The sequence below is a fragment of the Panthera leo genome, chromosome D3, assembly GCF_018350215.1.
Source record: "Panthera leo isolate Ple1 chromosome D3, P.leo_Ple1_pat1.1, whole genome shotgun sequence".
NCBI lineage: Eukaryota > Metazoa > Chordata > Mammalia > Carnivora > Felidae > Panthera > Panthera leo.
This window is the reverse complement of record NC_056690.1, coordinates 91,663,309-91,780,905: the sequence shown is the minus strand read 5'-3', so window position 1 is coordinate 91,780,905 and position 117,597 is coordinate 91,663,309. Positions and strand designations below refer to the sequence as shown.

Sequence of the window (117,597 nt, the reverse complement as noted above, 5' to 3'; positions counted from 1 at the left end):
CGCTGCTTCCCGCCTGCTCCACGGGGGCGCCTCGGGCTTTCCTTGCAGCCAGTCCCCAGAATCTGCTGACCGTGGCTCCGTGGCTCCTGCCCCTGCATCATCCCCATGGGGTTAACCTCTGAGTCCTCCTGTCCTGCCAGCAAGGTTATCTTTCTAGAGTGTAAACCTGACCTTTCCACTCCTAAACCTAAATATTCGGAGGGTCCGCCAATTCCCGCGGTATGGATTTTAAACTCTGTTTTGAAATACATTAAAGTAAAATAGGGGGCTCCTGGGTGGCTCAGCCAGTTAAGCATCTGAGTCTTGATTCCGGCTCAGGTTGTGATCTCACAGTTCATGGGCTTGAACCTGAGCTCTGGGCTGACAGTGCAAAGTCTGCTTGGGATTCTCTCTCTCCCTTTCTCTCTCTGCCCCTGCCCTGCTCCCGATTTTTCTCTCTCCAAATAAATAACTTAAAAAAATATTTCAAATACCTTGTGTAATGCTGAACTGCACAGAGGTGTATAAACACTAACACCTGCCCACTCCTCACCCCGCTTGCCCCGACATCACAGGTGGAGGTGTCCTCACAGCTACTACGTTGCACAACTCCAGGGCACGCACACAGGGGCTGTGCCACTACCTGCCCCCAGGCTCCCCTCCACCAAGTCACCCCCAGAGACGGAGCCGGGGGGCGTGTGTCGGCCCGCACGCTCCTCTCCACGGGGCCGCTCCCCCTGCACTGCTGAGCTGCATGGAGTAGCGCTTTGCCTCCTCTTTGCAGGCGGCATCGTGCCGCGTATACTTGGGCATCTGCTTCCTCTCTCCGTGTTGTGATGGCAGATGTATTGTCTTCACTTTCCCTGCTGCAAACAGTTCCATTGTACGACGACACTGCAATTTTCTTATCCCTTCTGTCGATGAAAGTTAGGCTAATTTTAGTTTTTTCTTTGCTACCATAGATAGTATTGCCCCAAACATCGTTAAAGCGCATCTCCCTGTGGATACAAATACCCCGGGCCGTAGGCATGGACTTGCTGGGGTTCAGCGTGGTTTTCCAACGTGACCACAAGAATTTATGTTATCAGCGGTGTCTGAAAATGTCTGGTGTGCTGTGTCCTCATCACCATCTAGTATTTACCAGACTTCTCAGCTTTTGCGGACCAGCGAGGTTGTGAGTTTTCTTCATTTCTAGTGAGGCCGAACCTCTCACTTGTTTTTCTCTTTGGTGATTTGCCTGGGGTTTTTGTTGTTGTTGTTGTTGTTGTTGTTTTTGTTTGTTTGTTTGTTTGTTTTTTGCTTTGGTTTGGCTTTTGCCTATTTTAAAAATTCAGTTGTATGCATTTTCATTGATCTATTGTAATTCTTTGTGTATTCTGAATACTAATAGTTTATATGACAAATATGGGTATTTTATCAGATAGATACTATCTTATCAAAGAAAATCAAGTTTCAATTTGATCATAATTTCACATATCAGCCTTTTTCTCATCCCAAGGAGATTTCAAGTTTTTCCATCAGGACATTCATGATCCTTTCTAACTCACCTCAAGAGCCCTGCCCAGCTTCCTAAGCCCATGTGTCCACCCGCCACCCATGTCCCCCACATTCGTGACGTTCAAGGCCTCCCAGGCCTCCTTCCATCAGATCCAGCTTTCTCCCTGCCCCTCCCCCCCCACCATGGGGCGTCCTGGCCATCCCTTTGGTAATAGCTCGTGTTGGTTACCTGAGCGTCTGTTTTCCCTACTAGATTTGGGTATTTTAACCCCTTTGCTCAGGTAGGGGGATTTGTAGGAGGTGGCAAGGCTGTTCAGACTCAGGATCAACATGGGTGGGGGGCGGTGGTCTGAGTGCGGATGCACCCCCATCAGGGCGGGAAACCCAAGAGCAAAACCAGGTCTCCGAGTGCTGGAGAGTCCAGAAGCACACTGCAGACCGTTCATCATCACCTCCAGGGCCAGGGTGCGGGAGGGAGTGCGAGGGGAATCTCAGGGAGCCACAGGGAAAGAAACCTGGGCGGGGTGGGGGGGGAGGTGGGGGGGAGGGGGGAGGCACAGGGCGGCAAGTGGACAAGGGGTGCCCAGGTGCAGTTAAGAGCTCACAGGCGGGACTGCACTCCCTTCACCTTAAGTGTATGTGGTGGGGGGAGGGGGATCCGCCCCAGAGCAGCCTCACCCCTTCACCCAGCACACTGTGCAATCACCATGGCTGATGCCGGTCAGCGCCCCTTTCTGCATGCCCTGGCCCGGGTGGGCAATGCTTATCCAGAAGAGCAGGGCTGGGGTCCTCCCCCACCCACCTTCTCGTCATAAGATCCAGGGATGATGGTTTACACGCAGAAAGGGGAAAAGGGAAAGACAGGAACGGAATTGAGAAAATGAATTAGAAATTGGGTAGAGGGAGGGAGGAGAGAGGGGGTGGAGGGATGGGGAGGCAGGAAGGGGAGAGGGGGTGAGGGGAAGGATAGGGGGAAGGGAAGGGGGAACTGAGGAGGGTGAGATGAGGGAGCGCCACCTGGTGGCCAGCCATGCCACCGTCACTTTCTCAGGACTGGAGCCATTTATTACAGGGGCCTGAGCTCCAGTGCTGGAACCGTGTTTGGCACATACTGGCTGCTTAAAATAACAACAGGTACCAACAACTTGGAAGGTTTTTTTTAATAAATAGATTCTTTCTACAGCTTTAGATCTACAGAAAAGTTGAGCAGCTGGTACAGAGCTCAGGTACGCCCTCCCGTCATCACAGGTCTCTCCTGCTAACAGCATCTTGCATTAGTTGGTACGTCTGTTACAGTGAAGGAACCAATATCGATACATTGCACACCTTACATTAAGGCTCACTCTTGGTCTTGGACACTCATTCTGCGGGTTTGGACAAAGGCATGTCACGTACCCACCATTACGGGGTAGAGAACGGTGTCAACGCCCTCAAATTTCTCTGTGCCTCACCCATGCGCCCCTCCGCCTTCCCCACCCTGGATCGCCTGGCAGCCACACATGGTCATTTACTGTCTCCATAGTTCTGCCTCTTCCAGGAGTCACAGCACGTGGCCTTTTCGGACCGGCTTCTTTCACTTAGTGACACGCATCTCAGCTTCCTCCATGGGTTGCCGTGGCTTGAGAGCTCACTTCTTGTTAGTGCTGCACGACATCCCATTGTCTGCAGGGCCCACGGTTTATCTATCCATCACCTGCGAAGGACACTGATCACTTACAGGTTTTGGCGATTATGAATAAACCTGCTCTCAACACCTGAGTGCGGGATTTTTCGTGGACATTATCTTCAAAACCTTTGGGTAGACACGAAAGAGCACGACTGCTGGGTCATATGTATGGGAGGCATGTCCCGCCAAACCGTCGTGGGCAGTGGCCGCCCGCAGTGGGCGCTGAGCACGCGCTCCTGGGCTCCGCACCCGCCAGCACGTGGGGTCGCGAGAGCTCCAGGCTCGGGCCTTTCTAATGGGCACGTGGTGGTGTCTCCCTCTTTTCAATTTGCATTTCCCTGACGACACATGACATACGGCATCTCTCCATGAGCTTACTTCCCATCTGTACGTCTTCTTTGATGAACTATTTGTTCAGGTCTTTGCCCATTTTTTAATTTGGATTGTTTGCCTGTGGTTGAATTTTAACTTTGTATATTTTGGGTACCAGTTCTTTATCGAATACGTTTTGCAATATATTTTAATATAAATGAAAGAAACGCACAGATGCTTCACTCAAACATATTTGTTGGGCTGTCACTTAAAATCATCTCCTTTGCCATCTGTGGTATATGTACAACATTTGGGGAAGTATTACCTAAATCTTCTGATTAAGGGGAAACGGCAATAACAGATACATTTCTGCGTGCCTATAATTAAAGCAAAATAACCAGAATAGTTTCCGTGGAGGCTCACTTCCCACAGGTTGCAGCCCTGATCAGACATCTGTTTCAAAACCAGGGGACTATTCTGACCCATGGTGCCTGAGGCGTAACATACACAACGTCTGTTCCATACGACGTGGCTTGGGGATGCACCGACATGCAGATTTAAATTTGTTTTACAATGTTTGATACCTGTTTTAGTCTCTTCAGACTCCTATAATAAAGTAGCACAGTCCGAGTGGCTTATACACCACAGAAACTGATTGCTCACCATTCTGGAGGCTGGAAGTCCAAGATCAAGGAGCCGGCATGATCGGGTTCTGATGAGAGCTCTCCTCTGAGGCGCAGACGCGGTCTTCTCGCTGTGTCCCCTCGTGGTGGAAGGGGCCAGAGAGCCCTCTGGGGTCTCTTTTCTAAAGCACCGATGCCATTCATGAGGGTTCCACCTTCATGACCTAATCACCCCAAAGGCCCCAGCTCCTAACACCATCACCCTGGGGGCTGGGTTTCCACACATAAATTGGGGAGGGCGGGGTGACACAAACATTCACTCCATGACAATACCTTCACACAACAGCTGCTCTCACAGAGGTAGGTCTTCGTAGTAGAATCGTTTTAGACATGATGCCTATACCGAAGGTGAGTTGTTTTTTTTTTTTTTTTTGAAAAAAATTTAAAAAAAAAAATTTTTTTTTTTAACGTTTATTTATTTTTGAGACAGAGAGAGACAGAGCATGAACAGGGGAGGGGCAGAGAGAGAGGGAGACACAGAATCTGAAATAGGCTCCGGGCTCTTAGCAGTCAGCACAGAGGCTGACGCGGGGCTCGAACTCACGGACCGCGAGATCATGACCTGAGCCGAAGTTGGATGCGTAACCAACCGAGCCACCCAGGCGCCCCGAAAAAAAATTTTTTAATGTTTATTTATTTTGAGAAAGAGGGAGGGAGATCAAACAGGGGAGGGCAGAGAGACAGAATCCCAAGCAGGCTCTGTGCCCGATGTGGGGCTCAAACCCACGAACCTGGAGATCATGACCTGAGCTGAAATCAAGAGTCAGACGCTCAATCAATCGACCAAGCCACCCAGGCACCCCTACCAAAGAAAGGTGAGTTTTAGCTTGAAATGATGTACAGCAAACGCCATGTAACTTTCTGTTGCATTTCAGATCTCTCCAAGAGATATTCTGAATAAGGACACCACAGAAAGAGAATGGAGAGAAAGCAGGAGGCAAGTTCTGACGGCGAACCATCATGCACGATGTGTTAGGTCTCTTAACTTCTCGGAGGCTCAGTTTCTTAACCTAAAGTAAGCGATGGCTAATGTTCTCTCTAAATCTGACACTTTTATGATTCAATGATTTTTGGAGCTCACCTTTAAGACACAGGAAATTGCTACATAAAAAACTGCAGAAGTGGCAGGGCTTGTGTGACATTTAGCCACAAGAGGAAGGAAACGCAGCTTGCATTTTACCCCAGCTGAGACCTGAAACCAACAGCACAGTTGTAGCAGAAAATCCCAGGCCCATCTGAGCTCGTCGTGACGAGTGCGTGATGAACACCACGTGCGTGGAGCCACACGCGTAGCAACGGAAGTACAGATAAAACCTCCAAAGGCAATTTCAGTCTAAAATGAGACGACTGCCATCATTCCAGGACGACGAACACCAACGGCCCAAGCCTGAGCTGACAGCCCAAGGCTGATCTCAGGAGCCGGACCCACCAGCCCTGGGCACCGGGGGAGCAGATGGGCTGAAGAGTCCCCCTGACCTTGTGTCTTGTCTGTGGAACAAGGGGGGTGTTCGTGCCTCCCTCCGAGGTCGTCGCGAATTGTAAACGGCGTGTGCAGAGTACCCGCAGCGGCGCAGCGGCCTTCAGTAGAGGCCAGCCTCTGCCGCGCAGCCACGCCCACTTTCTAGCACCGGGCCCTGTGGCACCACGCTGGCCTGGCTGTGGCGCTGACTTCCTGGGCCTTTCCCCCCTCCTCCAGAGGCGCGTCTCTCAGCTCTCCAGATGCCCGCACCCGGTCGGTGACTGACGATTTCCCCGGAGCAAAAGGAGAAAGTCAGAAAATTAGGTGAGGCACGGGATATTTCACAGTGGTTGAAATTTCAATTAGGACCCGAAACGGATACTGACAGAACTGCTCTCAATCCATGAAGCACGAAGGAACTCCTTCTCACTCCCTCACTTTCTATATGATGAGGATGCTGGTAGCAGAGGGGCCTTCACCTGCTTCGACCCAAAGCAGGGCTGTGACAAAGGCTTATGTGCAGGTGCTGTATTTGGGAGTGACTCCAGGGAACAGAACGAGAGAAGGAAGGCCAGTGCAACGTATTCTCTAGTTGTGGCCGCCACGGACCCTCTGGGGGCCTCCTGAGGAGCATTATGGGATGTATCCCAGGCCCACCTGCCCGGCTGACGGAAAGAGAGGTGAGGGGGCCGTGGCCACCCTTATACTCCTGGGTGGCTCTTGACCAAGTAGAGCTTGGCATAAACTGTGCCTTGACACAGACACAGCACGGTTCTTCTGCTGAGCACGGTCGTCTGACATGGGCCTTCGAGCCCAGAAATAGACGTAAAATCCCCCAACAACAACAAAAGGGGGCCCCGAGCGTCTAGCAGCCGCTGGCCTAACGCTCGGGTTTCCCACGCTAGGAAAGCTGCATTATTTCCCTGCCCCGGCAATCACATGGAAGACGAGAGGGGGCAGGGCGGGCAGGCCCAGGCACCGACTGCAGACAGGTGACAAGGCAGCTGAAGAAGGCGGCAGGGGCGTGATGACTCAGGGGCCTCCGGGGCCGCTCTGTGCTTCAGAAACAGCGCCAGGGAGAGACTGGCCAACGCTGGCTCAGCGCTCAGGACGCACTGCGTATGTGCCCACGGGCTCGGCCACTTCCTAGGTCTGTGTGCTAGCGGGCAGCCTGCGTGGCCACGCTGAGACCCTGTTTGTTCAGTGGGAAATCGAGGGCGGGTATCTGGATTCATGCAATCAGGGTAACTAACCGATCACCTGTGGGAGACGCTCACAAGGTCTGCACCATAGAAAGCAGACAATACTTGTGTGTTCCCACCCATCTCAGCAAGCTGTGGCCTGCAGGCACCCGTCCTGGTTCCACACCATTCTAGAAGCCCACGTGTCCCTGAGTCACCACCGGGCTGGGACCAGGTAAGCCCGAGACACCCCCTCCCCCCCCGCCCCGCCCTCCACAGGGGCCTCCCCTCGGCTCTGACAGGCCAGGGAGTCCCGGACACATACAGGGGCTGCAGATTCTCTGACTGTGCTCCACGGACACGGGGAGCGTGCAGGGTGGGGGGGGGAGGGGGTGGCGGCAGCCAAGGAGAGTCTGGGTCTGAACCACGGGAACGACGCACACCTTGCTCTGGGATTCCTCCTTGGCGGTGTTCCCACCCCGCACTCCAGCCTGGCAGTACGCTGGCATCGGGTGGAGAACAGACAGGAAAGAACCGAGTAGGATCACGTAGGCACATCAGAAATAAAGATCTGTGTGAATAGGGTGGCGTTTCTGTTCACGGCTGCGCTGGAGAGAAGCGTCCGTCCGACTTTGGCTCAGGTCACCATCTCACGGTTTGTGGGTTTGAGCCCCGTGTCGTCTCGGGCTCTGTGCTGACAGCTCAGAGCTTGGGGCCTGCTTCAGATTCTGTGTCTCCCTCTCTTTCTCTCCCCTCCCCTGCTTGCACGCTCTGTCTCTCAAAAATAGACATTAAAAAAAATTTTTTTAATGTCATCTCAAACATGTCATGTAAACGGGATCATCGATCTCCAGGAACCACCAGAAGCTGACGGAGACAAGGAAGGATCCTTCCCCTAGAGCTCAGTCCTGCCTTGACTTCAGACTCCTGGCCCCCAGACTGAGGGAACAGGTCCCCGTATGGCAGCCCCAGAGAACAAACACAACAGACAGAAACTGCAAACGCACACCCGCAGATGTACATGGGAATGTCGTATTCATTCTTGAACAGTGGCTCTGCTCCTGGGAGAAAAAACCAGGAGACATTTCACAGAGCCATCGAGAGGAACGTGATCAGTATATTATGATATAAGCAGAAAACACAAACAGTCCAAGTGGAGAAATTACAGGAACATACGACAGCATGTAAAGTAAGTTTCAAAGACGACATAGCACACACCACTATTTTGCAAAGTTAAAAATCAACTAGAAATCTACCTTCTGGAATATATGCACACACGTAACATGACATGGTGCACACAAGGGAGAGAAGAGCCCAGGGTCCCCTCAGCCAGGACGAGTGGGCACGTGGGGGCTAACACAGTTATTGGCGAGGATCTGGCCTTCGCGCTGTGCCTTGTGCTCACGGGCACTTACCTCGTTGCGACAAAGACGCAAACCTATAAAAACGCGCACGCACAGGCTAACCGTGGCGACTTTTCATGAACCCAGGATACTGATGATTTCAACTTGGTGCGCACGGATCCAGTAAGAAAAAATGAACGTGGCCAAGTCCTCTCACTGTGGGAGGAAGGGGGAGCCAGAACAGCCAGCAGTCTCTGCCGTGTCCCTGTCACCCAACACTTGGGTTATTTCTGCCTTCATCTCGTGGAGCGCATGCTGGTGGGGTGACGCCGCGTACTCACCCCCGCGTCCCCCTCAGGGTCGACTACGTGCACAGACGTGACGGGGCTGGAGCCAAGCCGGTCTGAACAGCGCCGCCCACTCGTGTTCCCGCCAGGAGCACACGCGGGCCGCTTCCCAGACCTTCAGTAGCTGGGCGTCACGGCGTAGGGGAAGCCTGCTGTCTGTAGAGCCTGCCAAGGTGCAGAACACAACACCGTTTTGCACGTTTCTTTAGCAGTTCGTGAATCAGGGTATTTTCCATTCGTTCACCGGCCTTTTCAACTCTTTCTTTTGCGAATACTTGTTCAGATCTTAATCTACTTTTCTTTTGGAGCAGAGTTATTGGGCTGCCTTTTTCCTTAGCGGTCTGTAAGAGTATTTTATGTACTGATCACCAAAAACACTGCTGTAGATACTAATTAGCAATTCATTCGAACTTCATTGCCTCCCACGGGTAAACTGGGTACAACATCTCTAACCCGCGAAGATGCTGGACCCCGCTTCCTCTATTCACTGCTGGTCCAGAAACACTCGTGTGTCTCCGGCATGCTCCCAGGGCAGCAGGGCACACACGGGGGGCGGGGGGGGGGGGGTTGGGGACAGGAGCCTCTGGACGAGTGTCTCTTCTCGCTCCACCCTGCTCCTCGCCCATCTTCTCCACCGTACAAAGAGCATGAAGACTTCTGCAGGGATCAACAAGCCACGCATTATGCTTTAAGAATTATTTGACATTTCAATTGCCCTCAAGTGTGAATGAGCTCTATTGTGCACAGGGTCAAATTCGTCACGAGCTCTCAGGCTGTCCTGGTTAGAAGCCTGTTCTCCATTTTCGTCTACATATCACAAGCAGTTTCCTCTTTTCCTCTTGGAGTCTGAAGACAACGGTCCAGTGTTACACCCAGAAAAAACCTATTTGTGCACAGTGCCCACATGGATGAATCACTCACCCTCCTTAAGTCAGACTCTGTGCAGATGTAACGATCCCTCAGAGATGTCCTTCCCGAACTGTTTCCCTGCAGTCCCCGTTAATAATCAGCAGGAGGCCCGGTGCCGCAGAGGAAATGGGTGGACACGTGCAGCACAAAACAGAGCAGGAGAGAAAGGAAAAGTTCAGAAGCACAGGTGAAAATCTCTCACCCTCTGTGGGTCAGCAGGTGACGCTTTAGAAGAGAGAGCCATATATTTTCATGTCTTCCCAAATCACTTCGAAGCATCCTATGTGAGAGACACTTGGTTAAATCATTTGTTATTTTTCAAGTAAAACCAAGGTATGTTTGTAACCAGGGGAGGGATTCCCAACTATTGGTGCGATGAAGGTGGGGACCTCGCCCCTAACGTGCCCTGCGACGAAGCCTGTGCGCAGGCTGCACGGGACGTGACCGCCTGCCGGTTGTGCCTCCCACCCTGTTGGTGTCCAAATGCACTCTTCATCTCACCTTTTTGTTTCCACCAACTCATGCAGCAAGAGTAAAGAAGGGTTGTCTGCATGACGCTAACCCAGCCCTGAGTGTCCAGAGCTCTCCGGGGCAGACACCGAGGTGCTGGCAGGGGGTGGTGGGAGGGGCTCCATCCGGGGCATCCCCCGACAAGGGCAGGGGGACACAGGGGACACAGCGAGGGGCAGTTCTCCAGAACTCTCCAAATCCACCCCCCAAAGGCAAGCCAAGGGCAGAGCAGTCCAGCCAGGGTTCCCTGGCCGTATCTGCTCCGCCCGGAACACACCGGAGGAACTAGGCTCCGGCCGTGACCCAAGGTCCCCAGCCTCACCCACTTGCCTCTCTCCAATTTATAGGACGCGCTGACCTTCCAGACGTACTTCTGAGGAATGCCTGGCTCTCTGCTGCCGCTACAAAGGTCACATGTCCTGGCACCCACGCGCCTCGGCACCTGCCCAGTCCCAGATGCATCTGTATATTTGCTCTTATCCTCTAAGCAAGGTTACGCAGGAGCGCAGAGGACCAGAAACTGGCAGTGCGCCACGATCACTTCACTGACCTGCAGCATCTTCCCCAGCGGGGTCCTGGCACTTGCCTGTTTCTTCCTTCTTTTGTAAGACCCCCGGGTTCTGGGCGCGGCATCCGTCGAGGGGCTCAGAGTAAACGCCTGCTCCTCTGGCTTCCGGGTCTGCCAGCGTGTGGCAGTGCTGTTAACACGTGTGCCGTGGGGATACTCTGCCCCGTGTCCGCAGATTCAGGCAGAGCTCACGTCCCCCTAAAACCTCAGACTCAGCCACCCCGTGTGCAGCCAGTGCCCGTCACCAGACCCTGCGGTGGCCTGTTCTATTTTGCCTGCGCCCTACATGATATGCCTCCCACTGGACCCTGTCCCTGTGCTGGTGGGGGGTCCGTGAGTGGCAGAAGGGCCGTGGGCCCATGTGTGTTTGATACACGGACGCCAGGACAACGGGGGGACTTCTGCACGGGTGGCCCCTGGTGATGCTGCATCATCACAGGACACAGGACAGAGGGGCCTTCGTTACAGGGATGCTCATCGGCCCCTAGGAACTGCAGACGGAGATGAAGGAGAAAATACACCTGTCACTTCCTTTGGCTGTTAGCAGCATCGACTGATGGGCGGATCATACACAATTTAGAACCAACTGGAAAGAAATTAGGTATCTTTCACGAATTCTTAACTCTGAAAATCAATTCCACCTATCTCCTGGTACCTAAGGCTTGAGGGCGGGTCCACACTTACTCAGCTCAGAGCCGTCAGAGAGGCGGGGGTCGGGAGAGAGCCCGGCTCCCGCTCTCGCTGGGAACCTGTGCCCTCCCCTGGCCAGCTGTGGTCTGTTCGCTCATTCACCCCTGCACACGTTTACCGAGTGCCTCCTGGCGCCCACGGGGCTCCAGACGCTGGGCTACATCGGCGAGCAAGCGGGCAGGACCCTGCCACCCAGCCGCTTTCCTTCTGTGGGGGGAGACGGAGCAGAAGCGAGACTGAGCGGGGACAAGGGAGCAAGGAGAGCCGGGAGCCTCCCGAAGCCACCCCGCTCAGAGGCGCTCCCCGCGGCTGCCCGGCCCTGTGCGGCCTGGAGGAGTTACGGTACTGGGCCCGCGAAGGGCTGGGCTCAGGGCAGACAGACACGGGCACTTGGCGGGTATTTGGGGCGGAGGGCGGTAGGGCTCACAGGACGTGGTGATGGACCGAGTGCAGGGGGAGGGAGGGGGGGCCGGCGGCGTGGCGAACGCTGAAATCTGACATCACACTGGTGTGTCCGTGAAAGCGAAGCGGGAACATCCCTGGAACTCACACGGCTTGGCCCGTGACGGTGTTGTCTCTCCTACAACAGAAGTCTGCTCTTTTTCACAGAAAATAACTTCAGTGAACAGGCCACAACGAGGTCCCGCAGACAGCGAGCACCCCAATCACAGAACTTCAGAGTCGCCAAGAGCCGTGGAGATGTTCTGCCCCCCCCTCCTCCTGCTGTAGATGAGGCAACAGATCCAGGGCAGGTGGCTGTCCCAGGACACGCGGCCGCTCAAGGGACAGGCTGACGAGCCGTGACCCGCCCCTCCGCTTAGGTCTCCGGTGGGTGCTAGGGGGTGTCAATCCGCACCACTCCATTCCGCCCTCGCTCTGCCTCCTCACCTTCACCCCTGGGGGAAGCGGACACTTCTCGGTCCCCTGCCTCCGACCGCGACACCTGCACCTGCAGCCCCATCAGAGGTGACCCGACTCCCTGCCCACCGCACCTGGGCTCGGACGCCGGCTCCATCACTTCCCGGGGTGACCCTGAGCGAGCCGCTAACGTTGTGTTTTCCGTGATCCCATCCAAGAGACAGGAGGGGGTGAGGGTCCGGACTGGGGATTAAACGAGCTCGTCCCGGCCTTAACCCTTGTCCTTCCCACAACAGCCCAAACCCCCGGGTCCAGCCGGACTCCTCAGCTCACACCCGAGGAACGGCGGGAGTGGTGGCAGACCCTCCTCCCCCGCTCTCCTCGTTCTCGCTCGGGCACCTCACGCCGTGAAGGGCATCAGGGCCCGGGCGCCCGCCTGCGACATCCCTCCACAGTCCGTGTCCAGATGCAGTACAATCTTAAGTCAGTTTAACTAGGAGTCAGGTAACGGAGCTCTGTACAAGGGAAAAACAGCAACGGGGTAGGCACGCAAACATGCCCGTGTATGTGTGCTCGTGTGTGCGTGCGCCCGTGGGGTGGTGAAAGACGGGACGTGGGGGTGTGTGATGCGATGCTTTTGGGAAACGCCACTATTTTCTCTTTCCCTAAAAAGAATTTTAAGAATCAAAAAAATGGAGGAGGAAACAATGAAAGAAATAACACCATTAAAGTCCCCCAAATTGAAGGCCATGAGGTCCAGACTGAAAGAACCCAACAAATGAGTTACATCAAGGACATCACCATGCAATTTAAGAACGGTGGCGATGAAGGCAGGATCCGGGATTTCCCGAGAGGAAAGAGAAAGGAAAAAAACACGAGTCACTTTTTAAAAGTTCGGAAATCAAGATGGCGTTGAATTTCCCCAAGACAAAAATGGACCGATGTCCTCAAAATTCTGAAGAGAAACCATTCACATCTAGCGTTGGATCTCTGAGGGAACTGTTGTTACGCACGACACAACAAAGACACGTTTGAACACGCCAGGCTCCTGGTGACTTCGTCTCCCAAAGATCTTCTCCGGCAAAATGGAAGAATAAACAGTCAAAATTATGGGAAGAAGAAAGAAAAACTAATTGCGAAAAGGGACGATGTTAAGAAATAGTGGGATAAATATCGGAAGCAACGGCTGACACACTTTTCTCACACACAAACTCACTCTCGTATACACACATTCTCACACATGCATTCTGACATTCACTGACACGTGTTCTCTCTCACTCACAACCTCACAACCACTGACTCACCCACCCTCCCACATACACTCTCACACTCATTCTCACACACAATCCCTTACACGATTCTCTCACACATTTGTTCACATACACTCTCATACACGTTCTCTCACACCTTTTACGCACATCTCCTTACAGACTCACACGTTTTCACGCTCTCACACACATTTGCTCTCACGCACAATTCTGACCACTCTCTCACATACACACCTGTCCACACATACTCTCTCTCACATTCTTGTGCTTTCACATGCACTCTAACAACTTTCCCTCAAATACACTCTGACACACATTTTCTCACATTTTCACGTTCTCTTCGATAATCACACACACGCACCCTCACACAATATTCTCACATCCTCACACTTATACTCACATACTCTTTCACACGTTCTCTCACGTATTTCAACACACTTACACTTAATTCTCACATTCACAACTCCTACAAGCATTTTCACACAGGCCACCACACACCTTCTGGCACACACTCTCAAATTCTTTCACACGCACCCTCTTACACATATTCTCTCACAACTCTCCTACATTCTCATTCACTTTTGCACACACAACCCCACTCACAACCTATTTCACACACATTACCACACACACTCTCAAACACATAGTATCTCACATTTTCTCATACTCTCAAATACATACTCTTACATAATTCTCACAATTCTCTCACATTCAACACACAATTGTCTCACGCATATTCTCTCACATGCACAATACACATCACGTCACACACACACCATCAGTCTCTCATACACACTTTCTCACAAATATTTTCACCCATCCTCACATATATGCTATCGCACATATATATTCTCTTCTACTCTCATGGTCTCTCACACAGTCTCACAATTCCCTTTCACGCAGATGCTCTCACATGCATTTTCAGTCACACACAGTCTCTCATATATTCTATCACACACACATTCTCTCTCACATTCTTACATTTTTTGCATTCTCTTTTACACACATTCTCACACATTTAATTTCACACACGTTCTCTAACAAACTCTCACATTTTTGCACACACATTCTCACATTCTTTTCCATTCTTGCACACACACTCACAACCTCACACTCACCTTTTCACATACGTTACCACACTCAGTCTCTCACACATTTTCTCACATCCACATTATCTCACACACATGCACACAAAGGATCTCACATTTTTTCACATTCTTACAAACTCTTACATAATCCTCTCTCTCCCACATTCAACACATAATTCTGTCTCACACGCATTCTCCCACAGGCCCTCTCACAATCACTCTCTCACACGCACAATACACATCATCTCTCCCGCACACACCCTCAGTCTCTCATACACACATTTTGTCACAGATTTCCACTTACACACCCTCTCAGATACACGCCATCGCACACACACATTCTCTTATACAACTTTCATTCTCTCCCCCACTCTCACAATTCCATTTTGCACAGTTCTCACACACTTTCACCCCCTCTCACATACCTACACGTGTACATACTCTTTCATACACAGTCTCTCACACATTTAATTTCACACACATTTTCTAACAGACTCTCACGTTCTCTCTCTCTCTCTCACACACACACACATACACGAACTCTCTCTCACACATACATTCTTTCTCTTTCATCTTATCCCAGATTCTCCTCTACCTGCAATTTTAGGGCTACCACAGCTCTTCAGTTCAATGTGACATTTCCTGGCACATACTCAAGTAAAAGAGACTGCCCCAAAGCCAGGCCATGAAGACTACATTTGGTCCTTCTTGGGCCAGGGGCCCGGTCCTGACCCAATCACCTGCCATCTGAGAGTCGTGGTTAATTTTCAGAAACAGGGGTCCGTGAGCGAGGAGGCTGAGAAAAAAAGGTTGCTGAGAAACGAGCAGACTCTACCATAAAGCTGCACGCTGTCGTCACCGAACACGTACTGGAGCCCTGATGACGTGTGAGACACGCGATGGGACCTGCGCACACTCTGCTCTATCCTCAAGAGACGGACAGTCTGTTTGGCAAGACACAGAATAGGACAATTCAAAAATTCAAAAAACAAGGTAGCAAAAATTTCAGTTTGGGCTTAACAAGAGTCCTAGAGGTGGGCGGTGGGGACGGTTGCGCGTTAACGTGAATGGGATGCCCCGAAATGTACACTTGAAAGCGGTTGCCATGATAACTTCCGTGTATATCTCACCATCATGGTCATCATCACCAACAACACAGCTACAAAAACGTGAGTGGGTGCCGCGGCCAAAAGCGCCACTGGCGTTTCGAGGCCGAAGTGACCTGCCAGGGTTTAGACGGGGCCGGCCTCCTGCTCCATTGCCAGTATGACAATTCACACCTGGCCTGTTTTCTGAGATGCTGAGAGTCACGTCCAGAAAAGAGAACATGTGAAGATACCGCGTGCAGCAGAAGACCCGCGCCTCACGCCGTGAAGCTCCTAGAAACTGAATGCAGCTGTCAGCACCGTGTGGTCCTTCAAGGCATCAGCAGTTGGCTCAGCTCCTGCTATGCCAAGCCCAACTCACCTCATCAGGCTGGGTCACGACTGGGGGGCCCCGACCAAGGCAGAGCCCTGGAGCGCCTTTGCTGTCACGAGTGGTTTCTAGAGCAGTTTACAGAAGGTCTCTTGTTGCTGCCAGCCTGACCACCAGCTGTAGGCCGCCAGAGCCCTGCTAGGTCATCCAGACCCTGGACACCGAGGCTGCCTAGGGTTTCCGGCCAGTACTCTGGGTCCCTTATGCGGAGAGCCCTTGCTGCGTGCAGACAGCACCTCACGGTCCCCTCCTCCACAGAAGACTTCTAGCGGCAGGGAGAAGAGGGACCCTGTATAGAAGCAGCCCCTCACCACCCCCACCCCGGAAGAGGGCAAAGGGCAAAGAAAGAAATAGCTGGGGACACTAGTAAAATCTCATCGGGTCCACACCTTTGACCATCATTCCCTAATCTCCTCTGACAGACAGACAGGATTCCGTTTCCTTGATCACGGAAGTAAAGATACTTGCCCCCCTCCACCACCACAGCACAGGGCACGCCCCAAGGGGACCTGGGGGTGTGTTTCACACGCCGCGTAGTCAAGTCAAGTCGATGGCTCTCTCTCACCGCAAGGCGCCCTCTGGAGTAACACTCGACAATTACCACTAAATGCGATGCTTCAAGATGGAAAACATTTCTTTTCACAGGAATGCCTAAAATCTACCTCAAGGGCAAGAAGAAAGAAATAAAAGAGAAGATCATACCAGAACTTCAGAAGTACTTAGAGCAGAGCTTTCCTGGAGGCAAGGTAGAGCCGCATCCTATCGAGACTGACGGCTTCATTTTGAGGAATACGAAGCAAGAAACCAGGCCGGAAACGAAGCAAGAGATTCTAATTCACCTCCTTTCACGTGAAACACCTTATTCCACAAAGCACAACAGTTACAGTAAATCCACATCACCTCTGGCAGGAGCGCTGCTGGGAAATCTATGGAAGCTGCCCCGGCAATTTCCAGATAAACTCTCGTTAAAAATCTCGATCGGTCCACGATTAAAACGGGCCGCTCAGGAAAATCTGGCATAGGGCCTTCTGGAGGATTTAAAGGGCTGCGCAGAAGACATTCTTTTGATTCCACAGCTTTAAAAAGTAGGATTAGAACATTTCTATCATTTCCATTGCGCCTTCCTCTTACAAAACTATCTTAGAACTGAGAACTTACAGGACGTTTTCTGAAATTAAGGACGCTTTTGTGGGGATTTTTAAGTGGCCGTCACAACGGGTACGGTTAGTAGTGCACCAGAAAGATTCCCGAGTCTGTGGGCTGGACGGACCTGCCCGAGCACGGGAGCGAGCAGCACTCGCGGGACCGAGAAAGGACAGAACTTTCCTTCCGTCCTTGACTGTGGAGAAGCAACAGAGGTGATGCCACAAAACAACCCCCACGGGGTAGAAGGGCGGTCAGAGAGCGAGGTCCGCTGAGGGGCCTGGAGGACGGAGGGGCCAGCTGGACCCTCCACACTGCCCGTTCTGCTGCTCTGAAAGGTCCCTTCCACACTGCGATCTCCATTGGGTAACCCCCTTTCGCATGGCCTTGATTTTGTTCTTGATGCTTCTCTGTATTCTCCAAATGTTCTATAATGAGAAACGTCTAATTTTTAATCAGAAAAAAAAAAATCAACGAAACATGCAAGCAAATGGGAGACGTGCCAGGGGTCAACGAGCTGTCACTAGCCTGTGCTGTCACTCTCCTTTCTCAAGTGTCCCCTCTTCTTGCCTATAAAGTGATAGGAGGGTGGGAAGATCGCTGGTCCCTTCGTCCCAACCGTCTGTGGCTCCGGGTACAGCCTTCCTGTGGAGCACAGAGTGGCGGCGATTTCACCCAGATCCTAAAGTTCCCTCTGGCTTCTGGAAGGCTCCGCTCCACCTCCGCTTCTCTTAAGACCACGATACCTCGGTGTTTCACACCCAACACAACGTGCAAGTCTGCGTCCCACGCCGTTCCCAGAGAACCGACAGCCTGAAAAGCCATCTGCCAAGTCATGGTGAGGTAGCAACGATGCTGACGACAGTATGACAGCCTGCCCGAGGAGACACTCGCGTTTTGAGAGGGAGGTCCGGGACATGCCCTACAGGAAGGGCCTCTAGCAGGATGCGTGCTCACTGAGGGAGGTGCTTCCTGACCAAGTGGACCGGCTGTTCTGGGCTCAAACATCACCACGCAGGAGCCCCTCAAGGTAGACTAGCTGCGTACAGACCTCTCGCTGAGCGTGTCTTATGCCCTAAAAACGTTTTCAATCCTAATTCCAAATTAGAAAAGGGAAATGAATGGGGCGCCTGGGTGGCTCAGGCGGTTAAGCGCCCAACTTCGGCTCAGGTCATGATCTCATGGTCTGTGAGTTCGAGCCCCGCGTCGGGCTCTGTGCTGACCGCTCAGAGCCTGGAGCCTGTTTCGGATTCTGTGTCTCCCTCTCTCTCTCTGCTCCTCCCCCGTTCATGCTCTCTCTCTGTCTCAAAATTAAATAAACATTTAAAAAAAAAAGCACTTAAAAAAGAAAAGGGAAATGAAATGCTTTTATTATTTCTGAGGTTGTCACTTAATGTTCACACCAACCTAGAGAACAACACGTCACTTATTCAAAAGATTATAATGATTTACGATTCTCTTGGAACCTTCTCCCCTCGCGACTACTTGTGCCCAACCCTCCCACCTCCTAACCTCACAGGCTCATCACGAGGCGTCCATATGTTAAGCTATTTTGAGTTGGCCCAGCCCTACATGGGAGCCACATTAGTGATGGCATCAGTCCAAATGTCCTCAGAGGGGCCGCAGGTGGGCCGCTGCTGAGCTGTGCTGCATTTAAACCTCTGGAAGAAAGCGGACCCGATTTCTGAGGGCTGCTGTGTGAGCAACAGCTACCCAACCACAAAAGGACCTTCAGGCAGGCGGCCGGGTGACGAGAAGGACCACCTGCCCCGAGGCGCCCCCTGGAAGGCAGACCGCTGGTGTCCCGGGGAACAGACTACCTGTTGGCGGAGGTCTCCACGGCGTGGGGGGGGGGGGGACCACGTGGGCCACACGCTTTAGCAAGCAGGGCTGTGCACTTGTTCAGGGGTTGGTTCGCATACGAACTTAAACCTTCTCCCAAATACAGAAGAGGACCGCCTGTTTAAAACTGGGAACATTTACAACAAAGTGGTATCTCCGAGTAAACTAGGTTAACAAAGGTTTCTAGTGTTCGTGCTGCCCGTGGTATTTTCAGACGGAGGAGAAATCCCATCTATGCAACCCTAAATTTTGAGTAAACTTACCACAGAGCATGATCCCACACGTGTGGTCCTGGGAGAGAGGGACATAGATGTCACGCCACGTCTGAACCCCCAGTCACAGCTCCCAACTGAGAGACGGGCCCACAGGTGCCCATGATGGACAGATGTGTCCTCACGTGTCCCCGATGCAGGGTTGTGCCTGTAAGTGCCCCCGATGGAGGACTCTGTCTGCAGGGGACCCCCCAAGCCATCACACCCTCAGCCCACATTGCTACCGGGTCCCCTCCACCTCCGCTGGCACCAGGACCTCAGTACAGAAGGCTTGTTCACAGGACCCTTTTCGGGACCGTCTGTTACCTCTTAGGAGTTAAAACCCCCGGTCAATGTCCAGATCTGACGGGCTGAGTCCAACAAATCCCGAGAGCACTGCGCGGACGGCCTGGCTCTCCCGCACCTCCGCCAGGCCAGGCGAGGCAACCCACAGACCCACGCGGGAACAGGCCCCCAGGACTGTTCACTACCAACCACAGCAACACCCTGGGAGAGCCTGCCGGCCACACCCCCCACACAGGTGCACTTCATGAAGACACAGGAGCACCGGCTCAATTCGGGTGAAAATCTGGGCCAGAAACTACCGCGAAGGGGCCGCCACGCCTCTTGACTCGGAGGCCACTGTGTGGGCCAGGGCGTCACCCTCACCCAGGCAGGCTGGAGGCCCAGGACAGGCCTCCGGACAGGCCGGGGATCCGCGATTTTAATTCTGCTCTCAGATCTGTCACGGCCCAGACTCAAAGTGGCCGCAGCCACACCAGAGACCTCACCTCGAGCCGTAAACACTGTCTGCGCCACACGTCCGGGTCCGACCCGACGCTGGGCTGCCCAGCCGGGGTGCACAGAAACGCTGCTGCGGACAGATCCGTGATGGGGAAACTTCCAGAAGCAGGGTTCCAGAGCACGCCAGCCACGAGGGGCCTCCTTCTGGGGTGCAGAAGCGGTCGTGTGTGTGTTTATGCAGAACGGTGCCCATTGTAGGGAGCTCCTTTCTAATGCTTCCGGCTTCTGTAATCCACTCGATGTTTCCTTACTACAATTGCATACACTTCGCTGAAGAAAAGTCACGTGAGCGGAAGGGAAGAAACGAGTAACCCTGGCACCTCAGGGCTCATAAGTGGATGTCCAGGGCTCTGGACGGGGCTGTGCGCACAGCTGAGTATGAGGCGACTTTTAAAATTCAGGTCTTACGGCTGCACTGTCACCACGTGCTTGTCCACGCGCTACTTGATTGTGACTAGTTTGCCAGGTTTCCCCGAATTTTTCTAAACTACCAGGAATTTAAAGACAAAATAAACGAATCATCACCACACCTGAAAACTGTTCCAAATGGAAGTGCGAAGAGTTCTAATCTTTCTAGTAGCTTCCTTGTACTTTTCAAGTGGGTGCCAGCTATCCTAGATCCAAGCGTGAAGGGGAGAGTCAGCTAGTGATGGTCACGTCTGGTCCACACGTGATGGTCACGTCTGGTCTACACGGCTCACCCGGCTTGAGGGAGGACACGTTCCTCAGGAGGTGGTGTCCACTTCCGCTCTGTCTCCAGCACCTTGTCCAGCCCTTCCTACTGGCCAGGCCCGGGAGGTACTTTTACTCGCTGTGCGTGCGCTCTACCGTCCCACTTACCGTCTCACTGGGTAGGCTCACTGCGTCTCCGGTGTGACCGTGTCCTTTCTCCAAATGACGTACCTGCCTTTCCTCCTCGTTCTGAGGTCCTCTCCGTAGAAACTCAGCGAGAGGAGCTGAACGCCACGGCCACTCGCTGCGTTCTGCCTACTTCCCGGGACAGGCAGAGGTCAAAGACGGCAGCTGGACGTGCCGACCCTCGGCCAACTCTGCCCTCAGTGAGTGAGCAAGTCGGGTGCGCGGAGAACAGATCCTTCGTCTCAACCAGAGGATTTCTTCAGCAGCTCAGGGCTCTCGCCCTCTCCCTGGGATCCTGGGCCTCCGCTGGGGGAGCATCTGTAACTACAGGAAGACAAAGAAGACGTGACGACCCAAAACATACTTTTAATGTATTGTTTTGTTTTGTTTTTTTTTAAATGTTGCTTTTTAACAACTTCTAACCCATGTTCACATTTTGGGCTGAGGAAACAGAACTACATTTAAAAGCAACCGAGATGATGTGTGTATTAGGGTTCTCTAGAAAAATAGAACCAACAGGTAGTGTATGTATACAGGTAGTGATTTTAAGGAAATAGCTCACATGATTGTGAGGTTTGGGAAGTACAAAATCTGCGGTAGGACGGCAGGCTGGAGACCCAGCAAGAGTTGATGCTGCAGGCTGAGTCCAACTGCTGGCAGAATTTCTTTTCAGAGGCTCAGTCTTTTCCCATTTAGGCCTTCAACTGATTAGGTAAGGCCCACCACACAGTGCAGGGAAATCTGGTTTACTCAAAGTCTATCAAATGTTAAACGACTTAAATGTTAATCTTATCTGAGAAATGCCATCACAGAACATTCAGAAGATATCTGGGCCACAACCCAACCAGGTTACCACATCAAATTAATGCTCACAATACACTTCAGATTATTTTGGGGTACAACTTGTGTGACTTCCAAAAAGTGTCCTCAAAACGCAGCACTTCCAGGGACATTAAACTAAGTCCTCACCTCACACCGCCCCTTCTCTAGCAGGACCCGGGAGCACGGTCTCTATTTCACCTCCTGCAGCCCTTCCAGGGGGAGCCAGCTCTCACCCTCCTGGCTCTGCTTGTCCTCACCATGCATCCCATCTCTCTCCTCTGCCTGTCTCCCCTGGGCCTTAGGGCATGTTTTTGCGATTGCACTTCAAGCCCCCCACTCCTGGAACCCCCGAAGTCTCACCTCTGGGCAGCCCACCTTCGCCATCTTTGGTGAAGACAAAGTTATCGTGCTTTTAAAATCTCTCTCAGGGCGCCTGGGTGGCTCAGTCGGTTGAGCGTCTGACTTCGGCTCAGGTCACGATCTCGCGGATCATGGGTTTGAGCCCCACATCGGGCTCTGTGCTGACAGCTCGGGGCCTGGAGCCTGCTTCGGATTCTGTGTCCCTCTCTCTCTGCCCCTCCCCACTCATGCTCTACCTCTCCTTCAAAAATAAGCATAAGACAAGACAGAATAGAATAGAACAGAATCAAAAAAATCCAATCCAATCCAATCCAATCCAATCCAATCCAATCCAATCTCTCTCAAAATACGTGCCACCCTGCTTTCTATTCCCACTGCCACTGCCCATTTCCGGGCCCTCGGCATCGGATCAGGGTCTACACGGTGAAATGACCTCTGATCTGCTATCCCTGCTCCAGCCTCCTCTGTTCAGGACAGGGCTGTTCTCTGAAACACAGATGCAATCTTGCCATTCTTCTGCTTAAGGGCTTTTGGTGATTTCTGGAGCCTTCTCCGCAACCTCTAAACCTCTCAGCCTCGTCTCTGAAGCCACAACACCAGTCTTTTCTTGTAGATCCCACGCTTTTCTTGTATTTCCATTATGGGTTGAATTTTGTCTCCTGAGCCCCTCAGGAAAGATATGTTGGAGGCCTAACTCCCAGGACCTCAGAATGTGACCTTATTTGGACACAGGGTCTTTACAGGGGTGATCCAGTCTCAATAGGATCACTAGAGTGGGCCCTAATCCATATGACCGGTGCCTTTGCTAAAGGAGGAACTGTGGACACAGACGTGAAGAAGACAGAGGTCAGGGAGCCTGTCTAAGCCCAGGGTCACGGGAGACGGTCAGAAGCTGGGACACAGGCACGAAGCAGACGGTCTTTCACAAGTCCCGAGAACAGCCAACCTGCCGGCACCCTGACCCTGACTTCCAGCCCCGGCGCAGAGTCGGGGGGGTGAGCCGCCCCAGCACTGAGACAACCCTTGCTTCTGGGCCACCTTTTCATTTCTCTCATGAGGTCACGGCTCCACGTGGGTGCTCGTTCACTTCCTCCCTGGACCTCTAGCAAACTTGTACTCTTCAGCCTCAGTTTCCCTTGCTGCCCCGTGCAGGAGAGACCACCTGAGCTCCTTCCCCACCCCCACGTTCAAGCCAGCCCCCACCAATCCACAGAGAAGGACGGCCGCTCATCATGTGGGCCCGAACTCGGAGCGTTCACGAGGCCGGGTTTGGGGACAAAGAGGCTCGGCCGCGTCTCCCTCCCCCAAGTGGGAGAGTCAGCGGCCAGGAGCCCCCTGCCAGCCTCCTCTCCATGTGCGCCTGGAGCTGCGGGCCAATGCCCGTGGCGCCACGTGGCGACCTGGGACCCGGCAAGATGTCAGCATTTGGATACAGACCCGGGGAAGGTTGACTCCTCGGCTTCATTGGAGCGCCGCACGGGGCTGCCGCGTACAGCTGAGGACACAGGTCATTCTGTAACTCTGCCAGAGCAGGGGACACGGGGATGGGTACGGCCAGATTCGATCACTCCCGGGTTTTTGTCGGGACTGCTGTTAAACCCCCAGGCCCTCTACAGTCCCTGGCGTGCCTGTCCTCCCGGAACTTTTCACTCCTTTCCTCGCAGGCTCTATCACTTTGCGCACAACTCTTCTGTAAGACGATCCGGTTACGGTTTGGTTGGGTGTCTACTGGAGTCCTTACTGTTGCTTCTTTGGCCCTCCCCCAAAACTCACTCCCCAAGGCTGGACTCGGAGCCCCGGGAAGACAGGCCCTTTCTGTGCCCATCCTGGTACCTGTGGACATGAGCTCCACGCCTGGCTAACTCGTGTCCTCACCGTGGGGCTCGGTGGCACGTGGTACACCGCAGAATCGAGCGGAACCACAGCAAGGTGAAAAGAGAAGAGTGAAAGAATGAGACATGGATGGTCCTGAGCGGGTCGAGGGTGGAACTGGCAGGGCAGCGTCTCTCTGGGACAGAGCCCCGGGCCCCAGGTACAGCCTCCCCGTTGAACCTGGACGAGACACACAGAACAAGGGTTTTCGGACCCTGGACGATAAGCATCACGGGGCAGAGATCTGTACGCGAAGGTGGGTCCCACCACTGCCCTCGGCTCACTGCCTGAAGAGACAGGGTGGCCACAGTGCCAGGAGGGAGAGCCCAAGCAGCGCCCAGCGGTCCTCCTGATGCCAAGTCGGGGAGACTGAGGCACAGAATTCCCAGGTCAGAGTGGCAGAGAGGACAGACACACACACTGGTGTGGAGGCCCCACCTCACGGTCTCAGCGGGGTACTGACGAGCACACGCAGGTGAGGCCCAGAAAGAACCACTGGAAAGGACGGGACGGAAGATTCCCGGAGCTCACCCACAGTGGGGACTGGCTCGTGTCCACAGTGCAGGGGGCACTGAGCCTACTCTGGGGCTACCATCCCGGAAGCGAGGCACCTTAGCCCTGAACCAGGCACTCTTTCCGTTCAGCCTAACGATGCTTCAAAGCAAGACCCAAAAGGATCAAACGTTTCCAAGTAATTTGTGTCCCAGAATTAAGTTCAAAAATATTGGAAGGAACACCAAAAAACCCAGCACCCAGAATCCAAGTGTTTGTTTACTTCACTTTTTACTATTGAAATATACCATTCACCCACACGTTCCTGCAAACTTCTCTCTCACATGAGAAGATGGCACCATGGATACACCATTGGGACGTCCCTGAAGTTGTTCAGGACAGACTTGCTTTGATCTGTCTACACTCTCTCCACGGGCCCCTCTGCCAGGGGCACGCATCCTTAGAGAAGACGTCCTATAACAAACGGACACTCACACCTGACAAACCTGAATGGATGAAAATAACAAAACAGAGTATCTGAAATTCTAACTGTCCCAGAAAACACGGGAACAGCACCCATAAGAAATTTCTGCCTGGGGGGTGGGGGGTGCCTGGGTGGCTCAGTCGATTGAGCGTCCGACTTCAGCTGAGGTCATGATCTCGCGGTTTGTGAGTTTAAGCCCCACGTCGGGCTCTGTGCTGACAGCTCAGAGCCTGGAGCCTGTTTCAGATTCTGTGTCTCTCCCTCTCTCTCTCTCTGCCCCTCCCCCACTCACGCTCTGTGTGTCTCTCTCCTTTAAAAAAAAAAAAAACATTAAAAAAGTTAAACAAACAAACAAACAAATTTCGGCCTGGGGTCTTGGCCTCATGAGCACCGATCCTGAGCAGCCAAAAGGAGCAAATGTTGGCGCCTTCTTCATCTTGCCCGGTTCCTACTGCACCAGTCAAGAATGGCCCAGATTTACTATCGGGATAATAAAAAGAGCAAAATAATCATTATAGCATGCGTTTATTTTATAATCATTTGCAAACTGCATCAACCACAACACGGTTGTGTTGTTAATATGAAGAAAGGCGAATATGAAGTCTTACGGTAAAGAAACGTAAGACGCTATCACTGTATCGACGGGAAAGGGGTGTCGTCCAGACAACTTTCTATTTCCGGAGTTTAAGTATTGCTCTGTCACGTGGACTTGAAATGTCACAGGCTGTGCCTGCTGCCACCAGTTTGGATGTGCCACAGGGGGGCTGGCCTTTGACAGCATAATCCAAGCAGCACGAAGAAAACCAAGTGCTGAGTCAATAGAAACTCATGCCGAAGTTGTGGTGGTCACACCGGGTGGCTCACTGATACCTCCCTTGGCAACAGTCAGCTGGATTTTTCAGTCTTCCTTCTTTTTCTCTGAGTGACCTCAGCATGAATCGTGGAGGGCGGTCTGCATTCAAATGGAGAAACTCTTGATCCCGATGGACAAGATGTCTCTTTAACTCCTCAAAGATGGTTCGACTGGATGTCTGTGGGTCCCACGGAGGGATCCGGGAATGGTTAGAAGAGTTAACAATGGGAAGTGCACACGTGGAGACCACCAACCTGCTGGCAGCGTGGGAGCCCAGAGACCGCCCCGGGGTCCCCACCCAGAGTTCCGTGAAGGCCTCGTCTCCTGGCTGTTCCTTTCATCCCCTCGGCCAGTCGCCTGCTGGATTCCTACCCCGGAGAGAAGCAAACCAGCCAGATGCTCCCTCCTCTGCCTCACACTGGCGCACCCTCCAAAGGCTACTTCTTCTCTGCCCTCACATCCCCCCAATTCTGCAGCTCCTCCCCCCGCACCGCACCTTGATGAGGGACCATAAGGCAGGCTGAGGGCAAAGTACAAGCTGGCACGTCCCTCACCCCCAGGTGGGACCAGTGTGATAGTCCTCAGGCGCTCCTGGCAGTCCAAGGACAAAGGGAAGGACAGAAAACAAATGGTCAAACTGATAAGATTCTCCATCAGTTTACAAATACCTTAACAAATTATAAGAAAAGGGTAATCTTATCAATAGCCTCATCTCCAGAAACTCCCTACTGTCTTAAGGACAACGCTTTGTGAGAGGGAAAAACAACCCCAGTTTGCCAATCCCTGGGCCTCAGGTATCTCAGGAGTCCTCATTAGCACATGAAAGTCCTTCTGGAGGCCTCCCTTGTGCCTTTCCCTCCCCCAACCCCACAGTATATCACCAGTCACTCCTCACAACCCCAGTGCAACGCTTTCTGCCCACGGGTCCCGTCCCCGTGCTTTAATACAATATGCCTGCACCAAAGATGTCTTCGAGAATTCTTTCTTGGCCGTCAGCTCCAAACACCACCGCAACGCAAAACCTCACCACTCTTGCCCAGCCACCTCCTTGGTGCCTTCTCCACACCGAAGGGAAAGGAATAGTGTTTGAACATCACAAGGGTGCTGGCGTGGGGGAAGGTCTCATCATCCGTCTTTGCTCTCTGTGTGGTCCACACACTAGGAGCCTGTCAAGAATGCAGATTCCCAGGCTTGCCCCAGAGCTCCTGAGATAAGATCCACATTTCCACAAGACACACAGGTCATTTGTGGGCACGCTGATGTTTGAGAAGCACTGGGCTAGGTGACTCTCCCTACCCTTGGGACTAAGAAATGTTAGTGACTGTGGAACTAAGGGCAATTCTGGGGGGAAAAAGGCAAATTGGACAAAAATACAATGGAGAGAAAACGAGGAGGAAAGAAGGATGGAGGGAGAGAGGGAAGAAGAAAACGACAGAAGGAGGGAAGGGAGAAAAAAATTAAGGAAGATGGATGATGGGAAAGGGAGAAAGAAAAGAGAGATGGAGGGAGGAAATGTACATGAATAGGATTTATATTAATTTGCTTATATGGATATGATTCTGAATGATCGAGGGGTGTTAACAATGGCCAAGACTTCAGGTCTAACCAGAAGACGCAATTAGCATTAACTTGTTTTCTGGTCATTCAATTTAATAAGAAGCTTAATAATTGAAAGAGTTCCTTCCTCTTTGCAAGAATTGAGAGAATTATGAAAACAATGGGCCATTACCCTCAGATTCTCACTGCTATCTTCAGAGGCTATTTTTTCCCTTATGTAACTTCAGGTTGGTAACCTTTCCTTTGTATCTGAACAAAAAGGGGGAGTGGGCTACCTCACGATATTGTACTGTGTTTAGAGATGCTGCCTCCCCCATCCCAGTCCAAGGATTTTGAGACAAAAGACCAATTAGAAATGTACTGTGCCTCAGGCTTTCCTTCTCAGAAGTGCTGAATCAATGGGCCTAACACTTCCAAAGAAACAACAAGGCCCAACTATATGCAGGAACATTATATTGATTTATAAAAAATATAAAAAATTTACATGACATGAGATTCCATTTACAAATATAGTTCCATTTACCTTTGAAACAATGAAAGTACCGAGACAGAGAACAAATTACTGGTTGCCAGAGATAAGGAGTGGTGGCGGGTGGGGACATAAGTGTGGCTCTAAAGGAACGGCAAGAGAGAGTGCTCTGGGTAAGGGAACCGTTCTGTATCTGGATTGCAGTGGCAGTTACATGAAAACACACACGGGATAAAATGGGTTAGATGCCCACACCCACATCTTACAAACATCAGTTTCCCGGTTTTGCTATTGTACCATATTTAAATATGATACAGCCGTTGGGGGAAACTGGGTGCGGGTACACAGGACCTCTCTGCACTATCTTTAAAACTTGCTGTTAATTGCAGATTACTTCAAAATACAAATCTTGAAAACACTACGTAATTTTACACATGGCATGAGCTCAACCACACAAACCACTGCATTTGGACAAAACAAAATATAGTAAATGCATTCTTTATTATTTTTTACCAAAAAAAGTTAGACATAACCTTCCGGTGCATCATCGACATCATGGTATTACAACTTTCATGGCATTGCTATTTAGTACCATTGGAATCTGTTTCCTTCTCTGGTTTATAAAATAAAAACCTACCAAGAAAACGTCAAGTTATTAGTAAGTAACAAAGCTACAGGAAATGTTTACATTCTGGCTTGGTGAGCCATTCGTCTTTTTCATAAGCCAAACATTTGTCCTGATTTGAAAGCACGTCTTGATGTACAACTGCACTAACACAGGACGCGTTTCTTGTCTGGCACAGTTCGTTTTCTATAGAAGTGGTAGCATAGAATTAGATAAAAAGTAGGTCAGTTTTACCCAGAAGATTATAACTTTATAGGGTCAAGAGAGATTTCGATCAGATTCATTTCTTACAAGGAAAAGTATAACAAGTACATCTTGGGGGATATGAAATTTCAGATTTGCCGAAAGAAGTAATTTTCTCCTTGTGCCACAAATAGTTCTTTTCTGGATCATATGACCCACAAGGATGTAATGTATTATAGCTGACAATGTGGGCTCAGCCTAGTTCTCAGACCAGTATCTTTTATTTTTTTAAGTTTATTCATTTATTTTGAGAGAGAGAGAGAGAGAGAGAGACAGAGACAGACAGAGAAAGAGAGACAGAGAAAGGGAGGGAGGGAGGGAGGGACCTTGAACAGGGGAGGGGCAGATGAGACAGAGGGAGAGAGAGAATCCCAGGCAGGCCCCTTGCTGTCAGCACAGAGCCCAACATGGGGCTCAAACTCAAACCATGAGATCATGACCTGAGCTGAAACCAAGGGTCAGATGCTTAACCAACTGAGCCACCTGGGCGCCCCAGGCCAATATCTTAGTGGCCTTCACACTAAGTATTACTCTACTGCACTTTTTCTCTATCCGTGTATTTTTTTCCTACTTTGAAGCTCAGTGTGCTTAAAATCACAACCTTGTATATAAAAGTCAGCTTTTCTGGGGGCGCCTGGGTGGCTCAGTTGGTTAAGCATCCGACTTTGGCTCAGGTCATGATCTCATGGTCTGTGAGTTCGAGCCCCGCGTGGGGCTCTGTGCTAACAGCTCAGAGCCTGGGGCCTGCTTTGGATTCTGTGTCTCCTCCTCTCTCTCCCCTTCCCCTGCTCATGCTCTGTCTCTATACCTATTTAAGAATAAACTTTAAAAAAATTTTTTTAAACAGTTTTTCTGAAAACACTACTTTAAGTTTAGTACTCTGTTTCCACATTGGTATTTGCAATGCACCGTGAAGCCAGCCACCTTGAAGAGACCCAAGCAGAAACCTGGCCCCAGTTCATATTCTAAATAACTAAGTATCGATCAGTGTCATAGTACAGAGCTCCACCCGTCTGAATACTAATTTTTTTCCACCCACATTCTCATTTCTCTGATCAGTGACATCTTCCAAACACAGATATTTCAGTGAAAGGTTGAACCATAAATTTAGTCAGCTCTGTTTCAGTTATCTGTGCCTTCCAAATTTTCTTTGACACAAATTGCAAAAATTGCAGTGTTTAGAACACGCTGGGATCTTTTATTGCCTGGCTCTTATCACAAATGTCTGCCCCAAAACGTGCTTATGAAGGGCATTCCCAAGGAACAAATTAATGTTGCTCTAGTCCTCCCTAGATTTGGTACATCTGTTTTGCATTCCACCATAATTTAAAAATTTTAGGGTAGGCAATGTTCTGGTGCAGTAAAATTGCCAGGGGACTCCACAAAGCCCTGAATGCTGCCAGGCCGTTTGAAATAACATGTCAGTGAATTTGGAAAGACCTACTTTTAAAATACAAATGGGGTGAAAGAGACTTCATTCGCTCTGAGCCAGGTCCAACAAATGAGGCAAAAGAGGACCATCAAAGACTATGAAGGCAACAGAGCACTGAGGCACCTACAGCCGGACTCCCCCCAGAACTGCGGGTGCTTGGATGGAAAGCCCTATATTTACCGCCTGCCCACTCTGTGCCAGGTAGTACGCTAGGAGCTCTGCGTGCATCATTAGAAGTCTAACGGGCAGATACTGTGAACTCCCTTTTACTAATGAGGAAACAGGCTCAGAGAAAAGTAACATCTAAGGTCTCAGATCTGGCACGCGGCAGAACAGGGATTAGGTCTGGATCTTACCGGCTGCCTTTCTGCTCCTCCTCCTATCCTGGGGGTCAGCAAAGTAGGCCTGGGCGCCAAATCCCACCTACCCTCTCTTTCGGTAAATGAAGTTTTACCAAACTGCAGCTGGGCCCCCTCACTCGGGCACAGCGTGTGGCGGCTTCCGTGCCGCAGAGGAGCTGAGTAGTTGAAACTGGATATTTACTATCCAGCCTTTCGCAGAAAAAAACGTGCAGGCCCCTGCCCCGTACAATGCGACCTTCTCTTTTGAGGTCCTCCTCCGCTTACCTTGTCCTCATGCAGGAGTCCTAGACAAGTCTGCAGCAGGTCCTAAGACAGTGGCTCTCGCACGCTCCCGGAGCCAACAGAGACAGCCTCGGGAGGGCCACTTCACGTGGTTAAATCACCGTCAGTGGGCAAGGGCCCGCACAGAGCCAACCCTTAATTCCCCCCCGAGGCTGCTGCCCAGGGACCCCAGCCTCAGACGGCCACTCTCGGATGACACGTCGTCAAGGCCGCCCGCACGGTAGAAGCACCCGGACGAAGGCAGGCCCGCAGCAGTGCTGTCGCATCGGGCCTCCCTTTCTGCCAGCCGCCGTGCCCAGAAAGTGTGCAAGTGCGGCCATCTGCCCCAGACGCCCAGGGCCGCACCTGTGGATGGACAGTGGACTGGGACAGCCGAGGACCACACGTGCGCCTTATTTATGGGTCACTCACTTGTGTCGGTGGCCATTGCTGCTCGTGTGCAGGACCGTGTACATGTGAGTTTGGAGACCGGCCGTCCAGAGATTTATGGCACTTAGCACTTAGAAGAGGAAGCTGTAAAGTGCCTGACAGAGCGGCTCTAAAAATTAAGACTTCTACTTCCTGAATCCACAGGCTGAAAATCCTTAAATCCCGCGGCCTGGCTGGGCTTTCCTCCTTCCGCACTGGACCCGTTCACGTGTAATACTGGGAAAAAGGGACAAGAAGAATTTAACGCAATCTTGTCTGTGAACCTTCCTCACTCTTAGTTCTTGAGATGAAGTAGAACATTCCAGTTTCATGGGAAGCTCATCAGAAGGACATCTGAGAAGGGACGGAGGTGCAGAGAAAAAGTCAGACATCCTGACAGCAGCCCACAATCTCAACATGCTGAAGATACTCTTGGTAAAAGCCTTCTTTGTGTTCAGAGAGATCCGAGGTCACGTTGTGTCCTTGATATATACTGACTTGACTTATGTTCTAACTTAGGTCACGTATAAATTCTCTCCGTCTCGGTTTTTCGGCCCACAGCAGTTAAGGATTTGGTAAAACAGAGAGCGCTGAGCCAAACCTACGACACGGTTCCCTTTCTTTCCCTTTGGCTCTCTCTTCCTCTAAACCGGCTTCGCCAAGGGTAAGACCGCAGGCCTTGGGACATCTGAAGTAACGAAGTATAAAATGGCGGGAGCGTGAGGCTCTGTTTATTCGTGGACATCGTTGGCTAGTCAGCTTCATTGACCATCGTCTAACCTGATTTTCTGCAACACGGAAGACACTGGCTTGGAGAACTGCTCCTTTCTGGAGTGGGAGGAAGTATTCTATTCTCTGCTGGGTTCTTTCTGCTCTGAGTCAGGCTCCCTCCAGACCTGTCCAGGGCACAGGCCAGAGTGCCTCCAAGGATGCAAGCGTGGAATCAGGTCAGTGTCGTCCACGTGTCAGTTTAGGCGGAAGAAACCCTCTCAGAGAAAGCAACCTGACAGGGTGCGTGGGTGGCCCAGCTGGTTAAGCATCAGATTCTCGCTTTTGGCTCAGGTCATGAGCTCACAGTTCACGGGTTCAAGCCCCATGTTGGGCTCCACGGCTGGCAACGTGGCGCCTGCTTGGGGTTGTCCCCCCCTCCGCCCCTCCCCTGCTGTGTCACACACACACACACACACACACACACTCTCAAAAACATCTAAACATTAAAAAACAAACAAACAAAAAAGGCAACTTGACATGCGGATGGAGAGAAAGAGTAAAACAGACAACCCCAAACGACAGAGAAGACACAGGACTGATATCTTGTCTTTGGCAGGTGTTGCAGTTCCTTCGTTTTGGGTGCATTTGATATCGCGGGAACTTCAAACATTTTAAGGGGCTGCAGGCCTGTGAAGCCCAGAATCCGGAAGCCCTAGAAATGATCCAACTTCCCCATCCTGGCCTGACACTCACTACTTCCTTTCCCCTGTCACCTCCGTGTTTTAATGCTTCATAACCCAAGGCTCACATCTTCAACTTTTCCAGGAGGTCCTGCGGAAAACAATAGAACCGGAACTATAAACCCTGGAGTTGTAATTTGGGTGTGCGGCCACCAGGTGGCAGTGGTGTCTCAGTCACAGGCTCCAGGCCCCTTTGCCAAATGCTTCTACGAGTGGGGCCCTGGGGCCAGGAGTTTACACTGTAGGCATGGACTTCCCCACAAATCTATGAGCAAGTTGAGACTCCAGCAGTGTAAGCCACTTAGCATCTGGTGGCTCACGAGCAGTGGCTCAGGATGCAGACAGAGTCCGGGTAGGGGGGGTTCAGGCGAGACTCAGGGTGGCAGGGCGGCTTGGGTCCAGCCTGCCCCCTCCTGCAGGGCACCTGCCCCTAAGGCGAGTTCTTGGTAAATGTTCCCGGCAACGTGGGAGGTTGCTGACCTCGTCCTTCCCCTCCTTGGGGGGGGGGGGGGGTGCTGGCCTGCTGCCGGTGCAACCGGTGCAAAGGCACGGGGCTGGATCTTCCCTCCCGTCCTCTCCGACCCACAGCGTGACCCTTCACTGAGTGCGTCAGACGTCCCCGTAAAAAAAGCCCTACCTCCTTCCTCGGGGCTAGGTTTAAGGGTTGAAGGTAAAACAGTAAAATTTATCTGGATGAATTCTTACCGTATGGTCCGTGTTCCCAGAGCTCATTCAGACACACATTCTAGAAGGTTCCTCCGGTTTCTTCTAGGTTCTTTCCAGCACGCCTGGCTCCCTGCGCCCCCAAATCCGCTCCTAACCTGTCAGGAAGGAAGGAAGGCAGGCGCAGGCCTTCTCCGCCCGGGCTGCACGACGAGGCCGTGCGGGCCGGATGGGCATCGGTCCCCAAACCAGGCAGGCGGCAAGCTCTTCCCGCGACCAGGCCAGCCCCGCCCGCAACCGGCCGGCAGCCCCCGGGCCTTCCCGCCTCTGGGGCCCCTCCCCGCGCAGGCGCAGATCGGGGCTTGTGCGCGGCCCCGTGACGTGATCACGAGCGGCCCAGTCACGTGGCCGCAGCCAGCCAGTCCTGAGGCCGCCCGAGGCATGCTGGGTAAGCGTGGCGTGTACCTCGCCTGCCTTCGGAGCCGCGGGTCCGCGGTTACGTCTTTGTTTCAAAGAATTCTGCCGCTGGTTTCTCCTGGGCGGCCCCGCGTGGCGTCCGGGCGGACGGGTTCAGGCGAGCAGAGGGCCTGTGGGAGCCGCAGAGAGAAACGGAAGAGAGACGTCGAGGACAGGCCTGTAAGAAGAGAACGATCTGGAGGCAGCCCGTCCTGCCAGATGCCCACGTGGGGTAAGGAGAGAGGGGAGAAACGGATTTGTGGCTTTATTTTTTAGTGAAATCGCTTTTGGGCATCCCTACTGTCCACCGCATTCAAGTGCACACTTTAACCCTTCGCAACCCTTGCTTCAAGTGCAGCCCCGCCCCCCACCCCGCCTCCTGCATTTCAGTGCTCTCAGGGCCGTAAATGTCCTGTTAGCCACGGCCTTCTCTTGGATTTTTCCTTTGCCATCTTGCATTGAAAACAACGCCTTAAAAGGGAGACAGGCTGAGATTTCTGCAAGACCAGTTTCATCTCAAGTTTCTCACCCACAAAGACCAGGGAAAATGGGCCCCCTTAATGGGCAGGAGCTGACACTGTGACTTATTTTAGTAACTCCAGGATGTTTTTTACCAAAAAGCTGTACATCCTCCTCTTCGAGCCAGGAGCACCACTATCTTGAGACCACAGCTCATATTTTTAGGAGGGAGCAGAATGACGGCAGCCAGGGCCAAGGGCTCTGACGTTATCTAAACATTTGAGCTCGGGTCCTTATCAGCGCCAGACCTCCGAGTTGTCCTGTGCTCCAGGGATTGCTCTCTGAACATTTGAGCACAGAAGGCAGGATTTGCTGCGAATGAAAGCCCATTAAGAGGAGCCAAGCAGGGAAAGAAATTTAAATTCCAGTCCTCTAAGCAGCTTTTTGCAAAGAAGCCCTCTTTCCCAAGCTTCCTCGTTTGAAAGAGAGGACTCCTCAAGTCTGCTGAAGACCCAGTTCCTACCTCCTTGCTGGGGGTGCTGGGCCCCCCGCCCCCAGAATCCTCTCCCATCATCCCGGGAGCCACTCTGGGAGGACCCAGGACCGTGTTGCTAGGATCACAGAGTTTGTAAGAAGTTGCAAAAGTAAGATTTGTGTGTGTGCTCTTTTTCTTAAAGGGTTTCCTTTCCCCAGAAGCTGTAACAGTCCCAAGTTCCACAAAACTTGGATCCGAGCCTGCTCTTGTGTTAACGGAGGCACACAGAGCAGTGACTGCACCCCCACGATAATGATTAACTGGGTTACAGAAAGAAACCATTATAACTTTTTTATCTCTTTTGATCAAAGAAGAAAATCAGACGTTATTAACACTGTACAGACGGATCCCCTCACCCATCTTCCTGCCCCTCCTTTCCTGTGTACGTCTGGCAGGCACAGACAACCATGAAAAGTGACCTGAGTGCCCACGGTGAAGCATGCGGAGAGGAGGTACTCACTGGCTGTTTTCTTTCAGCGTTTGGTGTGTGATTTACGTGCATAATTTACGTGTGTGAAGCGTATTCCTCCTTACTACTTGTACTCCAAACACAAGTTGGAATGAGAGCAAAAGAATATACATTTTCTACAGTGAAAATAAAATAGTGTAAATGTATTATTTAGTTTTATCGCACCCTTTTAAAGTTATGTTTGCAGTAAACAGCACATCGGTGCAGTGATTGTACATATGTATGTGAATTCAATAAATGATTTGGGTAGGTGCTCATTTTCTTGTATCTGATTGATATGCACCGTCAGAAGTTTGGAAATCAGAGCTTTAAAGTATCCTATTAATACCATCTCCATTCAGTAGAAAGGGAGCCAGGGCAGAAAAATATGCTTACTATTTGGACATAGTATACTATTCAGACTTGACTGAATAATAAATCCTTAACTCTGACCGTTAGATTCTATTTGGATTCAGTAGCTACTCCTTCAGAATGCCAAGCTGGGATCACAAGCTGAGTCAGCAATGGACCATTCACACCTTAGCATGAATTATTCCAGTCACTTCTTCTCTATCAGCAGTCAGACACCATTGGAAATGAGAGTTAGGAGGAATGAAAGAAAAGGAATCCGAGTTACTGAGTTTGGATGATGGGAAATTAATCTGAAAGTACAGGTTTCATAGGACACCATCCTGGAAGAGCTCTCTTACAAGAAGGTGTGCATGGCACCAAATGAGAGAATTGAAGAAAGAGGACAGATGGGAGCAAGAACTCTAAAGACCAAGTCTCCTCTCAACTTTCATTACTGTCCACGCTGTACTCACTCCTGCACCCTGTACCCCAGACCATCTCTGGCATCCCATTTTAAAATGTTCTATTTCAGTTATCTCCGTAAACAATGAAATACTTGGCCTCCACCTTCCAGATGGATAGATGATTCTGGGAGTAGCACAGAGGTGCTGTATCAGACTGAACATCCTGACTCTTAAGTTTGGAAATATGACTGCCCCCCTCGTAGGATTTTTTGGAGCTTCTGATGAGTACACATCTTGAATCAGACAGCTCCAGGATATTAGAGCCGAAAAGACACTTAGAGAATGTGTAAAACTTCAGTTCACGGACATGGAGAGCAGATCAGAAAGACTGCAGGGAGCAGGCCTGGGGAGGCCCTGGAATTGGGATTCCTATGTCATCCTTCCCTCTTAGCCAGAGTCTCACGTGAGAGCCTGAGCTTCCCAAGCCTGTGTCCCCACAGAATCCTGTTCTGGGATTGTATGTGTTACTTGAGATAACCCATGTGCAAACACTTGGCCCCGTGCGCCACGCGTCATCGTATTAGCCCTGAATACGTGCTTCCTCTGCTGCTCTTTGGCTCAGATCACGAGCTAATTGGGTATAGTCCTGACCTGAAAAAAGAGGCGTAGGGTGTACAGGCCTGTGTGTGTTGATTGTAGCGTCTCACTGTAATGAGAGCAGACTCCGTTCTTTTCCTTAGAAGCAGGAATGGGTCATCTTTAGTTTTTCCTCTTTTAAAGCTACAGATATTTAAAGACTTTGGAATAAGAGACAAATTTGTCCAAAGCTGGTCCTTTCAGCTGGGGCTCCCTTATAAGTGGCTGTGTTCACAAGGAGACAGAGCTGTTTACTGTGCGAGTAGAAAAAGTCAGCCCGCCAGGAATATGGTGGACCCAGGGGCCCTTCCTGCAGTGGGGTCTCACGGGGCCCCTGCATCCCAGGTGAGGCAGCTGGAGTCCACCCTCCAGAGCAGAATCGACTCCTACTGAAACAGATGCCCACCGCTTCAAAACATGGCCCACAACTTAGTCTGTTGTCACGACAGGGTTGTATTTGTTTTGGTCTGATTTCTTTTAACCTGGCTTGAGCAGTGCAGATAGCTGTTCCCTGTTACCTTTGGTTGTGGGTTCTGCTCGGTGTTATTTTTAAATATGGGGCACCTTTTTTTTTTTCCCCTTCTTATTTGAGACCACCAAGATTTGCTTGCTTTGTTTTCACTAAGGTGAAAGGTGTCATGTCGTGAAGGAGTGCCCGGTGATTTCACAGAAGACTTGGACTTGGAAATGGACACCTGCGCTGGGCGTGTTACTCCGCTGCCACCAGAGCCTCGTCACTATTTCCACACGCATTTCCTTGATCGGAGAATCCAAAAGTGCGTACCTATTTATTGACTGTGTTTTTCCTTTCTCTATGTGTCATGTTATTTGCGTGTTTTTTAATTGGGTTTTTTCTCATTCTTGATTTGTAAGGAATCCTTAACGTGTAATGTTAACATCGATGACATTTTAGCACGTAGTTATCCTGTTTGACTCTTACCTTTTACTTACATGTTTTTCCGGCACATAGAAGTTTAAAATTTTGGGGAGTCAAATATCTTTACCTTTTAGCATATGTTTTTACCGTTAACAGCAACCACGGATGCATATTTATCTAAATACTTGTTTCCTTGTTTTATACGCTGTCCTTTATTTTTCGTTGCTTCTTTCCCAGTTTATTTCTGATTATTCTTTTGTTTTAAGGTTTGTTTATTTTTGAGAGACAGAGGCAGAGTGTAAGCGGGGGAGGGGCAGAGAGGGAGGGAGACACAGAATCCCAAGCAGGCTGCAGGCTCCGAGCCGTCAGCACGGAGCCCGATGTATCTTATTGTATTTTTAATCACAATAGTGCAGACATAGGTTAACTGAAGGTTTGGGGCTTCTGTTTCTCCCTTTCCCAACCCCATCCTTACCCATTGAAAGAAGTATTTCAGAATTGCTTTTCTTTTCCTTTGTTTTTGAGGGGGAGGGGGCAGAGAGAGAGAGAGACAGAGAATCCCAAGCAGGCTCTGTGCTCAGCTAGGACCCGGATGTGGGGCTCGATCCCACGACCCTGGGATCATGATCTGAGCCAAAATCAAGAGTCGGACGCTCAACTGACTGAGCCACCCAGGTACCCCAATATTTTGAATTATTTTAGTGGATTTCTTTTCCTGCCAATTTTCTTGGGTGTTACTGAACATTATTTCTTCAGAACTTTAGAATTGTTTTAACCAAAAAAATCCCTTTAAAATATTATTGAAGTTTTTTTAATTTAAAAAGTAATTTTGAGATCATTAATTTCTTTGTAATACTCTTTCTTTTCCTGAAATGTCTTCCCATTTATTAAATTTTTCCTGTTCAGTGAATTTTTGGAGTTCCCTGACCCCATCAAGGTCCTCGTTAATAATTCTTTTTCTTTTTAAGTTTATTTATTTTGAGAGAGAGAGAGTATGAGGTGGGGGCAGAGAAAGGAGAGAGAGAATCCCAAGCAGGCTCCACACCATCAACACAGAGCCCAGCACGGGGCTTGAACCCACAAACTGTGAGATCATGACCGGAGCCAAAATCAAGAGTCCAGTGTTTAATGGACCGAGCCACCCAGGTGCCCCTGATAATTCTTCAGTGTATCCCTGAGAGGTGTGTGTGTGTGCGCGTGTATGTGTGTGTATGTGCACGTGTGCACGCGTGACTCAAATTGCAAAAATCCACCCCTACCCACAGAGCTTTGCTATTTTAATAATACGTTTTTTTTTCTGTGTGTTTTAAGTAACCAAATACGTTTCTTCACGTCATGTCTCTCACAGTCACTCACTTTAGCTGATACAGAGTGAAGGATAATAATAGCACAGCCCTGAGGCCGACACCGTTTCCAGGCTACCACCTTTTCCGCGGCATCGCTCCGTCCTTGGTGCCAGTTGCCATGAGATAACGCCTTGGTGTTGGCATCCAGAATGCAGAATCTTGAGCAACACTCTGTTTCCAATGTGTCAGAATCCTACAGACAGGATTCCTTCAAATCATCGTGGTCCAGTAATTTCACAATGGGATGCTGTCTTCACAACATAACCAGAAAAGTAGGAGAGGTGTGGGCACATGGGCTCCCACGAGGGCATGACAGTCCGTAGTTGCTCCTGGCCTCCCGTCTCGCTCTCCCTGCCACACCGGTGCGCAGACACACCCACCCACGGGTCGTACACACTCGCTACTCTCAGCCGCCTTCCTTTATCTTTGAATCGACCCTGCACGCCTCTCCTCCTCGTGGAGTCTTCCCCACCCTGCGTGACCGGTTTCTGCCTCCCATGTGCCCTAGCGTTCTGTCTTCTTGTTCTTTACGTGCAGGTCACAGTGGCAATCATGGGATGGTTCGTGTAGTTGTGTTTCTTATTTAACGTTCTGTAAGGAATGAAGTCGTGTCTCGGTTACTGCTGCACTTTCTACCCCGACTAGCATGAGCAAATGTTCACTGAACGTTTGTTAAATGAAAAGAAAGTGAAATGTTGGAATCACCGAAATGCCCAACCGTTACAGTACAGGCAGGAATACCTTCCGATCGTTTACATTTTTGTTTTCATAGTTTTTTAGTGCCGAGGGAAATTGCCTTTTCTGATAGCATTAGTTTTGTGAAAACCAAAACCAAAACCAAAACAGGAAAGTTGCTGGAAAGAAATACACCAAAATGTTCACAGTGGTTATTGCTAAAGTGGAGAACTATGTTCTTGTATGTTTACTTTAAAATAGGCATGTATTAGTTTTATAGCCAGAAAAATATAGTTTTTGTTTCGTTTTTAAATTGATTTAAGCCTAAGTTATGGAAAAAGTACCTCTGAGGCATAGGGAAGTTGCAAGTAAAACCGGGTTTAAAAACAGAGATTTCAGTAAAATATTTCCAAGTTTTATTTCTTTTGAGGGAGAGACAGATCACTCATGTAAGAGCAAGCATGAGTGGGGGAGGGGCAGAGAGAGAGAGAGAGAGAGAGAGAGAGAGAGAATCTCAAGCAGGCTCTGCTATCTCAGAGCCCAACATGGGGCTCGATCCCACAACCCTGGGATCGTGACCTGAGCCGAAATCAAGAGTCAGATGCTTAACTGACTGAGCCACCCTGGCGCCCTTCAATAAAACATTTTAAATGCTCCATTGGAAGAGAAGCCTCATCAGGAGAATGGATAGTAGCTAGACGGAGTGGTACCTTCCCAAAGGACCACTGTCTGACAGAGAACAGAATAAAGTACAGCAACACATTCACAACAGATAAAGCCTGTAAGAAAACATGTAGTGCTATTGATAAAATGAAGTCAGTGTATAATAGCAATCCTACAACTGTTTAAGATATGTAAAAATATGATTAATTGTTTAGGATACATACATGTGTTGTAAAGGTATGAAGAAATACGTAGTGTGACATGTGGTGATACGAAACTCACAAGAATGGTTTCCTTTGTTGAGAGAGGGGTTTGTGGCTGAGGAGAGAGAAAAGGGAGGTTTGATTTTTTTAACCAAGTAGTGGATATGGGTGTTATTGCAAAATTGTACTTTTGTGTACGTTGTAATATTTTATAGTGTCCTGAAATTTCATAACATGTTTTGAAATAAAAGTAAAACTGAAAGGAATCTGCCACTAACTCTTTCGTAAACAAAGATTCTTTTGTAAATAGGGGCAGCATGCTTTCTGTGGTCTGTAAACTCAGATTCTCTTTCACTCTCCCTCCTTCCTTCCTGCCCAGTCTCTCTCTTTCTCTTTCTGTCTCTCTGTCTCTCTCTCTTTTTTTTTTTTGGCTTTCTTTTAAAGTAGCGTATTCTTTTTAACAGAACTGTTTTTACTAGGAAAGTTAGGAATACCATGAAAACCACCAGATAGCTATAATTTGGTCACTGGTGTTGTAGATCTGCCTGGTCTGATTATAAGAACTTTTAGGAGTTGTCTAGTGCTTTAAGTTAATAGTAATTTAGATTTCATTTATGTAGATTTCTAACTTGGCATGTACTCCTAGTAAAGCAAACAAGAAAAAGAAATATGCTTCTCTCGCTCTGTTGGATTATGATTGATCTCATTTTTCAGGATCAGCTATTCAAGAAAAGAGCTGGACGGCCCTGGCTTACAAATTTCTAATAACTTGAACTGTGTCTGCGAGAGTCTTAATTGTATGAAAGGGGAGGAGGCTCTCCTCGGAGCATGACCGTGCAGTTTAGAAGTGCTCCAAGGAGAACAGAGTGCAATGCCTTCCCTCTGGTTCCATAACGTGAAGGAGAGAGGAGGCAGAGCTACTCTTCAGGTGATGGAGTGGTGTCCATTCTTGAAAATAGAGGATTAGCTTTGCAGTACGATAGGTCAGAGTTTTTATTTTGCAAAGTGCGATTCCATTATAGCCTTCTCATCTCCCACGAGCTCTGGGATTAGTGTTTGTTATGCTAGGAGAATATAATAATTGCTTAAGTATAGGAAAAATACGTTTGACAAACATTCATGCTAGAGAAACAGGAAAGATGGGATCCTTGACCCAGTGCGGAACTGCAGCTGGTCACTTAAGCCCCTTGCTTGTCTGCTGATCCGCTGATTATCTTCTCACCTAATTTTAGCCCAAAGGTTCAGCTTCCACCCCCTCCCGTTTTATCATTTCTTTTTCTCCTGTTGACCTGCCTGTGAAGATACCAAGTAGAAGCAAAATTGCCGAAAGGCAGAGCAGAAGAATGATCCTGGGTCATTCGCTGAGGAGATCGAGACCCTGACAGCTAAGGGTTAACCGCAGCTGAGGTGCCACAGGCCACGGAGAGCACGCGGGCACACTCACGTGCAGCACTCACACGCATTCACGCACACATTCGCGCACACTCAGGCGTACACTCACGGGCATACACACAGAAGCACACTCTCAACCCGGCACACACGGCCCTCCCCTGCCCAGCACAGCCTCCCACCGATGCCGCCGCAGGAGTCTGGAGCACACGAGACGGCTCTACAACCACGTCCCTCAGCTGAGAACTGACCCACTTTCACCGGGTTGACAGAGGTGAGGAGATGAGCCGTGGAAGTGGTCCAGACAGAAAACCTGTGACCAGAACAAGATCCTCCTGACCCACGTTCCCGGACGGCGTGCCTCCGTGGCCGGGATGGACCCGGCCCTCGTTTACTTCACCTCACCTTAGCCAGGAACCTGGACCCACACACGCCCAGCGAACTGGCGCCAGGTGGCTGATTGGGACATTTCAGCTCTCCTGAAAATTGGTGTCGATCGCTTCAGAAGACACCCGCAGGCAACGATTCGTCGTGACGGTTAAGATGGCCAGAATGATTGGGCTCCCCAGCACACAGACGCATTCCACACCATACCTGAGCTGGCTCTTGGATTCAAAGGTCAAATTAAAACTGGTCACCTGGGAGTGTGGCTTACGTGCCCATGTTTACAACCTCAACTCTTGTCATGTGTCTGCAGAGTCCCCAACAACAAATCAACATCCTGTAGTCTGGGGGAAAGCAAGAACAAACGACGCTTCAAGAACTGGGGCTAAGTTGCGAATGCCCAGAACGCAATTCGTATACCCAAAACACGTTACGGCCACAAACTGCTGTGGCACAAATTTGGACTATTTTAAGTTTTTTAAAGTCTCGTTTGCAAGTAGCAAAAGATCCTTATTGTGAAAGATAACTTGGTTCTCTTGTTTATATTCAAGAACCAGCGCAGATTAAAGTGATCTTTTAAAAGGGCTTGAATAGGAGAATAAATCAGTATTGGTGTCCCGTTTGTCTTATTTCAATAATAGTCACTATGGAAACGAATCACTGACCTATTTCTTTTCATACCTCCAAGTAAACAATAAGGTTTCCTTCCACTTTTCCGTGTATCCTGTTTCCTTTGGAAGAGGGATCTCTGGTATAGAGTGTCTCCAAAGCACTTTTTATTGAAATCCATGGTTCTTCCCTGCATGCTTATTTCACTTGTTTTAAACACTCTCAGCCTCGCTGTGAAATTCTGTGAAAGCCACAGGTGGTGACGCGAAGCGCCCAGTGCCGTCCTTCAGAAGACAGGGCTCACGCGCCTTTGCTGCCTGATGCAGGGCCAGAGGACGCTCAGACACGTGACAAAGTGCCCAGCGCAAACAGCCAATGGACTTTCCCTTTCATTTCCCCTTGTTCCACCCCAGTTCACGATTACAGACAAACGGGAATGTCTCCCAGGAGCACTCGCCATGCTAGGCTGCTGATTCGAGAAAGAACAAGCGAAATACTAGCGTGTGTGTCCTCCCTTCCTGTCCTCAACCCACATCCGAAATCCATTTTATATCTGGCTGAAGCCAGAAGTTCTAAATATAGAGGGTGTGCCCTCCCCGGCACTCCCCAGTCTCTCTGCGGGGCTGTCTGTGAACCCACAGGCCATGTTCGCAGGGGCCCCATTAACCCAGCAAGTGTGGCCCCTTGGCATTGGTCCACAACCCCCCATCTCCAAGGACACACTCCTGCTAGCATATCAAAAGGAAGCACACTGTGTGTAACTCTATTTATTGCTCGCTATTTTTATGACCTGTGAAGGCCTTCTCTTCACTTGTTTACTGCGTGACATGGAAAATTACAGATATATGTAGATATATATTTTTAAAGGCATACACACAAAAAAAAGACATAAAAGACAAAAGCCCCATACAGCGGCAGTGCCCTCCAGCGGAGGAAGAGAAGATACTTTAGCAGTGTTCTGTATAACAAACATATTACAGAAACAGAGTAAAACGGCCGTAGTGCTTAATTGTTTTGTCTGACAAATCTATTTTTAAAAACGGAAAGAGGTCAGACCTAGGATGTCAGTGCCTGAAATGTGCCACAGGCATCTTGGGAGAACTCTCTGAGATTTCACTACAAATGTTACTACCTTTATGCCCTTACAGAGCTGTGATTTTCCAAATGGCCGTGTCAAGATGATAACAAAGTAATTGCTTGGAAAGCGGGGGGGGGGGGGGGGGGGGGACTTAATCAGCCTGAGAACCTGGCAGATTGTTGCAAGTGTGGCTCCTACTGTCTACGTGTTCCTTTGTGCAGGCCCTTTGCGGTGTGGCCTGGCAGCTCTTCCCACTGAGAGGCAGAGTCGGTTTCATCACCCTTCAAATCTGGGCTGGCCCCGTGACTCTCTCCAACCATCGAATGTGGCAAAGTGAGAATGTGCTTTTTTTGGCCACCGTCACAAGAACAAGCCTGGGAAGTGTCCTGCAGGATGAGGGAGCACAGAAGAACTGAGGCATCCCGGCTGACTCACAGCTGACTGCATAGATGTGAGGGCGCCAGCCCAGCCCAAACTGCTGACTCATAAAATGGTAACTAAATAGGTGGCTCCTATTTTAAACTACTACGTTTTGGAGGAGTTTGTTACACAGCAATAGCTTAGCTGATACACCTTTTCTTTCTCCTCTTTACCAACACCCCCATCCCCCCTAGAAAGGCTTATTGCTATGCAGAAAGCCCTTGTCAGAGAATCGGAAGATGTAGGTGCTACTCCTGACTCAGAATAATTTAGCTGTATGACTCTGAACTTGTCCTGTACCTTTCTGAGCATCAGTTTCCTTGTCTGAATGTTTACATCCAAGATGTTTCTGGCTGGAGCATCCGTATGAGGGAAACTGCCAGGCAGCTTGGACTTTTCCACACGCTGGTGTGAATGTCTTTAAGAGGTGTGCATAACAGATCTCATTACAAATGTGTCTTTTGATCAGTGGTCCCACTTCTTTGCCATTCTGCCATGGAATTAAACACCGAATACACTGGCAGTTATGCTCAAGGATGTCTAGTGAAGGATTATATGTATGGCAGACGTCAAGAAATAGCCTGAATGGCTATCAAGGAAAATGTCTGAACAAATAGTGCCATATTCATACTGTAAAATATCATGCAGCTATTTAAAGAATTCTCCAGAAGAACTTTCATGATAATTTTTTTTAAGTGAAAGAAGTGAGGTTCGGGGTACAGTACCATTTTTGTAAACAAAACAAAACACTTATATGAGTGTGCAGTTTCATATGCTTATTCGGCCACCAAGAAAGTTCGGAGGGACACAGAACATGCTGATTTCCTGGGCTGGAGACAGATTTCTAACAGCAAAAATGTGCAAACAGCCTCTGTGTTTTTAGGTGGAAGGGTTGGATTAATTTAATGATGGCACTTCCATATGGGGAAATAATACTCAGCTGTTAAAAGTGATGATACGTATTACGTGAAAACAATTACATACATCTAAAATAATGGTATTAGTGAATATGAAACAATATTAAAGGAAATAAAAATGCATGATCCCACGTATTTAGAAAATCTTCGGGATAAAGACACACCAAATATCCTTGGTAATTTTTAATGATCATGAGCTTATAAGTGGCTTACCCTTATTTTCATGGATCTATGTTTTCTAATTTTGCTAAAATAACATGTATAAAAGGGGAAGGAATGGGGCACAGGCAGAAACGTTTAGCGATTCAAAGGTGTTGAGTAAAAGAAGCAGAACCAAAGGGGACTGGATCCTTCATAAACGCAACCACATCCCTAAACAACAAGGAGGTGAGCATACTTTGAGTTGGAAATCACAGTCTGTGAAAGACAGCTTGAGATATTTAGCCCAGTGGGCTGAGCAACCGGCCGTCTAGAATGTTTTTGGCTCACACAATATGATTAGAGTGGATGAGATAATTAATATTTATAAAGCACTTTCATATCCTGCAGAAGAAGCTGTTGTGTAAGATAATACTGTCTTCCTGAACTCAGTCCTTGTGTCTTTCTTCAAATGGGCCCAGGGCCACCTCTTCTGATTCCCCCTTGAAAGATCACCAGCTTATCTCCTAGTCAGCATGCTTTTTGGTTTTCTTAGACAAGAAAACCTGATTGGAGAAAGAGGTTACATTCCTCTTCACCGTAAATTATATACATCCAAACCAGAAACTCTTTTGCCTCTGGAGACTATGTTTGTACTTGGGCAGATGCTGTTCATCAAAGTATTAGCCTTGAACAAACTCCTTCTCTGCCAAGTTTAAAAGACCCCGGACACGACAGGAACTTCTAATGAAGACAGATGATTCCGCATAGATTTAGACTGAAGGCAGCTTGGATTAGGTGTGCGCCACGCAGACTGGAAGGGGATGGGTTGTTTCTGGGGTGCAGCTTCTCCCCCACGGCTACCGCCAGCCACCAAGCCACTCTCACCCCAAGCCTGGAATTCACACAAACAACTAGTCTCCGGATGGGAAACTCACTGACATTCCGCCTAAGTCCATCGCCGGGCAACTTATGAGGAAACGGAGCATTCTGAGAGGGCCTGGCCCCTGGTGAACTTGCCCTTCCCTGCGGACAGCCGTCTTGCCCCTTCCTTCGCCTTTGGCGGGTTCTGTAAGGGCTTGTGAGTGATACGGGCCCCTCCGTCCAACTCAAGGCGTTATCATCACTTTGGCTTTTGCTCTGGGAGGAGAAGCTGCCATTACTTCTTCCACCCAGTCCCGTCGCAGTCGTAGCACACTGACCAAAAGCATTCTGACCACAGAATATGTCACTTCAGGACAGAAAGCCGCTGGATGCAAAGTTTGGCAACTTGTTTCCATCCTTGCTACCCTGGGTGACTGAATAGTAACAGGCTGTGCAGGTTTCTCCACAGGCCCCTGAGTCCCACACATTCCTTTCTCGGGAGTCACTGTGTGTGATTCCTTGGAAGAAAAAGTGGACATTTGAGTCGCTTCCTTTTCCCTCCTGCTAAAACTTGCTTCTCAGTCCCTCACTCTTGCTCACTGAGTCACTGGTCCTGGCTCTCCTGCTTTCATATTTTAAACACACATTTTATCAGCATGAGCGGCGGGACACCGTGACTCTTTGCACCACAGGAATGAATTCTTGTCGTGAGAGTGAAGCCTCAAACATCACTCTTTAAAAGTGTACTCTGTAAAAGCAGTTGTTGTTTGGGGGATGGTTTGTGGCCAGGAGTTTAAAAATTTCCCCCAGAAACGACATTCCAGAAACAATGAAAACCACCCCAGAGTTGGGCAGTGTTACCTTTATTTAACTGCAAGTACTCACAGTTCTGCAACTGTGAATGTTCCCTTTTTCTGGGTGTAAAATGTCTGGGTCCATGGAAAAGTTAGTCCTGGGCTGCGTTGGGACAGGACGTTTGTTGTTAGAAGCAGCATCTTTCCTGCCGGTGGGCCGGTTGCATAACTGGCAGTTCCCAACACTGCTCTTGCTGTAGTCTGTATAAAACAGTTACCAAATTAGAAAAAATAACCCTTATGAAATATGCTGTGTGCTGAATCACACCTAGATATTAGCTGAGTAAAAGTACACTTCCTAAGAAGTCAGACTCTTAGGGGCACCTGGGTGGCTCAGTCAGTTGAGCGTCCAACTACGGCTCAGGTCATGATCTGGCAGCTCGTGAGTTCAAGCCCCACGTCGGGCTCTGTGCTGACAGCTCGGAGCCTGGAGCCTGCTTCGGATTCTGTGCCTCCCTCTGTCTCTGTCCCTCCCCTACTTGTGCTCTGTCTCTCTCTCCTTCAAAAATAAACAAACATTAAAAAAAATTTTTTTTAAAGAGAAGTCAAACTCTTAGCACAAGTGAGAAAACGATCGTCAACATCATTAACTAAAAACTCCGTGCCTGGTGCCGTGACAGCTGATTGGGTGCAGCTGCCCGTAGGGTTGCACTTGGCCCGCCTATGTGTCAGATACACTTAAGCCCGAGGTCAGCTTAGAAACGAACAACACGACGTCTGTTTGGAGGCACTTGCTGACCAGCATTTAAATTTGAAGAACAGAGGGCCGCCTGGGTGGCTCGTGGGTTAAGCGTCCGACTTCGGCTCAGGTCATGATCTCAGAGTCTGTGGGTTCGAGCCCCGCATCGGGCTCTGTGCTGACAGCTCAGAGCCTGGAGCCTGCTTCCGATTCTGTGTTTCCCTCTCTCTCTGGCCCTCCCCTGCTCATGTTCTGTCTCTCTCTGTCGCAAAAATAAATAAAAACATTTAAAAAAAAATTTAAATTTGAAGAACAGAAACCCGTCATTTGGAGCTCCTCATAGGTCAGACTGGAAGACACCGTGTTTCTTGACCGTGGGGTGTGTCCAGCGTGTCCTGGCCCTCTGTTCAGGAAACCTCTTTGGAGGACCTCCGGGTGCCTGTGAGCGGTGTGGATGGGAGTGAAGAAAGAGCAGAGAAATCCCCAGCTCTGGAGGTTGGCAACCAGAGGAGGAGGAAGACGTGTGCCAGTGCGGACGGCGACACGGTCACCGCCCGGGATGCGTGCGGTGCGCTGGGAAGGAAAGTTCAGAAAGCTGTGGGCCGGCATGACAAGTGGGCCTCAGTCCCCCCCGGGGCAGCGGACCTAGAGGGCCGGGGTCAGCGACACGACAGCTGAGAGCTGACGTGGGAGCCGGGAACCCCTTTGGCCACACCTGTGCTTTCTGTCTGCCCGCCCTTTCCTGCCGGAGGTCACGCTGGCCCGGTTGACGGTTGTCAGCAAGCACGATCTCCCATGGAGTAAACCCGCGGGCCGGGGCACTCACCCGGGTGTGGTCCCAGGGTGGCAGCCGATGAGTCGGGTGGGAAGTGAGAGGGAAGATAACCCGCGTGCATTTCACCCCACGCGCGTGCACGTTGCCTCTGGCTCCCTGCGCGGGAATCCGTTCACAGACGGAAGCACCCCTGCGGGCCGCCTGACGTCCCCGTGAGCCCGCTCGGCGGGGATGGCAGCACCGCCCAAGGGGCTCGTGCCGTGCTCTGAGGCAGCGGGATTCGGGGCTCGCTGTCTCCACACTCTCGATTTCGTTTTTATTCTCTTGAACCTGTTTCCACCAAGCTGCTAATGAACAGGCGTATTCCAGGCAGCGTCTGCAGGTGTCGCTTCAGCTGAGCGAGCAACTTGCGGGACGTGTCTGCGTCCCGCGCTGGGACTCCGAAAGCTCACGTCGTCGGCGTGGTGCGTGGGTCACCCCAGCTTCTGCCGCGAGAACCCCCGTTTGTCAGCCGGCGTCTGTGGGAGAGTTGAGAGTCCTCTTCACACCCTCTCAAAGACTGCACGTTGAAAGCGGACATGGTTTTGCACTAAAAACGAGTCATCCTAGGACGCATTGTGACCTATACGAGAGAGACAAACATGCGACGTTGACGTTTGGCTTTTTACAGCTAAACCTGGTCTCCCCGCCTCCTGTGTGGCCTCCTCTGTCTTCTGCCCCTTCTCCGTTGGTGTTGAATCCGGATTTCTTTAAAGTAGGCGTCAGTACTTTGCCAGAAGCCCTCCGGCAACAAGACGACCATCAATGAAATGGCAATGGAATCCCTAGATTCGCCGCATTTCTTTCTTGCCTTCGCTCTTCTGAGGGGTGTCCTTGGTGAGAGGAGTTTGGGATTCAGTTCATCTCTTTCGTCGAAAACACAGAGCGTTCGCTTCCTCCGCCAGGCCTTTGTGAAAGGTGTGAGCGGAAACGCGGGTCACGTACCGCTGAGCAGCTTCCAGAAGAACCAGCGCCCGAGTGGGAGCAGGAGGACCCCCTTTGCAGGGAGGGCCTGGAGGGCGGGGCTTCCTGGGGAGGGCGGGGCTTCCTGGGGAGGGCGGGGCTTCCTGAGGAGGGCGGGGCTTCCTGAGGAGGGCGGGGCTTCCTGAGGAGGGCGGGGCGGGGGGGGTAGGCCTCTTCTCGCCAGTCCCACTCCCCTGGCGGGACTGGTCTCCTACCGGGAGAGAGACGAGAGAGACGTGGTGCGAGGCGGGGGCCCAGGAGCCGAGAGGCGAGTGTTAGGCGTGCGTGTGCAGACGGACACACGCACCCGGGGCGGGGAGAGCGAGGTGCCGTCCCGGGGGGGCGGCGCCACGGAGGATTCCCCGGCCTCTGCTCACGCCGCCCGGAGCTGGAGCTGGAGCCGGAGGAGGGAAGCGGGCAGAGACGGGACCCCAGGGCCAGACGGAAGCTCCTGAGGCACTGCCTGTTCTCCGCAGACTGCTGCCTCCCTCCCCCGCTGCCGCCCAAGCCTCCCCGGCCACGTGGCTCCTCCGGACCGCGACCGACGCCGTCCCACCCGCCTCTCCCTGCACGCGACCTTCCGTGGGTGCCGGCAGAAAAGGCCGGCTCTGAGATTTCCGTTCTCCCGGACGTCCTGCCTGCTGCTCGGCGCCCCCCCCCCGCCCCCCACTCTCCTTCCACACCCACCCCCCCATCCCCTAGTTGAGGGGCGCCCGGGAGAGCACAGCAGGGGCCCGCGCCGCGTGGCTTGCGGAGGACCGGCCTGGTCGCACCGTGGGTGCCAGCGGCCGAGCTGAGAGGGTTGCACTCCCGCTCTGGGGTGTGGGGAAGGCAACGCGGCGGACGGGCGCTTTCCATTTCCCATCGTGAAGGCCGCAGACGCTTCCTTGGGCGTCAATACCAGACCGCTCGGAATTCAGGACGGTGAAACGGGCCGACGCAACGAGGACGGCGCGAGGCTGCCCTTCTGGGCCGCAGAATAGCCCCGCTCTTCCAATGCCGGGATGCCAGCGCTCTGTCCGCACCCAGCAGCTCACCCACCGCTCGGGGCCCGGTGGAGCCGTCCTGGTTCCACTAGGTCCTCCCTACTTTGTCCGGGACCCGCCGACGTGGCCATTCGGAATTCTCTTCCTGGGGACCGGATGTTTCCCCGAATACCCTTCTTGGGGAGTTTGCTTCTGGTATCTTCCTGTCAAAAACTCAGGAACTAGATTGTCCACGGACTTCAGTCCCTCAGATGCGGGTCCACTGTGCCCGAGGAAAAGGACAGGCTTCCGCTCGGGGTAAATGACAAAGGCTGTGATGGCACACGGCCGCCCCTCGTCCCCCTGCTGGGCCGCTGGTGTAACGCCACCGATGCTGCCGGCCGTGTGCACACACCCGCGCGGGCGAGACACCCCTCGTGTTTTCCGAGGATATCTCTGAGCAGACGTGGTGCCGGCGGCCGACAAAAGAGGGCGTCTTGTGGAAGGCCCTGGAGAGCTGTACAAATAGCAACCGGCGAGCACCAGGTTAGATGAAAGCTAATTAAAAATGACGTATTAAACACGGTGCTGCCGGCTGGCGAGTGCGGGTGTTTCACGTCTGCTTCCCCAGGGATGTGATCCCAGTGCCCCTTCTCTGCTGAGTCATCGGTTACCTGCGCCCCACCCCCACCCCCGCATGCCCGGAAACACGAACACTTCCGGCCCTTCCTGCTGTTCGCCCTTCCCGCTCACCTGCTAAAAACCCTCCCACTGAAGTCATCCCACCGCCTTTAAGGGAGAGGTGTTTAGAAAGACAATGGATTATGCAATTTCATTTCAAGGGCTTATTCTCAGAAAAATGACTCAGATCATGGAAAGGGTCTGTGTATTCAAATGAGAAGTGAATCATTCCTACCTGTTTATGGTCCCCCCCCTGGCTGGGACCTGGGGGAGGGAAGAGGTGAGCAGATGATCAGAGAACCAAGTGTCTGCTGCGGTAGGAGCCCCCACGTGCACTAAGCCCCCACAAAAAGCTAAGTTTTAATGGCCTTGACCTCAATCAAGTTTTTAAAACGATCTTTACCTGGACTTGTCCGTATTTCCACTTTTCTTTAGGACAAGGAGATCGCTGCTGCGAGGAACTTGGTTTGTAGGCAACTTTGACCCAGTCCTCGGCGGTAAAATGTGCATACCTATAACCATAACATGGCAGAGAGCCATTGACATTGGTTCCTTTTATAGCTTATCTGTTGCCCAAAGGAGGGGCCTGCCTGTGTGTTATTGTGTGTGGGTGCGGGATCTGGGTCAGTGCGCCCTTCGAACTGATAGGCGGCCCTGGGATTACCTGCGCGCACCGGGAAGAAAAGAAGCAGAACTCAGGGCCCCCGAGGCTTGGCTTGGCGCGTGCATCGTGCACTTTCGCAGGCTCCCAGGAGAGGGCATCCACTTTTTGGAAAAATATCTCGCAGCTACCGGTTTCCCGTTCCCGAGGCACACGGCGTGAGCAGCCCCTGCCCCGTGAGGCCAGCTGTGGAAAGCACGGAAGTAGGACATGCTCGCTAACCTACGTCTTTTCTTGACATAGTGTGTCGTTCAATGCCGGGGCTGAGGGCAGCAAGGACGGTCGTCGGCCTGAAGTGTCAGAGCACGCCATGTGGCCAGAGAGCAACATGTGATTAAAGACACATACCTGTGGGGATCGGCACAGTCTTTTCAGGGTTGGAAACATATTGGGGATCATATGAGCCTTGTTTGCCACCATAAGAACAAACAAAACCAATAACCCAAAGGACCAGATTAAAAAAAATAAATAAAACTGCAAAGGCACCTGGGTGGCTCAGTTGGTTAAGCGACCAACTTTGGCTCAGGTCATGATCTCACGGTTCGTGGGTTCAAGCCCCAAGTCGGGCTCTGTGCTGATGGCTTTGAGCCTGCTTCAGATCCTCTGTCCCCACCTCCCGCTGCCCCTTCCCACTCGTTCTCTCCTTCTCAAAAATAAATAAACTTAAAAGAGAGAGAGAGAAAGAAAAGAAGAGAAAGAAAGAAAGAAAAAGAAGAAAGAAAAAGAAAAGCAAGGCTTTCTGTGTTTGGACACCTGACGTGCTTGGGAAGCCACTGCGCCTGATCCGCCAGCACAGTTGTGGGGAAGGCAAGGCTCACGTGTCCTGCAGGCTCGCAAAGGGCGCACACGCTCTGCCCTGTCCCAGCTGTGTGTCAGATGGTGGTTGGGAAAGGACCATGTGTGCAAGGCACACGTGCAAAGGTACAAAGACTAAACCACAAGACGGCGATCTGCCAGCAAGAGTCACAGAACCGTGGGGCGCGCGGCTGGTCCTGCGGCTGCACCAGCCTGAAGCCGGGCTTGCGCACAGGGTTCATGCAGCTGAGGCACCAGCTGCAAGGCGCCTGCAGGGATGTGGCAGAGCTGAGGCTGCTGCACGTGTCCCCTTGGAGCAAGAGTGGCGCCCTCACCTGGGGGGCCCAGGGCTCTCCGTTCCACCTCTCTGCTCTCTCAACACAAACCTCTTGGAAAATGAGTGAAATCACATGGGCGTTGAAATCTTACTGTCTCCAAGTTTTATTTTTAATAGAGAAGACAGTCCAATGTTGAGCATCCACATTTACAGCTGGTTGTGGCGTTCTAGAACCCCAGCCTGGTCTAACCCTAAAAACCCAGAGCTGGGTCTCTGTCCCCTACCAGAGGCCTGTGGTCACGGCAGTCCTGGGAGCATCAGGCCGGTAAGGTCCATGTGGGGGGGGGGGGGGACCCACGGCGGTGTGAAGGCGGCCACATGGGGGGACCCACGGCAGTGTGAAGGCGGCCACGCCATTTGTCCGGTGACCACAGTGGGTGTTTTGTGGGTGCCGTGCCTAGAGGAGCCGCGGGGAGTCGAGGGCTGGGGTGGCCCGCAATTGTGGGACCAGACGGGCACGTACAGGGCAGCCGGGCCGGTACTCACTTCCTCGGAATGTCTGAAGAGTCCTGGCAAAACCCCACCGGCTCGACAGAAGAAGAAAGGCCTGCCAGTTCGGCACACGTCACTCATGTGTAAATTATGTTTAAAAGCACAACATCAGAAGGAGAGAGACAGACTCTGTAAATCGCTGTCTGGTCGACACAGAGCTAATGCGCTCCCTGGATGTGAGTGATTCAGCCAAATGCGGTGCTTGGCACTTACGGAGTCGAAAACTGATACGGGGTGGCCTGCAATCAGTTGGCGTGCGGATGCACGTTCTCTTCCTCCTCGCTCTCTGTGACGTGTGCTCGCGGTCCCTGGAGGGACAGCAGGGCAGGCACAGAGGGGAGGGCGCAGGACGGCACACTCGGCGGGTGTGAACTCTCAGGAAGCGGCTTCTTGCCCATCTCACGGAGCTCTGGGAGGATGGAGGTCAGCCCTCCGAGAGCTCCCGTGTCGTAGGAGGAAGGGGGATTGGAGGCAACACAGAGCTCCAAAGGAGCAGCGGGGACCACTCTGCTTAGTCGACCAACCGCTCACCGTTTAGTAGGTACCAGTCGGATAGAGAAGAAGACACGATTTCTAGGTAAGTCTGCCCTGGCCTAAGGCCTCCCGGGGAGGGAGGGGGCGTGAGACACGGGGAGACAGGGCGATGGGGTCATGGGGCACAGGGACATGGGGAAAGACGCCAGGGGGACTCACTAGATAATATGGCGCTCGGTCCTCATGGTCTCGTCCGTCGTCCTTCCCGGCAGGCTGCTTGGGTCCCCCTACAAGGAGGCCTCCGCAGACCCACGCCTCATCGCCATCGGGATATGACCGGACCCGTGGGAGCAGCCAGGAGGCTTGGAGCTTGGGCGGGAGAGGTGCATCCATACAGGCCCCGAGCAGGGAGCACCGAGGGGTCCCCGATGCATCTCAGGGGACCCTGTCAGGAAAGCCATAAAGCTGACCTGTGAGTAGCAGTCACCAAATACAACACTTGCCCGCATCACATTGCCTAAGACAGGAGTGTAACTGTGGGTCAAGGACGGGAAAGGAAATGGGAGGTGACAGATGGGAAAGACACGGGAGGCGGTGAACAGCGGCAGGGACACCACGCAGACACACAGCCGCAAGAGCACGGTGGTGCCGGACAGGTGGACACGTGAGGTCACGTAGGGCCTCTCCGGGACAGCCTGTGGTCGCGGGTACACCCAAAGGCTCGTTATGGGATCCGACTCCGAGCAAGAACGTCTTCGAGAACGTCCTCCTCTCCCTGGCCGGTCACAGGAGACCCCGGGCTCGGACTCCTGCTCCTCCTGAGAGCCCCAGGCCTCCGAGGGCACATCACGACAGCTGGCCGAGAACTTCCCGGCAGCGTCTTCCAGCCTCCAGGCTCTCACTCGCTCTTCCTGCTCCTCTGAGAGAGCCCGGGTGGCAGTGAAGGGGTCCGTGAAACGGGCTAGGACCGGGATGAAGAGGTGACGGAGTGCTCAGACGCCTTCTGCTTATCCGGGGCCCGATCATCCACATCCACGAGGGCTCCATCCCGGAGCCGGCCTGATCTCTACTCGGGACCTGAAAGTGAGAATGACCCCGTTTGTCGACAGAGGACGCTCGTGAGCCCCTTCAGGATTCAGTACAAGACGGCCCGTCCTGTGGACCGCCAGAACCAAGGCTGTGACGTAACGGTCCCCCGTCTTGGCTGCTGCTAGCGATGCGGCTGGCTGTGCCCGGACACTGGACACAAAGACTCCAGTGGTCTTCCCTGGTGGTGGTGCCCAGCCACCACGTGGAAACAAAGCTTAAAGCTTGATTAGTGCCTGCTTGCATTTCCTTACGTTTTGGCTGCTTTGTATCTATAAATATGGAGCAAGTTAGCTGCTTCAGGGAAGTATTCTGAAGTATGAGCAAAGTAGAAAAGTAGTTACACACAGTCTTATTACCCAGATACACCTAGTAACGTTCTGTCGTTTCCTCCTGGGTCTTTGTTACTGTGCTTTAAGCACAGTTGAAATCACACAGTAGATACAGTTTTGAAAACTTAAGAAGACTTAACATAGCGGAACAATTTCCACATGCATCAAACAATTTTGTAAACAAAATGTAAACACGATTTTTTAATGGCAGCATGAAACTGAAATATAAGGATGAACTACATTTTACATTTTTCTCTCTTAAATTACAATTCTAATAATATTAATTTGGCTCCTACTCATGGAGCCCTTGCTATTTCTAAACACTGTGTTCAGCATTATATATAGATTATCTGGTTTTAATTGTCAAATCAATCCTATGGAGTAAATACTACCGTTTTACCAATATCAGAGGTAAGGAAACCAGGACTCAGTGGGGACTAATGGTCCCTGGCAGGTGACCCAGCTGAACAGGATCCAGACTTCTTCTGGGGTCCCCGTGCCCCAAGCACACATGTGTCAAACCCCTCCCCTGGGGCGGGCTTTGTGCAGGTGCCAGGAGCGCAAAGCCGGGGAAAGGCCGAGCTGGGTCTGCTCACAGCGTCTCACCGTCTGGCAGGGTACTCAGAAACACACTGAGCACCTGGTTGGTTTTGGGGACGTCAGTGGACATTTCCACTGCGTCTCCTCTTTTGTCAAATGGAGACACTAGGACCAGTCATGACCGTCGCGAAGAGCGGTGAGAAGTGAAAACAGGGAGAGTCCTCCTCGTGTTGTGCGGGGGGCCTGGCAGCTCCCTGGTGGTGGAGAGGAGCAGAGGGGGGACTGGGCACAGTAGTGCCCAGAGGGTTGCAGACCTTCCAGTGTACGAGTCAACTGAACAACGGAGCGGCGCCCGGAGGGCTCAGTCAGTTGAGCATCCGACTCCTGGTTTCGGCTCAGGTCATGATCTCATGGCGGGTCGAGCCCCGCATCACACTCTGTGCTGACAGTGCAGAGCCTGCTTGGGATTCTCTTTCTTTCTCTGCCCCTCCCCTGCATGTGCACTCTCTCTCTCAAAATAAATAAATAAGCTTAAAAAACTATTTTAAAAAAGGAATCAACTGAATAATGGACTGTTATTCAACCTTCAAAACGAGGGACGTTTTCATACCTGCTACAGCATGGACGGGCCTGGGGGACATTATGCTCAGTGAGATAAGCCAGACACAAGAGGGCACATTTTGTGTGATTCCACTGACAGGAGGTACCCAGAGCCGTCAGGTTCAGAGAGACACAAAGCGGGGCTGGGAGGGGGACAGAGTTAGTGTTCGGTGGGGACAGAGTTTCAGTTTTACGAGGTGAAAAGGTTCTGGAGACGGATGGTGGGGACGGCTGCACAATGCTGTGAATGTGTTTACCATCCCTGAACTGGACCCTGAGAAATGGCTCAATGGTGGCTTTTATGTTATACGAGATTTATCGTGATAAGGAAGCGAGCACCAGAGTTATTCTCTGCTGCGCTGGGCTGTGCGTGCTCCCTATAGGGGCTGGAAGGGTGGGCTCCTTGTTGATTTACCACAGCAGGTGGCATGTGGGACTCCCACCCGCTCCAAGGGAGGAAATGATGAAAGGTGAGACCCAGGGTCAAAAAGAGAGAATTGGCCTGGACAGTGACACGAACCACCTCGGGGGGGGAGGGGGGGGCAGGCAGAAAAACAGGCTTTCCAACCTCACGTGTGCTGGAGACATTCTCGGGTGGCGTCGGCGTGTCCCGAACTAGACCCTCAGGACTCGCGTCCCTGCTTATTCGGCACTGCTTATGCGGCACGCTCGGGGTTCACGTCAGAACTGGTTCCAGAAATTTCTGACCATTGGAAACCACTGACTCAAAGGAAGAGACAGAATTTCAGGCAAACACAGTGAGAGATTTGGAGGTGGGGTCCCCAGACCCCAGACTACACCTGCACAGTGGCGGGTGTTCTGGGTGGCGGGTGGAACCCGAGGAAGGCAATTCCTGGGGTTTCAAGCGCGGTGGGCCCACAGGAGTGGAGGCTGGAGTCCGCTGTGGCAGCCCAAGGCAGGGGGACAGTTCTCGTAACCAGGGATAGCTCACTGGGCAACTGTGTTCAGCAGGGCCAGGATCCAGAATCAGGAAGCAATGTTGTAGAGGTCTCTGAGCAGTCAAATTAAATATTACAAAGTTAATGCACTAAATCTTGTGCTTTTTGCTGATAATAGAGCCCTTGGGCTCTCACTTACAACCTACTCACTCATACAGATGATTCAGGCAAGCCTGGCTACGTGATTTCTCGGCTCATGGTCTATCAGAAATTGAAGAAAGCTCAGAGGAGGAGGACAGGGGGCTGGCTGAGGCAGGTGAAGACAGCACTGGGGCCCTGACAGCAAAGGAGGGGCATGAGGCATTGCATGGGAATAAAATAATAAAACAGCTTTGCAGCCACGGGCAAATAATACCATGTACCTAGTGTGAGGGGTCCAAGAGAAAATCCAAAATGGTGCCCGCAATGTTTGGTCCCATAATGGAATGAAATTTCCTTCTCTGACAGAGATTAAGGACATTTGCTCCTCTGGAGGGTATTCCTACCTATCGGTGCCTGTCTCTGGAGGACAGGCTGAGGGGAAAGATGAGCGCTGAGATCAGTTCTACTTCCGGGACCCCATGTGTAAGGAGCTGGAAATTGCTGTTTCCCCATCGTATGAGTTTCCTAGCAGCCGCTGTAACAAATGTCATCAACTGGGTGGCTGAAAACAATGGGAATTTACTCTCCCCTGGTCTGGAGCTACAAGTCCAAAATCAAGGTGTCTGCTGGACCTCCGTCCCTCTGAAGGCTCTGGGAGGACCCTTCCCGGCTCACAGCCTCCAGTGGTTCCTGGTGTCCCTTGGCTTTCCTTGGCTTGCACATGCTTCACTCCAGTCCCTGCCTCCTTCTTCACATGGCATTACCTCTGTGTCCAGATGTCCTCCTTCTCATAAGGACACTAGACACTGGAGTAGGGCCCACTGTCCTCCAGTATGACTTCATCATAACCATTGCGTCTGCAAAGATCCTATGTGCACACGCTGAGGTTCTGGGTGCAGTGGATTTGGGGCATACCATGTGATCCAGTACAACCACCCTTTACCCATCCCCTTTGTCCCTCCTTCCCGCCTGCTCCCCGCTTTTACTTTGGAGATCCATCCAGTTCCACTGACTTCCTGCTTCTCAGGTGTGTTCAGCCAACCAGAGCACAGCCAGCGTGGGGGGAAACAGCTCCGTCATCCTCAGGTGAGGGCAAGGAAGCACCAGGGGCAAGTCAGCCTGGGAACCGATAGTTGTTGGTTGGGCTGGAGCCAGCCGCTAGACTCCCAGACACCCCATGCGGGTGGTCTTCAATGCGCCCAGTGCCCACCATAGCCGCACCAGAGGTGCAGTCGGCCCCCTTCCCATTTTGCTGGCTCCATTTGGGTTCCCTTTACAACCCGAAGTGTCTTAAGGCTCACCTCCTTAGGCCTGTTGACGGCTGACCCATCTCTCTTCCAAATCAGGCAAATAAATAAAGGAAACAAAACCTTTTCTGCTTTGGGAAGAAGTTAAAAAGGCACTTGGTTGTATGGCCAACCCAACTGTCATTTGTTCATCACCCAAGAGGGCTGGGCCAGTGAACTACAGAGCCCAGGACCTTCTGGACAATGGAGGATTCCTACCTCTGTGCAGAAGGCTGGTAACAGTCTCAGTAATGAAGGAGTTTTACTGGGAATACAAGATGTGTGAGACCCCTTGACAAGCCCTAGGCCCAGGAAGTCTTGAAAAAGTGAACAAAATGAAAGTAATCCAAATATGGTCTGACGTAGAGAGAGGAGACATCCCTCAACAGGGCACATCCTAAAACAAGTCTACAGTAGTTCTGGGGGTATAAACGTATGGATATAATATGATAAACAGCTATGGTGATCATAATCATAAGTCACTAAAAATCATGAGAGGCCATGTGCCTCTAGAATATAAGCATCTATTATTTTTTGAAAAAAATCATAAAAATTTTAACAGGTGAATATTTCAGTTATCTGAAAAATGTATTCTTAGAATGCTTCTTGACAATGTCAGATAAATTAAGGATTACTTAATAGCACCTCTGTAAATATATGCATTTGTTTGAGAGCGGAGAGGAATCCATTTGTGGTGTTTCAAATAAAGAACATATGTTCTCTGAGATCTCTATTCAATGCTCGAATGCCTATTTATTTTTCCTATTTCTCCTATAAAGAAATAAGAATTGTCTGAAGAAACAAAGACTGCTTATTGCTAACATACAAGTTTGCATGACTGTCTAGATGAAGTTTTCCTCACTAATTACGATTCTTTACTCCTAGGTATATATCCAAGGGAAACGAAGACAGGCGTGTGTCCCAAAAGGACTTGTACACAAATGTTCACAGGAGCATTAGTCATAATAGCCCAAAAGTGGAAACAACCCAAATGTCTGTCAATGGATGAACGGAGAAGCAAACTGTGTTATACCTGTACAATGGGCTATTATTTGGCAATACAAAGGCTTGAAGTATGACACGTGCGACACTGTGGATGAACCTTGAAAACATTGCGCCGAGTGACCATATGTTGGAGAATTACACTTACATGAAAGGTCCTGAACAAGTGAGTCCAGAGAGAGAGAGAGCGGGTGAGTGGGGGCTGGGTTGGGGTGACGCAATGGGCCTGGTGCATACAGGAACAGGGTTTCTTTCAGAAGGGACAAAAATGTCCTAAAATTAGATACAGAGGATGTTTGCACAATCCTGTGAATATATTAAAAACCATTGAATTGTATACTTTAAGTGGGAGAATTCAATGGAATGTGCATTATAAGTCGAGGAAGCTGTTACACACACACAATTCTTACCCACAAAGAGCTCCGAATCACTGCATTCAAGATATTTCCATGTCATTCTTCTGATAATTATCAAAATAATTAGATCTGGGACTCTGGCAATTTAGGTTTTTTCCCCCTTTTTTTACAAGTTCAGACAGCAATTTCTGCTATTGTTAGAATAGAAAAGTATTTCTAGTTTCCAAAACAGTCTTGCTCAAAGTCATCCTGAGGTGTGAACAGCCTTCCTGAGGCATGAATAGTCATCCTGAGGTATGAACAGCCATCCTGAATTGTGAACAGTCTTCCTGAGGTGTGAACAGTCTTCCTGAGGCATGAATTGTCATCCCGAGGTATAAACAGCCATCGTGAGGTGTGAACAGCCATCGTGAGGTGTGAACAGCCTTCCTGAGGTATGAGTAGTCATCCTGAGGTATGAACAGTCATCTTGAGATGTTAACAGCCATCCTGAGGTATTAACAGCCATCCTGAGATGTGAACAGCCCTCCCTCCTGAGGTATGAACAGCCCTCCTGAGGTATAAACAGTTTTCCTGAGGTATGAACAGTCATCCTGAGATGTGAACAGCCATCCTGAGGTACGAACAGCCATCTTGAGGTATGAACAGCCCTTCCGAGGTATGAACAGTCTTCCTGAGGTATGAAGAGTCATCCTGAGATGTGAATAGCCATCCTGAGGTATGAACAGCCCTCCTGAGGTGTAAACAGTCTTCCTGAGATGCGAACAGCCATCCTTAGGTGTGAACAGTCTTCCTGATGTATGAACAGTCATCCTGAGGTGTGAATAGTCATCATGAGGTGTGAACAGCCTTCCTGAGGTATGAACCTTAAATGACAGATTCCTTTGTTTCTTCCACCTTTCTCTGCTGACTTCTTATCCTCACCCACAGTTATAAAAAGTATGCTATTATACTGACAGCCCTTTTTAAATTATCCTAAATTAGGAAATTTAGGGCACTGTGGGACTATGATATTGACATTGTTAAATGGGTACTGATGGGTAGGTGGATATAGTAACTGTGAATATTTTAGATATCAGGTAGCAAAGATCCCTTGCTTTCAAATTTCATGAACGCAAAATTTTCTTTAACTTTTAGTAGTTTGGATACTAATTGTAAAAATTGAGAGAGGAAAATATCTCCATTATGTAAGAGTCACATTACCACAAATTGCTTCTTTGAACTATTTATGGTGAAAAGAACATTTGGTCACATACAACTCATAGATGAGTTGCCCAAGAAGACAAACTGTGGGATCCCCTCTTCCAACCACAAAACTCCAGGGCATGGGAATAGAATGCTTGTTTCTGAGCAACGCTTCCACTCTGTCACCATCCCCACCCTTGTACCCGGAAGGACGTGGGCCTGCATCATGGGGCTGGCTTTAGAACTAAACGAACTAGGGTACATGAGTTTCTTGGGACAGCGTCTGGGATACAAGAGCGCTCAGTACTTCAGCTGCTGTTGTCATGGTCACCATCACTGTCATTGTTATTATTTACCCGCTCACTGAATAACTCTTACAGTAGTAATGACTTATCAGAATGAGTCTCCTGACCATCCCTGGCCTGTCCAAGTTTTGCATCTGCCCGGCAGGTGGACCCGTCCCTAGTCGGGAATGAAATGCCCAGGTTGGGTCTCGGGTCCGCGCCGGAGCCTGGGGCGACAGCACCAGTTCTACCAGAACAGGGCCAGGAGGATGAATTCCCCGCGTGGCATCAGGGGCAGTTGTTGGCAGCAGGCAGGTGACGTTGGGTGGCCCCAGTCAACACATGTCCGCTGCACATTCCATCCAAAGACATGCCTCTGGCAGGGAGGCTGGTCCGGGCGGGGCGGTGGGGCTGTGGCACCTGTTGTCCTGGGAGACCGGGCCCGAGGCCGCGTGTGCTGGCAGCTGTATCTTACGAGAGAACTACGAGAACGGAACTGCCGAGAGCTGATGTGCGTGAGCCCCACCGCGAGCTCTCCCTCAGGTCATCTATCTGTGCACCCCGCCTTCATATCCAGACACCGTTCCAGGCACTGGAGAGGCCGGTGCGGGTCTTCAGGCCAGGACCCGGCCTCGTCCCCAGCTCAGCGCCCGCAGCAGGGATTGGGTCTGGGGGCTGAGTTGCCGAGCTCTCTCTCAGGTGCCCGCCGGCCTCTCTCGGCCTCCTGAAGAAACGTGCTTCCTCCTGACCACGTTTGCAGCCTTGCCAGTGGTCACTGGTCTTACAGGTAAAGTCCCCGGCCGGCTGCTGGGGAGCCCTGCCAGGTGCGGAAGGGCGAGGCTCGTCTTGGAGGGGAGAGCTTAGAGAGGGCTCTGTGTTTCCCAGAAGACACCCAGTCGTATTTCCATATATTAAATTGTTTCTCTGGTGTTCTTAGGCCCTCACCATGCCCTCGGACCCTTGGCAAATTCGCTTAGTCTTGTCTGTCTTGTTTATGTAACGAACGACCTGTCCTGTCTTTTGGTGGTGTGGGTGGTGGCTGTGAGCACGTTGTGATAACTTACAGGGCTCTGGGCACTTGTGTCAGGAGCCCGGAGAGGCCTGCTGCTCAGAGAGGGGCACAGGGCTGTGGGCAGTCCTGACCTTCTTTGGATTTCCTCTTTGCTTTAGGAGGGTCAGGTGATCTTATGGAGCTGTCCTATTGGCTGCTATAAAAGCCCAGCTCACCATCTTTATAGATAAGGAGCTCAGGGGACAGTATTGTGGGGCATATTATGCCCCCAGCAAACAGTGTTCATGTCTTAACCCCGGTGCTTGTGTATATGACTTGGAAATAGGGTCCCTGCAGATGTAATCAAGGTAAGAGGAGGTCATGCTGGAGTAGGGTGGGCCCTGATCCAGTGACTAGTATCCCTGTAAGAAGAGAGAAATTCATACACGCACACACATGCACACACATGCACACACACACACATGCACCCACATGCACATACACACAGGAGCCCTGGGGGCCAGGGCTCTCACACCTGGGGCCTTGGGCGAGACTTCTCCGTGTGACTCCTCGCAGCCGCCGTGGTTCTCTGTAGCCTGGGAAGACAACCAAAGGTGATGAGTCACTCACAGCGTTTCCACGGAGGGGAGCCCCCGTGACTTCCGCGCCTTCAAGTCGTAAAGACAAGCAAAAGTGCTCTTTAGAATTAACTTCCCCTGAGCAAGCAAATAAATGCGTTTTCACACTTTCAACGGCCTCTCGAGGATCAGCTGCTTCAAACCTGCGGACTCCCCAGACATGGCTCTGTGAGGCCGTGAACTTGCACGTGCAAATAGCCACAGAGACCCTGGTGGGGGCGGGGGGCTCGTTTCTGGATAGTCCTGTGTGTAGGAGACACACCCTAATTTAGGCCTTGGCAGGATGATGGTTTTTCTTTCACCTTGGATTACTTGGATATTTTTCAAAAATGTAAGTAGCATATGTTTTCAAAGCTAATAAAAAGATTTTACATTTCAGTTGAGAGCTTAGCGATACAAACGCGAGGTTCCAAGCTCACTGGAAGCTTGAGATGTCCCCGCCCCTTCCCCAGGGGACAGGGGTGGGAAGAAAGCCGTGGAAACCCCATTCCGCTTCCAGAACCATTCCAAGTAATGAGGAGAGGCCACGGCATCGGAGGGAATTTTGGCAAAACTAGTGGGAAACGTTCCTTTGAACACACAGCATTTCTACAGAGGGTGGTCCCCGCCCTGTCCCCACCCGACCCTGCTTTTAGCATGAACCTTTTCGTAATTGGAAATCCTGATGGCGAACAAAATTTATAATGACATTCAAAGGCTAGAGGAGTTGAAAATGCGGACAAAGCCTCAAGCTGACAAAGAATAACAGCTCATCATTTCCCTGTTTCGCTGAGGTTTAGTGAGGAGGGCGGCTCGAAAACATCCAGGGAGGGTTGCTTTGTCTGGAGAGGAGCCTGAGGAGCTGACAGCCCCTTTCCGGAATATGCAGAGGCGGACGAAGGCAGAAGCTGTCTATCCTTCCGCCATCCGCCCCACGACACCGGGAGGCCGGGGCCCGGGGCCTGCGGTTCCCTGCTCGTGGGTACCTGGAGGGGCTGGCGGATCCCCAGGGAGCCCCACTGTGAGGGCAGGAGCCCTGGGCTCCGAGGGGCACCTTCTGCTCCCCGGGGGCTCCTGGGGGCTCACACTGGGGCCGAGGGTCCGCACGCGTGTCTCCCAGCAGCCTGTGACCCACACTCTTTGCCAAGAGCCAGCTTTATCCCTCCCACAGCCCTGGTTTGGGGGCTTCTTCTCCCCCGGGCGTCTTCTGGGCTTTTCTCATGACACTCGGTTTGTGGGAGAGTAAAATGAATGGCGGGCAGGGGAGCAGGACGTCCAAGGTTCAAGTGAATGGAACAACTAAACCTGCAGAGAACTCTCGGCCACGTGCAGACTTCGCTGGAGCCTGATGTGACACCTGTGTCTGGGGTATTGACCTCCCACGTGCCACACGGCGGCCACGGTGCTCAGGACTCCATAGAGACGGACTCGTTTTCTGCTCCCAGGATGAAGGCAAGTGCTGGTGTTAGGTGGTGCACAAACAGGAAACATCGCTCACCCAGAACAGACGCCCGGGATGGCTAATTGACTCCGCTCGGCAGCTTATGACGCTGACAGAAAGCGAAACGAAACATATCCGCGTGAGTGTGAACAAGAGCCTCCCGCGCCTGTGCACGAGTCCAGACAGGCCAGCGTGCACGCACGCAGAGTCAACACCGACGGTCCCCTGAGCTCCCTCGCCCCAAACACTCACGCCATCTTGAGCCCAGTCAGGTCCGTATCTGGGAACCCTGTGTTTTCTGCCCTCGGACACACATGCTTCTCCAAACCGCGGCTTTCACTGCCCCCTCCTGTCTCCACACCCTCCTCCCCAGTCCCGTAGCTCGTTGTCACCACTGTTTTCTCGGGTTGGTGTGAATACGAGGCTGGAAAGGAAGTGACCTGGGAGCCAAAGAGAGCATCTCAGTTTAAATGGAGAGCTCTCTTCGCCGAGCCATATCCCATCCCACGGCAAGGAAATGGAGAAGGGAGGGCACATTGTGGCTGGGGACAAACCAAGGAGCCTATTACTGCCAGATGTGGTGGTGAGTTCATACACCTTGAACCACATCCTGGAGAAGCCAGCAACCCAGGAATGCCAACGGGCACAGGTGCAAAAGTCCCAAGAAGAGCCTGCTCTCTCTGGCCACAGGGACCCCCTAGCAGGACAGAGTACTTTGACACAGTCACGGACCTATCCTGTCCAAACGCAAGGAGAAATGCATGGCCTCACCCCTACCCCACCAGCAAGGCCAAGACCAGAAAGTTCACCACCATCTAGAGGGAAGAAGGTGGTCAGGGGATGTGCGCAATTTCCCGACCTTGGTCGGCCTTGCAAACCTCTTGCACAGTGATGTCTAATCTCAATCCTGGGAGAGGTTCTTTTTTTCTTTTTAATCATACCATCCCTGTTGTATGATGCATAATGAAGGAGGAATTTTAACTTCAAAAAGTGGTTTTTGATCAGTATGTCATTAGCGATTGCACTCGAACGTTCATTTTGACACAAATGATCATCGTTCGTACATCTGAAGACACACTTCAGCTGTCCCCATGGAGAAAGTGACGTTCCCCATTTAATTCATTTCAAAATGATTATCTGATAAAAGCATGTTTTGTTGACAAACACGTTTTTAAATGAAATACCATATCCTGTTTGGTTTTGGCTCATCAAACGTACTAAAATATAGATGGGCAATTAGCTTCGTGTTATACTAACAAAAACAGACAAAAAGCACAGTTATGGTCTATTTGGAATTCTTGCATATTGTTCTTTAAAAACCAACTGATTTGTTTTTATAATATTTATGTTTTTACGTGGTTACTAAATGTCACATTTAGTTAATATGCTTTCAGAGATGTCGTAGGAAATCACTCTCTCTTAAATGGAAACTAATTATGCCATTATTTCATTCTTTGATAGAAAAAATGAAATGCTATTACCACTTAGCGATGTGAACCCCCTTACGGGGACGTATGATGGTGATGCATCGTGGCTTGTAGGTCTTTCATTCTGCAATGTTTGGGGTCTCCTCTGCTTCTTGAATCTACAGATTTCCATCTTTTGCTAAATTTGGGAACTTTTCATCCCTGTTTGTCTGAACACTTCTTCAGCCTCCCCTCTCCCCGCCACCTCCCTGCCCCCGCCCCCACCCCCACCCCAGGGCCGTGACAGGAATGTGATGTCTTGTTCTGGCCTCAGGTCCCTGACGTTCTGATCTGGCTGCTCCTTCACTCCAGTCTACTTCCTCTCTGCTGCTCAGACTGGGTGACTTCTGTCACCCCACCTTCAAGTACACTGGTTCTTTCTCTGTCCTCTCCGTTCTGATGCCGAGGCCCCACTGAGTCTTTCATTTGGATAATCACATTTTTCAGTTCCAAAATCCCGACGTGGCTCTTCGTCGTGTCTTCTCTTTCTTTGCCGAGAGTTTCTTTTTTCTCATTTGTCTCAAGTGTGTTTGTAATTGTTCGTTGATCCAGGGTGGTTTTTGGTTTTGTTGTTGTTGTTTGTTTTTGTTTTTGTTTTGGTGGCTGCTTAAGAAATCCTTGCCAGATAATTCTAACATCTCTGTCATCTTGGTATCATACATCTTGGGTGTATTTTCTCATTCAAACGGAGATTTTCCTGGTTGTTGGTATGAGGAGTAACTTTTTTAATGATAACCTGGCTTTCTGACTATTCTGTTATGGGGTTCTGGGTCTCATTTGCAATTTCTGCATCAGCAGCCCGTCTTTGACTTGTAGTCTCCCCACTGGCCGTTTGCCTTTACTGTTTCGACAAACTGAGTTAGCCAGGCTCTCGTCACTGCCAGGTGCACGTCGTGATGGTACCAACTCTGCTGGGCCTCCCCTGACCACCTTCTTCCCACTAGGTGGTGGTGAACATTCTGGTCTTGGCCTTGCTGGTGGGGTAGGGGTGAGGCCATGCATTTCTCCTTGCGTTTGGACAGGATAGGTCCGTGACTGTGTCAAAGTACTCTGTCCTGCTAGGGGGTCCCTGTGGCCAGAGAGAGCAGGCTCTTCTTGGGACTTTTGCACCTATGCCCGTTGGCATTCCTGGGTTGCTGGCTTCTCCAGGATGTGGTTCAAGGTGTATGAACTCACCACCACATCTAGCTGGTCTGGCTTTTCTCTTTGCCTTTCAGAGTCTTTCTGTGTTTGTTTCACATATGAGGTCCAGAGATTTTGCTGTACTTACTGGGACTAATCGGGAGATGCGTGTCCACTCTGTCCTAGCCCCAAATTGGAAATGTTTTCTGGACTGTGTTCTATCATTTTCTTAGACCTTGTTGAAAGTTGTTCTTTCTCCGTAGTCCCATTTTTCCGAGCGTGGCAAACCCTGTTGGGAGGGCTTCTGTACCAGGGCGCACCAGCATGAACTTGGCCTTGGGAATTAGAGGCATTCACATTTCACTCCAGCCCTGTGACTTTGGTGCTGTGTGATCTGGGCAAACGACTGACCATATCCAGCTGCTTCCTCTGTGAGACAAGCATAACACTCCTTGTCCTGCGGGGTTAGAGCCCTTGCGACAAAGCGCGGTGCCTGGAACTGGAGATGCCCAGGACCTGGCGGCTAGTATTGTCAGCACTTTTGCTTTTGTCGCCAAACTTCAGTTTGATAGCAGGTCTGAAAAAAAAAAAAAAAAGAGCACACACGTTATATTCAAAGGACAGTCACTTGTGATTTAACATCCCTAGTACACACATGCAGCCAGTGCCACTGTCCTAGGCGTAGCGGGCCAGCCTGGGCAGCACGGGCGTGGCGGGATTTAACAGTGGACTGTGGCAGCCCTCTGTCTCCTTCTAGCTCTAGCTGCTCTGCACATTCCAGAAGCTTCCCTTTGGGACTGGAGCCTCGTGGAGGCACAGCATTGACCAAGGGAAGTGTGGTCTTCGTTTCACATCAAGTTTCTTGTAAAACGCAACACACGCAAAGGAGCAAAACCTTGTCCAGGGGTGGTCTCCTGCCGGGGCCCCCAGAATACGCCCACAGGTGTCGTGTCCATCCATCGCTCCCCTGCCCAGCCTGGAGGACGCCTACAGGGGCTCTACCTGAGAGAGCACGGAAAACCCTGGTGTGCGCTCCAAGCCCTGGTGGTGGCTTACCTACCCCGCTGGCTCCATATCCCAAGGGCACATATGTGCCCGTGGGTACACACGACACACGGGGAGCCCCTGCACTGGAAGAGATGGGGAAAGGGCTCCAGGCTGGTGCTGAACTGCCTTCTCCTGGTGCTTCTGTGCTCGTCTCCTCTGTGCTTTCTCCCGGCCGGCAGCCTGCACCACGCCTGTAATTCCATCACCACCAGATTATAAGCCATGGGCACAAGTCAGCCTCTGTCCCCAAGTTCAGATCTTAAACGCCTTGTGTTCAGGCACCACTTTAGTGGTTCAGAGTCATTCAAAGGCAGTCAATCTGTCCCGCTGAAATTGGACCTGGCTGGGCGTTCTCCTGTGCAGGATAAAAGCCAAAAGTAACAGGTTTGAATGTCCTTAATGTTTATGTCTGTCTTCTCTAAAAATGCCTTTTAATTTTCTCTGAAACCTGTTGCCCTTTTTTCATTAGAAGTGAAAGCAGCTGTACTATGCGATCTACCCCGAATACCATATGTAATTATATTTCGTTGGACATATTAATCGTTCACGTGAATAAGTTTGAGAGACGTTAAAGAACGAACATTTCCCTTGTGTTCTTGAATTTTAGCTAACAGAGTTCCTTTTGGCTTCTTACCAGCTGTGTGCTCTTGGGCAAGTTGCTTCGCTTCTCAGGGGCCTCAGAGGCCCCACTGGTGATGTGGGGAGGATAAGAGTCCCTGGGTCAGAGGGTCGTCATCTGGGTCACGTGAATTACAGGACTCCCGTGCTTGGAACATTGCGTGGTGGGTAGAAAGTTCGGTTAAGGGGCGCCTGGGTGGCGCAGTCGGTTAAGCGTCCGACTTCAGCCAGGTCACGATCTCGCGGTCCGTGAGTTCGAGCCCCGCGTCGGGCTCTGGGCTGACGGCTCGGAGCCTGGAGCCTGTTTCCGATTCCGTGTCTCCCTCTCTCTGCCCCTCCCCCGTTCATGCTCTGTCTCTCTCTGTCCCAAAAATAAATAAAAAAAAAACGTTGAAAAAAAAATTAAAAAAAAAAAAAAAAAAAAAAAAAAAGAAAGTTCGGTTAATGCTAGCCATTCTTCCACCGGGATGAAGTTCCTCTCCAGCTCTCACTCTGCTCCTCGCCTTGCGTCCTCCTCGTGTGACATCGATCAGCGGCTCCATCTGGACATGGAGGCCCCTCTGGACTCGGGTAGGAAACAAATAGCCTCATGGAAACTGGTGACCTCGCGGGGCCCTGGGACCCTCGCTGCTCCTGCTGTCCGGGGGGAGTCTTGCTAGGGTTTTGCTCTTTAAATTCCATCTCCTTTTATATATGTGTGTCGTTCGTCGTTCACATTAGGAAGATTGCCTAAATGGGAATTGTGTCTAAATATGCTATTTATACTAACCGAGGGATGATACTCTTTAATACTCTGCAATGGTTCTCTTTCTGTTAGCTAATTCCCTGGTAACCACAGTGCTTGACCCCCAGGCCCCAGCCCTTTGCAGCCTTGAGACTTGGAGCGAGGCCTTGAAAAAAAAATAGAGTTTCCCTCTCAGAAACGTCTGTCGGCTCCTTCCTAGTGTCTTCTGCCCTCCGAGCTGATGGCCGATTGATCATCCAGTGATTCGTCCCAGCATCGTCCCAGATATTGATTCCAAGATGAGCAGTCTGTAATTAGGTGTGAGGTCATCCCTTTCATAAGATGGTCAGACTCTTCTGCCGACCCTCAGGAGATCCTGTCTGTCCCCTGGGACTTCCCACGGGATGGCTCACGTCCCCTAGTGACGCCCGCCAGTGCCTGGAGTGGCCCAGAGTATACAGCACCAGGCTCCCCGAAGAAGAGCATCCTCTCCAAGGGGACACTCGATGATTCACTTTCCCCTGGGCATCTCACAGTTGTGTTGACAGAAGTTTTCTTTAGCAAAAATAATAAGCTCAAACATTAAAACAATTACTCTGTTCTTTGGCTTTCCTCTTTAGGGAATGGCATTTTCTTTTATTTTTGCTTTCACCTAATGTCATTGAAAAATGTTAATATTTCTTATTTTTCCCGTGCCGTGGCCCCTCACGAAGCTCGTTGCTGTGTAACTCTGTTCACGAAGACCCGTCTTGACGATCTGGGTGGATCCTGACTGTTGGCGGCTGCAATTTTAACATTCGGTTGGGTGTGGCTGTTCTCGCAAACACAGCAGGTCCACGGATACAGGCGTCTAAGTCCTGGTCCCCAGCGGGAACCCCCCGCTCTCGGCTGTGTCTTTGTCGTTGAGCAGTGAGTCCACATTTTGCAGCAAAGTCGTGCGTCCTCTTCGTCCATCACCTCTCTCTTATTGTCGTCTTGGTGAGCTTCGTTCTCTCCCCCTGCCAGCGGGGAGGGTCACCCACACCAGATTTGGACCAGCTGGGAGCAGGTGAGGGAGGGGTTCCCACGGTCAGGGGCTTTTTCTAGTATCTCCTGCCTGGAGCCCACTCCCCATGCCAAGCCTTTGTTTACCACATTCAGAGAAACCGCTGATCATTTTCTCCACTGCATGAACCTTCACTCTCCTGCCGGCCGGCCGGACGACCTAGGTCCTCACCTGCTGGGCAGCACGCCGCCGGAGGGGCCCCTCCCGGGGGTTCCTGCAGCTGGGCTGCCTCTCCCTGTCAATCCTCATCCGCAGAGACTCGTCTGCCACCGCTCCGTCTGCTCCTGCCTTCCCCACGCTTGTCGAAATACCTCACCTGCTGCTGTCTTCTCCCCCTTTATCTTTGTTACCGTGAATAAAACTCTTCGAATTCTTCTGCAGGGGTTTCAGGAAAAGGAAGGAACACGCATCCGGTCAGCCCACCATGTGAAACGGAACATATGCTTGCTTTTCTAAGGTTCTTTTTCTTTGCTTTTCCTTCCTCTTCTGTCTCCCCTGTAAATATTGCCTCTGGGTGTGTTGTGACTGATTCCTCCAAGCCATCTACCAAGGAGGGATTTATCTGTAAACCTCCCTCTGTTCCTTCCTGCCGAGGATCAGATTAGTTACAGCCTCTGTCTGATTTGACTCCTCCAACATTCTGGAAGAGGAAATCCCGTCTCCCGTGTAGGCCACAAGGCTATTTGGTGGTCTGTGGTCAGCTGAATTGTTTTTCCAGAAGGTAACGGAGTTAAACGCCCCAGCGTCACGGGATGGAACTGGGAGCTTGGGCGACTCGACCAAAAAGGCCACCTCTTCTTCATGTGGTGCCTGTAAATGGACCCCACCGAGACAGCCCTGGGGCTTAATCTCTTTTGCCTTACTTAGCACGTCTGGTTAACGGCTTCGGACTTCCTGAGAGATTTAACTCGGTGGAGCTCGGCGTTTATCCCCACGGAGGCAGACCCTTCCTGCCGGGACCGTGCCGTGAGACAACGTGCAGCATTTTCTCCCCGGCCGAGAGAGAACGGAATCCCTCATCCACGCGAGGAAGCTTTTGTGACCTTGAAATTGTTCAGGTCTGGTCTTTGGAGAAACCTACTGCAGGGAGGGGAAGAGGGAAAAAAAAGCAGCGATGGCTTCCCTGCAGTACACGGTATTTTTGTGCAAGTTTCCCAACATTATTTTCTCTCCCAAGGAACAAGGAGGTCCCCGCTAACCCCCCAAAGAGTCTGCCCGCGGTCCTCTCTTGATGTCCTTGTAGACAACGCGCCCCGTTGTGTCGCGACTATCCTACCTCCGTCCTTGCTTGCAGGACTTAGGAGTACAGCGTGCTCCGAAGTACTATGAACAGCGATTACCATCACTTCCCATTTTAGCCTCACTCCTCAGACTCTCCAGCGACCGTGATTCCCCGGCTGCGTCTCTGCGGAGCCAGGAGGGCACAGCCTCACCCTTTGAGAGTCAACGAAGGCCGCGGGGAGGCCGGCGATCGGACCCAGGCCACCGCCGGTCGGGCCAGAACGTCCCAGCCCGACACCGCGGACAGTAAATAGCAACACCACTCAGACAGAGAAATCCTAGAAATGTTGAAAGAAAGGGGCCGTATGAGAGAGAGAGACTTCTACCCTTTTGGAATCGAAAACTAATCATAACTTCCATTGCCTAAATTTAGAACATATTTGAAAGAGCAGTTGACATATATTTTTATACAAATGTGTCGATCTGTGTTATCCTATGACACTTATTTTGTGTTCCGTTCAGTCATAACGTTGTTAGAATATCACTGGCTTAATCTGCAGTGAGAACTGGGCAGTGCTCAGAGAAGCAGGGGACAAGGGAGATGTCTCAACAGGAGGAGGGTCCACTTCAGGAGTCTCTGGACGGTCTCTGTTCTCCCCGTGGTGGTGAAAAACTGGAACCAACCCGAACGGTCAGCGCCCTGCTGCCCCTTCCCGCTTCCTGCACGCTCAACACTGCAAGAAACACCACCAAAGTCTGATGTGCTTGCAGAACTGCGATCCTAAAAATGATTCAATCACCAACACATGTCCCCTGGCATGAAGGTTTCAGCAGCAGCATGCACGCACGTTTTTAGTAAACAGTTCACTTTTATGCCCAGCGTATAATCAGTTGCTTCCGAAAATATATTGTAAGTAAGCAGATGAGGGAGACAAAGTTTATTTTCCCCAAAGGACTGGTAAAAAATCAAATGTGCTTAGGAGAAATATAGCATACTGCCTTCCCTGGAGCCATTGGTACCACTGTTCTAATCTGGACATTGGAACATCTGGGTATAGATTCTTAAATAAAAGCAATGCCTTTTCCATATCCAGACCTTTCTGTTTTTTGAAACGGAGGTATTTCTGCCGTGCTGGCAAGAGAATATTGACTCTCACACTCATTCCCAGTTTTACTGGTGACGGTCCCTGTCACTGCACTCTGGGGGCTTTCCATGCGGGACGCGGGCGGAACCAGGGCTTCCATGGAGCACAGGGCAGACGCTGCGGCAAAACAGGACATTCAGACCCTGGTGCCCCGTCTCCCTGCTGTGTGATGTGACGCGTGTGGCACAGGCTCTGTATCCCGGTGTTTAATGTGGGATAGAGATAGCCGTGGCCCTTCCCCAGTTGGGGTGTTGTGCGGACGGAGTGACTCCGTGGAAAGTCACTCCGCACGCTAACTGGTTGTCGTTCTTACTGAAGGGGAGATACTGATCTGGCCCAGGTGGTTGGGTCTTTCCCGCTGGGTGTGACCAAAGAGCTGAACTCCCTTCTGCTTCAAAAAGTAGATATTCACTCCATTATTTGGAACATGGTGTCTGCATCCGGGCTTCCTCATCTGATGTGAACAATAGCATTTATTCCCCAAGTGATTTTACTCAGGTATTATGGGCAAGAGGCTTAAAAACACTAATTTACGGATAGGAAGTGACTGTGTCTCCTCAGGGAAGGTCCTTGATAGTTCCTGATGCCATCGGTCAGAGCTGAAATTCTTTTCCTTTTAAAGAAGTTTGGGACTCCAGATGAAAGACATTAAAAAGCTGTCAAGTAGATTTAGTGTTGAGTAGATTCCAACATTCTCCATTAATTGGGTAGCTTCGAACAGCTGAGATCCACATCTCCTCGCAGACAACAACTTGAGAGAAGATGGAGGGAGAAAATGGGTTCCGGAAGGAACGGGACCAGGGACACAGTCCTCCCCGGGGAAGAGCCCGTGGAAGGGGAGTCCAGCCAGACGCCCAACCTCCCTCGTTCCTTTCGCGGGCTTCCTCCCCTCCCCCCAGCCTGTAGCTGACGCCCTCCTGGCAAACCGTGAGGCCGCAAAGCCCCTTCACCGGAGCTCTGGTGGAGCGAGCAGAAGCGCTGAGCCTTCTTGGCCGACACCAGCAGGCCCCGTGGCGGCCCCAGGGGTCATTTACCGAGAGCCGGCTCTCGCGCCTTCTTCTCACCCTGCACAGTTACTGCCCTCCATTTCACAGGTGAGGAACGCGAAGCACCGAGAGGTGAACAGCTTGCCTGCTGTCACAGGGCAAGTGCACCCTGTGAGTCCAGAGTCCCTCCTCTTGGCGGGGGCGTGGGTGAGGCTGCCCTTCCGTTCTCCCGGCGCTCCTTCACCTTCACGCAGTCTGAGTGTCCCCAGGCACCACTACTAAGTCTGCGAAAAGTGAACTTGAACTTGACAGACAAGGTCACTGCCTTCTGGGACAATCAAATCCCAGACAGACAACGATGATATGAGCGGAATGCGCGAGGGCCCCGTCAATAAGAACACAAATTAAAGAACTCCTTGTCTCTGGGGCCCAAGTTCTTTCATCTACAAAATGAAAGCATTGGAACACGTGGGGGTCACCCACCCTTTCTTTATTCACCCATAAAAATGCACGTCTTGAGTATTTTTTATGAGCCAGACCCTGGAGACACCACATTCACCTCAAGGAACCCAGAGTCGTACATACGGAAGATGGACACATCCGATGTGCCGTGGATAATGCTGGTCACTCATCTATTCCCTCGGCGACGATTTGTTAAGTTTCTGTTATGCGTCAGAACAGGCAAAACTGGGGAAATCAGGATATTGGTGAATCCTATTCTGTCAGTATCCTAGCCGTGATATTGTACTATCATCTTGCAAGATGTTACCGTTTGAGAAAACTCAGTGAAAAGTGCCTGGGCCCTTTCTGTATTATTTCCCACAACTGCATGGGAATTACAATGATCTCAACACAAAAAGTTTAAAAGAGGGGCTGCCCAGGGTAGAGTCACATCCATCCTTGTCCCGGGATGTTGTGTGGGAGGATGTAATTTTGGAGCCGATGTGACCGGTGAAGGGACACCAACAGAAATGTAGAAGGGTGACCCAGAATCTGGCATCACCGAGCTACCTGTCTAACCAACTGTGAACCGTCTCCTTCTTGATTTCTTATTCTGTGGGACAATAACGATTTCTCACTGCTTAAGGCACTTATACCTGGGTATTCTGTTATTTGCGACTGAAATGCTCTAAGTGATACAGTCTTGGAAATCCGAACTGTCTCAGATAAAAGAATTATTGGAACGGGTTTGCCAGATAACGTACGGGTCATCCACTTAACGTTTAAATTTCAGATAAACAATGAATAATACTTTAGTATTAATACGCCTCCAGTATTCCATGGGAAAGATACTAAAAATTATTTGCTGTTTATTTGAAATTCACATTTTACTGGGTGTCCTGTATTTTCATTTGCCAATAAAATAATAATACATATTATATATAATAAATAATAATATAAATAAATAATAACAAAATAAAAATAATATTTTTATTTGCTGGTACCCCTATATTGGAACAGGAATGGATGTATACGGTATCTGAAAATTAGAATTTGTATACGCCTCGTTTGATTCAACTCCTGATGAAGGAGGTGAAAGTCAGGCAGGATTTATCGTTTAAGAAAAATATGTTTTCAGAGCACTGACCTCATACTTGCTGCATGTATCACAATGTTGAAGGTGGAATTCTTCCTATCCCCGCTTCAGCCAAGGCCTCGAGATAACGGGGGTCAGCTACCCCCAGTTCCTCACAGGGAGCAAGTTCTGTGGGAGCCCTGAGAGGAGGGGCTACAAGTCAGTTACATGATGCTTGCCCCCACCAACCTCCTCAGCAAAAGCTACAAATTCACTCTCAAGTCAGAGTAAACTGGGGAAAAGGCCCTTTAATTTTAAGTGAAGTTCGGTACTTTACTGTATGAGGCTGGGCACTTTTGTTTCTGAAATAAGGCTGTTATTACTTCGAGAAGTTCCCAAAAGATCGTGTATAATTCAAGCGAGATCAGAAAACTTACGAGATCAGAAAACTTACGAGGACCGGCCTGAGAATCCATCCACGGGGCAGGAAAGGGATGTCAGAACAGAGAGGGATGTCAGCGTGCAGAGGACAGGGTGGTCTCCTGCTGCGTCCCGGGTGCCCTGCTCTCCGGTGCCCGGCTCTGTGTTCTCCCGCCACCAGGCACTCATCTAAGCCCCTGACAAATCTTTGTGCGTCCAATGCTCTTACAGCCCATTGAGGTATATATCTTATCTCCACTTGACCGAGAAGGAAATCCAGACCGGGAAAGGTTGAGTAAGGCACCCAAGAACACACGTCCATTATGAAGCAGTGCGACTATTTGAACCCAAAAGTTCTGGCTCCAGGACCACCCCTGGTAACCATGGGGCTACGCTGCCTCCTTCACCAAGTGGAGCGAATGCAACCCATGTCACAAAAAAGGCCCTCTGTTTTTAATACCTCACTAATTTTATCATCATCACCACCACCAGCATCAATCCTAAATCCCCACCAAACCCGTCCTGTGCACCAACACGCTTTGCACCATTTGTATCACAGAAATGACGACTTTCCCAAATAATAGTGCCGAGAAGAGCAGTTACCATTTATTGAGTGCCTAATTCGGACGGTACTAAATCGTCTCCTAATCCCATTGAATCCTCTCAGCAAACCTGTGAGAGTTCCTTCTTTCACAGATAAGACAGCTGCAGTTAGGAGAGAGTAAATTATCCGTGGCTCGCAAGGAAAAGATTCGTGTCCACATCTTTCAGACGCGGTGCCTGGCCCTTGCCGTTGGGAGCATGAGGCCTCCCCGACAGGCTTCCGTCTCGAGTACAGAGTCGGGCTAATGGACTTAGCCTGGGCAAGAGGAAATTCCCCCAGGGCACCATGGCAATTGGTGACACTCTCTTGCTGCCCAACCTTTTCCCTCAATATTTCCATTTATTGGGGGATAATGCTTCTGGATTGTAATTTATAGCACAAATATCCTCTTCCTTGCTCCCTGCAAATTTGATTTAAGGAGGGCACCCACCTTACTAATATTTGGATAGTGTGAAGGAGGTCTGCAAATTTGGAAAATGATATAGCCATTACCAGGCAGCCAGCGTGCCCCTCCTGATGCATTGTGGGTCAGCGAGAGCACGGTGTTTTGTAACCATGGAAACAAACTGAGTTTGAGAAGCCTGAGCATCCAGTTTACCATTCAAAGATGGTAAAGGGAAAAAAGCTCTAAAATCACTCAGTGCCTAGGAATTACTTCTAAAATAGCTAGACCTTGATGAAACCAGGTATTCTGGCCGACTCAGGAGACAGGAGAGGTTTCACCTACAGAAGTGTCACCAAGTCAGCCACCAGCTCCTCAGGGAACTGGAGCCACCAGTTCCCCCAACCCCCACCATTGCTCTTGTATTCACTCTGTCTCTCTTTCCAGAAGGACACCCCACTGGTGGATCCCTAGGGAAGAGTCTGCCGTCCTCAGCACCTGCCCCTTTGCGGTCTCCCTACCATTGGAGAAGACATCCCCTAACCTGGGCGTCTCAAGCCAGTCGCCACATCGTCAAAATGGGTAAGGCCAAGAGACTTCCCTAGAAAATGAAGTCTTTCCTTCTTACGCTGATGTCTTCCTGGTGTTCCTGAGATGACTCTTGAGGGTTATGTTTCCAATCACGGTCAAATCCAACAGAGCCTGTGAATCCTTTCTAGCCTGTGCGCCATAAGGAAACAGGGCTGGGGCCACATCTACCTTTGTGTCCATTTCCAAAAATAACTTGGGAAATGTCACTTCTTCTGGTAGCTTTTACAGGCCAAGCGAGCCAAGGCCCTCCTCTGCGTTCCTGACTTTGGCCTTGGAAAGACATGGACTGCATCACTGCTATACTCACAGCCTTGTCTGTTGCCCTGGCTTTCGCTGTATGTCCATCCAGATGAGATCTTTGGGGCAACAGGTAGTTTCTTCAGAGCAACATCTTCTTGGGCGACTTGACTAATCGGCTCAGGGCATGGGGTGCCCAGAAGTACAACATCTCTGTGCCCGGGAGATGGCCAGGAATGAGCGGGCAGGAAGCCCGGAGGAGGAGCACACACGTATGTTTCCTCCCGGACCCAGCAGCCCATCACCCACCTCGCATGGCTCGTCACAGCATCCTCACGGGTGGTGGCATCCAGATCTGACCTGGGCTCCTCCCGCGGCGTGAGCATTGATTGCACAAGCATGTAGCCGAGGAAAGAGCCTGTAATGCCACAATTATTGTTCATTTGTTGCTATGGTGTTTCTGTGGCCTGTTTGGATCCATGAATGTCTTGATTATTTTCAATTCCCATTTCTAGAACGCACTGTTCATCACAAAGTGCTTTGAAACCATCCTCGTGGGCTCTTCCTAACAGACCCACGTTAGTAAGGGCTCTGCCATTTCACAAACGAGCATGAGAAACACGGTGTGCTTTTAATAACGACAATTAGGGAAGGTGAAAGACAAGACACCATAAATGACATTATCATTCGAATAAAGAAACTCGGCTTTCGGTCACATTACATTTGACATCAACTGATGTTCTGAGGTCAAAGGATGTCATTTGGTGTCACTGAGGCTTTGACACCTAGTTGGCGTCACACGGGGAGGAGATGATATTTGAAGAACAAGGTTACTGTTTTTAAAGGGAGAAGCGGTGAGGCTGGAGGAGGAGATCTGCGACGGTTCTGCTTCTCAACTCTTTGGTTCCCAAAGAAACGATGTAGGAAACTAACCAAGTCACAGTCCAATCTTTTATGTATTGGAGCCTATATTCAGAGCAGGCTTACATCACTGTGTAATCAATGCGTAATCATCGCTGTGCATGCATAAATAACATTAAAACAGTGGGATAGCGTGAGCAACTTAAAAAGAGAAAAACGATCTCCTCCTCTGGGGGAAATAAACCACGGTGTCTTCATGCAGCGGAATTCTCTATCGCAGTGAAAATGAAGGACTTAGAGCTACAAATGCCAGCACACGTGTGACACCACAAGCAAACTTGAACTTACAATTAGGTTGCCCACAGCACTGTACCACTTATGGAGACTTCAGAAGTGTGCAAGAGGAAGCAATATATGGCTTAAGGATACACCGCTATGTGGGAAAATTATAAAGGACGTCAAGTGAATGATGAACACAAAATTAGGTTGCGGTGACCTCCAGGAGGAGGGGTGACCTCTGGGAAGAACGTATAAAGGCCTCGGCAGTACTGGTCCAATTCTCCTGCTTCAGGGAGCAGCTGGTCTGAGAGCATCTGTAATATTATTCCTGTATCTCATGTGCTCTTTTAAATCTCTTCGTTTGTGTTTATGAGCCATAATTTTGGCCATCAGCTTGGTTTTTTCCGTCTACCCAAGATCCTTGGTTTTTCCCATCATCCAGGAAGGCTGGTCCAGGCCTTGCTCCTGCCAAACAGGCGGGTTAGCTTCCTTCTTCACAGGAAATAACTTGCTGTGGTCAGAGGGTATGCTCTCTACTGTTTTGTATAATAGGATCATAAATTATTTCAAACCCTAATGATTAGGATCAATAACAATGAGCAGAAGCAAGACCAGTGGCTGAATCATCAAATATGTGAGTTTCCATCCGAAATAAAGCAACTGTGAACCAGGATGATGATAATAGTTTTTTAAAATTCACAGCAGAGGGGCACCTGGGTGGCTCAGTCGGTGGAGCATCCGACTTCGGCTCAGGTCATGATCTCACCATTCCTGGGTTCCAGCCCCGTGTCGGGCTCTGTGCTGACAGCTCAGAGCCTGGAGCCTGTTTCGGATTCTGTGTCTCCCTCTCTCTCTGCCCCTCCCCCACTCGTGCTCATTCTCACTCTATCTCTCAAAAATAAATTTTAAAAATGTTAAAGATATAAAAATACAATTAAAATTCACAACAGAATGTTTTGGCACAAACCATACAAAATAAAGTATATGGTCTATTTCCACTTTCTTCCTTTGTATACTTTTCCCGGAACACAACAAGATCATATTGGAGACTAGCCTACCGCGCCCAGCCCTCTTCAACTCGCAGAGAGAGCTATTTAAAGTCACAAATAGTGCCCTAGAGCCTCGCCTAAGCCCAACTCCCAGAGGTGCCAGCCCGCACCTCCCCACGTCTTCCTGGTCCCTCCGATGCGTTCTGGCTCCTGTCGAGAGGATACACAGGCTCGAGTCTGGAGATCTAACACAGATTTGGGAGGTAAGAGATGCTTTCATTCTAAAGCTAAAATCTACAATCTAAGCCACCTACTACGTCACAACCTCCGTTTGTGGGACAGTATGTTGTTATACCCTGGTGAGCAGGTAGGATTCCGAAGTAGATCCAGTAACAAATAGATTTGTGTGCAAAGTGGGATCTGACCTGATTCTAGCACAATATGCGATGGCAGATGCTTGTTTGTGTGTTTCCTCCAAAGGCGCTCCGTTTACCACCACCCTCTTGTAATTCTTCCAGTATTGTTGGGGGAAGGGCAGTCTGTCACGTGAGCATCCTTCTATTAAAACCTTCTAGCCTTTGACTGTCCAGGACAGAAGGTTTGGAATAGGTAGCAGGGGCTCTTTGTACAGGATGAAAGCAAGATGGCAGGCGGTAAGGGCAACCCTAAATCTTCAGAAACAGGAAACGTCTTAACTGCCCTCTTGGCTTCCCAGTAAAATGAGCCACCACTTTCGGTCAGTCTTAGGAAGCAGAACGGCCAGATGCTTTCCAGGAAGTAGGCACACCTCCTCCAGGCAGCCTTCTCTCATGGTCAAACCACCTCGCTCTGGAGCATCAGGGCTTCCTGCCTTGGGACGCCACGCCCACAGCCGTCAGAGCAAAGCCACGGTGCCCATCAGTGTTCTGGCTGCAACCAGAGCCACCACCCCTGGCTGACCTCGGCACAAGAAATTCACTGGCATGGTTCTGAGTGGGGGGAGGGTCACAGAAGGCTGCCAGGAACTCCGGAATTCTGGAAGTTCAAAGAGCAGGAAGCGGCACGGCCGTCTCTCGGCCTGCAGAGTCTGGCCGAGATTCTAGCACTGGACAACAATACGGTGACCGGAGCAGACTCACGGTGTCACTTCCTGTCAGTGAGCGGCAGATCCGCGGGGAGCCTCCAGTAGGCGCCTCGCAGGTCTGATGCCCAAGTTCAGACCACAAGAGGCAGAGCGGGGGCGGGTCACGGCATCTCACTGCACTTCACTGACTCCCACTCACACAGCCCACCTCGGGGATTCTGCCAAGACACTAGGGAACAACAAACGCCTGTTGAATCCACTGCTAGATTCCCACACACACACACACACACACTGTCTCTCTCTCTCTTTGTCCCTGACATTCGCTTCCCAGAGTAACAACAGCTCTAACACAGTGTCGCTCTCCTTATTTCAAACAAACGGTGCACTCACTCCTCCCCGACAGGTGGCAGCCCAAAGCCTGGGCACCGGGGTGCCGCTCCATCCACACTCAGCTTCCGCTCATGTGCGTCCCCACTGTGCCCACGCCTGCGAACCACACCAGGAGCAGCTCCCGGCAAAGTGCACGGCAGACGGACGGAGAGGAGAGCGGGATGAAAATGGGAATCAGCTCCCAAATATCCATATGACTTCAAGGAAGGAGATGCTCACAACTTCTGCTGCTGTCATGAGGCCAGAGCAGATGCTCGTCGCGTCTTCCTACCGTCCTGTTTGGCCTTCGGCCAGCGTCTCAAATGGCGTGAGGTCCTCATACGTGAGGGCTTCCCAGATATTTGCTCTTGAGGGATCTGATGGCTGTCGGTCTGATCTGTAGAGGACTGTATTAGTCAGCACTCTCCACGGAAACAGACCTGATAAGACGTGTGTATATATAGAAAGAGATTTATTTTAAGGAATTGGCTCCCGTAATTGTGGAGGCTGGCAAGTCCCCAATCTAGAGTGGACCACCAGGGTGGAGTCCCAGGGGACAGCTGATGTTTTGGCTCAAGTCCAAAAGCTGTTCTGCTGCAAAATTCCTTCTTTGGAGGCAGTCAGGTGTCCATCAACTGATTGGATGAGGCCCACCTACCCACACTATGAAAGTAATCTCAAAGCTCATGGATTTAAGGATTAACCTCATCCCAAAACACCCTCGCGGAAACATCCAGAATAATGGCTGCTCACATGTCTGGGCTCCATGGCCCAGTCAAGTTGACACGCAAAATTAACCATCTCAAGGGGCATGTTAGCCTGTGAGCAAATTTTACCCGCAGACTGGTTGGCGTAATGGGACGCCTCTCAGGCTGCCTCCCCTAGATCCCCTCCACGTCTCTTCTGTCCTCACGACCTCCTGTCTCTTGTCAAGTGCCAATAACGATTTCTTTCATTCTCCTGTTTGTTTCAGTCTCACAAGAAATGGGAGACGGCCAGCCGGAACTTCTGTCTCCAAATCAGAGGAACCACCGACTTGGCTCCATACTAAATCCCCCAACCGGGAGCATCCGCGAGCATCCATCAGAGTTTCAGGAGTGGGAAGCACAACTACAATAAAAGAAGAAAACACGAGGGGCTCTGGATGGCTGTCGGATGCACCACGGGCCAGGCTATAGTCCCCAGTTACTCAAGCCCGGACAGGTGCTCCTGGGGAGAGACCCCAAGGAGGTGAGGGCAGCCCCTGCTGGCTGAGGTGAGGACAGTTATCTTCAATGACGCGGGTGAGCCTGAGAAAGGCGGGGGAGAGAGGAAATTCTGCCCGGGCCTTGGAGCCTTGTCCTTCGGTGGCAGACGCTGTACTTACTGTTCTTTGGGGACAGATGGGCACCTGATTCCTTCAACGGGCGGGTAATATTCCAGCGTGTGGATATACCACATTTTAGTCGTGTAGTCTACAGGCGGTGGACGTTTGGGCGCTTCCGACTGGGGCTGCCGTGAAGAAGGCCACCAGCGTTTGCCTGGACGTGCGTTCAGTTCCCTCAGGCATTTATCTAGGAGCCGGATGGAGTCTCGTGTTTGACCTCTTGAGTTTCCTTAAGGGAAGGGACTACGTCTCTTCCTTCGGTATTCCCAGCACCTGGAAAAGCCCCACGTAAAATAAACATGGTGTTGAAGCAAAGGGAGGATAATCACGACCCAACGGTCTATGAGGCAGGTGAAATTTTCGTCACCCCCGTGGTTCAAGTGGGCAAAGTGAGTCTCCAAGAGTGAATCATTTGCTAACGCTCACACAAAGAGTAAATGCCAAGGTTGGGGCTTAAATTCGGGTTACCGCCCCCCCCCCCAACCCACCCTCCTGTGCATCTACTGTACTAGGTAGTACTGAGGACTGGAGATCGGCCCTTAGGGTTTGCATCGGTTTCCCGCGGCCGCTGAAACAAAGTACCACACCAGAGATTCACTCTCTGGCGGCTCTGGGGGCCAGAACTCCGAAAGCAGGGTGTTGACGGCACTCATTTCTTCCGAGCCCCTGAAGAAGAGTCTGTTCTCCGTCCGTCCGGCCTTCTGGGGGCTCTGGCAGCCCCTGCTGTTCCCTGGCAGCTGGAGGCATCTCTGCCTCCACTCCCACCACCACCTGCCCTCACCCGGGGTCTCTGGATCACTTCTCTTCGTGTAAGAACCCTGGTCATTGGGTGTAGGCCCCTCCCCCAATCCGTTAAGACCTTATTTTGACTAATTACATCCTCAAAAACCCTATTCAAGTAAGATCACATTCTGAGGTTCTGGGTGAACGTGAATTTGGGGGGGGGGCAGGGGAGACGCTATTCCAACCAGAACACAGTCACAGACCTGACCGGGGGCCTTGGCCCCTCACCAGCTGTGTGACCCCACCGTCCTCATGCCCCCACCGCGGTGTGACAGCGCGCCCCACACGGTCCCCGTCGCCCTGACGGAATTTCGACATCGTCCCCATGTACTCCCAAGAGCGTTTAATCTCGGACAACAAACTGTACCGTCTTGTGGGCTCCCCAACACACAGGAAGCCCCCACTAAACGGCAACTTCTGCCGTTAAGAGAAGCAGCAGTCAGTGGTGGGGCCACACGTGTTGGGCAAAGGCTTTCTATAACCTGGGAAGGGAAAGCAGAGCCCACAAAGAGTCCACAGCTGCGGCCGCTAAGTAGCGCAGACCCGTCGTGTGCGGGGGGGTGGGAAGGAGGGTAAATGGGGCTCTGGTTAGGGCGGCCACCACCCCCCCAGACTGGGGCACCTCCAGCAACAGCCACGCTAACCACACAGCACCAGGACGTGTCCCCACAACAGGGGTTACAACACGGTGCTGAATCTCGTTCGCCACCTTCTCCCCCTGCTGCCCCCGCCCCCAGCACGACCTGACAAATACTGGACCTCCAAAGTCTGTGGGATTCACGAAAGAGCCGTCGAGATTTCCCAGGTCAAGGTTTACCACGCTCAGGAGTGGTAATTCCAGCTCTGAGGGACGGACAGGTGGACTCTCAATGACTTCCATTTCTTTGTAAAGGACGAGGTCGGACCCCTCCGCCTGCTCTCAGTGTTCCCCAAACATCTGGCAGCAGATCCAACGGTCTTGTTTCCCAAAAATGCAGTTTCCAGGGCCCCAAGCCAGTTCCACTGGTATGAGCCTCTGGGGTTGAACCCGGGAACCTGATTCTCAGATACCATCCCTTAGGATTCTTGTGCGTTCTCAGAAGCCATAGAAGCTGCTGCCAGGAATTGGGGTCTGACGGGAGGAGCCAGCAGGGAGGTCTATGGCCCCACACAGTTTTTCATTTTTTTTTTAACGTTTATTATATTTGAGAGAGACAGAGAGAGACAGAGCGTGAGTGGGGGAGGGGCAGAGAGAGGGGGAGACACAGAATCCGAGGCAGGTTCCAGGCTCCGAGCTGTCAGCACAGAGCCCGATGCGGGGCTTGGACCCACAAACTGCGAGATCATGGCCTGAGCCGAAGTCGTACCCTTAACCGACTGAGCCACCCAGGCGCCCCTCCACACAGTTTTTATCTACCTCTCACCAAATATAGATTAAAAAACATAATCCTAGGACTCTTGACAATCTCTTATCCCATCTCCTTAAATACGTAACCTAGTGAGGCCTTTGCATGTTCGAATCCGTTACAGGGAAGGTATGACATTTCACTGCAGGTCTAGGACTTTCTATCTAATACGGTCGCCACCGGCCAGATGCAGCCATTTGGATTTAAATGAATCGAAATTAAAGGTAACACTCTGCTCCTCAGTGCACTCGCCACACTGGCCACACTGCAAGCGCTCAGGAGCCCCGGTGGGGAGGGGGCATGGAGTCGCCTTTCATCCCTGAAGAAAGTAGGGCTGTGGAGGAGTGTTTGTGCACCTGGGCTGCACAGGAGAGTCACCTGGGGAGCCTTCCGAACCCCAGTGCCCAGGCTATACCTAGGCCAATTTCATCACCATCTCGAAGGACGGGACTCAGCCATTTCTACAGGGAGCTTGCACCAGGGTCACTGGTGGGATTGTGAAAGCAGAGCTTGCTTGCGGGAGAATCTCCAGTTCAGTCAGTCCAGTAAGTGAGAATTTGCATATCTAGCGAGTTTCCAGGGAGCACACGTGGCAATCCATGCCTCAGAAGAAAGGTAACCCCGAGAGCACCTACCTGTCCAGAGAGCACCACACTGTCCCCTCAGCAGGGCCCCACTCACCCTATGCAGCCGAGTAAGAGGCAGAGCCCTGTTCCTGAACCAAGGCGCTGTGGCCACTAGGAGAAAGGCTTTGGAAGGCATTAGAACTATCCAAGACAGAGACCCAAACTGAGCTTGAAAGGAAATTTCTCTTTTTCTCCCAACTAAGTTCCCTCGTTTTTTTTTTTCTCTTTCATCCCCATTCCCAAGCCTCTGAGGCTGCTGGCTGTGGCAGCCACTCTCGCCCAGCTTGGCTCCCCATGATGAATGGGAACGAGCCACGGGCCCCTTCCAAATGCTCCTGCCACTGCTGGGCAGGGAAACCCGGGTGAGATTCCCCAGGTCCTGCGATCCGTCTGGTGTGATCCGTCTGCCTCCTGGTCCCCAACAAAATCAAAGGTCAACATGGGTTCTACCTGCAAAAATGATGACCCAGGCTTTGTGCAGCCTGCGATTTCAGGAAGCCAGAGCCCCATGAGTAATACTTCAGGCTCACACATTTAGACTTACAAGGAGACGGGCCACCACGGTATGGGACCCAAACAGCCCACAACGGCCTGTGAAGCCAGCCCCGAGCGTCTGCCAATCACATCACCTTGGTTCTGGTGGAGGGATCGTCCTGCAGTGTTAACAGTCAGGACAGGTAAGAGAGTCCATGGCAAAAAAAAGGAAGTTGCTCTCACCTCATGTCAGTCTCTGTGCCTTAAAGACACGAAGGATAATTGCTTCTCTGAGTTGCTTCATTTCACTAACTCCAAATCTTGAATGCTATTTTGAGGAAATAAAAAAAAAAAAAAAAAAACCAATCTCCATTCTTTCTTAGTCTCTCTTTTTTGATTGGTAATATTAGAATACAAAATGAGTAAACTGAATCCTACCACAAGCCAGAAGGAAATGTAACGTGCTTAAGTATATCGCTGTTCCTGTTCGGATTCTGGCAACGCCGGGCAGCGAAGGATCAGCTCGTCTGTCTTGTTCGGGTGACTTTCAGGACGGCAACTGTTAAAAACACAAAGAACAAAACTATAAAGCGCAGCAATACTGTCTTTCAGACGTACCAACAGACATGCACGTCAGTGGAGTATTCTTGAATTCACTTTATAGAAGAATGTAACGTGTTTGTAGTCTCTCCGGCATCTCACAGGGATTTACGTTTCACATCAGATGGAATATTGTTGATTCTTTACACACTTGAGAGCGAGCAGGAAGAGATTCCTTTTCCACTGGAAAGGAATCTAGGGATTCCGGGCATCTTGTAGTTCGTTCATCTTTCATTCCCAAGCACTACCGTGACATTTATAAACGTAATCCCCTAATTTGGTGAAGAAACCCGGCCCTCTGGTTCTAAGGCTCTGCCTTCAATGCAACAAAGCTGGCAGGTCCCACCCAAAACAGGGGGGTTTCTGACTCCCCAGACCTTTGACCACCCTTGTTCCCCTGGGCTTCAGCTTTTCACTCAGGAAATTAAAGAGAAGAAAAGGAAAATATTTAAAATTCAATCACAAGTGTGTCTATGCATCATTAAGGACAGACCTTTGTCCTGTTGCTTTCGAAACGTTGTGAATTCTTCTTGAGATTACTGTTGTACTTTGTTCTTCTGGAAAAAAGAAAAAGCTTTAAGCACCCTAAAATGAGGCTTTCACCTGATACTAATTTTCTTCTTAGTTATAAAGGCCATTGTCTGTTTGAACAAAGAGGAATACTAGCTCTTAGTAGCTGTTTACATTATAGGAATGAGGGCACTGAGGGAGGAGGGGAGAGAACCTTCTTCATTAACGAGCCAGGGACGTTGATTACCGCAGACCCACAAGTTCTGAATCGAAAGGGGACACCCAGATTTTTTATTCTTTCCCTGCAACTAAGATACTATTGTTTCGCATCTGTTAAATGCCGAGAACACATTTTAGACCACTCTAGGTTAGTGTTAAAATTTAGATTAAACAAGCAGTTGAGAGTCTGATTTAAAAACAACAACAACAACAACAAAGCACCCCAGAGCTCTGGGCCCTCGCATGTCAAGTAACACCACCATCTTGTATGAACTGGAGGCATCCACACTGAACACATAGGGCCCAGGAGCAAGTTAGCCATGCGGGACTGATTCACCCAAGCAGCCTTGACCATTCGGGGGGTGGCAGCCTCTTACACAAAATAGGCTTTCAATAAATATTTATAGAACAAATGAGTGAATGAATTTCACTTGAATTAAACACGACTCATTTGTACCTGCATAATTCGCTTTCCTTTCAGTGATTTGAAATTTTGCTGACAGTGCCCTTCGGAAAACTTAGAGCAGAGAAGTTTCCAGTGCCTCAAAACTCCCTGGAAACCCCTCCAATCTGAGCAAGCGGCAGAATTCAGCCATACATTCCCAGCCTTAGTCAGAATATTTTTATTTTAAAAAAATGAGCTGAGCCGTCTGTATGAATAAAGAACTGTGATACCACGTGATAGACATTCTCCCAAGCACTGATTTGACTTTAGACCCAATCATGGGTTTGTTTCAAATTCAGAGCACAGGAGACACAGGTCAAGAATGGTTGGTTTTTATTTAATCTTTGGAGAACAAACTCAGAAATGGGAGAGGAAGAGTTACACACGCAGATTAAATAAGAGGCAGGGTCCCGACTTTTAATAGGATTGTTTCTAACTTAACAGATAATCAAAGCATTCAGTGAAGGCGTGATTTGTCAGCCAGAGGTTAGTCTATTGTTCCCCCAACCAGCAAAGGGGGTGGTTGCACGGATTCAATTCACGAGGGAATCCGTGTTTACCGTCTGGGAGTCCTAATGGAAAGGCACACAATTTTCAAACTGGGAAAAAATAATAATGCATCTTGCCGCTGAAGCCTGGTGGTACCTTGCTGTATTTCTCTCTTGAATAGAACAGGCTACATTTCAAAGGGCCATTTTCTTCCATGTGGAAATATTTATTCGCTAGCTACCGCAGGGCAGCAGGGAGGTACTAAAGCCTTTCATGTTTAGAGTTTCGGGGGCAAATTGCTTCTGCACACGTTGTCGTGAGTCGGTGGATTCTGCTGTGTTCTCTGCCTCTCCATCGTGACTTCATTAATCTTTTTTTTTTTTTTTAATATATAGAGACTTTCATTTATTGCTTCTAGAAAGCCAAGTGCGCTGCAGCGGCTCTCTGCGGCGTCGTTCCTGAGCACCTACGCTATGCTGGGCACTGGCTGGGGCAGAGGCCTCCAAAAGGGCCGCAGAGAGAGGACGGGTCGCCGGCCAGGGCGCCCAGGAGTCGTGAGTCCCAGGCCCACCTCTCCGGGCCACCTCGAGCTGGGAGTGAGTCGGTTTTTCCAGGACACGCACTGACTTAAATCCTTGGCCGACTGAAAATCCCTTCTGTGAGCTCAAGCTTCCACGCCGCCGCCCGCCAGAAAAGAAGTTCCCAGGATTTGGGGGTGCTGGGGCTCAGGGCAAACAGCGCTGCGCGCAGGGGAGGGGGGCTCTCGCGAGGGCCTGTTTTGCATCGATCTACGATTGTGCTTAGGTTGCATTTAGACGTGGCGTTTTAAAAGCCAAATTTTGGCATTTTGCTTTTAATCCCGACTAAAGCCCTTTGGTATACTGACTTAAAAGGTTTTCAGAGTGCCACGACTTTGCAGCCGGGGTAACATCTTTGGAAAGATTAAGAGAGTCGATTTTCTAAAGCGTTTGTGGGCACAAGCGCAAGATTGTCGGTCCTGCCGGAAAAGCCAGGGAGAGAGGGTCGCGCGAGGAGGCCCTCTCCCCGTCCGTCCCCGAGCGCGCAGGGCGGCCCTTCCGAGCGGACGGCCGGGGGACCCCCGAGCAAGCCGGAACCCCCCCACCCCACCACGTCGCCCGGCCCGCGGAACCCCGAAGCAAGGCCAGACCCCCTCCCCCCCGAGCCGGGGGACCTCCGAGCAAGCCGGATCCGCCCCCCCCCCCAACACACACACCCCGGCCCGCGGGACCCCCGAGCACGGCCGGACGCCCCACCCCAGCCCGCGGCGACCCCGAGAGCACAGCCGCACACCCGCCGGCAGGGGGCGCCCCGGCCCCCCGCAGAGACAAAGGCCCGCGGCGCGGCGGGGCGTGGAGGCCGTCCCCCGAGCGCCGGCGAAGCGGGCGGGGGCGGCGCGCGGGGACCGAGGCCCTGCCCCCCGCCCCCCTCCGTCGCCTCCCGGGCCCCGCGCAGCCGGGGGTGGGGACCCGGCCGCCGGCGCCGCCTCCTCGCCCGGGGAGGAGGAGCTGAGCGCGGCTCCCATTTTCTGCATTGTCCCGGGAGTGCGTCCCCGCGTCCGCACGCCGCCTTCCTCGTGGCTCCCCGGGCCCCCGGACCCCCCGCTCGGCGAGCCCGCCCGGCGCCTGCCTTCCGGGGGAGGACGAACCAGGGAGTCCCGACCCCGGCGTCCCGGGAGGGACCCCCGCCCCCGCCCCCGCCCCCGCCCCGGCGACTCCCGCCCGCGCGGCTCCCGCGCGGTGACCTCATTCCCGGCGCTCCGAGGTGAGGCGGGTGCCGCCGGAGCCGGAGGCCCGCGGAGGGCAGAGCTGCCCGCCGCTCCCCGGGGTCCGCAGGCACCCGCACCACGCGCGGGGTGTCCGTCGGGTTTTAAGAAACAGCGCGGGCCGCCCCGCGACGCTCGAGCTCGGAGTCCTAGAAACTTTTTAGTGCCCGTGACGCTCCAACGTCACGGCCTTCTTCCCAGTTGGCACACCTCTTCCGTGGCCGAGGGCCCTCCTCCCTGCCGTGGCCCGGAGAGCTGCAGCCTGTCGCCGGGGCGGGGCGGGGCGGGGGGGGGGGATCCTAAGGCTGCCGCTGAGAAACGTTAGCGCAAGTCGGTCACCGGGACGCGAATCGCCCTGCAGAGCCAGGGCGGAGAATCTGGTTCATGTGCACACAGCCCGCAGCTGGCTCCGGGGGCCCGTGATTCACCCTGTCCTCGCCGAGTTCACGCACTGGAAGCCCGCTTCTCCCCGGGAGGCCCGAGGCACCGGCAGCCCTTCTCCCGCCCGCGGCACCTGTGCCTGCAGCGGACGCCCGGCCCTGCGTCCTGCTGCCTCCTTGAAACTCCACCCAACGGGGACTCTGCCTGGCCACGCGGCCAGCTCTCTCCTCACGGTGGAAGGGTTAGGCCGGAAGAAGGGAAATAAAAGCCAGGGTTTGGAATTAGATTTCCTGTGCATCTTCAGTGCATTACAGCAGAAATCCAGAAGGGGGGAAACAATCCGGAGCCGAGGCCTAGTGCCCTGGTGAACCGGGGCTGCCTCCCCCGCCCCCCAGAGTTGGGAAGATGGGAGCACTGGGGGGATGACACACGCATTGGATACATTTTCTGGTTTTTTTTTTTTTTAGAATAAAAGTTTTATTTCAGAGAGAAGCACAAAGCCACCACTGTCTCCAGCAACCCAGGGCTTTGCCAGGACTCAAGGACCTTCGAGAGGGAAACAAAAAGGCATTAGCTCTGGATGAAGAGGCGTCTGCAGGGGCCCCGGCAGCTCCGCCCCTGCGGCACCCAGGCTTGGGCTCGCTGTCACCTTCCGCACAATCTCTTTCCCTCTCAGGCCCTGTTCCTCCTATTAAGTCAGCCCCAGGCCCGAGCCCGCCCGTCCCCTATCCCATCATCCCCAGCGGGACTCGGTTTACCTCCTGGAGTCCCGCCTTCAGCCGCTGAAAAGTGTGAGGCTGCATCACCGACCCTCCTCTATCCTCACGTACCCTCCCGTTCACTCCACGCATTGTGACCCAGCGCCCACAGGGTGCCAGACGCAGCCCCAAGCACCGAGAGGCCTGTCCTGTCTTGGGGTGTCCACATCTGTCCTGTAGCTCAAGTCACAAAGCCGCGTGGACCGGGCCCCGCTAAGGTGATGCTCTCCAACTCAGGGTGGACTCTGGCCGCGGCCGATAGAGCCCATTCCTCCCCTGTGGGCTCCTCGGCCTGACACCCGTCCTTCCCAGTTCTCTCCAGGCTACGGGGATCTCCAGCCCCGGGCAAATGTGCAGGGAAATGACTGGGGTCCAGCTCGAAATGCCTTCTCCTTTTACACCTCCTCTCTGCATCCGCTCCCCGCCAGAGCTCACGTTTTTAATTTCATCCCAAGCACTCATTCCTCCTCTTCCTGCAAAGTAAACTCACTGCTGCGTGCAGTGAAGAGCCAAGGACCCCTTTCCTTCCCTTCACCACCACCAACTTGAAATAATCGTTCCCATCCTTCTTCACCTCTACTGGTGAGGGTCTACTCTCAGATTCATAAGATCTGGCCTCTACATCCTTCTATCGTTGTATGAAATTGCTTTCTCAAGGACCGCAGTGACTAAATAACCAATGCCCAGTTTCAAATTTTATTTGTTTATTTACTTATTTTAGAGAAAGCGAGAGTTGGAGGGAGGGGGAGACAGAGAATCTCAAGCAGGCTCAATGCTCAGCAGGGAACCCGACACAGGGCTGATCCCATGACCCTGGGATCATGACCTGAGCCGAAATGACGAGTCAGACGCTTAACTGACTGAGCCACCCAGGCGCCCCACCAATGTTCAGTTTTAACATGGGTTCAGTGTCCTTCCTTGACAGCTCCTGTCCCCTTCCAGGACTCTGGGCCGCAGTACAGCCATACCGTTGAAATGGTTGAGTGTCTCAAGCTAGTGAGACCTACCACAGGCCTCCAGTGGGGGCAGAATCAAAGGTGGGGTTTGAACAGAAATTAAGACTCTGGGACACCAAACCACAGACTTCCAGGTGTATTAGTTATCTGTTGCTGCGTAACAAAGTGTCCCCAAACTTAGAGGCTTTGAACAACAGGAACCGTTATTGCACGGTTTCTGTGGGTCAGGAGTTCAGGAGTGGCTTAGCTGGTGGTTTGCCTCAGGGTCTGTCATGACACTGCAGTCACCGTGGGTCAGGCCTGCAGTCGCCTGAAGGCGACGGCCAAGACAGTTGACTCGAGTGGCTGGCAAGCTGGTTCTTCATCACGGAGGTCTCCACAGGGCTGCTCGTCTGTCCCCAAGACATGGTGGCCGTCTGCCTCCAGAATGAGCCATCAGACAGCAGAAGGCAGAAAAGGTGCAATGTCTTCAAACACCACAGCTTGGACAGCAGGCAATGTCATCCCCGTGTCACCCCTTTGGTCACAGCGGTCAGCTCTATCTAGTGTGGGATGGGACCCCACACAGGCATGGACACCTGGGGGCAAGGTTGCTCAGGGGGCCCTTCGGAGACTCCGGGGGGAACGTGGCTTATATGACCACCTAATTAGTGGTTTTCACATGGTTTCTTTCTCTTTTTTTTTTAACCAGAACCGTTTTCTCAAAAACCCTTCTATTAAAATTACACGTCGTGTCCAAATAAAAATGGAGATGCTTATGTAAGTGCACAGAGGTGTGGGCATTAACACTTTCAGTAACAGGTCTCCCAGTGAAATTTGGGGAACATTTAAATGCCCCCAAATGATGAAAGGCTACTTATATCAACGACGGAATGCCATGCTATGGGACACTTAGCACCTCTTGGAAAATTGAGTATATTTATTTGTACCGACACGGAAAGGTTCACTGTTACATTTTTTAAAAAGCCAACTGCAAAATACTACTTATAGTGTGATTCTATTTTTATTAAAAAAATATGCACATACATACTTTTATAGTCATGGATCATTTCTGGAAGGGTGCTAATATGGTTTTCCTTATGGGAATGAGGAATGTGTAGGTCAGGGAAGGGATCAAGAGATTTCAATTTTTAACTTTGCACCATTTAATATTTTTAAAAGCGATTTCAACCAATTTATGAATCATTTTTTTCACTGAGACACAATTCATCCACCATAAACGTTACCACTTTGAAGTGTGCAGTTCAGAGGTTTTAGTGTAATGACAGTGTTATGCAACCATCACCACTATCTAATTCCAAAATAGGATAGATTGCTTTGAGAATAGATATTTTATTTTATTTTTAAAGTTTATTTATTTATTTTGAGGGAGAGAGAGAGAAAACATGGGCAGGGGAGGGGCGGAGAGAGAGAGACAGAAAGAGGGAGAGAGAGAATCCAAACAGCATGGAACCCAACTCGGGGCTTGATCCCATGAACCATGATATCATAACTTGAGCCAAAATCAAGAGTTGGACACTTGGGATGCACGCCTGGGTGGCTCAGTCGTTTAAGCGTCCGACTTTGGCTCAGGTCGTGATCTTGCAGTCCATGAGTTTGAGCCCCGCGTCAGGCTCTGTGCTGACAGCTCAGAGCCTGGAGCCTGCTTCAGATTCGGTGTCTCTCTCTCTCTCTGCCCTTCCCTGCTAATGCTCTGTCTCTGTCTGTCTCTCTCTCTCTCTCAAAAATAAGGATTAAAAAAAATTAAACAAACAAAAAAAAAAAGAGTTGGACACTCAACCAGCTAAGCCACCCAGGAACCCCAGATAATAGATACTTTAGAAGTGAAATAGGAAAGGGGCGCCTGGGTGGCGCAGTCGGTTGAGCGTCCGACTTCAGCCAGGTCACGATCTCGCGGTCTGTGAGTTCGAGCCCCGCGTCAGGCTCTGAGCTGATGGCTCGGAGCCTGGAGCCTGTTTCCAATTCTGTGTCTCCATCTCTCTCTGCCCCTCCCCCGTTCATGCTCTGTCTCTCTCTGTCCCAAAAAAAAATAAAAAAAAAAAAAAAAAAAAAAAAAAAAATAAAAAAATAAAAAAATAAAAAAAAAAAAAAAAAAAGAAGTGAAATAGGAAAGCTGACTTAGAGTGCTATTTTTCGGTGTCCAAGCTTGCTTTGATGGACAGGTCACTGAAAGGGACTGCCCACGGGAGGGCAGTGGTCATTGCCCTACTCGGACCAGCCCCTCCCACATCCCAGACTTTTGAAACTTCTTCTGGATCCTCTGTGACTATGCCCCACTGGACCCCTCCTTTTGGAAGTGCTCACACTGTGGGTTTCGTCTGCCAGGCGCCTTGCTGATTCCGGATTTCTCTCCACCTGCCTTCACCTCCTCCATTCCTGATGGTCACAGTCAGTGATTTTCTTTTTTAATTTTATTTATTTTTGAAGGACAGAAAGATAGAGCATGAGCGGGGGAAGAGTAGAGAGAGAGGGAGACACAGAATCCGAAGCAGGCTCCAGGCTCCCAGCTGCCAGCACAGAGCCTGACCTGGGGCTCGAACTGACGGACCGGGAGATCTTGACCCGAGCCGAAGTCGGACGCCCAACCGACTGAGCCCCCAGGTGCCCCCACACTCAGTGATTCTGACCAACCTCCACCACTGACCATCCTTAGACGTGTGTTGCTGGATATTTCTGATCCCGCCAGGCACGGCCCCGTGGCCTTTTAAGCCCTGAGCGCTGTGAAGCAGGGAAGGCTCTACTCGTCCACAACGAGAGGGAGGAGGAGGGACTCCCAGACCGGAGCTGGGCACCTGCCCTTTCGTGTTATGGCTGCACGAAGAGGCACACAACCCTTTCCGTCCATTCGCTCCTCTCCTCATGGCCCTGTGAGCTCCAGGTCTGTAGAACCTTCCTTTGCAAGTTCAGTCCTGTTACCGCCAGCGGCAGTCCTGTCTTCGGGCCGGAGGACGATCAGACACCCACATCCCTTGCTCAGAACCAGGCATCAACTGTGCCGCTTCTCTGCCTGTGTGGTGCGAGTGGCCTTTTCTGTTAGGACTCAGTCTGCATCTGGTGTCTGGGGTCTCCCGGGTGACGGGGCTCCCGACGCCAAGCTACAAACCCTCCTGTCGTCAGCTACTCTGTTCCTTCCACCGGACGACACCTTGGCTTTCCCCGGGAGCCTGGACGACCGTGGGTCCCTTTGCTGGGCTCAGCCTCAAGGCGGGCCGGGCCCAGTGTCAACCTGAGACTGGTGGTGTTTCCTTCCCAGGTGCTTTCTCACCATACACTGAGCCCCTCGTCCGGGAACTCTCTAGAAGATAAAGCCCTTCCCGGGGGTAACCAAATCCCAATCTTTGCACATTCCTACAGCAAGTGTGTACGTGCCTTGACTCTTCATCCTGCTGCGTCCCGAGGGCGGCCCGATGTTCAGGACGCAGACCCAGGGACACCGCGACCACTGCCTAGTAGGTATCTGACGCACAGGCAGATCGAACGCTATTTATAAACCCCCTCAAACATGTAATTAAATCGCCAAACCTGTGAGGCTCAATACATTTAAGTGGGTTCTGACTCATTCTGATGTCTGTTTGCAGCATCTTAGCAGAAAATGTACTTGAGGAAACAGAAAAAAAAGGACTTAGAACAAAATAAAATGTCAGTGAAACGAAATGTCAGAGGCTCCTTGCTTATTCATCTTCCAACCGGAAAGACCCAACTGGGCCAACTGATTCCTCATGGTTTTGAAGAGTGTTTGTTCAACTTTAAGGGTTGAGATCACGCTGGACAGATTCGTTTCTGGGAGGCAGAGAATTCTCCCATTTGTCTTAATGCGATCGGAAGAGAAAGCAGCACATATAACCGATGCTTGAATAATGTCAAATTAATCTTGGGTTGTTTGGCTCAGTTTACGTCCTCATCTTCACGCGTGCGGGACGTCTGAAAATGTGGGTCCCCAGCGCCAAATCAGAGCGGTTACGGGCCCTCCTTTTGGCGATCCCTCCTGCCCGTCACTGCAAATTTAGAGGAACCTCTTCTCTAACCTAAGAGGGTACAGGCTCTCTCTGCAACTGCACGTACAGGATGTGACCTGGCTCAGCCACAACGACCTTCTAAAATCACTTAATGTATTTTCCTAGTTAAAGCAACAAATGGAGAAAACAGGACTCCGGACAAGTGTAAGAGCAGAAGCCCTCAAAGTTGTGGTTCTTCTCCCGGGGGGGGGGGGGGGGGGAGCGTGGCACGGGGCTCTCCTGTGTGACTACAGGAGGGCTCTCCCAAGCCACACACAAAGCCCACCCCTCTTTTCTGCTCCTCCCCTTCTCGGCCCCCCTCCCTTTCCTCACAAGGGAGCGGTGGCCTTGAACCACCTTCAAGGTGGCTGAAACTCAGGTTCAGTATTCCACCTGTTGTGGTCCGGCACCACGATCCAGATACAAACTCCTGACTGTTTGTCACGCTTCTCCCTCCGCTGCTTCCCTGCTCTGTCTCGTTCGGCTCCCCTGCCTCCTCCCGAATCCTTACATGCTCCTTGCCTGTCCCGGACCCTCTGCATGCTTCCTTGCCCTTGAACACGAGCCCCATCCACAGCCCGCACCTGCAGGGGCTCCTGATGGCCACCTGCAGCGGGCTGCTGAATACCTACCACGGCGTCCCCTCACAGACCAGAAACCGAGTCTCGGTGAGGCCCCTGGGCACCCCCCCGGGGCTCAAAACCCAAAGTTGCCTTCAGGTTCGTGCCCTACACTTTCCCCTCTGCCACCTCTGTTTGGCTCTGCGTTTCCTATAATAACAGCAGCTACTATTTAATGAGCAATCACTATGTACCGGGCCCTGCCCTTGTAACTTTTCAGTGGGGACTGTCAGCATCAGGTCCATTTACAGACAGGAAGGCAGTTTGGGTGCCGTGACCACAGGCGACCCCACAGCGAGGCGAGGAGGCAGGTTGGTGCCGGGCAGCCCAGGGCTCCGCTCCTCTCTGCCTCGAGTGAATTCTCCTTGCACAACTTGACGAACTGGGTGCTAGGCCATGGTGGAAAGAGATAAGTTTTGGCCTAGACTCGGTCACAAAATGACCTCCCTAGGTACTGGTCTCCTCAGCAGCAGAAGAGGACGACTGAGGCCCCCAGAGTCTCTGCACGGCGGCACCAGCATGGGGGTTCTCTGTGCTTAGAAGACACAGCATGGACGTCGACTCTGGTCTGACTCTCACACCCAGCCTCTTCCTGTCTGCTCACCTCCATGTTCCTTTCTCAGCACGACTTGAAATGTTTTGCAAGTTCCCGGTTGGGGCTGGGGCGGGGGTGGGGTCGGGGGGGTGGGAATAGGGGGTTGAGGGAGAGCACTGGTTGTGTCCAGAAAGAGAACACCCCTCCCTGCGCCTTGGCCAGCTGCGTGCCACCGTCATGTTCCTCGGAGAGAAAGAGCAGGGGAGGGGCAGAGACAGAGGGAGAGACAGACAGACAGACAGACAGAGATCACATGGGGGAGGGGCAGAGGGAGAGGGAGAGCCCCAAGCAGGCTCCATGCTGTCAGTGCAGAGCCGGACACAAGGCTCAAACTCACAAACCACGAGATCATGACCCGAGCTGAAGTCGAGAGTCGGACGCTCGAGGCACTGAGCCCCCCAGGCGCCCTCGCTGTTCTCTTTCTACACTGCGTGACCCGCCATGCCTTCCACCCTTCCCCAGGCCTTTGGGATGAGTGCCTTCTTCACCCCGATCACAGCCTGGGCCACCCTCCCGCCAGCACCCCCCACCCCCGAGATCGCCATGTGCTCTGTGGGGCCCTCAGGAAACAGGTAGCATGTGTATGGCCAGCGGCCGTGCTTCCCCAAGAGTCGGATGCCTAACTGACTAAGACACCCAGGCGCCCCCCAGGTCCCCATTTCTTTATTGGATATGGATTTAAGTGGGAAAGAATGTGTGCCTGGACCCTGCCTCATTCCCAAAAGGGTTTGGTCTCCCTTGGTCCCTAGCTCAGGTGCTGTGTGGGCAGTGCAGGGTAGGGAGGGAGGCTGGGGTGGGGTGTGGACACCCCGGGGGGGGGCCTTACCTGCATTGCCAGAGGGGCACCACCTGGTCGTCTCGTCTTCCTGCTCCTCCCCACTCTTCTCCCTTCTTCACCACCCCCACGCTGTGCCTGTGTTTTCCACTCTGGGCCCAATAGACCAGTGTCAAAACTGCCTCCTCCTAGACCGAGGGAAAGATTCTCGTTCAGATCCTTGCCCTTGTCCATGAAGATCAGGCTGGGTGGAGACGGGCCGGGATGCAAGAATTCCTGGGGACACCTTCCAGCACCTCGGAGGGTCCCACCAGAGCCCGCCCTGCTCTACTTCCTGGCTTTCCGGTCCCGTCGGCCGGCATTCACTGCCATCGCCTCGTGCGGTAATAGGAAGTCCAGGAGAAGCCCACTCGCTCGCTCACACAACGCTTTTCTTGCGTGTTTACTCCCTCTTCTGACTCACTGCATTTTCCCCTCGCACGTAACTGAAAGCAAACACCCCCCATTACGCACCCCGGAGCACATAACTCCTAGAGAGGGTTGCCCGTAAAAATATGTATTCATTAAAAATAACGTTTAAAGCCAGAAATAACTTACGCGCTGACAGTTTACCAGGGGAGATTTGAACACCTTTTTTTTTTTTCCAGTTATTCACAAAAAACGTCTTACTGTTGCCATAGATACAGAAACACCGACAACAACGGCAGAGCCCTTCTCGAAGCAATCCACTCTGCCAGCCCTGGATTCTGTTGGTAATGGAAGGGCTTGGGGGAGGGGGATCCAGGAGCCACAGTCAAGCGATCCCTCCGGGCTCTGCAGTGGGTGACAGTGGGGCACCAGAGGACTTCAAGTAGAGACTGGAACGAGGTTGGCGAATGAGATTCAGCCTCTGAGGAGCTGGCTCAGACTTCGAACCCAGACCCGTTCGCCCCCTGCCCCTGCGGAGGGAGCCAGGGCCCCCACCTTGGTCCTGGGGCAAGGAACGGTCCCTACTCACCCGGCAAAAGGTGCTCCTGGGGCCAAAGGAAAAGGCGATTATGGTTTTCAAGACTTGAAATAATGCACCACCTTGACTGTAATGTTGAATCTCGTTCTCTGGCTGGTATCACGTATTCTCTGGGGAAAAAGTAATTTCAGAGCAAAGCCAGACAAAAAACACTGGGCACAGTAAGACCCGCTAGATTTAAATACAAGGGGAATGACGCAAACCTCCAACTGATAGGACGAAATGAAGAGAAAAGCATTGAGAATAGAAGGGGAAACTCGGGAGCCAGCGGGTCTGAGTGAAAGACGTGACCTTGGGCTCTACTTCTGGGTTTTGCTTGGAGTTTAGTTCAAAAACCCGAGAGTTTCATGTCCAGAATAAGTGTATCACCTTGATCACTTATTACAGCTTACTGCTTCTTCTTTCATCTGCTTCATTAAGTCCAGGAATATTGATGGGGCTTAAATTTGCCCTTTGAAGTGATGAAGAGGTTTTGGAAATGGAAAGTGGTGATGGGTGCACACCATTGTGAATGTCATTAATGTCACTAACTTGTACACATAAAAATGGTCAGATCGCACATTTTCTGTTTGTATGTTTTACTGCAATAGAAAAAAATGATGTAAGTAACCAGTCAGAAATCTAAGAAAATACATATTTTTTTAGTTTCATTAAAAATAGAAACAAGAATGGGACACCTGGGTGGCTCAGTCATTTAAGTGTCCAACTTTGACTCAGGTCATGATCTCGCGATTCTTTGTTTGAGCCCTGCATCGGGCTCTGTGCTGACAGCTCAGAACCTGGAGCCTGCTTCAGATTCTGTGTCTCCCTCTCTCTCTGTCCCTTCCCCACTCACATTCTATCTCTCTCTTTCTCTCTCTCTCAAAAATAAACATTAAAAAATTTAAAAAATAGAAACAAGAAAGCAAACTAAAATTTTATTCTGAGTTTTGTATTTTTGTTAAATGCATATAGCAGAGATCACTTTTTTGTGTAGAACAATTCAAGAATAAAATGAATTGCTTTACTAAAAAAAAAAAAAAAACAAAAACAACAAAACAAAACAAAAACACCAAGTTGCCCGTAGAAGGTCGTGGCTGGGACCAAACAACTAAAGGCATTATTTGCCTGGTGCAACATCACCTCCCTTTCTGTTGTGGTTTAAGGTCTGTGAGGCTGTGTCACCAAGTGTCCCTGGGGTGGTGATGCATAAGGTTTAGGTGTTTGGTCCTAGACCTTACCTGATGGCACCATTTGCCCGGTCACCTGGGCAGCTAACGAAGCTCTCTCTGAAGGATGGCATTCACGTTACCCACAGTTGCCCTTGTAAAGACCAATTTTATGTGAGCCTGGTCAATATGATTTAGAAGGATCCTAAAAGGGCAGCAGTTGAGGGGTGGGGCAGGGACAGGCAGTGGGGGAGCTTTTGACACCAACGGAGGGTCTAGAGAAATCTGATATATGATTGTTTACCCTAGACCCGTGTCCATCTGATCTGGGCGGAATATCAGAGATCTGTTTTCACTGTTTCCACCATCTCTCTTCCAAAAGAAAAAGAAAAAAGGAGGTTGCTAAATGTGGTTAGAAGTTTAAACTTACACAATTTAAATATTCTACTAGATACCACAATATTCTACAGAGATCCTGGCAAAGTCTCCATGACCGATGGGGAAAGTGCAGATGACCATCTGAATAGAGGAGAGATTGTACTGACTATATAATACTTCCGTTCACACTCCTGGGGTTGTTTACAGAGGCTCTTTCTATGTGTGTATATTAGCGATGCCCCTTATGAATGTGATTGCTATTTGGGTATGTGGATAGTACTGAAAAGACCAAAATGTGACAATCCTTCTTTCCATTGAGTGCATGCATGAGGATTTAAAAATCCTCAGAAATTTTTTGGAGAACAAAACCACCCATGTAACGCCTCTCTGTGCTCTCACCACCCACTTTGTGTATTGGCCATCCCTGGTGCGTACAAAAGAAATCAACCTTTGGATTTCAAGTGACAGGTCAACACCAACACTAACCAGGATCAGTAAAGGGTGTTTCATGGTTAATAACCATTCGTCTTGGTATTATGAATTATTAAAAGTGGTTAAAATATGGATGGATAGAAGGATAGATGGATAAAGGGAAGGATGGATGGATGGATGGATGGGTGGACAGACAGGGCGGCTTGGTGGATGTTGAACTTTTTAAGGTACGTAATTAATTTCATTTGTAATTTTCAAAACAGGCCATCTTTTCCATCTTTTTAGTGTTTTAAAAATTCACAAGAATTCAATCAGTGCCAGATAGCTGGGTAACAATGGGAAAAAACATGAACTCAAGCACATACCAGTGCAGAGCCACTGGGGAGGCATTGCAATAGTACATCCCTGATGCATTTGTGCCTTGGGAGACCTTATTAAAAGCAAAGTTTTAAGAAAGTGGAAATCTTCCCCAAAATCACAATTAAAATCTACTTAAAAACAATTTTTTTAATGTTTATTTTTTCTATTTTTGAGAGAGAGACAGAATGTGAGCAGGGGAGGGGCAGAGAGAGAGGGAGACACAGAATCTGAAGCAGGATCCAGGCTCCGAGCTGTCAGCACAGAGCCCAACGTGGGGCTCGAGTTCATGAACGGTGAGATCATGACCTGAGCCAAAGTCAGGTGCTTAACTGACTGACCCACCGAGGCATCCCTAAAATCTACTTTTGCTATCAACCTCATTGAAATTCCTGATTTAAGGGGGAAAAAGTATAGATTTTAGACCTCTTTAGAAATTACATATACAACTGAATATATCTTAACTCTTCAGATGTGCTTATGGCAATTTAACATATGAAAAAATTACTTTGAAGAAAAAAGAAGTTATGCAAATGACATAAGTAAAATTCTACTAGACACAAATGAATTCCCAGGAAGTACCATTTTTTTTTCAAAGTATTAATAGATTCAGGCTTATTATTTTTGTAAAAAGAATACTTTTTTAAGCTTTGTCTTCCATAATTAAAAGGTACGTTTTTGTATTATCCACTTGAAAAAAAAAGTGCATATGTTTGACTTTAACATTAAAATTCGCACTCTATATAATCCATTTCACACAAATTTGTAGCCAAACTAAACTTATCCACCCAAGATGATAAAACAAAGAAGGTGATAGGGAATGAGATGTAGTGATATTTTAAGTACCAGGCTGCCCGGAGGCATTCACAGGACACATGACCCTCCCAGTCTGTAAAAGGAAGGATCAGGTCCTTAAGATCTCTCAAAATGCTAACTGCTGGTTCTAAATAGATGAAATCCGAGAGTGGGTGATTCTCACCAGAGTCAGTGTGTCTATATCCATACCACTGTGTGTGAGAGAGGACCGTCCGGCAACTTCTATAGATCTTAGATTCATTACAGTTCCCTGTAATTCCTCAATTTTAATCATTAATAACATCATGGGTGGAGGTAATAGTAAATAATTCAAATAAACCTGAAAACAGCTTTGTTTTACTCTTTTTGTTGTTATTTGTTTAAATCAGAGCACCGTTTATAGTTTCAGCAACAGACAAAAAGGAAAAAGGATTCTGCTTTGAGCCCTTTCAAGACAATATTGTGTCTTTCTTTTATTGCCAAATCCCCAGACACACAATAACCCTTCAAAACGGTTAAATGTGGATGGATGGATGATGGATGGATGGATGGATGGATGGATGGGTGGATGGATGCATGGAAGGAGGGAAGGATAGATAGATGGTCAGATGAATCTATGGATAGAAAAGGAAGGTAGGATGGATGGATGGAATAGAAGGTGAAAGAGGAGTGAAACCTATAGAGCCTGACTGATTCAATGGCATCTTAAAAACAAAAGGAAATTTACATTGAATATACCCATGTTTGTAGCATCAATGTACTTAACAATATTTCTCAAAGCATGACCTACACCCTACGTATATCAAAAAAAACCCTGAGACTCTTGCCAAAAATACAGACTACTGGGCTCCTCTTTAGACCTTTGAAGTTAGAGTTGTTAAGGCTGGACCCAGGAATATGCATTTTCGCAAGTTCTCAATGCAGAGCAAAGTTGAAAGTCACTCTTTCAGAATGTGCAAGGAAATAAGGCACGTTCTTTTTCTTAATTATTATGTTTTTTAACTTCTATGCTTATGGGATAACCAAGAGAAGAAGAAAAAGGGAAACAGACATCTGTCACTAGGGATGACACCACAGAAGTATAAAGGACGAGCAAACAAAACTCGCCCTGGTTCTCCGAGAAGGGGCTGAACAAGCTGCTTTATGCGACAGCATGGGAAATACGTGTCTCAGCCTAAAGACACTCTCTGCAATAATCTGAGGGTTGTATTAGCAACGTCTGACATCACCATATGGGCTAATAAGGAACAATTTTATAAAATGGTACTTTACTTGACAGAAAATGCATCGTGGACATCTTAATGCAAGGTGAATGGAAGTTACACAGAAATATCACAGCCTCTTCCCACCAGTCATATCGAGGGCAGTTAATTCTTACGTAGCAGGGTGTTCACGTCGTGAGATCAGAGTGCATCTCGGCACAAACGCCTAGGAGCTCAGCACATTTTGTACATTTAAATAAAAAAAAAAGACATCGGTGTGTGTTCACTATGGGTCACTAGAATTACAGTGTAGCTTCCGGATGCTGTGCATTTCAGAAACAGATTCCCCGAAGCTAACGACTTTAATTTAACACCATTGTGTATGATTCAAGCTGCAGTTTAAACATTTATCCTTAAAACATTCATAGGCGCACAACACATTTTCAGCATTTACTCTGGGTCACGCTTCCTGAGACAAGCGTGGTGTAGGAACGCACTCGTGAGCCCCCTCGGTCCACACCGCCTACATCTCCTCTCCGGCTCCACCTCAGGCAGCCGGGTCCCATCCTGCCGGCACATCACGTCAGTCAGTGGTGACAACACGGACGGACAGATATTATTTCCTTATGTAACGTTGCAGATCGTAAGGCACGTACACGTTTTGCAAACGGGACACTGCTTCTCAAAGCCTGTTAGGAGACAGATTCACCCTGAGGTTTCCAAAGCTTGAAAGACAGGCGCTTTGGGAGTAGGAAATGCTCTATGCCCTCCCAGATCGCCAGCGCACCGACAGTGGAAGAAATGCCATCGCTCCCAAACACTGATTAATGTTCACTTGGTCCGTATCCATCATCCATTCCGGTTCGTTGAGATCCGTATGGGCTGTTAAATATCTGGAATATCACCTGTGCCTGTTCCATACAATCGCCCAAACCTAAGGAAACCGTTATAACCGCTATTTACCGAAGGAAACATGTTGAATACATTGCAGGGCCCCAACGTCAGGGGGTGGGAGCAAGAAGCCTCGACAAGCCAGCCCCGTGTCCCTGCCATCGTGAACAATTTATCTTCACATTTAAAATAACCGGAGCATCATGAAGTCAGGAGCACGCAAGCCACAGACGATCTCCAAGAAGCGAGTGTGGTCTGCGGCCACGGTCACGGAAGCGTTCACGGACGGCCGTGGCGCTCTCGCCGCTGGGTCGGGCGTTCTCGGGGGCAAGCCGGACTCTGTCCAAAAGTGAGACGGGGGGAAGGAGGAAGATCTGGAAATGCTGACACGCGGTGTGCGAACTGACGGGTGGAGCGGTCTGCACGTGACCAGGCTGGACAGGAAGAGGTGCAAGGAGAACCACATGGGCAGTCCAAGCCCGCCGCACGGGAAGCAAACCTGACTTGCTCTGCAAGCTCTGGGGTGGAGGGCAGCAGAAGCAGGATTAGAATATAAATGGAGCAGTGAGGGACATTTTGCATCAGTGTAAGTTCAAATTAAAAAAAAAAGAAAGACTTTTAATTTATGGGTTTTTTTTAATTTTATTTTTGAGAGAGAGAGAGTGTGTGAGCAGGGGAGGGGCAGAGAGAGGGGGAAACAGAATCTGAATCAAGTTCCAGGCTCTGAGCTGTCTGCACAGAGCCCGATGTGGGGCTTGAACTCACGAACTGTGAGATCATGACCTGAGCTGAAGTCAGACGCTTAACCCCCTGAGCCACCCAGGTGCCCCCAGAAAGAAAGACTTTTAAGTTGAAGCTTGTATTTTGTGGCCTGGAGAGTGCTGTCGTTGGACTTGATTAAGTCCAGGCCAAGGAAGCACTTAGCGGGTGTTGCAAAGCACAGTGGAGGCTTTGATCTGTGTTTGGGTTACACAGACTCCCTATCTTCAGATCCCAGGAATCTAAACTGTGAGCAAAGAAAGATACTAATCTTTTCAACCCCGATATCTTATGCTCGGCCTGTCATCCGTTAAAAATTTTACATTAGTTCATTGAGTCATGGGCGGCCATTTGGAAAGACGGCCGGGCATCTCTCCGTGGGAGCAAAGTGGCTGCTTGTTCACCCAAGACACCGTTCTGAGCACCTACTATGCGCCGTGCATTGCTCTGGTCACTTGGATTGTCAGCGAACAAAACACGCCAATGCCCCTGCTCCTGAGTGGCTTGCCTGCTAACAGGAGGACACAGCCAACGAGCGACAGACATAGAGACGGGGCGTCATTTGGTTAGAAGGGTTAGAGTGGAGAGTCGCGCTCCCTCCGGGGGTGATGCGTGGCAGGCCGGTGGGCACACTGAGGGCGGGAAATCTGCGGGTCTCCTGGCAGGGGAGTCTATGGATAACCGAAGCCCATTCTACTCCCATAGCCCCCGCTGAATGCCGGCCACACGCAGCAACACCGACCTTGTGACGAGCGGCTCAGAGGAGGACAAAACGGCCGGACTGGGATTTCGCTCGTGTTGCTGTTGGGTTTTCCTCCCCTGCGTTTGCTCTAGGTCAGATGTGGAGACGGTTGCGGTGGGCAGTGGGCGAAGGAGAAAGAGTTGGAGACAAATCGCAGCCTGAGAGGCTCACTCTGCCCACCGAGGAGCTGCCCCACGATTTCCCTAGAAGTCCAGCCGTGGAGATCAGTTTTCACCAGGGGATGAACACATACGGTCAGCGTGGAACTTTGGCTCAGCAAACTGGCCCGACACGTTTGGAAGCAATTTGGCACTATGCATCCAGCTCCATAAAAACGGCTCAGATCCTTTGGCCTTTTAATCTTGACTTTTCGATAGTTGCCCTGCTTTTATAACATTGTAAGAGGAAATCTACTTGTAAATAATTCAAACGGTGCAAAGTAAAAAGAGCAGGAAATGAAAGTAAAACTTCCCAGATTCCCATAGACTCACAGTTGCAAATTCTTTGTATGCCCCCCCAACCCTGGGTTTTTACCATCCACGGAAGTGGATATGTGGGTTTAACGTGTATACGTGTTTGTGTTTCTAATGCAGACAATGTGCACAACCGTGTGTGGAGGTATGTATGATACTCTGACATACACTATCTTCTTTATTTCTGTTTATTTTTTAGAGGGAGAGAGACAGAGAGAGCAAGTGGGGGAGGGGCGCAGAGAGGGAGCGAGAGAATCTTAAGAAGGCTCCATGCTTAGCAGAGAGCGTAACACAGGGCTCCATCACACGACCCTGGGATCATGACCTGAGCCGAAACCAAGAGTGGGACGCTCAGCCGGCTGAGCCACCCAGGCGCCCCTACGCTATCTTATTTAAACCGAGCAGGGTCCAGACGTGCTCTCTGTTCTGTGACTTGAAAAAATTACGCACGGACATGTCGGCGCAGTACGGATTCACCTCATTTTTTATGAGCAGTGGCATAAAATTCCAGTGTAAGCCAATTGTAGAATTTATTTACCTACCCTCCTTCTGATGAACACTTGCATATTTCGAAATTTTCATGCTAAAAAATTCTGCAAGAGATATTGTTAGACACACATGTCATGAAAATCAGACTCTGGGCACATGCCGAGCACTCTTAACAAAGAATTCCCGTAAGTGGAAACGCCCAGTGAAAAGGTGAGTTTCTTTAACATTTTGATAGATATTGCTAGTTTCCCCCCCAAAAAACGCGATGTCACATCGCAGGATGTGCCGATTATTCACGGGTTCATCAAAAAGGTAGTATTAATATTTTAGTCTTTGCCAGTCTGATAGGTGAAAATTAATAATCAGCTCTCTTAATTTAGGTTTCTTTGATGGTTAAACCTCAGCACTTTTCATGCACCCAGAGTGTTTCTGTCTCTAAGGACGAGTTGTTGGCATGTTTTGCCAATTTCTCTCTTCAATTGCCTTTTCCTTCTTGTCGACCTTTATGTATTAGAAAGATGAATATTTCATCTATGGATAATTACGCATCTTTCCTATTTGTCATTTGTTTTGTATGACTTCTCTGGCAACATCAATTATTTTTTCCTTTATGGTCTTGGTCTTATGCTAAAACAACAAGAGAAACTTCTCCATCCCCAAATAAGACATCCTCCCCTAGTTTATATTTTTATTTTCTAATATGTGTATGTATGTTAATCTATCGACACCTCATGTTATGAGTGGGTGAGGCAGGCAGCCAGCTTTCCCCTGAAGATAGCTGGTGTCTCTTACTATCTACCGTATAATCAAGTTTGTATTATATAATTCTTTGGTTTCAGATGTAATCTTTATCACACAGCAGAAGATCCCTAAATGGGTGTGGACCCACTTCTGTGCTCTGTCTCTCAAAATTAAATAAACATTAAAAAAAAATGATATGATAGCTGACCAGCTGGAGCGGGTCTATCCAAGGTATTCACTCTTCTTTTGCACCCCAGGACATTTTCACTTCCGGATTAATGGTGTATTTTCCAATACAAAAGTGAGATTTGGATTTAACTTAGAGGTTAATTTGGGCAGAATGGACTTCTCTAGAATACTGAATTTCCTCTGTAAGCACACGCTATAATCTCCATTTTTCTCAGGCTCTCTCCTCCATTCTCCAATATAACCATTTACTTTAACTCATATGCATTTCTTATTACATTAAATGTTGGGTGCGATACAGTCCTTATCACCGCTGTGCCTCATTACACACAGAAAACACGATGCAGTCACGTGTCCACATGCACGTAAAAAGACGATGATTTTACATACTGTAGCCACTTTTCTACACACTTAATATTATATTTTGGTGAAAGTTTGGGCCTTTTCTAAGTCAACCAGCATGCAATCTCCTCACAGAGATGATATTATCTTTTAATTTCAGTATTTTCACATTTTTTTTCTTATAGTAACTGAACCTCCGAAATAGTTGAAGATCATACTCCCAGGCCATGTTGTCTGTTTCTCTCTTTTTTGATTTTTTTTTAATGTTTATTTATTTTTGAGAGAGAGAGAGAGAGAGAGAGAGAGAGACAGGGCAAGTGGGGGAGGGGCAGAGAGAGGGGGAGACCCAGAATCCGAAGCAGGCTCCGGGCTCTGAGCTGTCAGCACAGAGCCCAACGCAGAGCTCGAACTCACAGACCGCGAGATCATGACCTGAGTCGAAGTTGGATGCTCAACTGACTGAGCCACCCAGGCGCCCCAGGAGGAAATGTTTCTCTCTTGAGTCTTCAATCATTTCCTAGAAATTTATTTGTAACCTGGATTAATAAAGATATTTATCAAGAATGACTGAGGAATTTTTAATTGTTACTTCAATGTCCATCTAAAAGAACATAACATTTATACCCTTTATCTATGTAGTGAGTTACTCTTGCTTTCCAAGAATAAAACCTACTTGGTTGTGGTACATTGTCTTTTTTTTTTTTTTTAATGTATCACAGATTTATTTGGCTCATGTTTTCAATTTATTTTTTTTATTTATTTTTTTAACATTTATTCATTTTTGAAAGACAGAGAGACACAGAGCGCAAATGGGGCAGGGGCAGAGAGAGAGGAAGACACAGAATCCAAAGCAGGCTCCAGGCTCTGAGCTGTCAGCACAGAGCCCAACGCAGGGCTCGAACTCACGGACCATGAGATCATGACCTGAGCCGAAGTCGGACGTTCAACCGACTGAGCCACCCAGGCGCCCCTCATGTTTTCAATTTAACATTTTACATGAATTTTCATAAGTGGTATTGGCCTGAAATGTTCTCTCTCTCTTTTTGCTTATTCATTTTAATCTTTTTTTGAAATATCTTTCTATAGTATGTGCTTGTAAAAAGAGTTGTCATGCTCTGAGATTATTTAAATAACCTAGAAATGACCTGTTCTTTGGGTTTGTAAGATTTTCCTTTAAACTAGTAGCTAAATCTTGGGACGCCAGGGTGGCTCAGTGGGTTAAGCATCTGGCTTTGGCTCAGGTCATGATCTCACGGTCCGTGAGTTCGAGCCCCGTGTCAGCTGTCGAGCTGACAGCTGGGGGCCTGGAGCCTGCTTCGGATTCTGTGTCTCCCGCTCTCTCTGCCCCTCCCTTGCTCGCACTCTCTCTCAAAAATGAACATTAAAAGCTTTTAATAAAAAAATAAAGATAAGCTAGTAGGTAGATCTCGATACCTTTTTAAATGTCGCTATATTCCTCTCAGTATTTTATTCTACTTACCCTAAAGAAATGATGGGAAGAGACACGAGGCAAAGATACTCACTGAAGCATTACTTCTCTCAGTGAAAACTCAGATGCAGTCTCAGTATCCAACAATAGGGGAATGGCTGGGTGAGCGGCCTTCCGTGTGCCACGTGACCTTGACCGTGCAGCCACGAAAGCTAACAGGCAAGAAAGCTAGATAGCAAAGCCAAGAGTTCAGGATGTAAGAGTTAACATGGATTATCATTCTAATCTGGTACAACAATGTGTATGTGGACCAAGAAACATGTCTATGAGGTGATCTTATGGGATTACAGACAGTTTTCTTATTTACCAGGCTTTCTAGAACATGCTGCAGGGACTTGAAAGTTCTCTGCCTGTTTCTTATTCTGACTCCACTGCCTACAGGCTTTACGACCGGGGCACCCCCCATACCCTCTCCGTGCCTCAGTGTTCTGGTTATCAGCGGTGAGGCTCAAACATCCTATTACACCTACGTAAACACGCAAAAGCTTCCGGCTCGCAGCAAACGTTGTGTTAAACATTTGCAAGTTTTATTAAAAATATTAAAAGACAAAACAGCGTCAGTTATCTCCCATAAAGACACCTGCTCCATTAACTGTATCTTGCTGTCCCCAGACTAACAGAAGAACATTTCTGCAGGATAAGATCGAGCCGGGAAATAGGAACAAACAAGATTTCATCTAAGAAGCAGGACAACGTCCTCCTCAAAGAAATTACCTTTGCTTGAAAATTACCTTTGCTAGAAAATGCTTGCCTCACGGCATTGATGACCCCTGAAGAGTGTGGGAGGGAGAAAGTGATTTTTGGCGACGGAGAGGGAGTGCAGGGAGAATCGTCTCCATTTCCTTTCAAAGCAAAAGCACGGCGACCTCGAAGGAAAAATGTCTGGGTGGGGCCCTTTGATGGGTCAGTCCCCTGAGTGCCCCCAGCTGCCGCTGTACTGTTCCTACATTCTGTTCCGAAACACGCTGGATCTTTTTGTTGATTTCACCGTCTTGCTGGGGAAAAAAATACTCCGTTCCTGGAGCAGAGGGCAAATATTTTGACAATGAGTGCGACTGGTTTTATTGCATCGTCGACCATTAAATCAGACCAGAGCTCCCAAGCATTTTAATTTGGCAACTGTCTGGAATGTTCTGGAGGCTACCAACTCAGATGAAAGGTAGGCACAGTCTCTCGCCCGTGCTGGTTATTTCTGTTCGGACACCCTGATTCCCGAGCACCGTGTTGCCGGTCCGTGTGAATCAGGTTGCCACGACTTTGCATCAACAAAGAGACGTTCTGTTGGGATTGCCTTCTATTCCTTCCACCAGGCAGAAAGCTCTCTCTCTTTGATGTGAAGTCCTTGCCCTGGAATCTGAAGATCCCAGCTGCCCCCTGGTGATGGTGGTGGTTTGTTCTCATCCTCAGCTGGGATTTAACACCGACCAGGGCCCAGACAGCCACCCTCTGAGCCCCCAGGGCTGCCTCTGTGATGCTCCTGATTGCCCTGTCTGGAAATGCATTTCCTGTCTACCAAGGGGTTTTGCAGGGGGCGGGAGGGAAAGGCAAACCTCCCTGGGAAAATCCTAATCATACCTGACTTCCCGAGTGCCTGTCCGGCTCCTTGCAGCCTTCGTGAAGTTAATCCTCAAAATGCCTAGGGGAACAAGCAGGCCACTTCCATTGCATAGACAAAGAAATGAGTACACAAAGGGGAGCTAAGTGAAACCTCCCATCATCAGTAGACGCATTTATTGAAGCACCTGTAAGGGACGTCTGTAGCAAGATTTAAAGCAGGATCTTTAACATCTACAAGCTTTCAATCTAAGTCACTTGTCAGCACACAGTAGGTGAATCCAAGTACACTTAGGAGTAAATTCAAGACCTCCCTGGGAACTTGGGTGACCAAGGATCCACCATGGTGGGACACGGGAGCCTCAGGACGGTGAGATCTGCAAATGACAGGAAGGTTTGTTTGCTTGCAAAGAACGGGGGCAGGTTTCTGCGCCTGGGAGCAGACGCTCTGGAGGCTCACGTCTCTGCACCGGGTTCATGGTTATTTCTGAGACGGGGCTGACAGAGGACACATCACGGTTGGGAGGGTGTCTCTGCGGTGATTACAGCTCGAACCCCAGAGCGTACCCGTGACGGGGTCCTCGAGTCGATGGAAACACACTCAGAGTGAGGGGGTTCAGGGAACTAACTGGCCCAGCAGGGGAAGAGGCGAGGCCACACGTCCCCACTGCAGGGGCTGGGGGAGCACGTCCCCACCCCACCCCCGGGGCTCCCCCCACCCCAAGGCAGCAGCAGCACTGGGTCCGAACCCTGCCAAAATTTCTCTGGGACTCGATTTCCACCTTCGTGAAATGAGGAGTCTGAGCCCGTGTGTCTATCAAAGTCCTCACTGTCCAGGGGCGCCTGGGTGGCGCAGTCGGTTGAGCGTCCGACTTCAGCCAGGTCACGATCTCGCGGTCCGTGAGTTCGAGCCCCGCGTCAGGCTCTGGGCTGATGGCTCGGAGCCTGGAGCCTGTTTCCGATTCTGTGTCTCCCTCTCTCTCTGCCCCTCCCCCGTTCATGCTCTGTCTCTCTCTGTCCCAAAAATAAATAAAAAACGTTGAAAAAAAAAAAATTAAAAAAAAAAAAAAAAAAAAAAGTCCTCACTGTCCCGAATTCTGAGTCACTGGTGAAAAGCAAACCCTGAGAACGCCCTGGTGCCAGGCTCTCAGGGAGTGGGTCTGGCGTGGCAGCGACCGGGATCCACGGACAGGGGGTTGGCAGGGCAACAAAAACACGGCCCGAGGCTCAGCTAGCCCCAGGGCAGTGCAGGGTCCCTGGGAGAAGCCCAGGCAGCCAGGGGTCACGCCCCCAGGAAGCCAGTAGGGCTGAGTGGAAAGAGCCAAGACCCAGGTGGAAGGTGGCCTGGGGCCGATGCAAAAAATGGGAAGTGCCTCGGAAGGAGGCAAGAATCCGGCCACCTGCAGGTCTCGGTCGGAGGCAGGGCACGAGGGAGGCCACAACGAGAATTTAGTGGAGAAGTGGTTTAAAAACAGGCATTCCAGTAGTTTCCCCCCGTGGTTCTGCTCTTGATGTCTTGTGGGAGAAGGCGGGGAAAAGTCGCGCTGCTGATGATGTGGGAGGCCCGGGTTTCCCTGAGCTAACGGTTCCTGCGCTCAACGGGTAACAGACCGCGTGCTCGGTGTTTTTTAAACCGAGCTAACATTCACCCAGCCTAAAATTAGCCATTTTAAAGTGCACAGTCTGGTGACGTCTGGTGCATTCATAACTCCAAGCAACCGCCGCCTACTCCCAGAGCTCTTTTGTCACCCCTTTAGAAGCATCCTGTACCCACGAAGCAGTCACTCTGCTGTCACCCCCCACGTCCCGGCGGCCCCGAATCTCCTCTCCGTGTCCGTGGGTTTGTCGGTTCTGGACACCAGAGGGGAACCAGACGGTCTGCTGTCTTTTGTAAGAGTTTCTCTTCACCCGGAGTGTTTCCCAGCTCCATCCGTGCTGTAACCTGGGTCAGAATCCCCTGCTCTTTATGGCCGGGTGACGGCGGGTGGAGCGGCCCAGGCACGTTCTGTTCATCCACACTCTGTCGATGGACATTTGGCCGCTGTGACCAGCGCCCTGTGAGCATTTGTGACCCGCACATCCTTAGTTGTTCTCCAGGCGGCCCCATCTCCCTGGTGAGGAGGGCAGGTGCACTGCCCACGGGGACACGGCTGGGCCGCTGGAATGAGAAGCTGACTCTGGAGCCCGTGCCCTGAGCCGCCACCAGCCATCTGCTGGACTTGTCCCAGCCACCAGCTGCCAAATAGGGAAGTCGCCCCAAGCCCTTGGGAGCAGGAGCTTTAATGTGCGGTGCTCTTTGGGGGTCGGGACCTTGCCTGTACTCTGGCCACCGTAATGCTAACGCCCCCAGCCCCTCATGTCCCGACCCTAGGAGGAGACCCCGCCATCCAGAGGACGGTCACAGAGCCACTGGACCTTGTGAGGGACCTTGTGGGGCAAGTGGAGATGGCTGAGCGTTCCTGCCGATCGGATCAGGAGGCCACGGCTGCCACCTGTTTGAAACGAAATTTAAAGACAAATTTTAAAAGAACAAGGGTGCAAAACTCAAAGATGTGCCCCTGCAACAATGAGAGTTCAGAGGTCAGCCCAGACAACCATGCTGGAGGAAAGGGGCCCCTCTGGAAGGCCGCCCCCAGGTGCCCAGCGGGGACCCCGACCGGAAGGGAGACCCGGGGCCGCAGGGCTCCACGAGGGCTCTGCTCCTGACTCTGCAGCACGTCTCGCTGGTGCACATTCCGGATTGTTACTCTTCAGGCAGCCAGCGAAGGTTCCGGAAGGCCTGCTTACGGGATGCAGGCTTCTCCGAGCAGTGGCCGTGAGTATAATGAAGCTTGAGGGGAGTGCCGTGTTTTGAAGACTGGTTGTCGTGAGTCTTCATAAGAAGCTCGACCGATTTCTTTTCATAGCTCTAGAAAGGAATTAATATGCTCGTGGAGCAAAGGAAAGAAATTCCGAAGGGGGAGCGCATCCCGGGACGAATCCTGTAAGCGCGAATCCGTCCTCCTGTCCGGGCCGCCACGTGCCCATGTACAAGTCACTCGGAGGAAGTCTCTTGTTTTACCGGAACGTGGACCTGCCAGACTCCAGTTAGCAGGGACTGTCCACCTGACCGCGTGTTTTCTTTTCCTCTCTGAGCCCCTTCCCGGGCTGGCCCCTTAAACGAACATTTCTTGCTCACTTACTATCCGCCTTTTTAAAAATGGCTCCGTGAAGCCAAGTCGAAACCACCTCCGTGGCTTTAGGCCCCGCGAAGCTCTTTTTGTCTCGGAACTTCTTAAAGCAGCAATACCCTGTGCCACCGTTAGTAGGTCATTAGTGCCCTCTTTGTTCCCAGCCGTCTCATGTGTGTGTGCATGTGTGTGCGCCTGCATGCACATGTGTGTACATGTCTGTGCATATGTGTATGTGTGTACACATGCATGTTTGTGCACATGTGCGTGCATGTGTGTGCGTGCATGGGTGCGTGCGTGTGCACATATGTGTGTGTGTCTGCCTGCATGTGTGTACGTATGTGTGTGCATCTGCATGCATATGTACATTATGTATGCGTGTGTGCATGCCTGTACACACGTGTGTACAGGCATGCACAGATGTGTGCCAGTGTGCATGTGTGTGCATATGTCCTGCGTGGGTGTGCGTGCACGTGCATATGTGTATGTGCATGGGTATGTGTGTGCATGTGCGTGCCTACATGCATATGTGCGTATGTACATGTATGTGCATATGTGTATGTGCGTGCGCATGCATATGTGCATGCACGTGTGTGCGTGCATGGGTGTGTGCACGTGCACATATGTGTGTGTGTGTGCCTGCTTGCATGTGTGTGTATGTGCATCTGCATGCATGTGTACATTATGTGTGTGCATGCATGTACACACATGTGTGTACAGGCATGCACGGATGTGTGCCTGTGTGTGTGCACATGTGTGCATATGTCCTGCATGGGTGTGTGTGCATGGGTGCATGCATGTGCACATGTGTGCATGTGTGTGCCTGCATGCATGTGTGCTGTGTACATGTGTGCATATGTGTGCACACGCATGTGTGCATATGTGCGTGCATGTGTGTGCACATGAGTGCGTGAATGTGCACGTGTGTGCGTGCATGTACACGCATGTGTGTACAGGCATGCATGGATGTGTGCCTGTGTGCATGTGCCTGTGTGTGCATATGTCCTGCGTGGGTGTTCGTGCATGGGTGAGTGTGTGTGCATATGTGGGTGTGCGTGTGTGTGTGTGCATGTATGTGTGTGTGCATGTGGTCTCCCTCCCCACCCCAACCTAAACCATAACATTATACACTCCTTGAGACATTAGCATCGTAGTTTCTCATTTCCCCACACTCTCCTCTTCTCCACACACAACACCCTAACACGGTGCCAGCCATAGGTGAAGAAATAAATTTTGATTATTAAGCAGTTGGAAACAAATTTAACTTCAAGGTTTGGGGGGAAACAAGGGTGATGGAATTCAGGGACAAACCACGGAAGATTCTTTGTTTCCTGTGCTCAGTGAGGGACTGGAAAGATGCAAAAATAGAGAAAAATCAGTTTAGTTCGACGGAATCGGCAATTCTGGAAAGACACCCACCTCTCAGCTATGGTCTCGAGAGTTGTCATGACTTTCTCAGAGTTCATACGGGCCATTTATCACACGCATTTGGGTCATTTTAAAAGATCTAACTGCAGGGTCGCCAGGGTGGCTCAGTCGGTTAAGCGTCCGGCTTCGGCTCAGGTCGTGATCTCTGGGTTCGTGACTCCAAGCCCCGCATCGGGCTCTGTGCTGACAGTGTGTAGCCTGCTTGGGATTCTCTCTCAATCCCTCTCTCTGCCTCTCTCCCACTGTGTTCATTCTCTCTCTCTCAAAATAAATACATAAACTTAAAAAAAAATAAAAACCATTATTTAAAGAAAGGTCTATGGGGTGCCTGGGTGGCTTATTCGGTTGAGCGTCCAACTTCGGCTCAGGTCATGATCTCATGGTTCGTGGGTTCTAGCCCCATGTCGGGCTCTGTGCTGACAGCTCGGAGCCCGGACCTATTTCGGATTCTATGTCTCCTTCTCTCTCTGCCTCTCTCTCTCTCTCTCTCTCTCTCAAAATAAATAAACATTAAAAAAAATTAAAGAAAGAAAAGATCTAACTGCACGCACACCGGGAGACAGGACCATTTTTTAAGATGGATAGGACGTCGTTTCAAATTCTGTTGCTGGCCCTTTGCACTTGCCCTCAGTGATTCGTCGTCGAGTCTGGAGGAATCAGTGGCAGCCCAGGAACAGGGCGGTGGGGACCCTGAGTCTCCCAGGCATCCCTGAGCTGGGATCCAGGCAGGAAGCTGCACCGATAGCCACGTGCCGTGTTCATGTTGTCCTATGTTGTCTCCCAGGCCAACCCGATTTGCAGCCATTGAAACGGCACAGGCCCTTGGGGGTGGTCTTCTCACGGTGCCTCTGCCGCTTCCATACAGACCCTTTCAAGCCCAAGAACCCCTCTTGGAGTTGAGCCCTCTCTGCTCCTGTGAAGTTTCCACCTAAGTTTCTAGGGACAGCTCCTGATCTTAAAAACAAACAAACAAACACATTTTAATATTTGTTTATTTTTGAGAGAGACAGAGAGAGACAGAGCGTGGTGTCAAAGTTCAGCTGGTTTTTAGAATCGGCTAGTTTACTACTTTGGCACAATTTTATCAGTAGAACGTTTTGGTTAGATGTGGAAGCTTTATGGTTTTGGATTTTGAGGCCTGGTTTTTCTGTTGTTTTGATGATTCCCTAAAGCAGCCTGACCTTTCTGGGGACAGCAAGCTAGTTCTAGTTTTTTTCGAGAGCCTGTTCTTGGCCCGGAAAATGCATTAGTGACGGGAATACCCATTATTCATTAAGTTTCGACGGGCACAAGACGCTTGCGCTGCACGTAATTAAAGTAAAAAGCAAAACAAAAGAAAACAATAAAAGCTTTTATTTCAGAGAAAAAATGTAACCTAGTGTATGACTTCAGTGTGTCCCCCCAAATGAGATTACACCGAGCCCGCTTAAATTGTTATTGGCATGTATAATCACATTGTGATTCTTTCTTTCTCTTTTGGGAGAAACAAACAAGGTAGCTGCCTTGTAATGAGGACACCCTGTCCACCTCTCATTGTTGAGATTTTAGTTCTGTGACCAGGTATTTTATTTTATTTTATTTCATTTTATTTTATTTATGTTTATTTAGTTTTGACAGAGAGACCGAGCTAAGCAGGGGAGGCACAGAGAGAGAGAAGGGGACACAGAATCCGAACAGGCCCCAGGCTCCGAGCTGGCAGCACAGAGCCTGATGTGGGGCTCAAACTCACGAACCACGAGATCATGACCTGAGCCGAAGTCGGACGCTCAACCGACTGAGCCACCCAGGCGGCCCAGTGACCAGGTTTTTAAAAAGCTGCTTTAGAATTGGTGATGATTAATTTTATGTGTCGACTTGGCTAGGTTATGGTGCCCAGTTATTTGGTCAAATACCAGTCTAGATGTTACTGTAAAAGTTTATTTAAGATGTGACTAACATCTAAATCTGTAGACTTTGAGCCAAGAAGATCGCCCTCTACGGTGTGTGGGTGGGCCTAATCTAATTGGTTGAAGGCAAAAATAGCAGTTTCCCAAAGAAGGAATTCTCAAGACTGCAACACAGAAACCCTGCCTGCGTTTCCCGCCTGGCGCCCTGTAGAATTCAGACTCCGGCCAGCAGAATCCACAGGTCTCCTGT

General features: G+C 50.5%; 5 long non-coding RNA genes across 13 annotated transcripts; 3 read left to right on the top strand and 2 right to left on the bottom strand.

The window, feature by feature from the left end:
• Positions 1–25,290: 25,290 nt before the first annotated feature.
• On the bottom strand, positions 25,291–33,406 carry LOC122203809. Of its 5 annotated transcripts, none has more exons than XR_006195349.1 (5): positions 33,150–33,406; positions 30,568–32,535; positions 26,643–26,781; positions 26,112–26,206; positions 25,291–25,983 (listed from the first exon to the last, which is right to left on the bottom strand). It is a non-coding gene; the product is annotated as an uncharacterized LOC122203809 (long non-coding RNA). The 5 variants fall into 5 exon arrangements; XR_006195352.1 differs by having other exon boundaries at positions 25,291–25,793; XR_006195348.1 differs by having other exon boundaries at positions 25,291–26,206.
• Positions 33,407–33,548: 142 nt separating this feature from the next.
• LOC122203932 lies at positions 33,549–39,764 on the top strand. Of its 3 annotated transcripts, none has more exons than XR_006195405.1 (4): positions 33,549–33,795; positions 34,953–35,009; positions 37,023–37,172; positions 38,622–39,764. It is a non-coding gene; the product is annotated as an uncharacterized LOC122203932 (long non-coding RNA). The 3 variants fall into 3 exon arrangements; XR_006195406.1 differs by having other exon boundaries at positions 34,869–35,009; XR_006195407.1 differs by lacking the exon at positions 34,953–35,009.
• Positions 39,765–46,806: 7,042 nt separating this feature from the next.
• LOC122204065 lies at positions 46,807–49,307 on the bottom strand. 2 transcript variants are annotated; one of them, XR_006195463.1, is made up of 2 exons: positions 47,813–49,307; positions 46,807–47,014 (listed from the first exon to the last, which is right to left on the bottom strand). It is a non-coding gene; the product is annotated as an uncharacterized LOC122204065 (long non-coding RNA). The 2 variants fall into 2 exon arrangements; XR_006195464.1 differs by having other exon boundaries at positions 48,319–49,307.
• A 2,960-nt stretch (positions 49,308–52,267) lies between these two features.
• LOC122203462 lies at positions 52,268–54,989 on the top strand. Its single transcript, XR_006195191.1, has 2 exons — positions 52,268–53,777; positions 53,947–54,989. It is a non-coding gene; the product is annotated as an uncharacterized LOC122203462 (long non-coding RNA).
• Positions 54,990–59,778: 4,789 nt separating this feature from the next.
• LOC122203762 lies at positions 59,779–82,784 on the top strand. Of its 2 annotated transcripts, none has more exons than XR_006195325.1 (3): positions 59,779–60,774; positions 77,178–77,312; positions 82,093–82,784. It is a non-coding gene; the product is annotated as an uncharacterized LOC122203762 (long non-coding RNA). The 2 variants fall into 2 exon arrangements; XR_006195324.1 differs by lacking the exon at positions 59,779–60,774 and adding an exon at positions 76,845–77,034.
• Positions 82,785–117,597: the final 34,813 nt, after the last annotated feature.